General features: G+C 40.4%; 8 protein-coding genes across 12 annotated transcripts; 4 read left to right on the top strand and 4 right to left on the bottom strand.

Moving 5' to 3' along the window:
• The first annotated feature begins 10,877 nt into the window (after positions 1 to 10,877).
• Positions 10,878 to 13,751, top strand: LOC137201453 (peripheral myelin protein 22-like). Its single transcript, XM_067616523.1, has 5 exons — positions 10,878 to 11,036; positions 11,807 to 11,896; positions 12,154 to 12,250; positions 12,369 to 12,509; positions 12,635 to 13,751. The coding sequence occupies exons 2-5, from the start codon at positions 11,819 to 11,821 to the stop codon at positions 12,787 to 12,789; spliced, it is 471 nt and encodes a 156-aa protein (XP_067472624.1). The 5' UTR covers positions 10,878 to 11,036; positions 11,807 to 11,818; the 3' UTR covers positions 12,790 to 13,751.
• A 23,014-nt stretch (positions 13,752 to 36,765) lies between these two features.
• On the bottom strand, positions 36,766 to 48,880 carry hs3st3b1a (heparan sulfate (glucosamine) 3-O-sulfotransferase 3B1a). Its single transcript, XM_067570516.1, has 2 exons — positions 48,056 to 48,880; positions 36,766 to 39,197 (listed from the first exon to the last, which is right to left on the bottom strand). The coding sequence occupies exons 1-2, from the start codon at positions 48,547 to 48,549 to the stop codon at positions 38,579 to 38,581; spliced, it is 1,113 nt and encodes a 370-aa protein (XP_067426617.1). The 5' UTR covers positions 48,550 to 48,880; the 3' UTR covers positions 36,766 to 38,578.
• A 12,465-nt stretch (positions 48,881 to 61,345) lies between these two features.
• On the top strand, positions 61,346 to 90,853 carry arhgap44a (Rho GTPase activating protein 44a). 4 transcript variants are annotated; one of them, XM_067616554.1, is made up of 22 exons: positions 61,346 to 62,129; positions 72,970 to 73,009; positions 73,895 to 74,014; positions 74,134 to 74,210; positions 74,391 to 74,502; positions 74,722 to 74,798; positions 74,934 to 75,048; positions 75,236 to 75,304; positions 75,485 to 75,566; positions 76,086 to 76,213; positions 76,938 to 77,049; positions 77,551 to 77,632; positions 77,769 to 77,849; positions 78,851 to 78,964; positions 79,058 to 79,149; positions 80,066 to 80,249; positions 81,313 to 81,330; positions 81,434 to 81,622; positions 82,781 to 83,293; positions 85,137 to 85,282; positions 85,388 to 85,789; positions 87,564 to 90,853. In XM_067616554.1, exons 1-22 carry the CDS (start codon positions 62,077 to 62,079, stop codon positions 87,716 to 87,718), a joined length of 2,961 nt encoding a protein of 986 aa, XP_067472655.1. In that variant the 5' UTR covers positions 61,346 to 62,076; the 3' UTR covers positions 87,719 to 90,853. The 4 variants fall into 4 exon arrangements, with proteins under 4 accessions (XP_067472655.1, XP_067472657.1, XP_067472656.1 ...); XM_067616556.1 differs by having other exon boundaries at positions 86,441 to 87,699; XM_067616555.1 differs by lacking the exon at positions 81,313 to 81,330.
• A 1,415-nt stretch (positions 90,854 to 92,268) lies between these two features.
• LOC137201378 (RING finger protein 222) lies at positions 92,269 to 94,178 on the bottom strand. The gene has a single exon (XM_067616408.1). It carries the CDS (start codon positions 93,494 to 93,496, stop codon positions 92,870 to 92,872), a length of 627 nt encoding a protein of 208 aa, XP_067472509.1. The 5' UTR covers positions 93,497 to 94,178; the 3' UTR covers positions 92,269 to 92,869.
• Positions 94,179 to 94,414: 236 nt separating this feature from the next.
• ndel1b (nudE neurodevelopment protein 1-like 1b) lies at positions 94,415 to 103,687 on the top strand. Its single transcript, XM_067616184.1, has 9 exons — positions 94,415 to 94,575; positions 97,320 to 97,416; positions 99,467 to 99,620; positions 100,397 to 100,545; positions 100,804 to 100,940; positions 101,059 to 101,226; positions 101,311 to 101,402; positions 101,599 to 101,744; positions 101,914 to 103,687. Exons 2-9 carry the CDS (start codon positions 97,331 to 97,333, stop codon positions 102,002 to 102,004), a joined length of 1,023 nt encoding a protein of 340 aa, XP_067472285.1. The 5' UTR covers positions 94,415 to 94,575; positions 97,320 to 97,330; the 3' UTR covers positions 102,005 to 103,687.
• A 196-nt stretch (positions 103,688 to 103,883) lies between these two features.
• On the bottom strand, positions 103,884 to 109,208 carry LOC137168382 (medium-chain acyl-CoA ligase ACSF2, mitochondrial-like). Its single transcript, XM_067570932.1, has 16 exons — positions 108,968 to 109,208; positions 107,988 to 108,183; positions 107,159 to 107,287; positions 106,836 to 106,889; positions 106,534 to 106,652; positions 106,212 to 106,374; positions 106,005 to 106,100; positions 105,772 to 105,923; positions 105,608 to 105,699; positions 105,426 to 105,502; positions 105,222 to 105,329; positions 104,988 to 105,139; positions 104,749 to 104,890; positions 104,444 to 104,554; positions 104,278 to 104,346; positions 103,884 to 104,163 (listed from the first exon to the last, which is right to left on the bottom strand). Exons 1-16 carry the CDS (start codon positions 109,087 to 109,089, stop codon positions 104,113 to 104,115), a joined length of 1,833 nt encoding a protein of 610 aa, XP_067427033.1. The 5' UTR covers positions 109,090 to 109,208; the 3' UTR covers positions 103,884 to 104,112.
• A 706-nt stretch (positions 109,209 to 109,914) lies between these two features.
• Positions 109,915 to 119,897, bottom strand: slc16a5b (solute carrier family 16 member 5b). Of its 2 annotated transcripts, none has more exons than XM_067570510.1 (5): positions 119,408 to 119,896; positions 118,007 to 118,465; positions 116,078 to 116,218; positions 115,132 to 115,989; positions 109,915 to 111,047 (listed from the first exon to the last, which is right to left on the bottom strand). In XM_067570510.1, exons 2-5 carry the CDS (start codon positions 118,431 to 118,433, stop codon positions 110,785 to 110,787), a joined length of 1,689 nt encoding a protein of 562 aa, XP_067426611.1. In that variant the 5' UTR covers positions 118,434 to 118,465; positions 119,408 to 119,896; the 3' UTR covers positions 109,915 to 110,784. The 2 variants fall into 2 exon arrangements, with proteins under 2 accessions (XP_067426611.1, XP_067426612.1); XM_067570511.1 differs by lacking the exon at positions 109,915 to 111,047 and adding an exon at positions 111,054 to 113,264 and having other exon boundaries at positions 119,408 to 119,897.
• An 808-nt stretch (positions 119,898 to 120,705) lies between these two features.
• Positions 120,706 to 124,630, top strand: atp5pd (ATP synthase peripheral stalk subunit d). The gene is made up of 6 exons (XM_067570543.1): positions 120,706 to 120,863; positions 121,306 to 121,444; positions 123,074 to 123,170; positions 123,329 to 123,400; positions 123,892 to 123,954; positions 124,241 to 124,630. The coding sequence occupies exons 2-6, from the start codon at positions 121,323 to 121,325 to the stop codon at positions 124,370 to 124,372; spliced, it is 486 nt and encodes a 161-aa protein (XP_067426644.1). The 5' UTR covers positions 120,706 to 120,863; positions 121,306 to 121,322; the 3' UTR covers positions 124,373 to 124,630.
• Positions 124,631 to 126,070: the final 1,440 nt, after the last annotated feature.

Below are 126,070 nucleotides of genomic sequence, written 5' to 3'. Positions count from 1 at the left end.
GTTTTATTGTTCTTTTTTGCTATGAATGAACAGACAGCCAGAACAATATGTCATTTGTTTTTGTTTCAAAGTAACGATTTCAAAAGTCAGTCGCTGTTCTATTTTCTGCATCCGGCATGTTTGCGCGAAAAATCTGGATGTGGAGGACTCATTTTTGCCATAAGCACAGAAACAATGATTCACCCCCTCATTTTCCATTCTTTCCTTCTGTCTGCATGGTGCTGTGCTAACCCTGTCTCACTCCACTGAAGAGAAGAGCGGTTCCTGCAGCCATGTGCGTCCTCAGGAGGTCTGGCCTGGCCTCCACTCAGCCATGACCGCATAGGATGGGACTGGGGGCTCTGCTGCTCTCTACCCCCTTATCTCTGCCGTAGGCTACCTCCTTTCCAAAGCCTGTCCACGGCTGGCTGACACTCCACACATACTACACTCCTCCAGACACCCACACTTTAGGTTGCTGTCAAATATTAACCTCCACACGTTAAGTTTTAACTAACTGTTGATAATATAAAGTCCTTATCTTAAAATTTAGAGTTAGGAGAGCACTGTAAATTGAGTAAAAGAAATTGGGGATGCAGCCCATTGGTGGGAACTGTCAATTTATAAATTAACCCAGGATTGATAAAAAGAGGCTTTAGATGTTGATCACACAGTGAGTCTACATCCATACCGACATAGACTTGGCACCATCCCAACAGAGGCTGTATGTCCATACAATACCTTCCTTGTTTAATAGACATTGTGTGCCCACTGTGGAGCCAAATGCTCTAAAGTTGACCAGGAAGTAAGGGGTCATAATAGGTCACTTCCCATAGGGCAGCTTTAAACTTTGACCTTCTAGTCCTTCTTCAACTTAATTCTCCCTCTCTGCCAATATAATGAATGATATTCACCACAGGGGCCGAGGGAAGGACAATCTCAGAAGTTGACGCCTTCAGAAATTTGATGATTATCTGGAAATGAGTCACTTTGCACAACTCATTTCTTTTATAGATTTCCTCTTTTCATCCTCAGTCTAAAAGTTATTTTAGTATATATTGGCCTTGCATGTTGAAAAGTAAACTCCAAACATCTCTGTGTTTCTCCATACTAATTTCAGCTTTTCACATTCTCACCTGTGTTTTAAATTAAGAGTGCACATGCGCATGTAAGTTTTGAATTTGAAATTTTTAGGATAAGATATGCAGCTGGACCCCATAATAGTGACATCACCTCAAAGTGATGACTTCACAGCTATTTTAGAAGGTATTTAAACTCTTCTCCGTTCACTTCTTACTTCATATTCGGTTGGGTGGGATGAGGGACTGTAGTCCGCCTACGTACATTCCCGTTAGCTTTGTAAAATGCGCAGTGTCCACCACAGTGATTTCATATGTAAACTAATATCAGCACTGGCGGGGCCAATCAGGCAGACTTTCCATGACAGTCTATCACCTTCCTGTTTTCATCTACATCACTAGTGGAAACATTGCAACAGCTTAAGCTCATTCACTTTCCTTCTCAAATCTCAACAGCATCATAAATCAAGGCGTGTCTGGAGATAGAAAACAACACTAGGGCGAAGAATCCCAGAGCTCCATGGAGAAATTACTTTAAAACACAGTGTACTGGGTGTTGGTCCTCCTTTTAACAACTCTGTCATCCAGTTTATTCTCCCCTCCCTCTGGCCATGGTTCCCTCAGGGCTGAGCTGGAGAGGAGAGGGGGAAAAGTCCAGCTGATGCTGGCTCTCTTCATAGTCCTACCGGCCAGGCTCTCACTCTCCTCCTCCTCGTCTAAGTTCACACAGCCAATCAGGGCCGGCAGACCATACACAGATGCATTGTGTGTTTGTGTGTCTGTAGAGATGGGTTGAGTTTTGTTAATTGTATTTTGTCTGATTATTCAATGATTGAATTTGGCTAGACGCACATGTCTCTTTAATAGAACAATTAAATGCATCACTTCACAAGTTCAAGAACAACAAAAATAACTGTGCAAAATGACTTAAGTAAAAGTGATTTTGAATGAACTGATTTCTAAAAGAAAACAGCATGTAAACTGAATACAGTACAATATATTTACATGATGTACATATTTCAGTCACCCAAATACATTTTTCTACTCAATGTTAAATGGCAGAAGTCAGAAAGGAAGACTATATAGCAGTAGTAAACACTTATGAAGGAGACCATCCTACAGACATGCATGCTATAAATGTAAATATTCACTCAAATGCTAGATTAAAACCAGTGTCAAAAACAGCACTGTGCAATGATTTGATCTTTTAAACAACCTTAACATTCTTGCATCTGTCATGAGATATTTCTTTTCTTGGGTGGATTTAGGCTTGAAATTAAAATCTATATGTGGTGTTTATTTTAAACATAAACACCCAATGTGACAGTTTGCATGTGATGTAGAGGCATGTCAGGCTCTGAGCTCGGAAGACGCAGCTGTGCATGAGGCCATCTCCTGGCTTTCCTGTATCAGACAATTGCCTTTTGGCGGTGTATCTAGCATGGTAAACCCTGGTTAAAGCCCTCTCCATCTGTAGCTATTTACTTTGATTGACAGTTCGCTAGTATGCTCAAAGGGGCAAAGAAAGTTGTACCAGATTAATCTCAAGCGAAACGCTGCCTCATTCACACCACAATCTCCAGAGAAACGTCATGTTGACAGCGAAAACCTCAAACTTTATGGGAGCAGGGTGTGTGTGAGTGTTTGTGTGTGTTTAATGCAAGAGTGTTTACGTGGGTGTTTGACCGACTTGGTGAACAAGAGTGAGGGTGCACAAAATGTGAATCAGAGCAGGGTGGAGCAAAGAGAGAAGGAATGGTTAAGTAATCATCCAAATCCTTTTTTTCATTATTCTCCTCTTGCTGCATGCTCCAGCTGTGCTGCAGCTTTTGGGCCAGCCAGGAAGTGTTGGAGGGGGAGTGTGAGGGGTGGAGGCAGGGTGAGGTCACTGTGCTGTTTGCCCCTGGGAAGGGAGGATTGCTGAGAGGAGAGACACACGGCCCACTGTTACAGCTCTATCTATTCATTCCTAATCTTATTGTTAACTGAGCCCTTCATTAGCAACATATGGTATATCCAAGGCTGTTCAGTACACACTCAACATCTGGAACGCCGCACAGAGCTGCCATTTCGCACACGATCTAACTCTGACCTCCTCTATGTACCCACAGACATGCATAGTGAGAGTGAGTCACCCACAGAGCTGTAGGCATATTTAGAGACCACTGTGTGACTGCCTGGCCCTGCGTGCTTGGGATGCCTTGGGTGTGACCAGGTTGGCCTGCAGTGTGTGTGCATGTGTGTTATCGTCACTCCAGCTGCCTGTCGTCTGCAGCCTGTCCCATCAGTTCTCACTGAAGGGAGAGAGCCAGCTAGACAGCGACTCAAGCAGACACCACACATACTCACACTCACACTCACACATACACACACACACACACACACACACACACACACACACACACATACACAAGCACACGCACGCAAAGGAAAGACTACTCAGTGGAAAGAACTGCTGATAGAATTTGGAATTTCCTGGTCACCAGCACTTTCACTGTGAAATTAAGCCATGGTCATTTTCAGGTTTTTACTGTGGCACTGATAATCTCACAGTGCTCATTATAACTCTAAATGGGCGAACCACAGAAAGTCAAATTCAATAATGAAACTGAAACAGTTAGAATTTACCTAAGTGTTTATTAGTCACAAACCGGTTTGAACATGAGGGCGAGACGTTTCACTGTTTTACTGTCAACAGTTTTTTCCATGAAGTTTCCAGTTATGTTTTGTGCAACAATTACACTTAGATAGTCTGGTGATTCTCAGGGATTGGTGAGTGTGGCCTTCTCCCTCCTCCCACAACCATGTGTGTAGTTTTTAAAGACTGGAGATCTACAAATACAACCATTACCTCAGAGAATTAAATATTCTCCTTGGAAAACTCCCACAGCCCCAAAATGGCATTTTAGGTGTCTCTGTGTGTAAGAGAGAAAGAGAGAAAGATATTTTGTTTGTGGCTTTAAATATGTGAGTGTTTTCCATGAGCATGCATCTCCAACTTGTGTCTGTATGTAGTCAACAGATGTTTGTACATGTGGTATTTATTCTATACATTAGTTATTAAGCCCAAAAGACTGACATTAGTCCTTGCAGAGGCCCAGCTTTTTTAATGGGGCTGAAGCTTAACTGGAGGCTCACTGTAATGAGAGCCCAGGTAATTGTTTTGAAAGGGTAACTTTATAATGGAAAAATATAAAAACAACTCCTGCTTTCAATTAAGTCTTTCCATCCCATCCCCCACAACACAGTTCAATCCAAGCTGCCATGCTATATTTTCTTCTCTGAGTTCACCACTTGCCTACACCATATGGCCAAGTATGAGATTTAATGTAATTTTTCTGCTTCTAAACCTCAGTTTTTCATCTTGGAAAATGGCTGAGATCTTATTTATTCTTCAAACTTCTTTTTGCTAAAGCGATTCTTGAAAATGTAGAGATATTGTTTTCTCTCTTTGCAACCTTGTTTGCTGTTTTTGACCACACCCAGTTTCTATTTTGTCATGAAAGGGTGAAATTCGTTAAATGAAGGAACTTAGTGGAACACATGTTTTGAAACACTCATATGGGTGGGGGAACAGGCTAAGGTCTCATCTGGAATGTATAAAGCATAACAATACATCCCAACATCTCTCATCACTCTGGATCAAGAGCGAGGTTACGCTGGGATGGGAGTGGGTGGGATCTTCAATCCTGCTAGAGTAGTATTGGTTAATGCTCTATTTTGTTTAGATCAAGCTGCTCTTCCTGTTCCGTCCTTCATATACGTGAAAAATGTACACTTTTAAAGCAGGACACTTTTTAGTTTGTCTTAGGTTAAAATGATTATCTGCAACATCTGTGTCTTTATGGGGATTTTGGACACATGTTTCATGGTAAACATTTATGCTTTACATTTCACAGATATCATCCCACAGTAAAACAATGTGACCCCCAGATTTTCCTTTGATTAAGTTTTAGTTTCTGTGGGTAACAGAGGCTCTTTTGTTTGTGCTCAGTTATGGCAGTTATTGCTATTTTCAGTAACTACACAATTGTTTGTTTGTTTGTTTGTTTTATTTATTGCAATCCAATTATGTTTTGTGGGTCATTAATTTCTCTGCAGAGATGCTTGTGCTTGTAAAAAAAACCCCAAAAACTACCTGACACACTCAGCTTAATAAGCCTTGATTAACTTATCACTGTTACATTACACAAATCACCAAAAGAGAGTAATAAAAAGAGATATTTGTGATGAATTTCTCACAAATGATTGCTTTAAGGTCAAGGTGAGGCATTTCACACGTGTGTTTGGGTTGAGCTTGGGGTTAGGGAAGGATTGTCAGAGCAATAATATTAATTTGTATGTGGATTTCTGGATGTTTTCATGTGTGTGCATCATGTACATGTGGATTTACGGCACACGCTGCCAGAGTTTATCAATCCATCCTCACCTCCTCCACTCTGCCACTGAGAGGAGCTGTCAGTGGGTTTGATGCGGATTTTGTGTGAGTGGCTGCTCTGGGCTGCAGTCCAGACCGATGCCGACAGATGAGCACACACAACACTGCTCCAAGCCAGGCTTTATGGCACTGGCCACAGTTTCCTTTGGGCAGGCCACTATACAGGCGCTAGACTAGCCATCACATACTGGATGTGTATTACCACATTTCCCTAAACAAACCATGTTTGACCAACCATTATCACCTTATAAATACAGACAGGAAACTGAAACACCAAGAGTACTATGTATTCCATTATCAAGTTTGGTTTCATTCATCAAGCAGCTGGATGACTCATAACTAAGGCAGTGAGCCTGATCTAGACAAAGATAAAGTGAAAGCTTGCTCAGCAGCATGTTTCAGAATGATCCTGTTCGTGTTTGTTTTTTTTCTTTTGCCTCCTCTCTCTCCCACACAAGGTAACAGCCCTTTTGCTAGCTGTCCTAAATCCAATTATCTGTTGACTCTCCTCTCAGCTGTTCAGACAAAGACTTAATAAAAGTGAGTGCCAAGTGTAACCATGTGTAAAAACCACCTGATTACCTCAGGGTATCAGAACTGCACTTGCCAGCAGTAACCATGTAAACACATCTTACATCTGAGAGTAAATAAGCTAAATGCTACGTGTTTACTTTGGCCTATCATGACCTTTACCTGAGAAGCAGCTCTGTATATCATTTCTACAAAGTTACGACACACAAATCCCTTAGATAGTGTGCTAATAGCCATTAAAAGTCAACTCCTTATTCTCCAGGTAGACCCAATTTACAAAAGCGTTAGTGCTGGCAACATTTACGGACAGAAAACATTTGCTGGCACACACCTCTCTTCACATAAAGTCTCAACTGGCAACCTGTAAAGGAAGTGCTGCACTGTTCGCCGTCAAAGGAGCACAGATACACTGCTTGGAAAAGATAGCAGAACAGCAGGAATGTGAAAACCACTGATAACAAGTAGGCAAGAATTATTTTCTCCTACAGGAGTCATAGGGGATTTTAGCTGCAGATCTCAAAGCAAATTAATCATATGACCGTGAGTGTTTATTCAGACACATTTGATTAGAATTAAAAATAACTAGCATGGACTGTGTCTGATGCAGCTTAGATATTCATCTGTAGATAAGAGAGCTGTGTAGAAATGAGAGCAAGGCGATTCAAATTGAATTCCTTCATTGCTTTTATTGCTTCATTCCAAACCCCTGAGGCCAGTATCACTGTGATTTGAAGCAACAGTTTGTATGCTGGTTCTGCCTATTGGGATGTGTGTGCTGATGACATCGACTCCAACAGGAAGCCAGGGGCTAATGATTAGCACATGTTTAGGATCACTAGGGTGCCACAATCTTGAGTTCGTAATGCCATTTGTCTCTGATTTATTTGGTTGTTGTTGCTTCACAGGGAGGGACAGGCCTTTTCTGAAGGGAAAGAAACAAAGCCCTCTCCCCTCTCAAAATTCTTGGCCCATTTTATCTGATTCAACACCCCGCCAATGGAGATCTTCAACTCGGTCATGGTCCATTTTGGAGCTTTAGAGTCTAAAATGGGAGAGGTGAGATGGGGCATGCACAGCACGGATGCTGTAATGTGATCCTGTTTACATTTACATTGTGTTTCTTTCGCACACAACAGAGAGATTTTCGATAGACTGATAACAACCCTACAAAGATAAGCTATAGACATTGTGTATTAGAATTTGAGGCCTGGTTGTTTTTAAAGCAAACATGAAGCTAGTCAGTGAATCTGTAAGCCTGTCTTTGTGAGTGCATTTTATGCATGGATATGGTACCTGTCAACATGCACTCTAGTATCAGTTACTGTGTGTGAACAGTTTTAGATGCCCTTGCTAAGTGTGCAATCCTTTAACATAGGTCTGGGTCTGGAGGGCTCTCCCAGCTCCTCCTGCTTGGTCTGTGGGATGTTATCTGATAGTCACTAAGTGGCGAAACACAAATACTAAGAGCAACACAGTGAGGCCAGTTCAGAATGAGGATAGAGCCATACACATCCTGGAAAGCAGAGAATGCATCTGCCAGAGGAATGCAGCTGTCTGTGGTTTCAAAGTGAACTTGGTGATGCGTCTGACACTCCATTCTGATCAAACCAGGCCACAACCAAAGAGGCCAAACTAACCCAAGTTATAACAAAAGTATGAAGTTCTGTGTGCAGCTGTGATGATTCAGAAATGTCAAGAGAGATTACCTAAGAATGTCTTTTCTTTTCTTTTTTTTGTGGACAGGCGTTGTCAGCTACTTCTGATGACATTTGACCGGGCTGACACAAGAACTTGAGTGTTTCCTCTTGTTTTGGCAGTGGCTTCCATAGGTGAAGGAGCGTTAGGGCGTTCCACCATTCCTTCATATTCCCAAGAGGAAAACTGCCTGTCCAGCTGTCCCACTAAAACTTCCTCAAGGCAGCCAAACCAGGGTCATGAACAAAACCAAAACCTAATCCCTGATTGTCTCACTCTTCCCTCAGCCCCATCTTTGCTATTGGGGCTGCAGCAGTACGGGAATCATTTGGCCACTCCTGCAGGTGGAGCCCAGTGCTGTATACCAGGGCCGGGTCTGAACTGAGGCTGAGTCATTGTGTCATGAAACAGCGGATCATTCCAGTAATATGCCTTGACAACAAGTGACATACAAGTCTTGACTCGACTTTGATGTGAACGCAAGTGTAAGCCTGGCATAATGGTTTTGAATAAACACAAACCTGACATAGTTGGCATCGGTGCCAACAATAAAACTGAGTTAGCACTCCCCATGACGTCCCACCTTTAACACACAGTCTAGATAAGATATGCTGGTGTAATGCTATTACAATTTAGATTCAGATCTAATCACAACTAATGACAAACCAATGTATTATCACTGTAAAAATGTACTAGAATAAGCATTAAGTAATTATGTCCAAATCAGAGGTATCAACATTTTAGATCTTGCTTCTTGAAGGTTTTTATGATTTCCTGTAAAGTCATGTAATTTCCAAACAGCCCAATGGTTCATAGAAATAAAATCTGTATTCAGAAAGTACTCTCAGAAAGTTGATATCCACAAACCTGGCAATTCATCTTAACTTTCTAAAATGGCTCACCTGTGTCTTGGTGAGTCCCTTGGTGACACGGGGTGTGCCGGTTTCAAATTTCAGCTGCAGCCTCGCCACAATGGCTGTGACTATGGTTACTAGTGCTCCAGCCTGTTTGCTTTGAAATCCCTCACTTTCAAAAGAAGACGAGCTGTGTATTTTCATTTAATGGGTTCGGGGAAAACGGTTTTGGATGGTCTCCAGTGCTATCAGCCATGTAAGAAAGATCATAATTCTTCAGCGTTATGGTTGAGCTACCACTGGCAGCACAAAATAATCAGTCAAAGAGATTGGCGCTAATAAGCCCGCGTGGTAAAGTGAGAAAAACCATACTCTCATATCTTTTTCGAGCGTCACCACAATAACTGGGATTTTGCTCTTTTTTTTTGGCAATGGCTGTGTTTCATACTGAAATATTTATCACAAAACCTCAAACAATAACTGATCAAATAAATAAAAGATCAATTAAAAGTGCAATATGTGCATGCCTTTCCAAAAATGTATTAAATATCCAACCACTGACATGTTGAATACAATCCCAGACATTATTAAACTGAAGGAAGTTGTGCAGTAATAAAGAAAGGGTGGGGCACTTCTCAGCTTACTATAGTGAAGCTTAATATGCTGAGGAATGTGTTAGTGTTTACAACAACAACATTGTCGCTTTAAAATTAAAAATGATCTTTATTATTATTTTCTGAATGGATTTTATACCTCAACAGGAAAAAATGTATTCTACTCTCCTCTATTCTGCTCTGTATTATGTCCACTTTGTCAGTAACAGTGCAGGATTGTGTACGAATCCTCTCTGACCACAGAGGAGTGTTAGACCACTGTGACACGCACAATATCGTCTCCGCTCACACCTGCTCCAGCTGGGCAAGCAGGTTTGACTTCTCACCCTGCTGCAGCTGGCACTGCCTTCCCCTCCTGACCACCTCACCAATTACATCTTCATAAACAGCAGCACGTCCAGCTGAGTGGTCGGGTGATTGTCAAAGAGCTCTCTCTCTCTCTCTCTCACTTTGCCCCCTCTGGCTCTGCCAGGACACACGGCACTGCCTCGCCCGCCATCCCACAGCGAGCCTGGGCAGCAGTCCACAGTTCCTCCCCTCGCGTGTTTACAAACACAGACCACAGGAATCCACCTGATGGGCCAAAAACTGTGAGGGAAAGGAAAGAGAGAGACACGAGCTGTGCTCTCTGACTACAGCAGCTGATCACAATCATGTTTGGACTGGGATGACTTCAAAACACCAAATGTGTGCTTGTTCTTTTGTCACTGTTGTCATTTACATTCTGGTTTGGCTTAAAACTTTGTCACTTGTTAGGAAATTGCCTGAGACCACAGTGTAATGAGGGATGCAGAAACACGACAGGCTGTGGCGGGCGATCTTTGTCACTCATCCTTGAATCTTGTGAGCATGGAGATCCAAGCTGTTCCATCAATTTAGCATGAAAGAAACAATACACCATGTTAACTCCCATTGGCACGGGACAAACTCCGTCTCTCCGCAGACGCAGGAGTAAACAGAAGGCCTGCTTCACACACACACAAGCATTCTGGGCATACCGCGGGGCCTCCAGAGGGCTGCTCTGTTCACATGCAAGCACACACACATACACACACACAACTAACTGGACATGTGCGTTTGATGAAGCCCAATGTGCTCAGTTGAGTTCAAGGCAGTCAGCGGGGGTCAGTAGTCCAGCCACCTTCAATCATCTGGAACAAGGCAGAGTCATCTTGACTATCCTGACAGTTATTGCTCAAACAGTTAGGGTTACAGGTGTGGCCTGTAAAATAAACAGAGATGTACTGCAGTATGATGAACACCTTGGATGCAGGATCAGACCTTTGAGGACCATAAAAACATCACAGCCATAAACTCCAACTAATAACACATGAATCATAAAATGACTGAGTATTATAGACACAACAATGTGTCCACTTTCATTGGATTTTGAAAGGTTAAGTCATGTTGATTTATTCAGTTAAGTGTGAAATAATGGATGTTTATTAGATATATATGCAGAGACAGTCTCCCATACGCTTACATTTTAAGGCTTTGTGGTTTGCACAATAATACTATATGATCACCCATACAATCCTTTGGAATTTAGTGCAATCCAGATGATAGGCTACGACGGGAAAGGGTGGTGGGGTAGAGGGGAAAGGGGTGGTGGGGTGGAGATGGGGAGGTGGGAGGGGGGGGGGGGGTTGGAGCTGGCCTATGGTGACGTGCAGGGCCTGCAGGGCGGTGTTCTCAGGCAGAGAAAGAGTCAGACTGGGGTGTGTGAGTCACATCTGGAATAGTAGCTACAGAGGAAGAGAGAAGCAGAACCTCGGTGATACTTTCCCAACTCTTCACTCCAGTACTCCCTTTTTTCACGGAAACAAACTTCTTGCTTTGCCTTTTTGTAAGTTGGACTATTGTATCGGATCGTTTTTCTTTTGTTTTAGTCAGTGAATTGATTGTTTGTTTGACTTTTATTCTCACTCATACAGCAGGACGTCACCCCCCTGGACTTTATATCGACTTTTTTTGGATTTACTTGAAAATGCGCCTGTGCCGCTTTAACTAACTGTGTCGCGCGTCTATTATCGCCTTATGTTTAGATGTGAGAGTAAACAGTAAAGGTACGAGCTCACACATGGCGGCATTACGCTGGAATGTTTTTCGTGCAGATGGCTTGAGTTTGTTTTCCAGCAGCATGCGTCGATTAGTCGTGATTCAGTATTTGTGATTCATATCGACCTGCGGTTGCTTTCGCCAAACTTTTCCTCTAGAAGTGTTTTACTTATACTGCAAACGTGCATTTCATAAGTTAATGAGTTGTAATTAACTCATTTGGACTTACAAATGGATCAAACCGTCCCGTGAAATCAAGTTGAAAATAGATTTATTTTCACTACCACAGCGTGACTTTAAACTCAACATTGACGATTTCGGCCCCATCAGGAAGAAATTATAGTTCATTCCTTCTTTCTTTCTACGTTTGAATGTAAGGGGACACTTTCACGTTGAAGTAAACATTGCGGTTGGTGCAGAAGTGAGGAAATTGCGCCATCTGGCGTCGGCGTCAGCTAACGCTGGGCTCCAAATCTGTCAGGGGCTTTTGGTGGGATAGTAAATTCATGTGGCTTGACTTTTTGTGTGTGTGTGTGTGTGTCTCATGCATCTCTCTAGATCCACTTCAAAATGCTGCTCATCTTGCTTGGAGTGCTTATCTTGCACCTTATCATTCTCATTCTTCTCATTGTGTCAACAGCAGCCAGCGTAAGTTGTCTATAATTTTTTCCAGATCACTTTAAATTGTTCGGGATATAATGGAGTGCAGATTGTAGTTGCTTTACTGTTAAGCACTTCTGTGAAGCACTTTGTTAAGTAAAGTGCTATATAGATAATGTTTGTCTTTATTATTATTATTATTGTCTGATTATAAACTGTTATTGTTGTTGTGTATTATAGTTCTTAGGCTTGCACTGTGGATGCTGCAGCATATTTAAATGGCTCTGTGTTGTTGTGTTTACCAGACCTGGTCTGTAGGTGGTGGTGGCAGGAGCACAGATCTATGGTCCAATTGCAAGATAATTAATGGAGGCTACCATTGCACCCAAGCCAGCAATGAAGGTTTGTGAGCATTCTTGAAAAAAGTATCACATATTGTGCCTTGAATATATACACAGTTGTGAAAAAGTGACGTGTGCATTAAGATTAATGCTCTGCATCATCTCTGTCTCACTTCTAGACTGGATCCAGGCAGTGCAGGCCCTCATGATCCTGTCCTTGCTCTTCTGCTTCTTCTCCCTCATTGCCTTTCTGTATCAGCTGTTCAGACTGGTCAAGGGCGGACGCTTCTTCTTCACCGCCATCTTCCAGATCTTGGCTAGTGAGTATGACTTCATCGCATGCTGGCGGGTCACACCCTGAGCAGATGCTGTTGCAGTTGTGATCTCATCTGCATTCGCTTCACGTTCTCCTCACTTTCCCTTCACTCTCCCTTTTTTTCCCCAGGTCTGTTTGTGATGTGTGGGGCGATCATCTACACTGTGATGAGTCCGGATGATAGCACCTTACATTTCGGCTACGCTTACGTGCTGGCCTGGGTGGCTTTCCCTCTCTGTCTCATCAGTGGCCTCATTTATATCGTCCTGAGGAAGAAAGAATGAGAGAAGGAGCAGAGCAGAAACGGAGAGGAGGGGTACTAAGAAGACCCCTTACCACAACATCGCACTGTGCCTACTGCCCACAGACCATAGACTGACATCCCAACAATACAACAAAAGTGCATGTGTCACTAACTATTGTAAACACAAGAAGGATACATTTATCACTGCTGGGGATCTTTTTTTTGTGTATTTCAGAACCAATTATGTTGCCATCAGATGCTGAAAAATATCACACATATCTGCTTTGTGAGTTTTAACAAAAGCCAAGTGTCACTACACATGATTCCTGTGGTGACAGAGTGTCTTGAAAATGTGTTTAGAAATGTGTTGGTGACATGTTGACTTTTGTTGCATACTGGCATCCTACAGTGCTTCCACAAATACATCGAGTGTGATAACAAAGACGAGTAATCCTGCCTTGATTCAGTACAAAGATGTACATAGTGTCTGTGGTTTTTAGACATATTTATAACATTTTTACATACATTTTGTACATAGTGTTGTCAAGTTAACATTGTCATGCTCCTTTACGTGATAGAGTTTGTGTCTCTCACAAATCATGCAGCTGTGCCAAAGAGATGTCGCTTCAACTGCCAGAGTATCAAGCTTTTTAAATTGTTTTTTTGAGTGTCAAATGCTTTGGTCAATGTGCCTTAACTTAGAATATCTATGTTTTTCTTGAAGGAAATGAGAAAATCTCAGAAATTAAAAAAATAACAATGAGAAGAATTAATTTTTTTCTGAATTATTACACTTGATATTCCAAATAAAAAAAATGTTGCATTTTGTAATCTAATTTTGAAAAAATGGTGCTTTTTATCTACTATTCTTGAAATGTATAGCCCACTTTGTGTTTGTGTATCTACCCTGCAAGTGTGTCATGTCCTGTGATTAATTTGCTTTGTACAAACCCAAGTTTGCATTTTTGTCAGTATTCTTCTAAATAAACCTTTGGAAATTAATTATGTTTACTTGTTCATAATTATACATGTAGTTGTCACACCCCACAGTAACATGTTGACCTGACATTTCTTGTTCTGTAGTCTTAATCTAAACTCATGCTAGGTGATTTTTTAAATGAAATTCTGAGACTAACAAATGACAAAAGTGTGGAAGATTGATCATCAGTCACACATGGCTCCTTGTAGTAGCTTAAATGTACCACTTAGTGGCGCTGTGACACACAAAACACTCCCAAAATCCAGTCATACACCTGTGGAAAATGTTTGTAAAATATCTGTGCAGCACATTGTAGGGAAAAAGTAACTTGCACACAGTGACTTCAAATCAAATGATTTCGCAGCATTACTGCTGTATCCATTTATCATTATATAATCATTGATTTGCTAGCATCCAAACTAAAAAAAGCTGTTAACAGACAAATTTTGATAGCACCACCTGGCTACAGTTTAAGGATATGTGTCTCCTTTATCAAGTGCTGGAAACTTGGCAGCAGGTACAGACATTATTGCAGCATAACAGCATAAAACAAAGAATACAGTTAAATGTGGTTCAGGAAAAATGTCTCAAAAGCATTTCTGGGAAGAAAAGGAAATGAAAAAGTCTGACTGATATTTGGCTCATTGGCTACTACACAGTATTGTGGAGCTTCTCAGAGAAAACAGATGTTACTTTCACCAAACAGGTTTCCCTGACAGATTCCTCCCACATCTGACATTTATCAAATTGTTAACTCCCCATATTAAAGACATTTCTGATGTAGACACATGTTTTACTGCTTACTGAATTGATGATTTTGAATTTTGATTAGTGTTGGGCATTATAGCAATCCATGTAGAGCTCTGTGTTATATATTGTAAAATAATTGGATACTGAATCTACCAAGGTGCAAGAATCACCATTAGATGTTAGTAGAAGAGGTATACATGTGTTCTTGTATTTGTTGTATTTCTACAGGTCTACAAGGAGAAAAGGAGTCTATATCTTATCATTTAAATTGTGTTTCAACCCACATAAAGCAACTAAGTGGGTCAGTCAGTGGATGCTTGTAGAAAGAATATATTTTGAAATCCAATTGCTTGTAGTCCCACTAGGTGGTGACTGCAACACACTTATGTAGTCATTCATTTACTCCAGAGCCTTTTTGAAGTTTTTAAAAAAAAAAACATTTCTAAGTAATAGCCAAAACTCTGTAGCTTGTTGTTTGATACATATGGTATAGAATATATTGCTGTTTCTCCATTCTGAGGAAGACACATTTTCCCCACTCTGCTTCCTGTTTAAACATATACAATAGCGGAGTAACACGACACTAATCTTCCCTCATGCTCCCTCTCAGAAGTTGGCACCACAGTGGATTATTGAAATAGGATTCTGCCTTTGATCAAATGGAGTTTAGAGATGTCTTATACACAGGATGTTTAATGGCAAAATGATGGCTGAGCTGTCTGACAGCCATTTTGACCAGAATAAGTATGCTCAATCTGTGCTGTGCTGTGATACTTTTGTCATTAGCAGTGACAAAAGAAATGATGGGTGCTCTTTTCAGAAAGTGAAATTTTACAAAAAAATGTTCTTTGGCTTTGGCTACATGATATTAATCAGAGCATCTCCAGACATTTCCACAGATGACACCAGCAGCCATGGAAGACAAACACCAGCTTTTTTTTTTAGCTGCCTACCAGACTCCAAGGTGCAATTACTATTAGTTCACATACTAGCTAACACCATCTGTGCACACACTCCTATGCACACGTACACTCCTGCTGTATGTCACGCAGGCAAACAGAATTCACCACACACACACACACACATGCATCACACCATATGCATCTATGTGCATTTTGCAGAACATGTACACAAACGACTACATCTCATTCTTAGGTTTGTTGGTTAAACGAGCTCTTGCTAACTTCATCAGTCCTGACACAAAAGAGAGGCCAGTTCATGCTGCTCTGGTAAAAGTCCCTGGGCATAGAGATAACATATTGGGGATGTCAAGAAAACTCTGGAGGCCTATAATGGCCTCACAGCTCCATTTCAAACCTGGTTAACCTTAAAGGTTATTTATCACTGGGAGGGTCACTGGGGGGCACTTAGTATTTACTGCAGGACATGCAGAACGGGGGAGAGGGGTCTGAGAGGAAGCCACCTTCATCACCATCAACTGCGTGCTTACTTTGGTGGCTGTAAACATATGTCAACACTGTATAACTACTTGATAAAGACCAGAATATTTCACTGAAATCTCACCTTTGCATTAAACTGTTGCAAAACAGCCATGGACATTTACATGTTGGCAGCCAAATGCTTACTTGGTATCCCAGGAATGCATCAGGATCATTTCCATAAGTTTACGGTTGGGTAGTAATGGTCGTGAAGCAGCGTATTCAATGGGCCAGAGCCAGCTGATGGGTCCCCTGAATGGGACATGTGAGGACTTCAGAGAAGGCTGAAGCCCTCCTCTCTTTTTCTCTTTAGATTTGTTGCCTTTTTTATCCAGAGTGTCTGTCTCCCGGAACAAACCCCGGAGCCTTCAGATGTAGTTAAACGATAGAGAAAATGGGCAAGCCCAGTTTATTCAAAGCTGATTTCATCACGCCCATAAATCTCTGAGAAATCAAAGCCCATCTTATACCCTCCCCTCTCCACTCCCTTTGTCTTGCTAATACACATTAGAGTGCGGCTGGCTGCCCACTTTGACGGCAGCCCGGACAGGATCTGGGTAAAGTTGCAGATGTGGAACCTGGAGGCACCTTTGACCCATGACCCCTGCCGTTAAATCCTGCCACTAGCGTCCGCCTCAGACCCCTGTCATGCACAGGAATCTCCCAGCTCTATTTCCTGCCTTAAACTACCTAAAACTCTCAGGGAGAGATGGAGATATATAGGATGAAGATTTCAAGGGGAGGAGAGACAACAAAACTTGTTTCTACTCTTCATACAAATATGTTACTACACATATAGGCACCTAAAAGCACATGGCCATAAATGTGCATAACTGCATATATGCATCCACACACCCACACACAACTAACCTACAATTACACATATACAGTACAGAAATACATTCTACTTTAATTATGAGTGTGAATAAAATCCCGCAAACACTAAATCACCCATCCTTCATGCTCTTTATAGAATATTTCACAGCAAAGCACAGATGTGAAATGTTTTCCTACAGGAGCAACACAGCCAGAAGTTTTCATATTGTGCCAACTATAGAACACAAAACTCCAACATTGCATATGGACGTTAAAAAAATAATGTATTTTAAGTGCAGTTTTTGATTAAAATTTTAAAAGCAGGGACATGATGTGTATTCATTCGTCCCAAGTGACCCTGAATAATATTTGATTCAAAACATTGGTCCTGTAACTTGAGACTTAATTAAAACAGTATGTCGTTAATAATTCAGTGCCAGCAGCAAGATTCAACCAGTCATAATTGTTGAGTAAGAAGAGAGGTAGTTGCACGGAAAAAAGAGGAGAAAAAATCAATTATTCACTGCTATTTTTACACACATTAAATCTGGTTATGTAAATATCAGAGAGGAATCCGGGAAGCGGTGCTAACATTTGGTGCCTCAGTATGGTGTTTCCCTCCATATTTCTGTGTGTGTGTGCCTGTCCTTCTGTCACACACACACACACACATAGACCTACACCTCATACACATACTTAAGACACACTTAAAAGCTGTGTGGCCACTAGCCAGCAACAAAGACCTTCTAATCCAGTGCTGGTGGCTAACAAGGGTTTCTATACTGGTGTGACAAGGCTACTGAGGCAAACATTTCTCCTTTAATTATACAGCAGTGACTCGGAGAGTGTCTTGCTTCTCTCTGGTGTTTCAGGCCTGAGCTGAGATCCTCCAAATTAGAGAGCAGTGTGACAGTACCGAGATGCATCACTGTGGGGAAACAAGGAAGAGCAGTTACACGGTTGCTGATCCATTTATGGGCTTCAAATACGCTTTCCACATTTGAGTTGGAGATGAAAATATGCAGATAATTTGAGAGAGCTTGTGAGAGCTTGCACACACAGGCACATGAGGATAATTACACACAAAGGGGCACAAAAATGATTTGAAAACATGATACAGTTGAGTGCAAAGGGAAGCCATCCTTGTCACACATAAATGGCAATAATCCCACAATGAAGATATAACATATATTTGATCATTTCATCCATGAATATGAGAGTATGTCTTTGCTATGACATGAGTGTCATATTAAGCGCCAGGCAAGTGCTCGGTGGTTCACAGTTAGGAAGATTCAGAAGGTGACAGTAGAGAGAGAAATCCCCCCTGTAGAGTACTTCAAAAATGATTTTTGCATTTAGATGCATCTGCTGCATGTAAATCATACTATGCAAACCAATTTAAACAAACGAACACATTTTGGCACATTCAGTTGTGAATAAAATACATTGGCATCTTGTGAATATCTGCATTTTCATATATAAATGCATACATAGTTAGTATATCCAATTACAACCACTCATCAGTCAGTAAGCTAAATAGGCCTGAGTGGTGGATGTGATATCTGCTGGCAGATCAAATGAAGGATGGCGGTCGTGGCCCAATCCGGGGTCAAACTGAAGTAGCCGTATTATTTCAACCTCACTGACCCTGGCCAGTGGCCCCAGTTTTCCCTGGTGGATTTGAGACTGGATGGGGAGTTGAGACCGGCTGAGCTGTAGGTGTTTAGAGTGGGTGTCTTTGTTTGTCTTCCCAGCCTGGACGCCTTTCTCTGATGACTGATGATCAGAGTCCTGGTGGCCACTCAGGTCTCAAATAAGGGAAGCTAGAATTACACCCTTAGCAAACACTGCCCAAAGTTCAGAAAAAAGAGGTGAGATGGTTGCATACACCAGCTCAAAGCTTTACATCCACACACACATACACACACACTTACACACCAGGTAAGTCTGTTTGCTAGTTCCCCAACATTAGCTATCAGCTCAAACAGACAGCCAGAGTTTATGCCAGGATACCTTTCTTATCTGACTCTGAGGCTATTCTGGCGGGTTGCTTCCTCAGCAGTAAAATGTGGATCGCCTGCATCCACTGATTGGATGTAATAGTCTGTTTCGTCCCTCTTTCTCTTCATCCTCAAATCACTACAAGCTAGGTTAACCATAAACCAATCTATCCTCATTTGTCATTAACTGAAAAACGGCTGAGTCTTGTGGCATGAGAGTCCAAAGGTTTGTTTGATTATTTTTTATTTATTTATTTTTATAAAAAGCAGGTTTGCCGTTGCTATGGTGCAGCTGCAAATTTGTTAATGGGCAAGTCCACTTATGACATTAAGACTCAGCCCATGAGCTACACGCTTTGTTATTATATGTTTCAATTGCGTATGTGTGTTTTATCTGCTCTCAAAGTGACTGACAGAGATTTTTATACAAACGATTGAGTATAACAGCTAAAATGGCATTCTAATAATGTTTAGAAGCTATAAAGACTATGTTCCTCTCCATTGGAGCAAATTGTGTCCTCATTTTGATGAGATCTAAAGTGGCAAAAAGATTATTTCCCATCTGCAAATTTAAGTCTAAGGACGTATGAGTAAGAATTCCCTATTAAGGCTTTAAAGAGTGTTGATGTAATAGAGACTTGGCAATGTAAGCAGCACAAAAAAACCCTTTTAAAGCTGCTGGCATAAACCTAGGAACCCAAGTTGTAAGCAGCCAGTCTAAATCTCGTTATCCCGTAGTTAACCCTGTCAGTGAGAATGTTCAGACACCTAAACATTAAGACAGAGAGCAAGACAGAGGGGGAAAAATCCATGCCCTGAGCACAGATTCCTGGTTCAGACGGGGTTAACAGGTTCCCCTAAATGTCTGCGTTGTGCAAATATTGACAGTGACTTCATTGTCATCTCATCTAATGACCTGGTCCATGTCTGATCTCTCCTCCGGTCACATTGCCTACAGCCTAAAGAGCCCCAAACAGCTGCTCTGCGATCACTTACTTCTGCCCTGAGTAAACCCAGACCAGTCTGGATATGCTAACCCTCATCACTAATGATCAACCAGAATTCCCACTGCATAAATGGAAGTTTTAGGGTTATATGTCAGATTGAAGTCTGAATGGATGCTTATTTTAATTACCCATCATGCATCGTCTTGAAAACAATCTGAGAAGCAACTTAAATGAGAAATGTGCAACAAAATCTTTTGCTATTAAATCGATAATGATATTACTGTGGCTGGGGAGGTACATTATTTAATTATCTGAATAATATAATCTCAATTCTGCTACATTATTGAATAACATGTCTAATTTTAAATATTGTAGCAAGTTAACATGAAAGATAATTTAATCAGTCTCACATTTCACATAACAATTAGAATGCATCATCAAAGTAATTCAAATTTAAGTAAGTTTATAATACCCCACTTGCACACAGAGAAATTATTTGCCGAAAGCTGCTGCTTTGCCCCGGAGAAGTGTCTTTCTGCCTCTTTGGAAAACAACACATTTTCTATTATACAGCGCATGTCAAAATAACAGTTCTGAGACAAGCTAGGTTAATTCAAACGTGTCTAAAGTGCCTCTTATTCAATTCCTCATTGATGGTGTCAGGCAGAGAACCTGCCCCAGGCCCACACAAGGCTGTGAACCCTATAAATGTGTTTTGGAAAAGAATGAACTGGTGAGTGAATTGTGGTTAGAAAACACTTAAACACTTTTCAACAAAACATGCCTCTCCCAAAAACAGGCGCACCCTCCACACAGCTGGCATGTACCTCATAACTGCCTGGCATTATCATCACTGACTCGGTACTGATATGGCTTGTAAATGAATTCTCTGCAGCTATAAACATTTATTGTTTATAAAAGCATGAAAATATAGAGATAGAAATGGACTGCATTATATTGAGGACATGCATATAATCAAAAATACTATCTTGCAAACAAAACTGTGGTAACCTTGACTGCTCGTTCTTCAGAAATGTGTGCCTTCAAAGGGAATTCGCATTCTTTAGATATCTTACGAAGCCTCAAGTGGCAACAGCAAACAATGGTGATCATTAGCCATGTCATAAAAGAGCATCAACTAATGAGCCAGTTAACCTTTCAACCTGCAGACACAGGGCTCCTGATTGGCCAGTGAAGTCGAGCATGAAGTCTTGTGTCATCTCCATCACACCAGGATACGTGATGGTTCTGTGGATAATCATCTGTCTTGTTTTGTTAAGTCTACATTTAGGACAATACATACACATGACACAAACATTTAATCCCCAATGAGAACATAATATCAGGAACAAGAATGTGTCATTCAGCAAGATACTGAAGCTCAAATTGCTCTAGATGGCTGCCATCAGTGTATGAGTGTGTGTGTGTGTGAAAGTGAGCATTAGAGATATTGTAAAGCACTTTGGATAAAAAGTGCTATATCGCTCCTGATGAGCAGGTTGACACCTTGCAAGCAGCCTCTGCCATCAGTGTGTGAATGTATGTGTGAATGGGTGAATGTTGGCATGTGTTGTAGAGCACTTCAAGTGTAGACTAAAAAAGAACTATATAAATGCAGTCCATTTACCATAATATACAGAGAAATAGTTTTATATTGTCTGATAACAAAAAACTTTGACCCTCAGAATTCTTTCTGAAGTATTGAAACATTTTCTTGGTTGGATCATTTCCTTTTCAGCTGGTAACAGAAAACGATGGCTGTCCTTGATCCTCGACCCTTTTACTGGCTACATTTGAAAGAAGCACAACCTGCGTAACTTCTATCGATCCATTCAAGAAAAATAAGTCTATCTCTGAATGTTCTCAGTGCAGTGCAAATATATATGACCCCGTGCCTACATTCATATGTACCTTTAATGACTTCCATTAACCATTGTTACTTAAAACACCAGAGTATATATCTATTTGCTAAATAAAATAATATAAGAGCACAAAGTGAAAAAACATATGTGAACCATGCTGTCAGATATACAGTAGCTCTAGTAGATATCCTGCTGTCTTTGACAGAAGTAACACATGCTTTTACAGCTCCATTGGCACGCGCTGTAATGAGACTTTTCCATATATGGCTGTCAAGGTGTCAAGAAGACTTTTGACAGCTCCAAAGTTCACAGCATATTTGCTGTGTCGAGTTCACTCCCCACCCTTTGACATGACCGGTGGTAGAGCAAATATCAATGCTGAACTTCTGGATCATAAAAAGCAGGATTCATCATAGAAAGCTCTGGATTAGCCAGGGGTAAGATAAGGATTTGTTTGCTGTAAAGCCCAGGTGGAGCACAGCAGTCAAGTACTGACTTGATACGGCTTCAAAGCTGTATATCATCCTGATGACGCATAACAACAGGTAAGCAGTTAATAAGTCATATAAATTAATAAGTTAATAAGGGATCATATGACACACTTACACACAAAAACGTTTCTGCAAACAGGGCAGGATGAAGTGTAAAATATAATGTGAAGATTGGCCTCAGTTACAGTATACAGTATGTGTTGAATAACTCCCTATACAACTCAGCACAGTAAACACTGATGAGAGCAATCATTTCTCTCTCCAGTGCCACATTAATCAGAAAGGTCCATTGATTCCCAGACTGTGATAGGAGGACTATGCAAGGACAGGACTATATGTCACACGTTCATACCTCTGCCCCCTATTTCCCATGGGCACAACAAGCATCATAAATCTGATTCACCCATAAAACTCTGCCCTCAACTAAGGCAAACATTTAGAGGTAAACACAGGCAAGAACACATACCTTTCTGCACAGTCTGGTTAGCCTTTTAAAACTTATCTCTTTATCAGGACTATTATAAATATGAGTTGAACATGGACTTACAAAGTTTCTCATAAATGTTACAATTAAAAACAAGCAGTGTATGTGTTAGCTGTACTATAAACACAAATACACTAAGCTCATTTTATGTCCAGTGTGTGTGTGGATTTACAAGGGGCTGGACTAGCCTCATGTTCAGTCTGTAAGGGTTCACTGGTTTTCATCAACCACTTCTTAAAATGAGTGGTGAGTAGAGCTGACCAACTCTGGCAGCTGTGGCTCACCATACTCTGTCTGATCTTGGTGCAGCTTGCTCAAAACTCTAAGATGTCACAGGATGCTTATTGTGGGCTACATGAAGATGACATGGTAACATGTGCACCAGAAATTTGAATTGTCAAAACCATTGGCGATCAAATCAAAAATCGAATCAAATTTGACTGTTAAAAGACATGTCCTACGCAGAGCCATTGGGTTTTGAATCGTTTTTGGGCTTTCTTTTTTTTACTTTGTTTGGTGGGTGATGGGGGGCACAGGGAGAGGGAGAGGAATGTAATGTGCAGCCGTGGTCTCCCGGCCGGGAGTCGAGCCATGGATGTTGTGGTTATGTGGTATGTGCCTTAACCATTATTATTATTATCACCAAAAGAGGAGACTGATATCGCTATGCCCCTACTTTAACCAAAATAACTTACCCTAACCTCAACCAAAGTAACTTTACCTTATCTTAACCCCCCCAAAAACAAAGTAGGTATTACAGCAATCGGAGAAATTAACAAAACCACTGTGGTTTTACAATAAAATACAGCATTAATTCTCAAATATGAAAAATTGTGCTTGTTGTAGAAAATCATACAACTTCCCATGATAATACATTGCATGAATTCATGATCCAAACCCCATACAATTTCTGACATGATGTACTGTGTGAACCTCAGGCTGTTGCTGAACTTTGACTTAGATTTGTGTTAGGTGCTGGAATAATAAGCAGTGAGTAGCAAGGAGGAGGATGAGGGCAATGCAGCCATGTCAGCTATTATACTGCCTTCAATTTAAATTAAGAAAACGATGGTGTGCACTTGCTTCCTGTCTTAAGAAGCTTTTTGAAAGATTAATTGCTTCAGACCAGGCTCATACAATGTAGGTCAGATATTGAGCTTTATTTTAGTCTGTTCATTATTTGCAGGAGGAGAGGAAAGAGGGAGCAGAGGAAAAGAGGAGAGAGAAAGCCCTTTGAAAGGAGCAAAGTGCCTCTGAACTTTCTGAGCTGCAGTCATGCTGTCTCTGGGTGGAAGTTGAGTTCTTGATGAGCTAAAAGCGATTTTTCAAAGTTCGTAGAGCATGAAGCCATCTTTAAAGCTGACAGGTCTTTGATCCTACGGTTTGCCATGATTTGTTTCTGATTAATGTGGAATTTGGTCCTTTCATTCATGTGGACACATCCCCTCCTGTTAAAACACACACACACACACAGACACACACACACACACACACACATGCACATACATATGCATTCACCCTTAGCTCTAACTCATCCTTAGCTTCAACACAGTCACACAGCACTGACAGACCAAATGAGAGAGAAGCCAACACACAGCTGACTCCAAAAAAACTGCATCCCAGCACTGGTGGGAACACAGCCTGTTTTCCTCTGGTTTAACTTGCTTGGAGAACAAGGAAAGAAAAATGTCACCAGACAAAATGTAATAGAATAAAAAACACAGGGAAAAATTTGCAAAACAACAGATTATTGACTATTATACTACTGAAAAGTGGTTTCACTGAGAATTTACTGCTTAGTGTATAAAATACTGCAGTTAAAGCCAGGCCACAGTAAACAGAGGATTTTCCAGGTGGAATATTAGAAACATTACATTTTATTTTATTTGCCTTTAGATATAAAATACATGCTCGTAGGGCCAGGAGGAAATAAGAATGTCAACACCTCTTCTTTAACAAGGCTGTTGAACTTCATGCCCTCTCTGTCTCAGTTTTATAGAAGAGGGAACTTATTTTAACACATCATTCCTGATCACGACCTGCCAGTGGCATCCATCCATCCATTTTCAATCTACTTGCCCTGGTCAGGGAGAAAATGACAAAAAAAAGCAAGCAGAGCAGCCTGAAAGTCCTTTTTATTAGCAACTTCTTCCACTTGCTCCCAGAGATTCATAAACCCCCAGCTGGCTTGGAATCCTGTCTGCCTGAGGTGGCCGTGCCAACAACATCTTCAGAGTGAGGTATCTAGGTGTCAATACCACCTCATTTGGCTACTTTTAGTGTGAAGGCAAAGAAGGAGCACTCACTCCATCATGTAGAGTGAGAACAGCTATCCTGCAGAGAAACCTCATCTCAGCCAGTTGATCCTATTCTTTCAATCACAACCCAAAGCTTGTGAACATAAGTGATTGTTAAAGATGAAGGCTGAGCGGTAAATTAAGAGCATTGTATTATAGCTTGGCTCTCCATTACAAATCACAAATTGATACAAAGCTGTTGGCACAATGTCTGAGAGTCTTATAAAACTCTTTTGAATGAGTAAATCAGCAAAGTTAGCTTACAATGAGGAAATAAAAACTATTATGAGTAATAAGTCATAAAAAATAGCCACATGCAGCCTTTTCTGTCTATAATGTAGTCGTGGCAATGATAATAGTAATGGTATCAGAAGAAATAATAATGCAGAAATAATTGAATTAGTCTGCCCTGTCTCTCCTAATATAGAGCATGTCGCAGTTCCCTGAGCCATGGGTCACTGGTTGGTGGTTGGTGCTTTACCAAGTGACCAGAGAGGGATGCAAAGTGTTTGAAGCTAATTAGTGGATGTAGCAGTGATAATGTCCCAGTGCTGTAAATGTGGGATGACATCAACTGTGTGTGTGTGTGCGTGTGTGTGCGTGTGTGTGTGTTTAAGCAATGAGGACATGAGTTACAAAGCCAAGCCATCCACCCACCCACCCAGTCACCCACTTTATTACCCCTCCCACCCTTTCCACTCAGTGTGCTGTTGAAGGTTGCAGCAGTGGCCAAGTGAGGAGAGCTGGAGCTGGGCAGGGAACAGGATAGAGCGGGTGGTCGTCTGCGAGCCCGCACAATAAAACATCTCTCTGTGTGTGAGGTTAGGAATATGCTTGGCCTCAAACTGGAAAGGGACCAGGAAACTGGTGTGAAATTTTATCAACTACATAGCTTTTAACTCTTTCTGTCCCAAATCCCAGCATGACCCTAACAACCTCACCTTGACTCTTAATACATCCACTCTTGATAGAGAGGGTCCTGCTGCCTCATGGCTTGCTTTTACTTATTCAAATGATAAAACCCCAAATGATAGCTGCCAAGTCCCAGAACATCCCCGCAGTATGGATAATCATTCCCTCCACAACTACAGTCATATCCCTGTCATAATTAGTGACAGACGGGATGTTAAATATAAGAGCTGCAACTTTAGAAATCATAACATTATCCACATTAAGCCCTCCTCCTCTCCATCCCCTGCCACTTTGCAAAATGTTACTTTAAATATTGGCTTTAATAACATCAGATCATTTTCTACTAAGTCACTGTTTTTTCATGAAATGATAAATGACCCAGTATTGATTTTATGGGCTTATGTGAAACCTGGCTAAAGCAAAATGACTTTATGAGTCTAAATGAGGCATCACCACTAAATTACACATGTTTATAAGTGTCACATGAATCAAAAGGAGGTGGGTGCATAGTTGATATGTATAACTCCAGATCATTAATGATAAATCCAATCAACACCACTGTTTTATGTCCTTTGAGGTACTTCTTATGCACTCTAAGTTACAATTATTTTATATAGCAATTTTATATCGACCACCAGGGCCTTATTTACAATTTTTATCAGAGTTTTCTACCCTTCATTGTGACATAGTGACATGGATGGACTGTCTTTTAATTATGGGGGATTTTGATATTCATGTTAATGACAAATCTGAGCCACTCAGTAAAGCTTTCTTAGATCTTATAGATTTGACTGGTTTTACTTATGTTGGTGTTCTTACTCATCTCTATAGCCACACACTTGACCTAGTCTTGATACATGGTCTCTTTACTTTTAAAGCTACTCTGTGTAAGCTTTGTGTTAGCCACTCTGACACCTACACTACCTGTTGTACTGACTACCATTCATAAACTTGCTGAGAAACTTGAGTCTGCTGTAACCACCGTAGATCAGCCCTGCTGCCCTAACAAGTTCACTGACAATATCAATCTTACACTGCTGGATGCGTTTAATTCAGTCTCCGCCCTGTCCAATAGAAAATCCATCCCCCTGGTAAAATCGAAACACTTGGTCTCTTAAACAACCAAGCAAAAAACTTTTCGGCTTACGTGGTCTAAGAGCCTGCTATATATAAACATGCTCTTCATGCTGCTAGAATGGCTTATTTCTCTGGCCTGATACAAAATAATAAAAATAACCCAAAACTGACTAAACTCACTTGTAAACCACACCCTATATGTAACACCTCCCTTACTGCAACTGACGTCATAGAATTCTTCAACACTAAAGTTGATGAATGGATTACATTTGAACAGTTTTCATTTTGCAAACTCACCCACTTTGAGATAATCTTCCTTGAAACACTCTCTAAACTGGTATTCTCCTCCAAACCCACCACTTGTTCAGGAATCAGAAATTCCTTCTCATCAGTGACACCGGTGGCCGTTAAGTGAGCTGCAGTCAGCATTCTGTTGCTTGCGCTTAGAGTGAGCAGCTGTGGGAGACTATTACATGTGATGTCTTCTTCCTCGCTTACACTTCTCATAATGACATAAAAGATCTCTGACGTTATGTTTTGCTCTGTGTTTTTGGAAAGCATCTCACTCCCAGTCAGTCCCTGACTGTACGTGCACGGACAGAGGCTCTTGCTGCTAGCTGGTGAGAGCCAATCCTGACCAAAACACCAACTTTTTTACTACCAACCGTGTTTACTAACCACCAGTAGGCTCAGTGAGGTGTAGCTGGGGAGCAACATGCTGTGGCCAGGGATCAACACACTGTGGCCTGGGAGCAACATGCCATAGAGCAACATGTTGTGGTTTTGTTGTGAAATGCGTGATTATTACCACCTTTGGACTACCAACATCTTTTCACATCAGCCTTCAACCTCACTTAGTCTGACCTAAATACTAAACTACGGTTATCCAACTTATACTCAGTCTATGTGCACATGGTTACGTATATGTACAGTATGATGCACATTTCTGTATATGTATGTGTTTTCATCTGTATCCAGATATGAATGTTCATGAGTCTCATGTAGATATTGTGTAATGTTGTTTTTTAATTCACTTTTTTCTTTAATACGTTTTTTAAATATTATTATTATAAATATTCTGTTTATAATACTCTACGTAGTTTATCCCACTTCTATACATTTTTATATATTTTGCTAATGTTGCTCATTATTGTTTTTATTATATGTACAGCCCTTTGATGCATACTTTGTGATATTCAGCTAAAATAAATTTTGACTTGACTTAAACTAAAGGGTTTTCTTTCGAATGCAATATTTCTGACCACTTTATTTCCTTCTCCATCCTAGATGTGCTGTGTTGTAATCTTTTTTTATCTTTCCATCATCACAATGCAACACAATTAAGTGACTCTTATCAAACAGCAGCACTAAGATGACCTTATTTTTATTTGTTTAAGTTTTAAGTTTTCAATACCTCAACCTCTAAATAAAATGGAGAAACATTTCAGAAAAGGGTTTAACACAAACCATGCTGTAGCCATTATTTATTTTCCATAACCACACTCTTTCCCTAACATTAACCACTGTTGCCATGTACAGATATTGTAGAGAGTGGGAATGTGAAAAATGTTGCCATTGAAAGTAATCCAGGGTTTTGCAGAAGTGTCCCATATTTCATCCTTGTCTGGAGATTACAAACTGGAGGACGCTAACCTCTTGAATCCAAGGCTGTTTTTCAAACCCTTTATGCCAAATTCAGTCACTACATATCTCAAGCAGACATGTCATGTATTTTATATTTTCAGGTTTTGTTCGCTTCTGAGAAATGCCATCGTTTGGCAGGTGCACAGCACTAAATAAACACAGATTTACAGATTTTAAGACAGTTTGTGTCCAGATGGCTAAAGGGGTAAAAGTCGACCAGAACAGATCCTGATGTTCGTCTTCTCTGACAATGTGGTATTTTAATCAAAATAGAGATAGCCAACACTATCTTGAGTGTTATTGCCAGCAATAATCCTGAATTCCCTTTTGTCATGAGTTACTTTCTCTTGAACTGTTTATGACCCCTTACAGAGGCTTTGACAAGTGAGAAAAAATTCTGTGAGAGAGTCTGTTTACAAAAGATTGCTGTTATACTTAATCTGAAGTATTTGATTGAAATAAACCTTGATGGGTCCGGAGCCTCACTTTCTCAAAGTAGCACAGCAGCACTCAGCACCCTCGGCATCGCTGCTGATGTAAATGTAACACTTACTGAAAAGTTAAATAGAAGGTGACATGCCAAGGAAAACAACAGCCATGATGGAACAAAGACAGTTTCTGCCCTATAGATGGGGTGGATGACCTAGATAATGCTCTCTCTGGTGGTAAAGGCTAAAATTAATTCCATTCTGCAACAACCCTCATGTCCCAATAGTCAGGCTGAAACATAAGCAGAGAGAATGGGAGCGACTTGATTGTGCACCTTGTTACTCCAAAGACTTTGAGTCATTATACAATACGTTTGCATAGCTCTGAAGACACTGGAGATGTTAATGATACTGGGAGAAGCCTCCAGTAGCACCTACGTTTGACATTATACAGAGTTTCTTTATGACGTGTGCCAGTGACTGTGTTGCGAAGCTACAGCAGAGCAGCTTCATTGTTCCATGAGGAAGGAAAGAGAGATCAGAGAAGGTTCTATAATAGTTCCTCGACATAACTTCGACCAGCTGGTGTACACCCACAGAATGGAAAAATTGGGCTTTGGGATTCAGCCTTTTGTCTCACAATGTGACTAAATGGAAGTCATCAAAGGGAAAAACAGTGGAGAGAAATGTTTTGAATGAATTGCGGGATAATTGCTGCAGCTTTCAGATGTGGTACAATGTAGCACAGGCTTGGATATGCAGGGAAAGAAGAAGAAGAGTGGGAGGATACCAGGGCAGATTCCTGGTAGTTTGGTGGATCCTTATATGGGGGGAGGTTTGACTTGGGATAAATTCTTTGGCAGCTCCAAGGTTTAGCTAAATTAATGAGTCTTCGGTATAGTATGCAGATAAATCATCAGCATCTGTGTTTCTCTCATATTATTACATGTTTTACCTTCCTGCCTGTTTTGAGACAGAGCAACAACTTGTCTCAAAAGAGCAAATATAGTAGTGGAAAAAGAAATGAGAGCTTGTCATCTCAGTGACAATGAGTGACAGCACTCCCCTGATACCATGGCAACACAAGGAATTTTACTCAATAGAGCCCATGACGAATCAAGACCTTGATGTTCACTGCTTTCCAACAGAGGACAGCAGGGGGAGGGAGATCAAGGACAGAACTCATTCAGATCAAGAATCATTTGCAAGCTTTATATAAGGGATCAAATATGATAGCAAGAGTGGATTCCATCTGTATTGGGAATCAATTTGATGCCTTCTGAATCATTAACGGAAATTAGTGTTTGAAAGTGTGAAGATTGCAATGAAAAAGTGGTTATACAGAAGGTTGTCAACACGTAAATCACTTCATTAAACGCTTTAGATTTCCGTTAACCCTTTGTAGCATTTGATGCCCAGTGAGGAGTATCATAGAAGACCTATGTAACATTCAGCATGGTTTGAAATATACTGTTAAGACTGAAAATAGCACTGTGTCAAAGAAAAAAAAATCGAGGGGATGCAGTGCTGTTGCCACATGTACCAAAAGAGAAAACAAAATATGATCCTGCAGGTGAGTCTGTATAATTTTCATTCAGTGTTATTCAATTCAATTTGGAAAATGAAAGAACTAATCAAGTTTTTATTTTTCTATTTTGCAGTACTTAGCCTACCATAGTCTAACAATGCATTTATGTTCGTAACATAGGATATAGGCCATCTTTTAGCATTAGTGAACCTGATAGTGGAGATTGTTAGAGTAAGTGTTCTGCACTGTCCGACGAGATGCATGCACTATGCACCTATGATTCATGTTTTGCACATGTACAACTTGAACAAACTCAGAAATCAGGAAAACAGAAATAAACCCTTTTTTTCTAAATTATCCACTCCACAATGAAACAATTAAAACACAGTAATTTTTTAAAAAAAAGTTTCCACACAAAATGGAGAAACTCAACTTTTATCCATTAATTTGTTGTTCTGTGTTCCAGATTGAATTAAATAATTGAATGAACGGATGATGCATTGACCAAAGTTCATGGTCAGGTCTTATTTGATGCCAAGACACTTTTAAATGTTTCTAGTCCTTAGGTAGTATTTTCCAACATTGTAAAAGTAATGAATAATCAAGGTAGGAAAAATGTTTATATAAGAGTAGAACTGCTAGATTTGCAAATGCAGGGAGTTTTTGGGTGATGTTACATTGCTTCACAACAGTTGAGCTTGCAGGTGCTGCAATTTTTGGCCAATATTACTATCAAGCTGAATGCAGCTGATGATAAGACAAACCAATAACTGCTAATTGATGGAATTAGTTTTCTTATTGTGGCACCCAGGGGCACCTTAACATTACTAGGCCCCGAGGCTACAGACGTTTTGGACTTGTATTTAAAGTACTTGTAATTAAAGTACAATTAATAAGGAATCTGTGAGGATCCTACGCATTCTCTTGGTGTTTTCAACAGCTGCTGTCACTTCAAGCAACCACAATGCGCTCGGCTGAAAATTGCCAGTTAACATGGTCAGTTCAGCTGCAGATGTATTCATCTCATTGCGCACAAACTCCCAAAATTGAATCACTTCTGCCAAAAAGTCCTCCTCCAAGTCCATGTGGTATTTTTGTTGTGCTTTTTGATGTCTTTACTTTGACAAGCAAATGCAGCTGGCCATTGAGCTGGATGAAAACTTTGCTGGTGCACCACACCGCCACGTTCAAATACGATATAATGACATACCAAGAATGTTGAAGCACAGGGAAAGGATCCACTCCTCATCATGTCTGCTCCGGCATCACAGGTAGCTTATTCTCCTACATCGTTAATTGTGTGCTTCTTTTTTTTTAAGCTCATGTCTCGTGAGGCCCCTGGAGGCGGACGGCCCGTGCATTAAGGCGCCACTGATGGCACCTATTATAAGCAAAAATGTAGATAATAATTTACTTTAAAATCCCCTATTTAACACTTATAGGTTTACTTATGTATAGTTTTTGTCCGAAATGATAAATTATCCTATAAAGACATATTCTATATAATTACAACTATGTTTTACTATATTGTCATTCATTTTCAATCAATATACCAGCCTCCATGTATGGATGCTCACAGCAGCACTTATAGTTGTTGACAAATGCATTAATAAATGCTTATATCTGCCAACAACTGCCTCACAGTGTGTTATAAACCATTTGTTAAATGTTTATATACTGCTTAGAAATGCTAAATAATTGTTAAAAGTAATCTGTTACTGAGATATATTTTAAAAATCTGACATTATACTTGACATACCAGGCAAATACATAAGGCCTGTTGAAAATAAGCACTAGAAATCAAAAAAGGAGAGATAAGGGATGCGTTTATATGGATGGGAGATAAACAGAGTCTGGTGGAGAGGCCGTCTTGGGAAATTCCCTCCTCCATTCTCCCATTGCTTTCATTTCTGTTCAATCCCAGGAGCAGGAGTTTAATGAACCAATTAATTGCAAAATCAGATTAAATCCCTGAAAACCTTGAAATTATCTCTGTGTGAAGTGTCTGATGCTCAAGGAACACATATTATTGTCTATGGTTGTTTTTTGTTGTAATAACTCTGTTAGAAGCCAACAAGTCAAGAATCATAAACTCCCAATATGGTTCCTCTAAATTATTGTCTACAGTGACATAATGAAATATCTTCCGTAACCTAACTTTATTAAATACAACACCATGAGGGCTTGTCTCTGCAATGGCCAGAAGGAGCTGTCCTGTATTCAGCAGCACTGTTAAAAATATCCTTATCTATGACACACATGTGTACAGATAAATGTAACTGTCTGGTCCTGAGGCTGGCTTTACATAGCTCAGATGGGACAGTGCATTACACTCCAGATTAGTACCAGCTAAAGGGCAAGGATCCTCCAGTTCGGCCTTTCTGGAGGTTGCAGACAGACGACAGACCATGCAACAGACAGTCCAGGCTGTAATCCCACTGAGGGTCCTGCATATCCCTCACTCCTTAAAGTCCAAATCTTGGATTATGAAGGTGACATTGGTTCATAGAGAGCAGGGGGCTATACACACCTCATTACAGAGAAAGCAGGATAAGACTGGAAAAACACTGAGATGTCTGAGCTGGGTGGGGTCACAGGTCACAGGTGGAAGAGCCTGAGTAACATGTATATTTGCTGATTTCCTTATACTGGTCCCATGTGAGTGATGTAAGAGCACGTATATATTGATAATCACACATGATAAGCAAACTACATGTGCTTTTTTTTAAGAGACAGAGTTGCTCAGATTTTCAGTTTTGTGCCACAATTCCAAAACCACAATGGTTTTGCACTCTGGGACTCAGTGAGTGACTATGCTGAGGTGGAGTGATAAAGTCATTACAATGGCATGCCACTGGGATTTGGAGAGGACTGGTTTGGCCTAATGGAGAATCCAAAGTGGTACCAGGCAGGCGGGCGACTGCAACAAATAGAGCTGGGGGACCACAGAATGAACATTAACAACAGAAAGGCCGGTATTGGTTAGAGGGCACTTCTCCCCTCATCCCTGCCCTCCAGGGAATCTCTGGTTACAACGCGCAGATTTCACTGGGGGTGATGCAAGCTCTAGTCCTCACAACATCACCATATCAGTTTGTCTTCTGAACAATTTTTTTTTCTGCTGTTTATATTAACATAGCAAAATGTAACCAAAATGAGTTATGAGAAAAGAAAAGAATTGGCAAAATGATCAAGGAAAGACTTAAAAACTCAAATCAACAGGCATGTTGAGTGCCATATGTGAAGTCCAATAATCTCATTTGACAAAGCCTGAAGCTCTTTGAGAGCTTTGGGGAAATCAGCTGTTTTGCATGATGATAATTGTTTAAAGACAAAGAATAAAAGGTTTTGTGCTCTGGACTTGTGCACTTGAACTGCAACAGAAGAATCCAGAGTAAACAAAATTCCTCCTGGGACACCAACAAGACGAAGAACATTTTCAAGTGGCATCTTAATACCAACAGTTTAAAACACTGACAAGCACTTGAAGTAAAGCTATGCTAATGCTTGAAGGCTAATTAGAGTCAAAGCAATTACTAAATCAAAAATGTGATTTAAAAGGTCTAAGGACTCTTTGCCCATCTGTTTCAGCCCTTGATGAGCTAAAAATACGCCACAGATCAAGAACATTGTGAACATGAGCAGCATGAAAACATGTTAGAGACTTGATTACATTCACAGCTGTAAGTGTGTTGAGAGGTAGTTAAATACTAAAATGGCATTAATGTGAAAGTGAGAATCTACATTAAGCAAATGTGATGGGATTTTAATACCTTTCATTTTATTTTATTGTTTATGTTGCAGTAAAATCAGCACTTATTGTGTCTACAAAGTATTGTTAATGGAGCAGGCTTACTGTAACTTACACTGTCACAGCGTGTAACATTAAATTCTTTGCTGACATTATCATAAGGGTATTATTCCTCCGGCTGGGCTTGTTCACATTCACAGATACTCTATTTTATAGGCTACAGAACTAAAGCACATTTAGAAGTGAATAGGTCTGCAGTATTGGAGCAGTTGCCTGAGAAATCTGCCTTATTATTTTAAGGACAACATGCAGAGAAACGTTTAGTTATGCTTTGTTATGACACGTTGTTTTCAGATGCAATAGAGCATTCACGCCGCTCGAACCTGCCGGTGAGGAGCTCACACAGTAGCAGCACTTCAGAATCTGACAGCAGTGAATCCAGCTCTTAGTTTGCCCTGACAAGCCCAAGGTGTGGGTGTGTTATGCACAAATTAGCAATTTGGAGAAACATCTGCCTCATCTTCAAATATAAATTCTCACCCATGTTTTACTTGAAGTTAAGTAAACCTAGTTGGACCTACACAATGCTAAGAAGCCCTTTTGGAAGAGGGATTAGATTTGGATTAGCTATGTCAGCACATATACATCAACTCCATGTCTACTGTCTCAGATTAAAGCCTGCCCTTCCTATCGGATTAGGATTAGGGTTTGGACAATGCAGAATAAAAGATTAAAAGGAGAGGCAATTGTCTGACTAACCTCTAAAACAAAGTTTACCTAAGAATAATTGTTGTTCTGCTCTTTTCTTCTCAATTTTGGTGCTCTGTAGATTTCAGATTTCTGTCCTAGAGATTAAGATTACACCTTGCTTGAAGATGAATACCTTCAGCTTCAACAGAACTGTAGCTCACTTACTGTCGGTGACTCAACCAAACCATTAATGCTGAGCATTTGGTGTTCTTTGACCTTTTCAAACCTCTTATGATCTTATGTATCATGTATTTTGTACTTTGACGTTATTGTATCTCATTATTTTATGGAAATGGAAATTTTTGAAGTGCATTTGGATTGGGGAATATGAACCTGTCGGATTCTCTGCCATCAGCAACTGATTATTTAAAGACACACCTGATAGCAATCAAGTACAGAGCCAATCTGATGAAGTGACACACGAAACGTGTAGTTCACTCCTTTTTATTTTTTATGTAATCTGTTCATAAAAAGTGTCAATCCTAGTATCCTGGTGTGCGCTGGAAAATGATTTTTTTTTTGGTTTACTGTGGTTTACCCTGCACCAGCTGGCACGCAGGAGAGAAGCACTGCTGTGTTTGGGGTACCTTCAGTGTTTTGGACCTTAAATAGATTGTGTGGATGAAAAATGATTTCTATGGCAATTTTCAGAACACACCTAAAGCTAGATATAAGTATAAATAGATTGCATCAAAATAGGCTTAAAATCCTGTTTGGCTGTCATGTGCTGCCTAGCCTTGTATCAGTTTTTGTATTGTATTGTATTAGTCAGTGCAGTTGTCTCAGCAGTGTCTATTTTAGTAAAAACAAATACTGTAAAACCAGACAACATGATAAGATTTAGATTGGCTATATTGGGAGTTTTACCTTCATGTGCCCCTGAGGTGTACACCATGTACTTGAGATATTTTTGGTTAGATTCAGCCTGGCTCCTCTGCTCATGTCATCCCCTCAACTCTCCTCTCTCCATCTAAATTGTTGCATCTATTGCTGATGTATCATAAAGTGTAAATTATAAACCTCATATGGTGATTTTAGAACTAATTCCAAAATAACTGACTTGACAGGAGTAAGTCAGGTCACAATCAAATTAAATGTAGAGTGGATAAGTGAGTAGCAATCATTGCTGCAGGCAGAGACCAAACATATTTAACTCAGTTCTTACATGACTGACATCTTGGCAAAAAAGACTTTTAAATGAAATTGCAATGAGGCTACAGTTAATCCTGCTACCTGCACCCTAATTCTGCATTTCTGTACATCTGTTTTCTAAACCAAACAGTCTGCTGCTGTATGATGTTTTATTTTCTTACACTTTTATTCAGCAGCTCTGATTCTATTCCCCAGTGGTAGCTGCCAAGTGGATATGTGAAGTTGTTTGATGCTCAGGGCTGCCAGGTGTCTATTTTCCTTGTCTTCCCAAACCTTCAAACAAAAACAGTCTCTCTTACAACAGCCTGGAGGGATGTATGCTAACAGCAATTCCCCAGTTGGGAGCCTAGCAATTACAGCACCCCTCCTCTATCCCTGTAATTGCAAAGAGAGCTGCTTCCTGAGTGATCAGACTGCTAGCCTGCCACCAGGGAGACTGGCTTCATCACCTCTGGCAGCCCCAGGTAAATGAGGGTGTTTTGCTGAAGAGTTAAATAAAGGTTGTTCGTTAATAGAGTGGGGTGATTCATATCTCATTTGAACCATAACCTTTGCTCCACAGTTAGCTGTGCGGCATGATGGATGGGACAGTTTACTAGAGTCAAGTGCGTAGACAATCTGTGGTGACTCCATGAACATGATAGAACATATTGACAGAAGATACTAAATATTTCTGAAAAAAATACTTTAATTCTGTGACAGAATAGCATACCAGCAGCAGCACAAAGACATCGTGATTACTTGTGCTTCAGGTCATGGCTCAAACACGCAAATAAGAAAAAGTACTTCATGTTTACATCCACGTAAACATGTTCAATGGTAAACGGCGCCTTGAAACCCGACCCTTCTTCATATTGTGGAGTGTGGAGTGTTAAGTGTCACCCAGGGACATAAAGGAATGCCAGTTTTGCGTAATATGCCATTTCTTTCAAGAGGAGAAACCTGACACTTTGTTGTGTGTCGGTGGGGGTCATGGCAACAAAACCCAACTAAAAGTAATTAGCAGCGCTGTGCTAATTTGCCCGTTAGCTCAATAATGTGCAAGGTGGTGAATTACACACCGCAGTACACCTTTGCCTGCAGGGATCTAGAAACCTATAAGGTGGGGGAAGTGCATTAAAGAGTAACACAAGCACATGTTCAACAAGTAAAACAATGACTTCAATTACAGTTCATTTAATATTAAATGGTGAATACAATAAAATAAATTTAAAACATCACAGAAACTGTATAGGATTTTGGTGAAACATTTATTTCTTACTTCATAAAAATGACATGACTGCACCATTCAGTCGAAACCTCAGTCAAATCTGCTTCACTTCAATGTTTTAAAGCAACGCATACAGCAAAATAGTGCCTCTACAACAACAGGGATCATGATGGAATGACATCTGTTAAAATGCTGACAAATGTATATTTATAAAGGTTGAATAAAACTCAACCATACATGAAACTTACATTATTAATTTTGGTCCAAATTACGTTGTTTTTAAATGTTAAATCTTCACCTACCATTCAAAATAGACAACAAAGATTTAGAGAAATGCTTATTTCTGTGGGGCCATCACTCTATCGGTTGAATTATCATGGCTAAGGGCATCATTAACACGTCTAGTATCACCTGTGGTAAAACAGCTGTACAGAATGATCCATGAGAGCCTTTTCAGAACAGATCAATGAATGTAAATGAATCATATGAATAATGTTCTGTTTAGATCAGAGCCATAATTGATTTGGCATTATGAAGTGTGTGCAGCAGCTTTTTGGAAGAATGGAAAAAATCACCACAAAATTATTGTGATAGGACCCCGTATTGGAGCCTAATCAACATTCCTTTGTAGAAAGGGTATAAAAGCCAAAACATTGCAGTGGAAATTTATATTATTATATTATCTTGAAGTTGGCTCAAGGGTCAACTATAAACTTACTACCATTAATGGATCCATGTTTTATTGCGGTGCTCAAGAGATCAAGGCAGTGCCATCATTCAGGTCTAATTGACATGATGAGGAGCTATTACTGTATTGATCCACCTGGCAAGTGGCACTGGATCAGCTGGGGCCTGTATCGACCTGACTAAGTGAGTCCATGGACCTCTGAGGGTCAGGCAAATGTTAAGGGGATATTACCAGTTGTTCGTAAAGTTGGATCTCATTCAGCTTCAGGTGAAGCAAAAGCAGCATTTAGGAAAGTAAAAGAAAAAGAAAATGAAGCCAAAATAATGTCCTGGTTTTAAAAAAAGGATACTGACCTTGCTTGTAATACCCGTAAAAACATTGTGCTTTTTATAACATGTTGAAGAGAACTGAACATAAAGTTTGTGATGGGTCATGAATAAACCTGGTTAGGCAGCTTAGTGAGTTAATATCATAACAATAAATTATCATAAAATAGACTTCTGAACTTTTTACACATCCACCAAATACTGTACATACACTGTATAATAATATCTCCAGAATGATACAATTATAAAAAAAACACACACAAGGGACCAGCATGAGTCTGTTGCATTAGTTTTCCTCTCAGTCCCAGCCAAAGTCTTGACCAGTCATCTGGTAAAACTTGCTGTTAAAGGGTTTATAAAAGTCTCTTAGCCTCTGCACCACCTCTGGGTCAATATTAGGATGGGTCCTGCCTTTGGTTTTGCCCAGGCAGTGCGGCTTGCTGTTCCCCTCAGGTCTCTTAAGGCAGGGGAAGCCCTTTGTTGGGTTAAAGTGGAAATGCTTCTCTGAGACCACCCTCCTGAGCCCAAGAAAGTCCTGAACGCGAGCCATTTCACCTGCAGGGTCGCTAATCAGACGCTCTCCGCTAACAAACAGCAGCTGCTCCATAGGGAAGTACTGGAGCCAGCGCTCAAGGTGCTTAGCATACATGCCAATTTGAACGGCGCTCCACGTGGTGTCAATCAGACCTGCTGACATGTTCTTAAAGGTCAGGGTCTCGAATGAGGGGATGTCCGGCTTCTTGGAGCGGGTTTGGGTGTAGTCTGAGATGGCTCGTGTGACAGGATCCCGCACGACTACAATCAATTTTGTGTCTTTAGACATGGTGTAGATTCGAGCAGGGACCTCCTTGGTAACGTAGTAGCTGGGGGTCTTCTCCATGGTCAACTGGCCCTCTGATGACTTGGGCATCAATTCCCTGCAAAGCACACAAACACACTGATTTACATTTGTGCTGCAGGCACTGTATTGCATATAAAAACAGACATTGTATACTCTACTCTTTTTTGTAATGCCACCACTTTTTAAAGCCAACAAAAGCTCCTATACAGGAAGACAAGATTAACTTTGACACAGTCTCTCCATGGCAGGTTTAAATACTGTCAGGCAGGGGCTAGTCAATCATCATCAAGAAGACAATTGTAGACATCATGAGCAACATTAACGGAGTCTATAAGTGTACCTAAAGTGACAGTGACTGGTAGGTAGAGCAGGAGCCCTATCAATCATCTATGATTGTATGTGAGCACAATACACAGTTCTGACATGTTCTAAATACAAACCCTAAAGGAAGACATTCATCTCCTGCTGCTGTATTTAATCTACTTTAAGTAGACCTCAGTCCTCTTTCAAACCCCACAATCCTCACATTGAAATATTCCACACCTTCATTACAGTATACAAAGGACGGTTTAACTCTGAATAGGCAGTATTATGCCTTTTAATGTTATGCCAAGACAGATGACTTTGCCTGCACCTTTCGTCTCATATTTGCCAGTAATTTTGTGCAAAATGTTGAGATTTGGAGAAGCCTTGCATTCCTTAGGAGAAAATGCAAACCTTGAGAGCTGTCTATTCCCATAACTGCATATTCTTCTTGACCCTGGATGCCTCTAGTTGATCATAATATAGCCTGTTAACTGCAGCCCTGACTGGATAATGGCTAAAGTGAGCCAAGGGGGATTAGGACTAAGCCAAACACGCTAGAGCATTAGAGGCTGGTTGACTGCCTTGTTGGCTGACTAGGTGGCTGGCTCGTCTCTGAAGACAGAGGGGGAGAAAAAGATGGCCACAACGATGAGAGTCAATCATGAAGAGGGTTCTTACTCAAGTGATGGATACAATAACACAAACATCTGTGTAGTTGAATGTGACCCAATACAGTATGTTAAAGTTTGTGTAAGACTGTGTTAGAGAAACGTTCATTCGACTCTATGCAATGCTTTATGAGTGTTGTTGCATCAAACCGCATTTTACAGGAAAATGTTCCTTGTGCATGTTCAACATCACCACAAACTACAGACTCAAAAATAACAAAAGTTGAATCAACTCCTCTCATGCTGTGTCGCCAAAATTGAATATTTTAATCCTCACAATTGTAGCAGTTTTTGTATATACATTCAATCATAGTGTAATGGCTTCTGGAATAAAACCAAACTTTCTTCTGTTTGTTTTACACACAGGTAATATAAAACACATTCCTGATGGTATTAGGTTAAAGTAGTCATAGAGGACATGTGTGGGGTTGTTGATAATCTTATATGCATTTTTTGAGGACTATGTTATGCAGGTACATTGGAGAAGATGTTATAGAAGAGGAAATTTCTGCACCTTGCTCTTGCATTCAAGACATTATTTGGCCCCTGCAGTTCATCAAACTATGAGATATCATGCAGATTCAGCATGTCTTCAATGCAAAAGCAGCGTACAGTAATCGTCTCTTCTGCCAGTATGTAAGCCTGAAAATACTGTAAATATAAGCCATGATGTGATGTCATGTGTTCAAAAGCATCAGTCCCCAACATCAGCATTTTCAGTTATTACAGTATTTGGTAATGTATCTCATGTTTTGATAGCGAGCGGTTGATCTAAATTGAACAACGGGAAAGCAGAGGAGCCATGTCATTAAAGTGATTACCATAATTTCCAACCATCTGTTGGTACACACACAAGGAGCTTCAATATCCCTCTCCAAACCCAGAAGCTTTCATCTTACAAATTCATGTGGTGGAAACGAACAGAAAATGGTCTGCAAGATTTTGCTGGGTAGAGCAATGGGAAAAGCTTTAGTGATTACGGGAAAAGTAGACATCACCCATACCTCATTAGTGCCATAAACACACAAAGGGTTCTCTTTCTTATGCAATTTCATCACCTAATGTCACCTGCTCCTTCCTGCCTTTATATGGAAGCCTTGGGTCTTACACATTTATTCCATTTGTCACTCCTTGAGTACCTTAGCCAGCATTGTATGTGGTGGGAAAACCACAAACCTAATCAAGGTAATAGGTATGAGAGACACAAACAACTCTATCAGAACCCCCTGCAATTATCTCCTGCATCTCTTGGATACACACAAGCGGAGTGCTGTGGGCCTTTCTTGGGGCCTCGAGGGACACAAAAACTTACTACCAATCAAACTTTCCACTTAGTCCCAGAGCAAAACAATCTGTGTGAGAAGTGCATGCATTATTCATCTTAGCAGAGATAGAGCACGGGAGAACATCTCTGACTGAGTGAGGAGTGAGAGAGTTACCTTAGGGGGGCAGATGTAGCAAGCAATTTGTTCTGCTTAATAAACAATGTCGCCTGGAACCAATAGGTTTCAGTGCATCCTCATCTATCAATCAGCCATGCAAAGGCTTCATCATTCAGCTTCAAGACGATAAAAAAGAAGTCCACTCTTCAGAATTGAACTGCGGACTGCTGAGTTTTGTCCTTTCGTGAATTACAAATTACAAAATTTAAAAACACTGCTTTACTCATCTAAGTGGGCTGTAAAAGTCATAAAGTAAGGAATCTGAGCTTTGAAGAGTTTCTACCTATAATTGGTGTCCTAACAATAAATCTATATTGATGCTTGCGCATACATATAAACTTCCTCTGCCCTCTAACCTGTACTGTTGAAATCACAGGAGAACAGCAGGACTGGGAAGATAACGGGGGGAGGCGGAGAGGAAGACACTTAAGAGAATGAGATAAAGCAAAAGAGGAAGGAGTAAAGAGAGGATTAAATGGAATCAAGTGCACTGTTGGAGGATGGACCACATCGGTTGACCCCTCTGACCCTGAAGCCTAAGTCAAAGTTTTAAGTCACTGCACTTAATGTACTGTGTCTGCCTTCTCCCTCAACAGTGGCTTACACTATATCACCCCTACTACAAGCTACAGACAGATATTAATCCGGGAGTGGTGTGTTGTGTAATTTGGCTGTGTTGTGTCTGCTGGGCAGTCAGGTGTGTACATTAAAGCGGCTGCTGGGAAGACAGCGTTTGAAAGCTTCTGCCTTGTTTACATTCAGTGCTATCAGAAAGCAGGTTCAAAGGTAGGAATTTACAACGTGTGCTTGGCTGCTGAATGATGCCCTCAGTAATGAGTTCACCAAAGTGTGAACAAGTACTGTTCAGAAAAACAAGACTTAACATTTCCTGTACCCTGCAGTATTCTGCTCGACTGACTCTAATTGGCATCTGTATTTCGGCTTTTCAGACCCCTGTGACAAGAGACAGCTCAAAAAAAGACCTCAGCATTATCTAATGTCATGATGAGTTCTAATCTTACACTGCAGCACTGAGAGGGGTTGAGCTACTGTGGGATGAGAGGTGGTGGTATGCGGCCACTTAGAATAACCAGACCATTTTGCAGTGAGAAAAGTTCCAGACAAAAATCAAAGGGGAGAGGATCTGTAGGGAAGATGTTCACCTGCCTTATCAGCCCATCTCATCATGCGTGTGAAAGTCATCATCATCATCACGCTTTACACTCAGGACCTTCTTATCATGACATGGAACAGTATCTAGTATCTCAACAACATTCCAGCACAACAATGATGCAGAGAAAGCCTTTTTCCCATCCTCCATTATTACTGTCAGTATGCAGAACTCAAGGCCACCTGGCTGTCTGATGGAGACAGGCCCAGTTTGAAAAGAGGAGGAGGAGGAACAGTGTGTGAGCCATTCTGGTTTCCCTCACACAACTGTCACCCTTGCATTAACATGTAACAATTCTGACAGTCAGTTGTTTATAGATCCGGTGAGCACTTTTTGTCAGGGTGGTGGTGCCAGAGAAAATCTTGGAACACTAAATCAATCACACTGGATGTTGATCACACTCCGCGTAAAAGCGATTACAAATAGATATCAGGATCAATAGAGCATGTATGCATCAATGGCTCTTAGCTGCTACCTTAGCTGCTGTGTTAACATATACCTGTAGTCAGAGAGACTTTGGAAAAATGTAGCTTGAACAATATAAAGTCAAGTGAGTTTCAGTGTGTTTCACAAAAGAAAGGTTGTTTTTGTCTGATTTTATTTTGGATGACCACTTAAAGGGCTTTATCAGCAGGTGTGATGCTGACTTTAAAGATAAAATGAAAGAAATCCAACAGAACCAGCAGCACCACAACCCAACAAACTGTCCCCTCCAGCTAACATTATAACACTGATAATACATAATGAGATTATAATACTGAAGGTTGAAGAATGTGTTGGTATCATTAAATATTACGCCTTCTAGTATTGAGTATGGGCATTGTTAAGTTTGTCACAACATCACAATTACCATGTTAGAGTTTCCCTTTAATGGGCTTAGAAATCCATTCTTTGAATTAAATGTATGTTTCCAACTCATGCAGCGGTACAATTAGGTAATTCCCCACAGATGCATGCTGGTCTGAGAGGATCAGCAAAAGCAAACAAGACTTCAAAGAAGCAAAACAAAGATGGCTGAGGCAGATTGGTGCTTTCTAAAGTTGCTCTGACTTGCTGTCAGGGAGTCTCCGCAGTGGAGAGAAAGATAGATGCAGGAAACAACACATTCTCTCTGAAGATACCTCAAACGAGTGAGATGAGGAAGACAACAACTCAAGGGGATATAATGGAGTGAACTTGTTTTGTTTCAATGTTTCCAAAGTACTGTAATAAGTGGTGCGGTTTGACAAACTGCCTCAAACAAAAGCCCAGGGGGTTGTTGCAGCAAATTTAATCTTCAATCTCCAGAAAAGGGGAGGGGGGGGGTTGCACATTACCAGCACTGACAATCTAGCAGACTTATTCTAGGAAAGCTAGTATCATTTTAGTTTTTTGGAAGAAACAATCTGATGACAGACAAGTAGGGTTTGCAGAGTTTTTTAAGTTCTTGGTTGCATAGTTTGTGGATAATTTTAGGAATGTTTGAAACAACCGCTAGCATGTGTGAATTGTTTCTTTGGAGCATCTCATTATCAACCTATTTTCCCTTCTTTTCCTGTCAGTGTGCTGACACATTAGTTTAAGCTGGGAGATACCTATATTGAGAGCCCTTTCACTTAAACCAATCCCCCTGTGTCCTTGCAATGAGCTAAAAGTGTTGAGTAAGCAGAAAAGCCACTAGTGGACTCAAATGAACCTACTCTTGGGAAATGCAACTTTCCACACAGAGATCTCTGAAAGTCAACTTTCCGGCTAAAAAGCTTAACTGTAGCGTTTGAGTCTTTTCTTGGGCAGGTTCCAGTGAATGCTCCTTCTGATGAACTCCTGCTGGGCTTCGTCAAAGGGCACTTTCACCCTTCTGAGCACATTTGCATACAAAGTGAAGGCAGAGAAAACATGTTTCACACTAATTGTCTGCTCTTTTATTGTCAGGGTTAATGCAGACCTCAGGGGTTCTCCAGCATCCCCTTTCACTGAGCTCCATAATGCTGTTGCGCTTTCTAAAGACTCACTTTAAATTTACTGCCCTTTATCTGCCACTGGCCTGCAGTAAGCTTCCCTGGGGCTCTGAGGAGGATTACGCCGTCTTCTCTGACACCCTCAGTGAGTTAGTAAGAAGGCCATTCATTGTTCTATATATGGATCCTCAAGAGGAAAAACATGATTTCAGCAATTATGTCAGAAGACGTTTATTTGAGTAGCGTGCATTCGGTAGTATTAGCAGTTAACCTGTCAGAAAAGACAGACGGGAGGAAACTAGAGTGATGCTGTTATTAAAGAAAGGAGGGGCCAAGGAGGAAGCTGTTCCCACGACTTTGGTTGCCTTCTGTGCTCTGTGTGAGTAAGTGTGCACAATTGTTTGCCTGCCTGTCTTTTTTTCCGCCTATGGGTGAAAACGCGCTGTATTGTCGTCGGTGTCCTGCTGTGCCGGGGCCTCTCCTCTATGCGGGGCTCCAGCAGGATGGACACAGTAGACCTCCAGTAGTATGGACACACCAATCACAGTAGATAAATGGTGTGGACACAACTCAATGCCACCACAGGAGCTGATAAGCCCACCCAGCAGACTGCTCCTATCCCCAAGCTACGGCTCACCATTAGTCTGGGGGACTTGAAGCAAAACATATGGGCAAACAAATCAGCATGCACATTCGCCTGGCTTTATGCTGTTAGCTTATCTCCTCTTAGACATAGTTTTGATCAAACAGGTGATGAAAAGTTGTAACAGGCCTCTCAAAGTTGTGCTGAAAAGCTAGAGCATCATATAAAATTGCTAATTAATGAAGTCGACAAGTAGGCATGGTTATGTGTGGAAAAACAAATTTGTCCAACAACAATGTGTTCCATTATAAAGCTAGATGTGTTGATTTTGAGCTCAACTAAATGATCATTAAGGGTTGACTCAATGTCATGTTGCTCTGCTGTATGGGGTCAATCTGTGGCGTAGTGCACTCACTGTGATAACTCGAGCCAAGTTGTTTTAATTAGCCAGATCACTTCTCTGGGAAAAGAAGCCTTCATTATACATGTCTCAAGACGAAACAGTTTCCCACATCCACCGGCTGTGTGTTCACTGTGAACAAGTAGCTGGTACGTCTCAATCATATACAACTGCTTCTTTGGCTGTTATTTACATAACATTTCATATTATCCTTCTTTAATGATAGCTTCTCCTTCTGCCTAGACATTACTTACTCTTAATATACATTGTGCATCGCTCCCCTTTGAGGAAGAGTTGAGGCAATAAGTAAAAAAAAAAAATCCTCATTCATTCGACTATTTCAATTTGTCCTTGTTGCTCAGTCTGTGGAGATGGACAAAAGACCACTCTTCACAGACTGATCATCCAAAAATGTCCTAAACCTGTCCGGAAATTCTTAAAGGAGCTTAAGCGAGAAGTCCTTTGAACAATGCTTCGCTTCCCCTATTGTAGCTTTATGGAGCCAGCTTTGAAACAGTGTCTAGATCCTTTGACATTGCCTGTTAATCCCTCAGCTCAGCCAAATGGACATTCGAAACAGCAGTATCTCCTATTATCTCATATTAACAATATGGTTGCTCAGATCAAAGTCAAAGGTCAAAGCAAAACGCTTGCATATTGAGCTGTGAGAGGAAAAGGACAACAGCTGCCATGACAGAGAATACTGTACAATGAAAATGTAATGCTACACTGTGCTGAAGGTGCTAGCAGCCTCAGATCCCTGATCTCTGTCTTTGACATTGATGTCTATTCTGATTGAAGATCAAAACAAAGTATTGCCACTGAATCGGTAACAGGGAATTTATAATCTTGAATCATTCTCCTGGCTGCTTAAGGATGACAGCATGATGTAACTTGGTGACTCCTAAACCGAAAGCTGTTTCTTTGAACAGCATCCACAATCAAAATGAAAGCTCTGCTTTATCCTTTTCTACCTGGTGCCCTCCTCCTTTTCAGAAAGCCAAAGCAAGTCCACATCCAAGGACAAATGTATGAAGATTCCAGGAATGCTGGGTGAAGGTCATGCAAACAGCAGAAAATCAATTGTGCTTTATAAATGAACATGACTGAACATGACTAAAATATCAGTGCAAATGGAAGGTTTTGGTCATTACAGAAATGTGTGCAAGTGGTGTTCTGTCCCATTTGTGTACTGTGACGTGGTTTTGCTGACATAACAGGTTTGATTGCACCCGAGTTATTCACGTTAAAACTATAAGGTCGCCATCTAGATGTTACAGCCTGTTCCCGATTTTCATACTGGGTAGATCAACAGTTGGTTGTGTATTCTATAAAATGCTGTCACCTCAGGCCTCACTTATCACTTCATCAGCATTATTTTACTGTGTGACAAAAACAGCAGTTTCAGTTAGCACACCACAATGTCACATTGTAGATATTCAATTCACACTTCATTCACAGTTGTTGTTGGAGTGACATCAGGCCAGAACCATAGATTTAACGTTTTCACAAAGAAAATATGTGAAAAAATTATTAATCAAAGAAATTAACAAACTGTTAACATCGTGAGTCGCTAGTTTAATTAAAAAAGTAATGCTGTGGACTTTAAAATGACCCTCTTCCATAAGTGGATAAATGAATATAAATTCAGAGGAAACTTCAAACTACAAAACAACTATAAAATCTACATTTCAGTCAGAATTATTTTCATTGTTTAAACTTCAAAAATCTACCATCTGATTACTTTTGTCAGTAAAAATGAACTTTTCTTGAATTGCATTGCACAGTATCATTATTTTTATTTTCTTATTATCTTATCACCTGTCTTCCCAGCAAATTTCAGTTCACTTCACAGTAACTGTTGCAGAAAATGTTATGGGACTAAATTACTTGTAAAGATGATGTAATGTAGTGTGGCGTAATATGAGAAAGTTAAAGTTTACATGAGGATAGGCTTTTAGAGGGGCAAAGTCTTCATTTGAGGGGGTTAGTTGTTTGCATTGACGTCACAACTGGATATTATACAGTCATTTCCCTTTTTATATCATCATTATCATATATTGCAGCCTACTGTCTTGTATACTTTATGGATAAATTATGTCATAATACAAATGGAATAAAGGTTGCATGAACTGACAAGGTGTAAACAAAAACACCAGAAGAGGATCAAAGTTGTCAGTGTTTTATTCTGGGCTTACCAGAAATCTTCCACAGGAAAAAATTATGTTTCTGTACCAAAAAAAATAAATAAAAATAAAATAACTACATGAGATACCCTTGAGCAAGGCAGTTGACGCTGAAATAGCGACAGCAGAAGTGCAATTTGTGTGTATATATATGTAGCATGGCAGTTGCCACTCTCTGTCTCCCAGTGTGTTTTATTACTTTAAAATAATTGATCATTTGTATCAGTGTGATGTAAACTACCTGTACCACTCCAGTCCCTTGTCGTAGTTGCGGTCGAAGAAGTGCGGCTCGGCTCCCACCGCTCTGATGTCTGGATGCAGGCGCAGAAACTCCAACAGCGCCCGGGTTCCTCCTTTCTTCACCCCGATGATGATCGCCTGGGGCAACTTTTTAGTTTCCGACTCATTGAGGAAACCTGACATGGCATTATCATCCAACGCCTTCGCCTCGCCTCTAATTTCATCCCACTCGTCTCCTCTGCTGTCCAAATCGTTTTCGTTATTCAGTAAGTCCCTGGACGCCCCGAGAGAGGACTCCTGATTGTCAACTTCTGCATCGTTGTCGTGTCTGTTCACCGAGCTGTACGTGAGGTTTGGCACAGTTGAACAGTAGCCGACACAACAATATATCATATATACCCAAAGGGACAGCATTATACAGAATACAAAGAGTTTGTTTTTCACGTGGGATGATGGCACAACATGTAGACTGTGTAAAATCGGACTATATTCCATAGGACCGCCGTGTAAAAGTTAGTATATTCCAGTTCACAGGCATTTTGGCTAACGCGCCTCACTCCTCTGCCATGGCTCAAATCCTGCGCAATCGCTGCGTAAAATCCCAAAACACAATGTAGAGCCTATGTGGAAATTGATACTGAATTGTAAGACGCGCGTTCACCTCCTGCTTCAACTCCAGTTCTGCATGATGTTTGTTTTAAATTCTCAATATAAATAAAGTAAAAAAAATAAAATAAAAAGAATCACAAAATAGGCAGTGAAAATATCGCCAGGTGAGCGATACGCGCGTCAGGGATTGGGTTTGTCTCCCATCACTTGCGCTCAGTGTGTGAGCGCACAAACAGCAGCACTAAGTTATCTACGGTAGGCAATAGCGTCAAGTAAGCCAGAATATTAATAGCTTTACTTCCGGTTTACCTTTCAAAGTAAATCTGTTGTTGAGCATGTGGCAAATCAAGAAAATACAAATAATATTGAAGCATAGTAAAGAAATATATCATTCATCATATTTTACTCCCATATTTTTTTATCGACCTGTTTGTTACAGCTGTCTCATAAGTCAATGCATTCTTCCATGCAACCATCATTTTTATTGTATTTCTATAAATGGAAGGCATAGCAAAGAGTTTATGGGAATAACACTTAAAAATTTCGACAAATTGGGGAAATTGAGAAATTCTGCTCTACAGCATAAACGCTGGTCTGTACAACATGCTCAATAGCATTACTTGTATTTTGAAATTTGTGTCTATTCCGGTCCCGTTCTGTCTCTCTTTGTCTACTTTGACGTAACTCCCACCGTCTCATCCATACAGTCTATGGTCTCAACACTGGAGGGCGGATGACTGCCAGTGGAGCTGAACAAACCCTTCAACCTCAACAGATTATCGCCGTTATAATGTCACACACTGACTGGCATTACAGATAAGCCCTTATCAAAGGTATTGTGTGTTTCATTTTCGATTATGATGGAATGAAGATCAGAACAGGAGCAAAGGTGAAGAGAATAATCTTATTGAATTACAATACAGCTGTTTGAAATGTAAGAACCTGAAATAACTCACTCAGTAACTATTATTTTATTATTTTTTATAATGCAGATTTTTTTTTTTCCTTCAGACTATTTCAGATTCATTTCAATCTCATTTAAGAGCTCAGTTCCCAAAGAGTAATTTGGTAGTAGGCTTATGGATTTTTGGTGGAAATCTGGATCACAAAATATGCCTTTAAAACACATAGATACAGAATAGAGCTCTCTCCACACTTTAAGAAAAATAAATTGTATTACAGCTTTGACCACATCCTGTTTTTTGAGAAACCCTGACATAAGCACTCTTTAGCAAAATCTGAGTATGATTCTTCAATAACAATGCCTGTCATTTGAACTGCATCAAAACATCAGCTTTATTGCAACTTTATGGTTTCCAGATACCAGCACACATTAAGAGACAAGTGAAAATATGTGTCAGCTGTTTGTTTAACGACCTCTCACCTTTCCTGGTATTGTGAGACAAACGGTCAAGTGCGTCAGAGTTAATTGGCTTCATAATCTTTTTTTACCACCCTTGTAATCATCCCAAACAACAAGAACATGCAGTTTCTATCGACACATTTCAAGGATCCATAAAAGTTAATAATTGACTCTTTAGGGAATGTGGTGCAGCCACTGGAAGTCAAGATGAAGATGTGTGAGTTCTGAAGTGCCAAAAGTACAAAAGTTTGGTGTGTGTGTGTGTGTGTGTGTGTGTGTGTGTGTGTGTGTGTGTGTGTGTGTGTGTGTGTGTGTTAGCACCTCCTCTTGGTGCAGGGTCAAAGGCCTCCAGTTCCACTGCACCCCTGAGCTAGCAGAGGATTAGCAGGATTACCCCAGAGCTGCCATGTCAGTCAGAGTTTCACCAGAGACAACCCTCCCCCCTTCATCTAAGCCCCTTATCTCATCTCTCAGACACTGCTATATATGATATGTGTGTGTGTATGTGTATGTGTGTGTGTGTGTGTATGTGTGTGTGTGTGTGTGTGTGTGTTTTATAATCCTCATAGTTGCAGTTCCACAGTGTAAGAGCACAAGTTAACCTATTTGGGAAAATGTGTGCATCAAGGAGTTTGGTTAGAGCTACACCGTCATGTTTTGCCCTTTCTGGTCTGTGTACAGATCATGTTTATCTTTGTGGTGTGTACTTGTAACTCTCTTGGTGGAGGTTTAATGTTTGAGTCCAAGTGTTGTCCAAATATTAACCGTATAGTTACTCTGAAGTCTTAAAATTTCCTTTCCTGTGTTGTGCAAATGGAAGAAAATAGAACTATTTAATAGGTGGTCATTTCTTTGACAGGTCTTCCACAACACTTTATTCCATAGCCAGAGCTCACAATATAAGAAAACTATCAGTAAATATAACTATGAGGGAATCACTGCACTTCTGTTTGGGAGAGCTAAATTATGTTTGTCTAACTTACTTTTTTAGCTTTTTTTAAATGTTTTGCTTTGTTTTGTTTTTTGACAATTTCAGTCAGTTCTGGTAAACACAGTGGAACACTTTAATGAAATACAGCCAGTCAAACTGAGTAAAAGTGGCTGAAAACCTAATGTCTCCATAATAGATCAAATAAATTATGTCTGGGAATGTTACGATTGTTAAGAACTTTGAATGTGAAATTTTTTGCAGAGCAAGAACTTTTTCTTGTTTACAGCAGACACAGAACAGCACTTTCATTTTCTGCCAACCTGACGATTGAAAGTCCAATATTCATTGACTTTTTAAACAAACTGCTCTGAGAAATATCTGGCTAAATTACTTTCTTCACCAGCTAACTTGCTAACCTTTTCTCTTTGCTCTTTGATTTTGGGCAGGTATATCATTAAAACAACATAATTATAGGTAAAAGTTACTGTTACATCACGTGTAAGAATTATTTATTTATAATTTGCACGTTTTTTTAAATGCATCTACAGTATATTGATTTATTGATGACCAGTTTTAAATGTGTTTAGAGAATGACATGAAAAATGGGGACATGTGATACTTTTGCCTTTTGCTGTGGTTTCATTTTTGTCCACACAGAGGGGATTGACATACTTCAAAGTAGAGCATAGTCATGGAAGGATGAGACTTAGAGTAAGAACAAAAGACACCTGAGGGGAGGATACACCCACACACACACATGCACGCACGCGCACACACATACACACACACACACACACACACAAGGTACACAAGCAAACACATTTTTTCCAGACTTCCGAATAATTGAGTGTGCTGATTTGCTCCATCTGTTATGCTTCATGATGCACAGAGACGATACCGCATATACACACGTGTGTGTGTCATCTCCTACGGATTCAAGGAGAAGTAAACCGGACACACTAAAGGGGGTGCTTAACTTGCTTTACACATCCTCAATACGATTACACTAACTGAACCATGTTAACACACTCCTCTTCTGCAGCCCAAACAGATGACATAAACAGAATCCACTTTGTACATGAAAGCCAGAGAGTTAAATAAAGCCTTGCATCAGGACACACACACTAATTCAGGCATGTCCGCGTCTATGTCTAGTGTATAATACCATATAGCTACAGTATAAACACATGAAACTTGATCTAATCTCTGTGTATTTGTGTTGTCAGTCAGCCAGTATGGTGCCAGTTTCTAATGCCTTTAGTATAAATCAAAAGTTTAAATAGCATCCCATAAAATCCTGAGAGTTCACACTACAAAAGACTGTTGCTTCATTGTGGGGAGAAGAAAGCATTAAGCTGTGTCTCTCTACAAAGCAAGGACACGGCATCCCACACAGCTGCCTGCACAATATTCAATAGTGTTGTTTACAACCTGTATTTTTTTCTCACCTTGTCTTGTCAACATGTTTTCAAAGGTCACTTTTCAGCATTCCTACAGTTGTGTGAATAAAGTGGAAATCAGGTGGAAATGTGAGCCCTGTGTGAGTCCATTTGCACTTTCTATGTGTGTAATTTACACTCTATGGTAGAATCTAATGTGCAGACAGAGTCGAATACACAAATACACATACAAACACATCACGTTGCACTAACGTCACCGTTGGAGCAACCTCCAGATGTCAGAGATCTGAGCCCATTAGAGGCTAAAGTGGACTGATGGATGATCTCATCCACCGCTCTGTCCCAGAAAGAACAAACAAACCCAAACAACAGTAGGACTGAACCAGGTCTTATACACGCAAGGCCCTCGGTCTAATGACAGGGTTATTAGGTGAGCTGAGAGACAGATGAAGACACAGCTCCGACTCCTTAAGTCCTCCTTCAAGGTCTGGCTAAGGCCATTTAAAATGTCTATAAATTCTCTGGAGCTGTGCTAGAGACCATCTTATCTTCTGTTAAGGAATAGCCGTGTAGCCTGAGCGGATTTCCTCACTTGATCCTGTAGAAAAGGTCTTATCCCTCACTGCAGTCCTCCTGGACATACAGGCAGCCCTGTGGCAGGTTGGAAGGCTCAAACAAGCTTAGATGTTCTGGTCCTGCCAAGTCCTGCGAAAGCTGAAGAAAAAAATCCCCCATGCTGTTAGCTCTTTTAAGTGAGTGTAAAACAGTGGATCTATTACATTAGCAGAAATAAATATGATATTGATTTTCATGCTGTTGGGAATGAGACGTGGCACATCAGTTCACTTTAAAAGCATTTATCCAGTTAGACAAATGGATGCTTTTCAATCACATGTAATTGTATTGGTTTAAGAAAATTACCTCATTCAGACATGGCCTATTTATTTAGCCTTTCTTTTGCCCTACAAGGAAGTTTTTGTTGCACTGTAAGATTTGTTCCACTAGACTAATACTCAGTGGATTATTTACACGTATGAACAGGCATCAACAAGCACATACAAATAAAATTCATTTAGGGGATAAAAATTGTCTCAAAAGTTGTTTCAAAAGTATCAAAACATGGTGTGTATTCCTGTAATGATATGAACTGTCTGGATCTTTTTCACATTATCCAGATGGTTCACAAGTTTGTTGTCAAGGTTTGTGTATCAGGTATAATGAAACTTTATCACCTCATTCTCAGGTCTATTTTAATTTACTTTATGTACTTTAAAAAAAAAAGTGCAGCAAACCTTCTGGTAAAAAATGCCTATAGAAAAGTCAGTCATTCAAAAAGTAAGTGGGTCTGTCATGGAGCGTGGGGGTAACTCTCGCACTCGTCCTGGAAGACAGTTCCCCATAAACACTGCCGAGGCAGTTGAAACCCTGCAGAGGATATCTACAGTAATGCTCATTAGAGAACTATGTGTTTGGAATATAAATAGTCTTTTAGTAGAATATCTGGTGGAATCTTAATGTGAGTATGAATATATTGTAACTTTTATAATCCCTCCAGTATCTTTTACAGCATATTAGAAAGACAATCATTCACACACATCCCCCTTCAGCCGCTTCAGAGTGAATATATCACACTTGCATGTCTTTGAATATTGGGAGGAAACAAAGAGCCCCACACATTATGGAGAAACAGAAAAGGTTGGAAAATTAACATTGCTCTTTCTTGGTATGAGGTGACAAACCGTGGAGCCAACATGCTGCTGTAATTTGAAATTGATCTGGTGCCATTCAGCATGTTTTTTCAGCCCCCCACTCCCACCCACCACCAACACTGCTTTTATTATAATACACACAGATAATAACTTCAAAAGAGAACACAGTCTTGCCATTTCTATAAACAGATCCAACCAGCCGACAAACACATGTCGACTGGCGGTGTTCAAAAGGTTCCAGTGAACATTCGTTGGCAACAGTGGCAACTAGATATCCTCAAGTCACAGGCCTGGAGGCTGGGCGTCCCTTAGGGGGTATATCCTGGATGAAAATGTAGCCCATTATTTGAGCTGAGAACAGGTGCTTTCAACAAAGAACCCAGCATCATTACGGTCCTGTGGGAAATGAGAGAAATATCAAGGTCCAGGAATTTACGATATGGCCTTTTGAAAGCAAAACAGATCAGATGCCGGGGGTTGAGAGTCAAACTAGTGGAGTCATTTATAGAATAAAGATGGAAAAACAAAGTAAGCATCCTCTAAGTTAAACAGGAATGGGGGGAAGTTTTCTTAACCAGCATACAGCAGGTTAATTGGCAGATAAAAATTATGAGCTGGTCAAAAAGTTATTTTGATTCTGCCATGTATGATGGATTGCATTCATTATAGTAATTATCATGTATAATTGGATGGCACTTAAACACATAAAACTTTGCACAATTATTAAACTTTTTTTTAACATCTCATCCAAATGATAAGGATAAATAATACTTTTATTGGAGTTCTCTCTAAATCTTCTCATCTGCCTTCTTCTGTTACCAAAACCAAGAAATATGCACATAACTACAACTACTAAAAGAATTCACAGTGTTACAATACATCAGCAGGCAACGTTTAAAACCATTTACTTCACGTTTGTATCTTAAGTATTTAACCTTCACACTCAAATGTTTTCTGAATTAGATTTTAAAACATGTCTTGGTTAAATAAACATAACTGCAAACAAACAAAACTTTCCAAAACTTCTATATAGAACCACTGCAACATTAGCTAAGATAAAGAAGCATGAGTATCAATAAAATAGTCCTCATAAGACAAGTGAATATTATGACTATGAAAAGCAAGCACTGTCAAAATAGTGCCCAAAATATAACAATTCCAATTAGTAATGAGCTCTTTGATTTGAATAGTTAATTCCTAGTGAACTAGAAATTATTCTTAGAGCCTTAGTGTTGCAAAACTCAAATACTGGAATTTTTACAAGTATGCAATCACTGCTCTGACTGAATTTCAATTTCAATTCCAATTTTATTCATATAGCAACAAATCATAACAAATGTTATCTGAGGGCACTTTTCACATAGAGCAGTTCTAGAGCGTACTCTTTAATTTACAGAGACAGCAACAAAGGAAAAACTCCCCTTTAACAGGAAGACACCTTCGCAAAAAGTAACTAACTCAAGATATTTCAACAGTGTTGGGAAGGTTACTTTTGAAATGTAATAGGTTACAGATAACTACCCCTTTTACCCTGTTAAAAATGTATATATGTTTTTTAATTACTTCATCATGGTAATGTAACTTATTACATTTGATTCTAACAAATGTTTTAAAATGGATGATAAAGTTGAAAACTCTTAAAAACATAAATTTAAACCAGGCAGTGTAAAACTGATTGAAATTTATGACAGTACTCAACACTGATTACTATCAAACCTTTATTAAAAGTTCTTCAATATAACTTGAATTAAGATTGGAATGTTTTGATTCTACAGCACAACCACCAAAACAAATCACAAATGTAGATCACAAACAACAAACTGACAGCAGTATAGGAAAAAAATATAACCATAACCTCAAACCAAGTCCACATTCAGGTCAACTCCACGCTGTGTGGTGATACATCTATCAATAGGGCTTGGTACTGTTTATAGTTTTTGACACTGCTTCCTGAATGACTCTTTTTAAAAACCTCTTCATTTATTTATTTATTTATTTTTTATTCACAGAAAATTCTGAGGTCATATACAGATTTAAAATAAACAAAAATCTTTGCATAGCTTCTAAAATATTGATTTTAACAAAAAGAAAATTACAAGAAAATATCCAAAGCAACAGAATGAATGTTATATTCTACATATAAGCTTTTTACCAAAAAAAAAAAAAAAATGGATGTAACCCCTTTGTAATCACCAACATTTTGATTAGTAACTGTGATTTAATTGCATATTTTTTTCTCAGTAACTTAAACGGATTACAATTACATTTAATCTGTCTATAATAGACCAAACACATATGCTTTTTGTCTCTGAGCTACAGCTTAAGTCACTTTTCAGTCTTCCACTTATATTTTCAATCAGTCACGCCATGTTGTTATATCTGTTGACTGTATTCTCCATGGATAGCCAACTAAAATGAAGTAAAGCTGGTTTGTGGGCAGGAACTGTAGTCAACCCCCCGAGGAAGAGAGAAGACAAACATGATAAGAGGCTGTTGGTAAAATTACAGACTGCAGGCAGCCCTTAATAGAGTTCAGCTTAGGGTTGAGGGAAGTAAGGTCAGTCAGTCATCGTGGCTTCTACACTGATGTTCATGCTTCCTGCATTCCTGAACACCAATGTCAACAGGAAAAGAGGCTATGCGTCAAGTATAATGTAATATTACATTAAGTTCAACCTCTTAAACTAAAATTCTGAGAAGATAAACATGCAAAGATAACTTTATTGTACTTTATATCCACAAAGAATATTCATTTTAATAATACTGATCCCACATTAACAAAGCATGTGGGAGTTGTATGACGCCAATACAAACTCAGATGATTGACGATTATCAACCCTCTCTGCTGTGCTAACCACGCTCATTAGCACCGAATAAACATACCGCCGTGCTAGAAACCTGTGTAGTCGATACGTATTTCATAAAGGTTGTGACACACCATTGAAAATTCAGCCTCGTTCAGATTTATTTTACATGCTATAGTAGCAATAGTGGACAAATAAACCAGCTTTACATACTTTTGGATTTTTTGCACTATTACACAGGTCGGGACATGGGGATTCAGACTTCTGTGAACATTTGATTTATGGACCCTTCAGCGTTCAGTTTGGCGGAGCCATTCTTGACCTGAGTCTCTAAAGCTTTAGTTTAGAACAAGTGCTATGGGATCCAGTGCTCTAATTCAACTTTCAAGCCTGCTGAAAGGAAACAGTAATTGTGTGCCCCGTGTACATTTTCCTTTTCCCATGGTCTATGAGCAATCAGATGTAATATCCCGCCTGTAAATCTCTCTATCACAAGCGCCTGCCAGCCCAGGGAGGAGTTGGCTTGTCCCTCAGGTTGCTCGCTTCACATCATAAATCCCAGACCATCTGAGCTCAATCTGTCTTTCAGATCCGTGAAATGCCAAGGCTACCTCAAGGCCTTGGTTTCCACAAGTGTTGGTCTCATATCAAATGTGGTGTATGTGTGTGTGAATGTGTGAGTGATCTGCTGGGAGACATTTTGTTCACTCTACACCTGCAACAATCTCAACATGTGGAGTTAACAGCTACAGTATGGTCTGTCACATAATCATATCTTTAAATGTCAATAACCTCTCCAAAAATATACTAAGATTGACATTTCTGTGTTTCATTACAGTCCTATAATTTCCCTTCTTGATTGGTGTCACCTTAAAATACAGGCACCAAACAGTAAATGTAACATCTATACAACAACGCACAAAGAGAACCTAAAGAGATACGTGTTCTTTTCTGACAAACATCAACTCCATATACAGGCTCTCTTTCAAGAAAACCCCACAGTTTATTACATGTGTGCACATGCACTGTGTCCAATTCCAAATAAATTCACAATACAAAGCAGTTGGAGCTCACCACACCTTGGCAGAAAGTTACCCAGTTGATATTCAAGAAAAGGTAAGAGAGAGAAGCATGCCAAGAAATTGTGAGACTTAATGCATGAATGAGTTTGCCACAGGCTGATCCCTGTCACTTCTCTCAACTGTTTGTATGCTAAAGACTGATAAAGATAATGAAGGCCTTTTGTGTAATATAGAGTTGTTATAACTGACACTCAGGCCATGAAACTCACATAATGAGCCCATGGATGTACCGTATAAAACCATGTAAAGGATGTGTTTAAGAGTGACTTGACCATATAGCTTTTTTTTTAGAGCACCACAACAGTGTGGTGGTTAGCTTTGGCTGTGAAGGGTATAACAGTGTTCACATCATCACACATGTGCCTTTTGTGCACTGCAATAAACTCCTGAAAAAGAGCATCTAGAGAAAATTAGTGAATAATTTATTCTTAGTTTTATTTCCATGGTATGTGAAAAGTAATACAAAGCGTTCTCTCTGTTGTCTTTAATGATGTAATTGCTCCCTCTCTCTACATATTGAGTTCTCAAAGGTGCAATTAATATCTATTACAGTATGTTTGCATCCCAGAAACTCCTGGTGATGAAAGGTGTGCTGTGAAAGATAACACCTTGATAGCGAATATGAGAGCACCATCTTCTCGATTTCATGTCCACACCTTATAAATAGAAACTTAAATGATCCTGTTGATGTGCTGAAGCCACCATCATCTTCACCTTTGTCCACTGAAAGAAGTATTTTCACCTTTTTTTTCATTTCTTGTCTGTTTATTTCTACATTCTAAATGTCTAACACACAGTCAATGTTTAGTGCTCAGCTTGTGTCTCAACTCCAGGCCTACTCCCCAGCAGACCTGCATTTAGTGTCTGAAAGGTGTTTGTGATAACCATCATTTTCTGTCATTTGATGCATGTTAAAACAGCCCCCGTAGTTTAGGCCTGTAATATCTTTCCCCCTCAGATGTCACAGCGTTTTCATTAGGCCTGGCGCTGGGCTTGCTGGGGCTCATTATGGCCCTGGATAACCCTTTAAAGACACACCACGAGCGCCCGGGCTTACCTAAAAGGCTGACGTTAATGCCTATGGTGAGCTTTGTCTCTCCACACCCAGTCTTCAAGAGACAAGAATTGTATCAACTACAAAGAATGGCATACTTCTCTTCTTCTACTCAAATTGTAACATCAGTGATTGAGCCATGATTATATCGGATGTGGAATTAACAAATTTCTTTGGATTAAAAGTGCAACTATGAGTTATAGCCAGAAGGTGTAGGAGTCGCAGTGTTTGCCTGTTGCTTTGCACACACCTCCTTGATGAATATGTCACACTTTTCTTTAATGACAGACCAAAGGCTTGTTGCAAGCCACCCCTCACACCCAGACTGATTGATCTGGGTAATATGATGCTGCATGTCTGAAGATAAAACACAAGCATGATGAACGCGGCGATCCCGTCAATCTTCTTTCTGTTGACCAGGCAGCTTTTAACCCGAGTCTGTAACATGCCATTAGATCCTTCCTGACGCCCTACCCTTGTTTGCTTTGAGCCAAGCTAACACTTGACACACCAACATTTTTTGTTTTCAGCAAGACCATCTAATGACTGCATGCAAAGGTTTTGTAAGTGCTGCCCTGTAGGAGTGACTGTAATATCACGTCTCAGTGAAGGAACCACGGGGCATCTGTCTGACCAGGTCGCTGTCAAAGAGCAACCTACGTATCAGTAGCAGCGATGGGTCATCAGGTGGAGAGGTCATGACCTGAGAGAGGGCTTCATTAGGCGAACTGGGGGCCAATTAGTCCCCAGCAGCCCAGAAGAGGAACATTAGAGTGAGAGAAAGAGCATTCAGTCATCCCACTCAGTGACAGGAACAGCAGGAGACCAGATGAAAAATTGTCACTCAATTTTTTTTTTTCTTGTTGTGCTCTCACAAAATGCCACACTGCAAATTGATGTTAAACCTGGGACATCTTTAATGATATTTGGGGGTTGAAATCCATCTCATGTTCCCATTGTAGTTTGACTTTATGTTCGCCCTTCCTGTTTCTCAACATGAGGGGATACCGTTCATTGCGGAGGGATTACGGGTGAAGGTGGCCAGCGGATGTGAAGAATCATCCATGCTGATTTAGAAGTGTCCAGAGACCCTCTACAGCAGTACGTTTTGGGGGTTGGGTTGAGAGTCATGAAGACCCCTGGAGATGCTTTAAGAAAGGCTCCATGCTATGGGGGTGGGAGGGGGGGCAGAGTGTGTGTGTGTGTGTGTCTGGACTGGGACTGGCCAGTTTGTCTGAGTAGCGACTAATGAAAACAAATGATCTGACAAGGTCAAAAGGTTGAGATCAAGGCTGAAGGATCCTCCGCCCCTCTCAATTTCCAACTTGGGAGATTAATGAGGGCAGAGAACAGCCATTTCTCTGTATCATTTACTCCCTGAGGCCTCTGAACCCTATGGCAGTGGTGTGCAGCCCACCTGTTGGCCCATCTAGGCCTTATGACACTGAGCCAGAGGGCATCACTCCTTACTGAGGACTGTAACTGCTCTGTCCTGTTCACAACACAGACAGCAGCATATTGTGTTATCAAAGCTCTAGCCAAAGGCACCAATAGCCTCCTTAGTATTAGGTCCATTTTTTCAAACTTTCTAAGCAATACAAAGTAGTTGTGGTCAATATTCTATCAGTGTTTCACCTGCATAAGGGAATTAATATTTAAACATTACATTTTAATGTGTGACCTGCCTCTTAAAGAAAATGATATGGAAAATTCTAGCAGCCTCAGCCATGTGACTAATGAACACACTTTTTAATTTCACGGTTGTTGAAACTCAGCAGATAACATACACACAAGACAAGCAAAGCTATTCATAACGTTTTACACGGCATGTCATTCATGTTTGAACTCATTACGTGGAAACAGCTATCCTAAGTAAACAGCCCAGCCAGTCATGATCCTGAATGCTGCTGCCTCACGCTGAAGATGTGAAGTGGTTTATAAGACAAGACTGCTCCCTTCTGGACAGTTAAACTCAAAGCAGCACAGAGACAAATGCATCACAACTCAGTAAGAATGAACCATGACTCATAACTGAATTCACTAATAAAAAATGCATTCTGCTTTTTTTTGGCAATGTTTATACACTAGTATAAAATTATTTTATTTAAAAAAAAGTATTTTAAAACCTTGTGTATTAGTCTTATCATAATTAACAATAATACTATGACCACAACATCTTTAATTAAAGTACGGAATATTTTATTTTTTCTTTGACTTGTTCTTAGATTTTAATATTGGTTAGTGTCGCTTGGTGTCATTTAGTTGCATTGGCACATAAAGGACACTAGATGGAGACGAAAGCTAAGATGAGTCACAGTAATGAGGGTTTTAGTGGACACTTTGTGCTGCCTTTGTGTACATGATCATTTTCCCACTATATTAGGGGGTTGTAATATGATAGAATAGCTAATTGTTCCATGAAAAAATGTCTTTATAAAACATTACAAAACCTATTTAATTTCCAACATGATGGCAATTTATGACCTTTTTTTTTTTTTTTTTTAAATTTCAGACAATGCAAAGCTCCAGATTCAGCTGTAATTGCGTTTTCCAACACACTTGACTGAATTTCTTTGTTATCAGTTGTTCAGGATTTCATCAACATTATAACCCCATTACATTTTTGTAGCCAACTGCTAAAGTCTAGGTTGTTAAAATAGGCTTCAACACAATTAAACATGTATTAAGATGTGTGATTACGCCTTATAGCCCTTTGGGAACCGTCAAAAAAAAAAAAAAAAATTAAGGCTCTGCCTTGATTTACTACATTTCCCACACTGCATTGCTGCGCAGCCGCTACTTGTCACTGCTGTCGCTCTCTGCCTGTGAGTGCCCACGGTGAATTGGTCCAGCATCCCTGCGCAGGCAATGGGGCAAATGTAGATGTAAAAAAAATCCTTTGAAAATATGTAATCGTGGGATAAGTTTTCGGCGTTGGCAGGTTGAGATGAGGGAAGGAAAATACGGCAGATTGGATTTTGTGCTGCGCCTCTGTGAAGCACGGACCGTTATTTTGAGAGAAATAATGCGGAATATTTCCCCCTGTAGGTGTTAACGCAGAAAATTCAAGATGAAGAAGCAGTTCAATCGGATGCGACAGCTCGCCAACCAAACGGTGGGAAGGTAAGCAAACCCCTCTCCGTGCGCTATTCTCGCCGGGCCAAGTCAAAGGGAAAGAGAAAGCCCCTGTATGGCCCCAATAGCATGTGAATCATATCTATGCAAATATGATTTCTGTTATAGGCTATGTTATTATGTTGAATGTATAGAACAGACAATGGTCAATGCAATCTGACTATAACTGAGAGGAACAAAGAATAGCCCATGTTTAAAACGCCTGTAGTGCTCCTATGCGTAATGTCCATTGGAATAGGCTACCGCATAGGTAGCGTGTAGGCGCATTGCCCCAGTACAACCTGCCCACGGAAACACATTAAATATAGAGAATCGCAGTATCACAGAAGATCACACTGAGACGAGCGCCTCTTTTACACCAGGTATCACCCCTGGAGTCTGAAAAAAATGCTATTGTGAAGTTATGTTTTGATTTAATCTACCTCCTGTCATCAGACCTGTCAATAGGTGAAGATGATGCAGACTGATGCGGTGTGGGCTGCGACGTGAGGGAAAATGGAAAAGGCGCAATGTTTTCATTACGCAGTAATGTCAGCTGTTAGGGAAGCACCTCATAGGCGTGGGTTATCAAGTCCATGAATTCCTGAAGGTCGTGTTCCACATCTGGCACTTAGCCTATCTAACATACCTCTTATCTTTATACCCATAAAGATAATGCTTTATCATTCTATTAGTTCCAACAAGATAACTAAATGAGAGGGGGAAGGTATTTTCCATCCCTCTCCTCACAGGTGTACAAGCACCATGTCTTCTATGTCCTATCCAGCATCTGGCTGGTTCTGAAATCCTTCTCCACCTTCAGGAATAGATGCTTTGTGACCTTTTACACAGGTCCTATGGGTTTATCACTCTACCCCCACCCTGTTTGGCAGAGCAGCTTGTCAAGCAGTGCTGGGGCAGAAGGTGTTCTCTGCTCTGCACCGGGGGATTAGGACCAGGATGTGTGGGTCATTATTATTACAAGGCTGTGTGAGTGGCGTGCACACCTTGCAGGCTCTGTTTCTGCTATCATTGTCAGTTAGCCCTTGGTTCAGGCTGTTTTTTCTAGCACTCCAGTCTCTTTATAATCATTTCTGTGTGACTCATTAGAGAGTGTGTGTGGGTGTGATTCTGGATGTGTGTGTGGGCAGGTGGGTTGTGGTTCTTAATACGAGCTGAGAAGGTACTGTATAGGACAGTTCCTTGCTGTATGTGTGCGCACTTATATAGCATAATTTGAACGCATTCCTCACATGTAGTGCATGCCAATGCTGTTGTGAGTATAAATATAAAGTATATTCTTCTCAAACTCTGCTGTTTTCTTAAGCTGTCTGTCTAAGAGCAGCAACAGCAACCCGCAGAGGTGGTCTGCCTGTACCACCAAGCCATAATGAGCAACAGCATTCTCCCTGAACAGTCCTGGCCCCCCTGCTACTGTTCACAGCCATGACTGCCACTCTTAAACCCTCAAATCAAAGCATAATCAGAAATGTACCGTTATACACTGTCCATTGCTTCATTCTGAGGTGAGCTTCTGTGACACAACATTTGATTTGAGCTTTGGATCAGTGCAAGAAGTAACAGGTCTTACCCCCTGTTGACCTTGAACATCCCTTGGTGGGAGAGATGGAAAGAAAGGCAACCAACTCTTGCAAACCTGGGCTGGCGAGTTAAATTTCAATGACACAAGACCACACAAAGCTTTCTCATTATGGACAAGAGTTGTGATTTATGCTAACACGTCTTGGTCCCAGTGTTTGTCCACTCAAAGTAGAAATACACACAATCACGTTACCGTAAAGTGATTTGGATAAAATTGTCCATTTAAACTGTTTTTATCTTGCCAAGAAATTAACAATCTGGAGGGGGTCTGTGCTCCTTAAAAGTCATGATGCTCTTCTTGTTTATTGCCATCTTGTTTCGTGCGAACAGATTTTTATTATGTTTGCATCCCAACCAAGAAGTGTGATAATGACACTTGACAGTACCACCCACAGAGGAGGAATGTATGTGCATATATGTGTTTGGATGCATGTTTGGATCCATGTGTCCTTGCACACACACACACGCATGCCTTACTCTCTTAGTGCAGCTGGTGGAGTCAGACAAATGTATGTACTGTATGTGCAGATTAATGAGACAGATTAACGTACGCATTCACACAACAAACATTCCCATCATGCTACATTTCTACTACACTCATGGTTTTCTTCACACAAGACTTGAGCATCGTCTTTTTCTGCGGAGGAGGAGAATGGCATCTTGATTGTAGTGGTAATGTGGTGAACACATCCCATGCAGATAGTGTGTAACTGTAAGTGAGATGTTTCAGGTTTAAAGTAGCTGTCTTTTCATATTCTCTGATCAATTACAAGGCTCCTTGTAGCAGTATAAATGTTACCCTGCATTAGCAAATCCAGAAACTGTCTGATAATTAATGATTTCACCAGCATTACATCAGAATTATGCTCCTTCCTGCAATCACTGAGATTTACTTTCGTTCTGCTGACTCAAGCTTCACTTATCATCAGTGAGGAAAGGGGTTACAGTGGTTTGAGCATTTGACCTTCCTGAACCTCAGCAGTCTTAGTGGAGCCGTTAATACCGCGGACCAGTCTTCAGTCTCTTCCAACCAACGTAACAAATCCAGAAGAAGCAGACCACCATGTTGGAAATGGAATGAGTTAAATATAGCTGCTTACTCTGCTCATTGCTTTCTGGCATGTAATGGCGAGTGTTTCTCCATTAACAGCATTGGCGTGGGTCTTTTTTTTTTATGTGTCTTATATGCGATGGAGATTGAAGGTCTTCTTTCAGTGGGGGGTTGGCGATCAGGTGTGCTGTGTCAGCATCTCTCTGGCTCTCCAAGGCTGCTGCTGCTGCTGCTGCTGCTGCCGCCTGCCTGGGTGACATCCATGTCATGTGATCTGCAGCTTGACCAATCACCTCTGTGGAGCAATTCACTTCATACTGGAGGATGTGCAGCCATGCATACTCTATAGCTTAAAGAAATGTGTTGTGGTACAGTGGGAGAGACAAAAGGGTGTCAGAGCTCTTTGAAGCGAGGAAACAAGCCTGACTTTGTGTAAGCTTTCATTTTGTTATGTTTTGTCAACCTAAGCCATACATTCAACCTTAATTACGGCCATCATTTACTTGTTAGAATTCATTTACAAGGCTACTGAACTTGTCTTTAAAATGCATTGTGATGCTTTTGATACCCTTATACAAGCCAGGAAAAGATTACTTTGGTTCAGCCATCTCCCACCCTCCATTTCTCTTGACCTATTTCTCTATTCCCAACTCACTGCCCTATCTAGGTCTAAGACAGCCTGGTAAAAGATTCCATGATACAAGTCTGTTAAAATGCAGACTTCTACACGCCTTACAATAAGTGAGTTTTACACATGGAAGGAAAAAAGCAAAAAATAACATTCCTTTCATTCATGTCTTCATATTTCTAAAGGCCACCACTATCTCCATCCTAAACCTCCTCACAAATTGCCTATCGACCCCACCCATCTTCACACTCTGCATCACTCACCTGTATGAAGTTCACCAACGCCACTAGTGTGTGGTTATAGCATTCTTCTTGCTCACGCCTTTAGGCCTTTAATCTCACCACACTGTGCAGCAATTATCAGAAAATGGCAGCCATTTGCGGGTTGGGGTGATGAGTTGTAGATGCTTTCTCTCTCCTGCATCGTCTCGCTCTCTCTCAGTTTCTCTTTTCGTTCCTTCTGCCATTGTGATGCAGTAGGTGAATGTGTTAATGATGAGCTTGTGTGCTGGCCTCTTATAGAGTGTCCATTGGGAGAACAAGTGGGACATTGGGAGAGTAAGAAGGACACAGCGCAAACATTATAAAATGTGTCTGTGCATGCATGGTTTGTGTACTTCACTGTTGATTGACAGAAAATTATTGTTTTGTAACTGTTTTGATAATCGATAAACTTTTTTAGTCATTCTTTCAGCAAAATACCAAATATTAACTGGTTCTAGCTTCTCAAATGTGATGATTTAATGCTTTGCTTTGTCATACATGAGAGTAAAGTGAATATCTTTCGGTTTTGGACTGTTGGTCAGACAAAACAAAATACTCAACATTTTTCACTGCTTTTTGACATTTCATAGACAAAACAATTCAACAATTAATTGAGAAAATAATCGGTAAGTTGTAGCCCTACTACACTGAGAAGTTTGCATATTAGTGTGTTAATGTGTTGAGTTCTTCCTTTGCTTTAACACTGACAAATTGCCAGAAAAGTTAATACATTAATCTTTCATGTATCCCTGAATATATTAATCCTGTAAACAAATTTCTGTTGCATAAAGAAGAACCATTTTCGCCTGTTTTTACATTCAGCACAGGGTTAGCACATGAGTACCTCTTGGCAAAAACATGTGCTGTATTCTAAAGGAGCATATGGTAGCTGACAGGTAACATGAGATATATAGACGGCAACCCTGGTGAATGCCAATGCAGCATCTCCTCCTCTTCTCCTCCTGCCTTCATTCGCTGGCTGAGCAGATGAGACACTGTGGAGATCTCAGAGAAGTGGCCTTCGCAGAGCAGTTGATTCACTGCTCTCCTGGGTTTTCTTTTGTATAGTTTCTGGTTGATCACATTGTTAAATCTTGACTGGAAAGTACACTCTCAGCATATTATGTAACAAGTCAAGGTCCTTTCATGAGTTTTGAGGCAATGGTCATTACCAATCAGAAATGAATCATTACTTGTGTTCTAGATCATTTATCTTTATTTTAAGCCAGTGCCATTGCTGTAATTGTACAGTATTGTGCCATTCAGTGATAGTATCAGAGGTCCATGTTGATAACCCTCCCATAACCCCATCAGTGCCTCTCAGAGACAGCATACTACAGGGTAGAGTTAGTGATAAAGGGCCTTTGTTAAGGGGCCATTTTGTCCATCAAAAGAGAGATGATGTAATATCAGACAGAAGCGCCGTTTCTCCCTTTCCATGTCGCTGATTCCCTCAAAAGACTAATCTCTGAAAGAGCCCCTGTGCTGGTCCACTATAAACTCAGCAATAGGGTTTTTTAAAAGCACATACTGTATGAAAGAAACAGCGCAGCATGCAAACAGCTTTAGGGATGGCTGCTTGATTTCAACAGACTCAATCCTCATTTGCACTTTGATTTTCTCTCTGCCCCTATGGACTTGGTGTTTGTTAAAGTGGGTTTAATCTTGGTCACGATATGTGTCACGGATGTCAGTTGGTCATGATCTCAACCCAACAGGAAGTGACCTTAGGGTCTGACAGAAATGTAGCAAATGAATCAGATGCATGTCAAGCTGCAAGGCATTCAGAAACAAGACAGGGTATAGAGGATTTATTATGCTACTCATTGATACTGTTAGCCTTGCTTTTGACAAACAATGTTTGTTGAAATGAAAGTATGAAAGTATTAAAGTAACATTATATGACACTCCTGACCTTTTTGATGATTAGGTTAAAAGTATGATGATTAGATTGGACTGTATTTGCAATAAACGGTTGGAATTAATAAACTTTCTGGTGTGAAAGTCATATCTTTGGTCCTCATAAAACAAACAGTTTAACCTAGTAAAAGCAGTGTTATGTAAAGTTAGTGTTGTAAAAATATTAAGAAAGCAATTACTTATTTTCACACATAGTGCTCCATGCACTTCTTTTAATTACTTTAATTCCTTAGTGGTTTACAACCCAAGGCCTTAGCTACTGTGCATACAGTTATCTACTGTATAAGTCTGAGTAATAATTAGCTATAAGTTAGAGTAGCTCTCCTAAGGAGACGGGCGACTCCCTATCAACATGCCCACTTCCTTCCATTCAAGAATGCCAATAGGCTGAAAACAGGAAGCACTAATCCACTAATAACAATTTCCTGTTTTGTTTACCTCTTATTGCCTTTGCTTTACTTTTTCATGTTAAATTTTAAGAGGAAGATTCTCCATCTCCCTTTTCTATACAGTAATGGTAAAATGTTTCAGTTGCCTTGGTTGCCTAGAAACGCTCATTTGGTATTAGGTGTTTCATCACATTCGTTTGGCATCAACAGCCCACGGAACATTTTCAAAAATGGTGGGGAAAATCATTTTTGAAACAACAAAGAAGGATGCCCTGTGAGTGTTTTTTTCATTCATGGACTGGATGGCAATAGAGCACAGAATTTATCTTTGTTACCTCAATCTACTCCATCGTCTACTTGATGCTCCCTACTGGACGTGTGACATTGTTTAGTTGCTCTGTGTGTGTGTGTGTGTGTGTGTGTGTGTGTGTGTGTGTGTGTGCGCAGAGTGCATCTTGTGCAGATTATTCACCATGAATAAAGTTATTAGAGATAACTCACTGCTTGTGTTTCCAGTGAAATGCTGCTGAATGCTGCAGATTCTCTTTTTCCCTCTCTCTCTGGACACGTGTGTGTGTGCACGCGTGTGCATGTGTGTGTACACTCCTCTCACAGTTATTCTTGCATACTTAACAGAACTGTGACCTAGTTTGCTGGACAACTACAGTAAGTGGGTTTTTCTGTTTTAGTAACCTTGTATCCCATCAGCCCTCCACCTTGTCATTTGGGAGGAAACCAAGTGGGCCTCTGGATGCGTTTGCACGGCAAAGGTCTGGAAAAAAAAAAACATTCAATGGAGAAATATTCACAGAGCATCTCTTGCATGAATTCTGCTGTGTGTCTTTGTGTGTGTGTGTGTGTGTGTGTGTGTGTGTGTGTGTGTGTGTGTGTATCGCTGACTGTGGATCTCATGCCAGCGCTCTAGGCCGTGCGGTGCCCTGCTGAGGCCCAGGGCCACCATTCTGCTCCACTACCCTCCCCTAGCAGCACAGGACCTACAGTACCATCTAGAACAGCTCTTCCAGGCCTCAGAGTGAGTGCCTTTGTTAGCCAGACGAACCTCAGATAGACCTGTAGACTGAAAGTATTACAGCAGAGCATTGACCAACTACATAAGCAATATGTTCAAGACTACGGATGTTATTTTATACACATTTTGATTATGTCGACATGGATTATTCATGCTTTCATAAACCATGCATAGTGCTGGGGGGCTGAGCATGCGGCTGTCCAACATTAACATATCTCAAGATAGAAATATTTATTATATAAGACATATTTGTATGGAATGTGCAGCTGAAATGGTCAGCTGGGTATTCGGTACACACATTTTACTGCACACTCTGTGGAATCACAATGACTTGCAATGTTTAAAGTTCCTGGGAAAATATGCACAATAAATTTACATATCTCTTCAGGAAGCTGAGCAGATTTAGACTCTTCATCTTATCAGCACTTTGTTAATGTTGCCACCAGTGGTGGAGAGGGACTTATTCAAAGCCTGGCAGTTGATCTCTCTGTGTAAATATTGTCTTAACTAATTCATCTTCTTCCCATCTCTGCGATCACCCATGTTTGAATTGCATAGATTTGTAGTTCCTCTTTTCACTCATGTATCATAAAAACAAACAAGATTTTGTCAGCTTTTGGAATTATTTTGTCTGTGTTGGACTGAAAGCTTATAATAAATTTCAGCATTTTTACTTTAGTTAATTAATCTGTGTAATGATGTGTTTGCACGTGTGTGTGTGTGTGTGTGTGTGTGTGTGTGTGTGTGTGTGCATGTCTGTATTGAGTCATCAGCAGCTCCAGGTAAAGGAATGCCTGCAAAGTGGCAGATGGTTGGTGTAAACCATGAGCACACCGCCCACATGGCTGCCAACTCTCCCACGTGTTTACTTTCCTCCCAGGACTCATTCAGCACACTATTTGCTGAGAGGAATCGCTCTCCTCTCCTCCAAAATCTCCCTCAAGTTAGCTTACATCATGTATAGGGCTAAGCAACTCCGACACCCTCATTACTGCATATGCAATACTGCTTTGTCTCTGTGTCTTCACAGGCCGATTATGTACGATGCTGCTATCCTAGGAGGAAATACCACTGTCTGAAAACAAACAAGCTCAAAGAGCAAGACAGTTGGCCGTCTTTGAACCGATCTATGAAGATAGTCTCCATTCTCTTTGAAGTCTAGGTCATAATAGTTATATCAGCTGTGGTCAGTGAGAATGCTAGATGTCTGTGTTTTCATTCCCATGTTTTACACATCAAATGCAATTTACTAGATGTGTTTTTTTATCCACCCTTTTGGCTGACTCAGTATCTACATTCCCTCAGTCACAAGCCTTCAGGAAAAACACTCCCACACTCATAAAAACACACGTTGGAGACAAACAGAAAGAGTGATAGGAATGGGAACATCCACCACTATTAAAACTTTCTGGCATATGCTGCTGTCATATTGTTGAGAGAGTTTGATGATTTATCAGTGGAGTCCCTGATGCAGCCAAGCCAGCGGGCCTCACAGGTTGTCCATCTGTCTCTGCCAAGCATCACTGACAGTCTAGCTTCTCCACATCCCTGTCACTGCAGGAACTCATGTCCCATCTGTGCTATGGGCCCCTATTAGGGTCCCTCAGCTGCCAGAGTCTCCCAAGGGACACCTCAACCAGCTAATCTGAGGCCAGATAGACAGTGACAAGCTCACAGCTGCATTGCAGACCTTCGGGCTACACGCTCAGTATGGAATACATGTGATAGTTTTGCCCGCAAGGTCTTTTATAGAACATAGTGATGGAGTTTTAGAGATTTTTAGAGGCTGTTGGAGTGCTGCAGCGAAACTGTGCCAAACTTTTGTGCACTGCACTGCTTGGGTTATTTTTGTCCCCCTTTGTCATGCAATCAGCAATCTGCGATCACACTTATCCTTACAAATCATGCCACTCCTCTATCATTCTTCTCTCTCTCTCTTTCTCTCTCTCTCTCTCTGTGACACACACACACATACACTCGTATGCACAAGCACACACATTTCCTGTATTTTTTCTCCTAGATCAGTGACCAGAGCACTTTTCCACAAGGCTGGCTGTGATTAGATTCATTGGTACAAGGTTTGACCCAATTCCCATGGCTCCACGCTCACATCTTGGCACTGAGACCAGGGATGCAAATAACTGACATCATTAAAGTTCAGCTTTCTGTTGCTGGCGATGATGTATGCAATTATGCATAAACAACTGCATGTCAACATTAAACAGACACACTTCAGCCGTTTCTTTAAGAGCCATTTTTAGACTTTAAGAGCAATGGCACTGGGCAACACAGAGCCAGACTTGGTAGCGAGGCATCATACATTAAAAGAGCATTTTAGTTACGTGCTGCAGATGTATTTTGGTCTGGCTGTTGAATAATAGAGCACAAACCAAAGTCTTTTCCATTCTCTTGGTCAACAGTGAGATAAATTCAGATGTTGTTTTTAAATTAATACAAAAAACCTATTATTCGCAACTGGCATTGGCATGGTCAGGGCACAATAGCAGGAAGAGGTTGTGCAGACAGGAAGGGGAAGTGCCGAGAGAGTATGTTAACCAAAGGGTGGTTGCTGGGGGTCTGTAGGTCTGATTTTGACTCATTACAAGAGGTCAGACTGCAATCTCTCCCCTTAAGCCCCTTTTGAGCAGGAAGTATGTTATCATCCATTCTGATCAAGTACTCTTGATAGTTCCTGGACTGTTCCTTTAGATGTGTGCGTTGTTGTTTGTTGTAGGCATCCAAGTATGTTCAAAGGAATTCTGGAAAACAACCTAATTCATATGTAATATATGCACACCTAGAGACAAATTGACTTTTTTATCTTTTCATGTGAGATTATTTATGGTATATTGAGTTCTGTTGGGAAATCTCCTCACCGAGAAATTACTAAAGTCTTAAAATGTAAGCCGTTTGAACTGAGCTGACACCATATATTTATGATATCTAGAGGTTTGCTCTTTTCTGAGCTTATGGCTCACTCACTACTCTGGATGAGTAGTTTTATCTGCTTCATCGACAGTGCAGCTCTGCCCTTTCCTTCAGTCTTTGGCTAAGTCCCCAGTCTGCTGCATACACAGTAGGAGGTGATGCTCCTCAGTGGGAACTGGCATATTTGAATCAGTGGCCTTTGCTCACTTTGCTCCAGTTTGTTCCACTCATGCTGATGATAGAACACTCTAGTGTGTGTAGCACAGAGAGCTCGCTATATCATTAATATCCTGCTCTTATGTATTGTCTAAGATCATGACTGAGAGAGACAGCCACGCAAACACATACGCACACATTCAAACCCACACACCTACTCCAAGGGGACAGGTGCATGCATGTGGTCCACCCATTTTAGAGCGTTGCCACATTGATGATGTGCAAAGATTCAGTGAATCAGCCCTCTACATCCAATGTAAAACAGCTGGGCCTTTATTTCACAACATTTTGGCAGAGACACACCGTTATTGGAATACATTTGGATACATGTGAGACTTGAGAATGCTTTAAATCACAGTGACAAAATACAACTGACATGTCATCACCGGCTTATAAAAAGTGTTTTATTATGTGAGATGTAATTTCTTCATGTGTCCTCCATTTTCCCCCAGTTTCAGTTTTTACCATGGTTGTCATCATAAATTAAAAAAATATATGATGATAAGAGGATATGAATACCTCAGACCCCTGATTTTTTTTTTTATGTCTATAGGGAGGAACATGTTTTCTGCTCTCACATGAGAGTATGAAAGCAATCTCTAATGCTCATTATAACATGCTGTGTAGCTTGTTAAGCAACCTGAAAGAATTTATACAAACAAATTCAATTTCTGTGACAGAAATGTTTTTTCTTCAGAGCTGTTATATCCAATAGAAATTGAAGTGTGCACTGTTGCTCATGAACTAAAGATATGATCATTAGCTAATTTATGTTGTTTCTTTCCCCGGACACCCTAACTCTTTAAAACGTTTATCTTACAGGGCAGAAAAAACAGAGGTGTTAAGCGAGGACCTTCTACAGGTGAGCTGTGGTATAAGTATGTGTTTGTGTGTGTGTGTGTGTGTGTGTGTGTGTGTGTGTGTGTGTGTGTGTGTGTGTGCAATCAAGTAGCGCGATCACAACACCTGCGAACCAGGTGCTTTATTACATGAAGGTCTCTTAGCAGTCAGTCCTGTCATCGTTCACGCTGTGTTATTTTAACAGGTGTAAATGAAGTGATAATGACAATGAATTTGATCATGATGGAGATCATTTTTAGCTTGCGACCTCATCACAGCCTCATCGCAGCCTCATCACAGCGTACACACAGCACCTCAACCAAAGAGTGTTGTGTGGCTCAGATAGTTTCCTTTGAATAATTGGTAGAGGCAGGAAAAGGTACTTTTAAATATTTTACAAAAAATGATGTTAGAGAAAAGTCAGGAAACTAAACAGGTCTTCAAAGCAGAAAAGTTTCTTCTTTCTCCTTTCTGTTTCTTTAATCATCTCTGGCATTCTCACAGTTTTACTACTATCTCAATCTGGGCTACAACTAATGATTATTTTTTTTAATAAATAAGGTCACACGTTACTCCAAACTAAATTTGTAAAAGTCAAAAGCTTTCAAAACTGTTTAGTCAAGAATATAACTAGATAATCAATAATACATTGAAATAAAAAGCTAAATTGATTGATTTGTGATACGCAGTTGAATACCATGAATCACAGCATGATCAGACCTGCCTTATGAGCATAACCCTCATGTGTTGGCATAATTTGCAGATGCTGATGCATGATGCTACATGAAGAATTGTAGCTTGTAGCTTGTGTGTGTGTGTGGGTGTGCGCTAAATGTCAGTAGTAATGGGTGTGTTTGTGCGGCTCTTGTCAAGTGGTTTCTGATTGATTTCTCTGTGTATGTTCCAGGTGGAGAAGCGTCTGGATCTGGTCAAACAGGTGACGCACAGCACTCACAAGAAGCTGACTGCCTGCCTGCAGGGTCAGCAGGGCACTGATATGGAGAAGAGATCTGTCAAGTCACCGTCTGTGAGTAAACTGATATGACGTGATGTGTGAAGATGCAATAAAACATTATACTTGTATCCCTATAATCTTGAATGAATTCTTACATAAGCTCTTGTAATATTATTCCTCTCTTTTATTAGAAAAAACTACCGCTCACAATCCTGGCACAATGTATGGTAGAGGGAGCTGCAGTGTTAGGGGATGACTCTCTCCTGGGGTAAGTCACTATACTGTAGTTAACAGGCCTATGCTCACACACTTCCCTTGCCCACATACACACAAAGTCATCTTTAATTATTGATTTGGCTATTGAATTCTTCTCTGTCCTCATTGCCCTTGTCTGCATTTTAATTGCATTTGATTGCCTGTGACTTTGTGTTTGGCTGTCTCCAAACAGGAAGATGCTGAAGCTGTGCGGGGACACAGAAGAGAAGTTGGCTCAGGAGCTCATCCAATTTGAGTTCCAGATAGAAAGAGATGTGGTGGAGCCTCTATATGTGCTTGCTGAAGTGAGCCGGCACTGCTGTTACTTAATGCACCAATTAAAACATAACACCTTCCTGATATGGCTGAATTACACAGCCGCGCTCTGTCACTTTTTTTTTTTTTTAATTTCCAGCCTTATTAACAGAAAATGGAAGAAGAACATGATTTGCATTTACATAAAAGAGCTACATTTTTATTCTCTGACGTGACTTTAATCTCCCTCTTCATTTTCTCTTTCATAGGTGGATATTCCTAACATCCAGAAACAAAGAAAGCACTTAGCTAAACTTGTCTTGGACATGGACTCCGCACGGACAAGGTGACGGACATTCACAATTTAAGAACCAGGCTGCAACCTTATCTTGTTCATTTATTTTTAAAATAAAGGCTCAGGTTTTAAATGTGTGTGCAGGAACCACGATGTGACCATTTGTTTTTACTCCCATGCCCATAGATATCAGCAGTCGTCCAAGTCATCCAGTCATCCGAGCACTCTGCAGCCTGGCGCCAAGTCCGAGTCCCTCAGAGAGGAGATGGAGGAGGCAGCCAATCGAATGGAGATTTGTAGGGTGAGTCACCTATCAGAGCCACGCATATATATTATTCCCTTCCCTAGCCCCTTTGCTTTCCATTTGATTTATAACTCTCCTGCATGTATCAGACGCAAATGGACCACAATACCAGGATGATATTATACTTTTAAGTAGTACTGAGATCATGTTGTGTAAGATGGTTGCACTCTGCTTTTTGTTTCAGGATCAGTTGTCAGCAGATATGTACAATTTTGTGGCCAAAGAAATAGACTATGCAAACTACTTCCAGACAGTAAGTATATAGTATCATCAAAGTTGTGATCGCAGAGGGAAAATATGGTTTATATCGTATTTCTATGTCTTTCTGCGAATAAAATAGTTTGCTTTTACTCATAGCAGCAGTTGTTTCAATTACATGAATTACACACACATTTGTTATAGTCTCTTCTTCTCCCGCTGTCCCCATCTACAGATGATAGAAACACAGGCAGAGTATCACAGGAAGTCATTAGAGATTCTTCACAGTGTCTTGCCCCAGATTAAAGCTCACCAAGGTGAGTCATGTATGGTGTATGTGTATGTGTGTGTGTGTGTGTGTGTGTGTGTGTGTGTGTGTGTGTGTGTGTGTGTGTGTGTGTGTGTGTGTGTGTGTGTGTGTGTATGTGTAGAGATCTGCTCCAATTCTGCACCGGAAGCAATATCATGATGAGAAGTAGTGGAGTTAATAGCCCTGACGTGTCACATAGTAATCTCATTAAGATATAATTAGCCACCTTCATATTTAAGCTACAGTGAGTATGCAACTGCTAAACCAAACAGGGGGCTAATAAATAATAATAAATACCTAAAAAAAGGAGACCAGTTCAAACATAGACATTTAATCTAACTTTAAAAGCTGTAGTAACTTGCAGTTTTGATTTAATTGATTTACACTGTCAATAAAGATTCTCACAAATAATGTCTCCAAACTTTGTATACAGTCATTGGTGTAAAGTTGTCCAGAGGGAGATGCAACTAAGGTGCGTAGGTTTGTTTGTGTCTGTGTGTGATTCAAGCTGCTGTTTGTGTTGCAGAGGCGTGGGTGGAGAAGCCATCATTTGGCAAGTCTCTGGAGGAACACCTGAATATTAGTGGGAGAGAGATTGCCTTCCCCATCGAAGCCTGTGTCACCATGCTGTTAGAGTGTGGCATGCAAGAGGAGGTAGAGGACACAAACACATTCATATACACACTAGACTGATATGCTCATTTTTTTAAATCTTTTGTTGCCCATGAGTCAGGGCCATGAAAGACACTGCTAGTGCCTCCTTACTGTTAAACTCTGGTGTGTTATCAGCCCCTCTATTGCAGTGGCTCTCAAGCTTTTTCTGTCATGCCCTCCCTTTGGAAGTTGGCACACATTCAAACAAACACACACAAATATCAATTACAAAATACAACATTATTTGATGTTATTAGTATAAAGACCACGTTAAAGGACAGGGCTGTTGTCCCCTCCGCGACAGAGTAAAGAGTTTAAACCAATGACTCTGGTCTCATTCTCAAGACCTTATGTTGCCTCTCATCTTCTTGACCTTTAAATCATAAATTTGAAAAATTGAGGGTGGAGGAGGAGGAATGGCAGCACACAGTATTAGCACAGGAAGCAACACTGTTTGTGTGCCTTTAATTTTGAGAAATATAAGCAGTAGCACAACCATGGCTGTGAGATTGAGGTTGGTAGTAATGTAAGTATAGCCTACATGTCTTGTAGTTAATATTAAACTAAGACATGCAAAGCCACTGTTATTTTCCTGTGTTGCTTATCATCTACCAATGCTAGTGCACAACAATAAAGATTATTACTTTTGCCCTGCATTTAAGCACAGGTTATGTTGCATCTGATAATTACACATGGTTAAGTGTTTCCTGTGTGTGGGCTGCAGGGCCTCTTCAGAGTTGCTCCGTCAGCCTCCAAGCTGAAGAAGCTGAAAGCCTCTCTGGACTGTGGAGTTCTGGATGTGCAGGAGTACTCCTCTGACCCACACGCCATCGCAGGTGAACACCCACACAAATGCTTTGTTCAAAGCCCATTTCCATAACAACAACCCCTACACATTTCATTGTAAGTCAGGAAAAAAAAACTGTAAAATAACTCTATGTAAAATACAATTATTTCTTACTGCAACAGTTTCCCTATGGTGTGGAAAGCACATTTTTACTGTACAAAGGTTATTAGATAGATTGTGGACCTAGTTTATGGAAAATGTGCTTCTTTAGGCTAGCGTAACATTTGCAAAGCAGTCTTCATCAGATCTGCCCCAAGTGCTCTTATCCTGAAGGCTTTCTGCTCTGATATTGCTGTCCATTTCACACATTAGGATGAAATCTGTGTTGAGCAATCTGAATCTGGCAGCTGGACTGGCTGCAAGGGCCTGTTGGAGGGGAGTGGAAATATGGGGCATGGCCTCGCCAGTACTCTGAGGAGAGAAAACAACCCTCATCTGCTCTAAAAAAGCTGAACAGTTTTTACTCTCTCCCTGTTGTTCTCAACCACAGGGGCTCTGAAATCATACCTCCGTGAGCTCCCCGAGCCATTGATGACCACTGAACTTTATGATGAATGGATTCAGGCTTCCAAGTGAGTTGCTGATTTCTTATTAAAAGCATTTTCTTGAATTATGCCACTGGCCACGATGATGGAAAATAGTCCAAGATGATGACATTTATTAAGAAGTAGAGCAAAAATAAACCATAATGATTTTTCATTTCCCTAGCATTCAAGATATGGACAAGAGACTACAAGCATTAATGGCAGCGTGTGAAAAACTTCCCACAGACAACTTGAACAATTTCAGGTCAGTCACTTTCCCTTATTTCCTGTTTAGTCATCTGTATATGTTGTCACATGACAATGCTGCTGTGTATAGAAATAATGATTTTGTTTACACTTCCTGTACAAGTCAGAGTGATGTTTGTGAATATAGTATGAAAACCTGGATAACATTTCACCGGCCCACAAAACTTCACCTCCAAAATCCCCCCAAAATGTGTCATTTAAAGGTGCAGTGTGTAGGATTTAGTGGCATCTAGCAGTGACGTTGCAGATTGCAACAAACTGAATACCCCCCCCCCCCCCCCCCCATCATGGTGGTGCAACATGGCGGGCTCAGTGAAAGAGGACCCTCTTCATATGTAGATAGAAAGGGCTCATTCTAAGGTAACAAAAACACAACAGTTTTTATTTTCATGGGATTATACACTAATGAAAACATACTTATAAACATTATATTTAATTTCCGCCAAGTCCGTTCCGCTAGATGCCACTAAATTATACACCCTGCACCACTGCAAATTACCCAAAACCAGGCACACAAATGCACCACTTACAGGCAAGAAAAATAACAATGGTACTGGGTTTGAACTGTAGACATACAGATATCAGACAATATACAGTAGGCCATTACTTTTACAGTTGCAGCACTCATTACCTACAGGTTTTAAAATTCCAGCTAGGATTCATGGCTTGGTTTGAATGATACAACATCAGTATGTCTATGTATGCAGGTTTAAACTGCTGCTGCTACTACTATGCTTTCCCAAATATTTGGTTGCTCAAACAAGATGTGTAGAACTATAATTATCTGATTGAGAAGCTCTACCTTGTAGAATATCTGAAATGAAAACGTTTGACAGTTTATGAGTCAGTTACAAAATGTACGGAAAAAGCAAATCGTGAGAGTCAGCTGCATAGGGTTGGTAGATGTGTGAAGCTAAAAATATTCCAGCCAAAAAAAAAAAAAAGGTTATAAATTGGTTTTAAGATGCACTCTTTTGCACTTTTATTTAAATCCTACAGATATCTAGTTAAATTCTTAGCCAAGCTGAGTGAGTATCAAGACGCAAACAAGATGACACCCGGTAACATGGCGATTGTCCTCGGCCCTAACTTGCTTTGGACGCACACTGAACCGTATGTAGTCTTTACACAACTCTTTTACATGTGTGAAATTATGTACCTTGTTACGTGATTATACTGTAGCTTAATTCTTTCGCTTCTTTTCAGGAACATGACAGAGATGATGACCACTGTTTCACTACAGATTGTTGGCATCATTGAGCCTATTATCCAGCATGCTGACTGGTTCTTCCCTGGAGGTGGGGATCACATACTATGTATGTAATATTGTAGTTGGGCTGGGCACCATATAATCCTTTTACTGATCTTCTATTATTGTAACTGTGTTACTGGACTAATCTCAAATATTGTGAATTATGACGCACAATTTTGCCAGTTTTGTTCAAATTAATCAAACAAATTTCTAAGTCAGACTTTTTTCAGAACAATTAGTGAAAACATATTTTATATACTCATATTAATTCTTTTTTTTTACTTTTGCTCAGCCCTATATGATTATGATGATACCCTGTGATATCACAATTTGTTCTCTATATACTGTCAGTTCACATAAACAGTAAAACACCTATGTGAAAATACACCAATACAACAAACAGTGACAACACTATACATAAAGACACTACAATACACTTTAATAATAAACTGCTCATGAATGCCCAGCACAAATAATTTCTGTGCGTGATGAGTTTTAAGCTGTAGCATCGTGTGACACCTACAGTAACCTAAGGCAGCAGTTCATGCTGTCTTTGCTGCTTAAAGAATGTGTCCTGTCATTCGCTATAATGGATCACTTCCATTTTGCAAGTCTCATATACAAAATAAACACCACAGAGTTAAGATATATACCAGTGATGTCTCTGATCATATTCATGTTGTTTTCTTTATTATATATTATATTTTGTTTATCATATTTTGTTACTTATTGGAGAGAGTATTGAACAAAGCAGAGTGTTACTGTCTCTGTTATATATTAGGATTTTATGTATTTTAGATACATACTATAGCTTTTCTTGAAACTGGTAGATTCCAATTTTCCAGAGTACTTTTACACACTCAAATCACACACAGAGCAATAAATACACACCCAAACACTACCTAACTACTGATGCAAATACAATATACTATATGCTGATGGTGTGTCTGCTCCTCCCTCAGAGATTGAATTCAACTTGACAGGCAGCTATGGCAGCCCGATCCACACCAACCACAACTCCAACTACAGCTCCATGCCTTCACCAGACATGGACCAATCTGAGCGCAAGCAGCAGCACGACCAAAGCCGACGCCCACTAAGCGTCGCAACTGACAACATGATGCTGGAGTTCTACAAGAAGGATGGGTATGATGCCAAATGCATCCTTCTGCTGCCTACCTCTCACTCTCTCTATCTCACTGTGCTTCTCTCTTTCCACCCACGCCTCCTCTCAGGCATCTGATATTGAATTCTTACATTTGAGGAAGGCAACACTTGCACATTAAAAATCCATTACCTTGGTGTTGTATTTACATTTCCTATGATCCACAGTTTTCACTCCAATGAGTCAGAAGCCTCTATAGGCCACAGAGAGGTGATGATTGTACTGAACATCTCACCTGCCAATAATTCCTGCACATACAACTACATCCCCTATTATCAGGATTCATCAGGAGGAGAGGAGGTCGAAAAATACACTCATTTAAATACACGGGGCAGAATTGCCTTGAATGGCATTGTCTCCATGGCAACGGGGCTCTGATGGAGGGCTGCTAGCTACCTCTTTTTTCTCAGGAAATATTTCTCCAGCGTTATCTTCCCATCCTCCCACATCCCGCTCCTCCTTCACAGTCTGGCTAGCACGTCACCTGGCCTGAGTCATTGGACCAGCCGGTGGAAAATCACTGGCAGAATTAGAACCGGTGCCTTCACCAAAATATTCCCATTAAACTAAGAAAAGAGCTGTGATATTATAGGCATCAGTCTAAGTCTGTGCATCCCATAATCACCGACTATCAATATGAGGTGATAGGAGAGAACTTTTATCTATTTAGATATTAGCAATTGAGGAGAAACACGTCTATCTGTCTGTGCTTTTATAAGAGCAAACAGGTTTAATTTGAAAACACCAGTCTCTAACTGGTGCTTAGTAAATCAATGCAGGCTGGTTATTTAGCCTGACATCCTCTCACCTCTGCTACAGCCCTTCTGCTCCTCCCTGCCACTGTGGATCTAATCTCACTGTCATTTTGCAGTATATGTATAATGCGCACACACACACCATTTTCTTCCATTTCAGACCCTTAATGTCACATCCCAGACATGTACCCAAACTCAAATATTCTTGTTTTAGTCTGGTTTTGTGAACCATGTCTGCATCACTTCTGACCTCATATCCCTTTTGCCTCTCTTCCCCCTACTAATGCAGCATTAGGAAGATACAAAGGTACCGTATCATGCCTTTTTCCCACTTCTTTCCTTACTACCCTCACTCACCTTTTAGTGCATTCCTCATCATTATTTATGACTCTATATGTGTTTGTCTCCAGTATGGGTGTTCGGGTCATGGATACCTCCTGGGTGTCTCGGAAGGGCTCATCCACACTGGCACGCAAGACCTCCTCTACCCCGCCAGGCATACAAGGCCCGAGCTCCCCCGCAGACACACTCATCCCCGAGCAGCCCGGAGAGCTCGCCACCTCCCCATCCGCGACACCGCCGCCCGGAGAAAGGGTTGGGTAAGTCACTGTGGAGACGTTGTTTTCCTCTTCCTTGTGCATCCACTCCTGTTCATTTTTATTGCCATCACCACCATCGTCACCACCATCATCAGCTCCGTGTGATCGAGATCCTTGGCTTTGTTATTCATACATCCCATTAATTTGCATCCATGTTCTTATTATTGTATCTCTGTCACCACCTCCATGTTTCATGCTATTATTATTATGATTTCTCACTCTCTGAATTTCTTCAGTTCTCATTGTGGTTTGTCAGGTTGATGTCACTGTGGGTAAAATTTGAAAAGGATAATGAAATTTTATGACTCTGAGGTGTTTAAGTCCAAATGCTGTTTGGAAGTTTTTTTTCTGTATATGGCACTAAGCTTCAATCTGCAAGTCCTTGTGAGCATGCTAATATTTAAAATATCCCATCAATGTGGCTTGGCTTTCTCAGCTTTGGTCGTGAATTATTTCCCTTTCTGTTGACACTCAGACTGATTTCACCATTTATTTCTGTATGGTATGATTATCATAGTTAAACACATGAATAATCACTTCATGGTCGCTGGCTCTGCCTGTGTGGCAGACAAGAGATAATATGGCTTCTGGCTTGGCTGGCTTTCTCCTCCTCTGCTGTGGCTCTTTCAGCCAATGAAAGGGTTTTGTGTCTGTTTCACACTGCCCTGGGCTGACTGCAGGACCTGCAATGCAAACAAGTCATATACTGTAGAATGAGAGCAGATAGGGTTACCATATGCAGCAGAGAGGAGATATTTAGTCATCAGCTCAGCTTGATAATGTTGTAAGCTGCAGACCAGCACTTTGGCTCCACAGACAGATCCTCACAGCTCCATGCAGTGTGCAGACACAAGTTGATCACAGAAGGAGCCCTACACACTGTATTCCTTTCCTTTGGCAATAAAACTTTTTTTTTTCCTTTGCTGTTTCTTTGTGCTTGTCTAAGTATTTGCACTAAGCTGACTGTGTGCTAAGCTTGGTGCCCACCACCCACCTAAAGTGCAACTTTTTCTTTTTTTTTCCTTATTTTTTTGGCTACGGATCAACACTAATACACTAATCATCAAAAACAGCTTATCCTATATCGCTCCAATGCGTCTCCCTGTTCAATCACCAGAGCTGTGTCTTTTGTGCTGTCTATTCTCTTAATATCTACAGCTCAGACAACGTGTCGCCCAATCGGCCGGACACCTCTCATGCCCACCCACCCCCAGGGGAGGACCGGCCACCCCCCCCTTACCCCACCTCCTCGTGCCACGCTGCCCCCCACCACTTCTATCCCAAACCCCCACCCTGCGCTCGCCCTGTAGCACCGGGTCCAGAATCCCAGCCCCCTGCCTCACCCCCGCCTCCACTACGCTGGTCTGGCTTCATTCCCCCTGCCCCGCCCCCTTCCTCCTCTTCTTCCTCCTCCTCCTCGTCACTTGACATCAATTCGAATCCCAAACCCAGCTGTCTGCACTTCCCCAAGCACAGCCCGCCTGGTGATATGTCGCATGCCCCCCCACCAGACACTAACGCTTCACCACTCTACATCAAAACCCCCTTGGTACTAACCCGCCATGACCAGTCCCTTGGCAATCCCCCTAGCCTCCCTTCTTCCGCGCCCCCGCCCCCACCGTGGGCTGCCTGTCCATGTGCCCGAGAGAGAGGACCCCCCAGGCTGACTAGGTAAATACAACACACCCATGGCCACTAGGGATGCATCACAGAGTGGCAGCCTTTATTTCTCCTCTCCTCTAGCTCGCTGGCTCATATTTTCTTTTTGCTTTTTGTTCCGCCCCCCTTCAAATTACATACCTCCAATTTTGTAACATTCAGGTTGTCCAGGGATGCCTCTCATGGGGGTTGCCTAGCAACTAAGGATGTTACTGGCTTATATAGCACTTGATTTGATGCTGGTGTTGAGTGGATGATAAATACATGGACATTGCTGCATATGGCTATCAAATAGCATATGAATGTATTTATTCTGCAGCGTGCAGCAATATTTTACTAACCAGTAGAAGGAAAGCATCACGTTTTTACGGTAGTAAGGGTTTTCAAGATTAGTAAGGTAGTACCCCATTTGCAATTATGCCTTGGTAATGGCCAGACTGCTGAGTTTGTATAGAGTGACTGTGGCAGTTTCCTGACTCATAAGTTGTTGGTGTTACAGGCAAACAGGACATTGTGAATCATTACAGCAATTCTTTGTCAGCAGTCAGAACAAGCTCGCTTGATAATGCTCCTTCTTGTGACTTGGTAAATCCATGGCTTCCCATTCAGATGGCTAATTTGTTGGAAACACACAGCTCAAAGTGACAGCAGGAGACTGCAGTTAATTAACTGTCAACTGTCATATTCCTAAATGTGACAACTATGTATACTGCAATATGGGTGCTGTTTGTGGGTGCAAGTTCAGATGAGTCAAGTCTTGTATTTGCAACTATACTAATCTATATTTTTAAGTATAATATCCTTATTGCATACATATGGTAGTCTCTTGATTAAGTGCACTCCACTGTCTGCATCTGTGCTTACAACACATACAGTAGGTTTAGATTTAGATGATGTGATCTTGTTGCATACATTCTGCTCTATTTCCTGCAAATCAGTGCTGCTTCTTTCTGTTTGTTGCTGGATACAAATGGATACAAGCTCAGGAGTGTTTTGGTCAGGAATCCATCCTGAGATTGAGATCCAAGGGGACCTGTAGTTGAGTCCCTCAACATCATAAAATAGCCTCGGTCTGAATCACTAAGCTCCTGTTTACTGAGTGTTTATACAATGTAATAACTAATATACTCATTTAAACAAAAATGGAATAGTTTATAGAAACATTTTATTACTAAAAATTCAACCCATCTGACATGACACATCTGTTCTGGTATTCTGAAAAACTTTTACTTTATTGAAACTGAAATCTGTGATGTTTTATAACTGGCACATCATTATTATATCCATAGTGGAGGGTGCTGAAATGTTGAGAGATGTTTGTTGGTCAGGTTTGTCAGGTATCACCTGTCCGACAATTTTATTATTATTATTATTTTGGTAAAAAAAATGTTTGGTCATTGTTATTTTTGTCAGCAAAAAGGAGGTGGGACTATTTCATAAATGCAAGACTACATGCTCTGTCATCTTTGATGTCATTTACACATTCAGAAAGATTCACAGCTTTGGGGACTTATACGCATTTGTGTCTAGAACTGTTAAATTAGAGGCAGTTAAAAAGTTGCAACACTGCTTGATCTGTAAACATTGTCACTGTGAGAGATTTGGGTTGCTCTCCTTGATGTAGCCTTGGATGACATCATTTTTTGGGTTTCAGAAAACTTTGGTAACAATCGTAACAGAGTACTTAAAAGTAGTGAAAAACCCATAAGTGATGGTGGTGGTTGTGGTGGTGGTGGCTGAAGCGATGAAGATGAGATGTATACTGACATTTCAGAGCACTTAACTGTTCAAAATCATACTGTGTCTGATACCACTAATACATACATACATATTAATGTTTGTCTGTCTTTTTCAGTTCATTGAAGAGTAAAGAGCTTTCCCCTGTAATTGGACACAAAGCCATCCAGGTGGCAGGTCCAACAGTCCCCCCCAACAGTAGTCCCCAGAGCTGCAGCCAGTCCCCCCACTCAACAGAGCACAGTCCACACACCCTGCGCAAAGGTCAGCACCTCTCTTATTCTTATTCTTCTTTCATTGGTTTTCTTCTGTCTCTGTATTGTTATTTTTAACAGGAGACAGTAATCTGACTGTGATGTGTGTTTCCAGGTTCCAAGAAGTTGGCCCCTGTGCCTCCCAAGGTCCCCTACGGCCAGTCTGGTGGGATGTCCGACCAGTCGACAGGTCAGCCGTCACCAGTCAGCCTGTCCCCCACCCCTCCTAGCACCCCCTCCCCTTATGGACTGGCCTGCCCCCCTGGGCAAGTGCCCCCATCCTCCCCTGGCCAGACCCCATTGGGGGCACCTCACTCGCTTTCGTCCCCGCCCTCCCTGACCGGAACGCTCACCAAGTCGCGGCCTGCCCCTAAGCCTAGGCAGAGACCCAGTCTGCCCCCTCCTCAGCCGCCCACAGCCCCCCCAGGGTTCACTGGCTCGGCCACAACCCCAGTGCCCCAGCCCCTGGAGCAGGGCCTTCTGGATGGACTGTCTCCCGGGGAGAGCATGTCTACAGGTAAACACCAGCCCTTGGCAACAACTCCCCCGCCACCACCACAGGTGGGGCTGCAGCGGCCCTCTCTCAGACTCGCTGTGGCTCTGTCCAATGGAGACGGTGGACGAGTGTAGGACTCTGTAGGACTTATCGCTGTAGATAAAAAAAGATCCCTGTCCCCTTTATTGACTGTTCCCAAACGAATGTCTGAATGAATAAAAGTTGCCTTTTAGACACAGATGCCTGAGAATGATACAATGTAAATAGTAGCATTTTTGTGCAATTGTAGTAAGCGGATCTTCTGGCCTATGTATTCATTGCTTGTGTTATGTGATGATGTTTCTGGGTAATGTGTGGAAACATCAGATAAGCATAGCTCGTCCTGCTTGTTTGGAAGTTGCCATTAGATTCATCATGTGCTCTCTGTTTATCTGTGTTACCCAGACCCTCACTCGGCAGAGGTAGGTCAGAGGCTTACTGTACACAGTTCACACCAGTCCAGTCTCTCTTATTGCGTAGCAGGCGTGGAAACCTGGCCAGACAAACCCCACAATATATCTACCATATGATGTTCTGATGATGAGGTGTTCTGTCAATATATACCAATCATTCTGTCATTTTGTTATATTTATCATTCTCTTGTTCCCCCTGCTACTATTGTGTACCTTGCAGCTGTGTGAGACCAGGGATTCAGTGTGGGCTAAGTGTGAGGGGGACTTTTAGGGTAAGCCAGACCGCCCCCCGCCCCATGCGCTCCATCTCACTGCCTGGCCTCGTGCTGTGGCTGCCTCTGGGGTCTCCTGCAGCCTGCCTCAAACATAGCTCATAGCTGTAGCTCTCAATCAGGATGTTTTCCCTATTCCCTCCTAGCAGGTTGACATTATTGTCTCTTTGCATGGTGTTGTAGTTCAACCGATTATGCATGGCTCAAGGACTTCCCAGAGTGCACCACACTGCGCTCACATTGCAGACGCCGTTGCTTACCAAGGTCCATCTTAAAGCCCCCCCCCCCTCCTTTCTTTCCCCATTCCCAGCCCTTTGCTAGCAGACATCCCCCTCTAACGCCCCTGCCACCGGTATGGGCGGGCCACAGGTAACCCCCACTCCTCCTTTGGCAGGTTCATCGCTTTTTATAACCTCTGCTCCCTCTTACTACACTGCCACGTTCCATCTCATTCCTACACAGGAGTAGCCAGCAGTTTCTGTTTGGACCTGCTGCTTTTAGTAAATGCAGCAGCACTTTAGAATACCTTTATTTAGAGCAAATATCCGGTCGTCATGAGTTTCCATTGTTACTTCAAGCCTACTTGGTGTCTTGGTGCCATCTTTCCACAGAGTTCCACACACATCTTGTTGCCTCTGTGTTGGTTTACCTGGCCATTGTTGTAAACGTGTACAGTAATGTGTCATTGTGCAGTCATTTTGACCTGTTATTGTATTTTATCTGACATAATATCTGTTGTTGTTGTCTCAAAAGACACAAAAAGCTGTGACATACCACACTAGTCCCTAACAAGCTTGTTCAGGTGTGACTAGCAACACACTGAAAAACATCCCTGTGTAGAATGTGAAACACATGTAATCTACTGATTCCTTCAATCAGGGTAGACATCATATGCCACTTTTCATGAGTTCAAGCCCAAAAGATTAATATTATTTCTGCTCTCTTCCGTTTTTACACCCCATTGCCATCTTCATTATGCCCTCTTCTCCTCCTCCTCCTCCTCTTGCTCATCATCACCATTTCCACCATTCTGCTCATCATACTCACTTCTCCCACCATGCTCACCATTAGATATCTTCAATTATGAAATCCCCTCCATCAATGTCAATCTGGACAGCCTCATCGATGAGTTCAGCGGTGCCCCCTGCAGGAGGTCCCTGGCAGTGACAGACTCTCCAGAGGGGGATGCTGTGCCTGAGGAGGAACCCCAGAGCACCACTCTATGACCTAAGACCCTAAGGCATCACAGCTTACCAGCACCCCTATGGCTGTACATACTCTTAACTGTCACCGCCAAGGCCTGATGGAAACACCAATTGGCCTCACCAATGCCCACCTGAAACCAGAACTTGAACCCTCCCTCATATCTGCTACAGGCTGCAAAGAAACTTCTCTCTTACAATTGCTCGCTAGTACATAAATGTGACTACACAAAAAAAAAAAACACCAAAATGCCATAGTGGAGGAACAGTTGCCTTTAGGAGGAAAGACTGGAATACAGATGAGTATTAAATTAAAAGATTTTTTAACTGTTTCCTTTTTTTCCGCTTTTCGCTTTGTTCATCTTTGTTGTTTGATGCAGTGATCTGTATTTCTGTGAATTTTTAATTTCTTTTTGCCTTATTAGAACATGCAATCAAATTGCAATATGATATTCACAAGTTGTACAACTTTTGGTTAGGGAAACTCAGAGCCTGACATGGTTAGGAGCAAAGCCCATCCTCAGGGTGAAACAGAGAGACAGAGTGAGAGAGTAGTCTTGTTATATTGCTCACAGGGTATTCAAGCTATGTGCACATTAGGAAAATGCTGAGCCCTAGAGACAGGTTTCGCATGCAGGATGAAACATTTAATGTAATTTAATTATTATTGGCACCTCCAGTTTTGACTTCCCCTCTTCTATCACACATTACAACTGTAGTTCTTTATCTGATATTTACCTGCATACAGGTAAACTCACTTTAACTCACTTCGTACCAGCACAGTATGAGAAGAATGTTATTGTAAATTCAAATTTTTGAACTTGCATCTGTTACTCAGTTATGAAGACAGCACCACGATGTGTTTGCATGACAAGCCAATATGAACAAACTGCTTTTGGATCAAGGGCCTCAGAATGGCAGTGTTTTATTTGGTGTGAGTGTTTTTTTTTTGTTGTTGTGTTCCTTGGAGAGTAAATTTTGACCATCCATGTGCTGTTACAGTTTGATGATAATGGATGGATGACTACTACACTGCCTTTAGGTTCATATGTTCTCTCTCTTAACCTTGTTTCAAGTGCTTCAGGTTCAGTGACCTTTGACCCCTAGTGTAAATACAAAGACTGTACATAAATTGATGTATATAAATCTGAGAGGAAAAGTATATGTAAAATGCATATCTTGGATATATATAATAATGATATACAGTATGTGCTGATATTTATCATGTGTAGAAAGTATAATGATTAAAAATTTGATGTTATTTTTGTCCCTGCACACATTTAACAGGTTTACTGTAGATTCATAATGTTTCACTTTAACACCAGGTAACAAAGATGCTGCAGCAGAAATGCAGAATATTATTTCTGCTAGAAATCAGTTGTGGTCTTTCTAGTTCTGTCTCCTGAGCTTTGACTTCAAACATGCAAGAGTACTAATGAGTTGCACACCAATGCCCTATCTTTTTTAGCTTTTTAATCAGTGATTTAATAGATACCTGTGTAAATAATTAGATGACTTTGAGCTTGTTTGGACCAGTTAATTGTGTCATAATGAGGGTAAATATAGTCCATAGGTTATATTGTTGGACTGACTATAGCGAAGACAAAATATTTGCTTATTCATTAGAAAAGCTGATGCATAGTCAAATTTGGCACACCGATCACTTCTAAATGTAAAATTGTTCTGTTCGGTATTCTCACTATTTTCACAGACAATAAATTAGACTATTTCAAATTCATCACATAACAGATGCTGCAGTGTCACTTTTTTTTAAATTTCATTCAAAACATCTTAGGGCGATAATTTTGTCAAAGTGCAATTACAGTGTTTACTGATCCACCTCAAATCCAAAAGTGGTCAAAGTTACCCTTCCCAAAAGTACAGAAAAAGCCATTAATTTTATTGCAAAGCAAATAATTTCTTTTTCTTTTTTTTTTGTTAATTTGTTTTATGTGAGAATTTACTTCTGACAACATTAGTTCTTGATTAACCTCTCTCAAAAGTGATCTATGGTATGCCTCGGTGTGTGTTCTCAATGAATATGTTTATGAAGATTTTTGGTGATGTTGATAATTATATTGATAGTTGTGGTGATTATATGACAACAATTGCAAGTGCCCTCACACTGGTTGTTATTTTGGAACTATAGGCATAATCAATGTGTACTAGAGGTTTTATTTTCTGTGCTGGATCCATACATTTATACGAGGAGGCAGGGGTGACTGTCTTTGTGTGCTGACTGAATGTGACTCACTCAGATATCAAAGGGTATAGGCTACCTGATTTTGTAATAAATAACAGGCAAATGAGAGCTTGTGTAGGGATGAGGGTAAATTAGGGCCTGTTGGCATGTACTATTATCAGAACAGGGCAGTATTACTGTAATGCTTTTGTGCGTCATAACTGGAACTTAAAGCCACCTAAATGCATGCATTCATATTCATTATTGGTGTAATTATTATGCTGCTGAAAAGAAAAACTCCCCTAAAAAACCCTCCCCTAAAACAAAAGGCATAGTTTCATCACATGTCAACATTTTCGGAGTAATTTAACTTTTTCAAAGCCTTTTTCAAAGCATATTCATAGGAGCCACCTTTTGCACCAAATGGTACACTGTCACAAAGTTTTACCAAGCATTTTAAATGCAGTAGGCCTGCATTTCCTAACTCACTTCACCACCAACATGTTGGTGTAAAGTAAAGCTCAGTTTGTTTACATTTTGGGGGGGTAGGGTGGGGGGAGGGGGGTGTTAAATGATTTAAAAAAAAAGGAAAATCTGAAAAAGTGTCATGCATGCGCCTAGATAGTCTTTTGATAATCCACGTTTTGTGTCAATCACTGTCTTTTTAGGGATTGTAAGAGGGGTAAAGGATAAAATGTAGTGATGGACTCTAGAGAATGTGGATCACAATAAATGGTCCTTTGTGGGGTTTTTTGAGCAATACGGTAGAGGAGTGGATGTTGCCTGTGGATGTACTGCCTCCTGCTTTCACTAGTGTACAAACAAAACCTGCCGCTTGTCAAGCCCACCATGCCCACCCCTTCCTCCTCTGCTTAGCATATCAAGTGGAACACAGTGTGTACTGTGAAGCCTACCTGCAATCCTTATCAGAATGTCAGAAATAAATATATATATTAAACTCTACATTTTTAATAATCTCACCTTGTTCGTGTGTTTTTTTTTTTTCCAGTTTTTGCTGTTTGTCCTGGAAACAATGTGGACAGTTGATTGGTCCTGATGAAAGAACTACTCAAGACTTTTGTCTGTGCACATAGCGTCACTGTTTTAACTGAAAAGGCTTTGGATGTTGTATAACCCTGTTTATACAATAGCATAAGCATGCTGGTAGAGAAACTTAACAGCTGACACTGAGTCATTTCTTACTCTTTGAGCACTCTCATGATACCGACCTGAATGTTTTACTACCACTATCTTCTTTTTAGTTATTATCTCTTTGAATAGTCTTGAAATTGATGACTTTTGTGCATTTCCAACTTTACAGATAATTTAAGCGCATCCACTGACATCCCAGCTATTCAAGTAGGACTATGTTTTAAAAAGCCTGATTCCTCAAATGAAATAAATCATTATTTGTTACTCCCACACTCTGAGAAACCATGGCTGAATATGACTGAATCACTGAAGCCTCCAAGTCTGTAACCTGTGGGACTGGATGAGCAGGATTAGCTGAAGGCTTGCCACAGAAAGAAACTAGGAGTGTACATGTTTATCAGGATGATGATGATACTGACAAAGCTCATTCTGCAAATCAGTCTTTCATTTGTTTTGAATCTCCACACCATGCTGTGTAATGTGTTGCGACTCATTTAAAGTTAAACTCAATTAAAGTTAAACTTTCCTTATAAGAAAGCAGTTGTCGTATTATCTTTAGTTTTTATGTAACTTGTGTTGTTGAAAGTTAACCCAGTTCTCTCCGCTCTGTCTCGGTCTGGATTCTTAAAGTGTCAGTGGTAATCTAATGCTACAGTCCAGCAGTGTATCTCCTTTCAGCAGTCAGCCAGGCGCAGCTCATCTCTATCATCTCTACCATTCTAGTCTATCTCCTTCAGACTGCCATGGGTGCATCAATTATTTCTTACTGAATGTTTTCAAGGTGGCTCTGTTTACACGGTCTTTATGCACATTCATGAGAGAAAGTGCACGTGCTGTTCACAATGTCAATGAGGGGTCTAACTCCTTCCAACCAACCACATATTAAACATGTGTTCCATTTTATCAGCATGTGTAGAATTAAAGTCTGAAATGATAATTGCATGCCTTTTTTGAAAAAAAAAAAAAGTAGGTGTCATCTCTTCTTGTGATGTAAGGAGGACAGATCTGTCAACATGATCTCCTGACTGGTTTGTTAACATGGTCTCACTGTTCCCTCTCACTAAACCAAGTTTGTGTCTTAGCCTACTGCCGAAATGTAACCCCTCCCTTTTCTCCTGTGGACATATGCATGATGTTGTAGGCAAGGTTTATAGCTTTTGCCCACAAAGTTATTGTCTGCTGCTTGGAAACAGTGTCTCTAACAACAGGGTAACACAACAATGAACTGCTTTAACAGCAGTTGGATGGGTGAAATGGTTTTTATTGCACTTTTTTTCTCACAAACTTTTTTTAAATTGTTGAAATAGTGAAATGTCTTTAAAATGTCCACACTGGTTGGATTTTCCTACTTTGAAATTCTTAAAATTTGTCTGCGTTTTTTCCTCTCATAAAACAGGTAAAACATGTCACAGGCAGGAATGCAAAACAAAAGACTCGGCTGTCAAGGATTTCTCAACCTTGACTTTACTGTAGACTGTTGCTTGGCAATGCATATAAAGGACACCAGCATGCCTATAAACTCTGACTTTTCCTTAAAATCAGGGAAGGAAATTGCACATCTGATCATGTCGTAAAACCATGTTGGAGACATGAATGATGAAAGATGAATATTATTAATAGATTAACGAAATTGTACATTTGTTGTGGATTGATGGTACACTGAAATAGTCCAGATTACTTTGATTAGTAAGACAAAGCTACTTCACACAATCCATTGCATGACTGGTGGATAGGCTGCTTGACTGTGTTGAAGTTGGATATATCTTTTAAAGATTTTCCATCAAATGTCTCTTCACCATCCTCTCTTGGCACTTTATAATCCAGACTTCTATATCATTGTGCTATGCCAACAAAATCCAGGGTAAGGTTGCAGCCACCAGGGCGAGTACAGTAAATGCTGACAGCAAAACAAGCAGGCATCGCGCAGTTGTGCAAACCCTGCGCACTCGCCTGCGCCGGGGTTGAACCACAGTCATCACAACGTCGAACGCATCATTTTCAGCCATGGGTCGCCCTTCAGCGCTTATGATGAAGATCTGAGATGTATTGTGGCTGGGGCTGATCAACCTCTGTCGACGGGCTCGCTCAGAGACCCCCCTAAAGCATCGAGCGATCCAATTAACGCTCCTCGGTAAACTGTCCCTGGAGGCGCGCCGTGCGCTCTGGAGCTGTCCCAGTGGCAGAGGGAGAGGCACCTCCAGAGTCTGCCCCTCATTTGAATCCTTGTCCGCCGTGGGGGTCACCAGCGCTTTCTTTTGTTTCTTGATGAATGTAAGATGTCGGCAGATAGGGCAAATGATAGTGTCTCTTATGTTCCCATCCCTGTTGACGCTGACCAGCGTTTTGACCAGGCAGTCGTGGCAGAATACATGTCCGCAGCTCAGAGTCCTTTCAGTGCCCGACAGACACTCATAGCACACCGGACACTCTCGTGCGTCCTCCTGCTTATCTTCCTTGTAAAATGCCATAGAAGAAGAAAAAAATTGAATGACCGCCTAACAAAATAATTTAGAAGTAGACTCCTTGGTAAATGAGTTCTTTTTCCCTAAGCGCATGCCTTTCTTTACTTTTGGCTGTGGGTGGAGGCGAGAGCGGCACCTTGTAAAACAGGGCCTGCCACCTGTGGCTGCAGTGACTTGACTGATTGGGTCCCCTGAACGCATTATTGGCAGTTCAAGTGGCCTAGCAGGTTCACATGACATGCTCTTCAAATGAGGCACATATTCTTTAAAGACTGTCAAGATTAGCACACCTGACTGATTTGTAGGCTAATGTTTTTCAAAGCTGCAGCTTAATGTACTGACGACAAAGTAGCCTAATAATAATTTCAAAATTGTTATAGGCCTATATTTCTTAGGTTTTGGTTCAGTGTCTTCTCTAAATTTCTTAAATTTCTTATGTGGCAATTAGCTTCTATTATAATATATTCTGTTGCCAATGTCCATCTCCGACTGTAAGCCTATATACTGAAAATTTAGTGAAGAATTTAGTGGTGAAAACATTTAAGAAACCAAAATACACCATCTCTGCACAGTTCACCGCTAATATTGGCCAAAAAGGCTATAACAGCAAAAACATATCATAGACAGAACATAAATTAATTAATTAATAAACTATAAGCCTATTGGATACCATCAGCACAAATGTAAAACCATTTAAGGTATGAAATGTTTTTTCTTGATGTTCCCATGTCCATGTGTGGTGGTTTATTGTCTGGTAGCCACATGCCACCTTGTGGTCACTGCAGTGAAAACTATGCAATCTACAGCCAAAGGAAGGTGCGGCTGATTGCAATGGATCTGATCTTATTGTAGCCCCGCCCAGTTCTGATGATAATGCGAATGACGTCAGCACGCACGTACATGTCGGGATTTACGTCGGTTCCGGGAGACGCGTTGGCAATTTCCTAAACACAGCTCGTACACTAGTATCCTCCGAGGCCAGGGAGAGAGGTGTATGTGTGTGTGTGTCTGTGTTAGATGTGACGCCGGCTGGAAGGCGACCTGCTGATTCAGAAAACAGTTGGAAACCGGTTTCAAATGAGCAGGTATTGAACCTTACATTGAAAATGTTTCGTCATGATGTGTTTAATGTTTGACCTGTTCGTGTAATGAGCCGTCGTGCTCTGCCGCGGCTGCTGTGTGATGACAGCTCGACCTCGGTTTAAATGTCGAGAGCTTTCCTCTTTGATTTTTTTGGCTCCCATGCTACATTGACTATACAGTTCACGTTATCAGTCTTTGTGTGTGGCACTCTCTATTATCTTTAAACAGCTACTGTTACAGCTACTGTTTGGCATTAACCTCTACATATTGACAGCAGCGTTTAAATTAAGCTAACGTTAGCTACCTAAATAACACCCTGTCACTGTTCAGTTAAATCTGGCCTGACAAATGTTGAGAAATGAAATTTTCAGGGCTGCTTCAGTTTTTTATATCTTTTAAAATGTGTGCGTTATCTATAAATTACATATTTTTTGTAATTTTTAATGCTTTAAAGGCTGCTAGTGTTGGTTTTTGTTGTTCACTTTCATAACTTTCACAAACAGTATGATTATACTGAATCTCCTCTGTAATATAAGAGACCAAGATATGGGCCCAGGTTAAGGGAGCATTACCACCACACCCTGTAAAGATGCAGGTCTGATTATTATTAATATTGGAGCAAATCAATAAGGCTGCCAAGAGGCTACCTCACCCCTCTGTCAGGCCCCAGTATAAAAAAATGTGACTACATCAGTGTCCGCACTTGAACTCTTAGTAAGCACCTCGTCATCTGCAGCAAAAGAGGATGTAGAGACAATAATGTGGAAGAGGAAACTCTCTCTTCACTATCTTTGCCTGGCTGTAATTTCCAGATGGCTCCACAGTTAGTGAAGTGTCACCATCACCATGTCGGCCCACTATGGCTCCTGCCTGTCCTGGTATTGTTACAACAGACAAATAGTTCCAGGGGTCAAGCTGACACCACTCCAAAGGATGCTGAAATGAGAGATAACAGGAGTTGTCATTTGTTCTGGCAGAGTCTCAGCACTTGACCCGTTACATGATATAGCGTAACTCTTCTCTCCATCTCATTTTAAGTCATGTATTATGTTACAAGTACAGTGCCAGTCTGTCCTCATCTGTCCTGAATATGTAAAATATCTTTGGTAGAAATATCAGGACAGCATGAACATCTATTAACCCATTTGATTTACGTGTCTTGTCAGTGGGCTGATAAACAGCTGTGTCTTTTTTTGTGAGTGGTGTTTCTCCTGTTTTGGTGAATCACCATAGAAACAAAACCCTCTTGTTTCCTGTTGCTCATGCCTTTTGGTGACCTACAGGGGATCAATAGAGAGCATCAGATCTCATTCAGGCCATTCAGCATCACAGCATATCAAGATCTGCTATGTTTGCTAGATTACCTGGAAATTAAGGTCTCTGTATATAATCAGAGGAAATATTTTGAGGTTTTTCTCTGAGAAGATTCAATGTCAATATGTTACATCAATAGGAGCTAGGGATCATTTCCCTTTCTCCACCCTTACAGTATTTTGGTCTCCAGTTTCCCTCGTGATTTCCTAAACAGTGGGCAGACACGTGAGGGGCCTGTAGCGAGTAAATTCTTGATGACGCCATGTCTGAGGAATGTTTCAAGGGAAGAGCAGGCGATCCTGCCTCTGGCTCCATATCCCTCTGAGTCTGAACCGTCTTCTTCTTGGCTAGACAAATAACATCGTCGCTGAGGCCCACATTGAGCCGGTGAAATCAAAATATAATAATAGTGGCTTCAGTAACATATGCTGCTTTACTTCCTTATTTATGTAACCACATATTTACACGGACAGTTTAACAATAATCAAACTACAGACTTAGATGTACGACCATAACTGCCTAAAACTGAGTGTAGTTTGTTTGACCCTTAGTCCAGCTATTGCTTCCTGTGCTACCTTCACTGGCTGTCCGACCTGTCTGCAGGAAATCCTTAAAAGCTCTGGGCACATTATGAATATTCCTGGAGCTACAGCAATGGGAGTGCTGTGGGCTGCAGCTGTATTTCCTCCCACACATAGAACACACACAGCGGCTTTTTGCAGATGTGTGTAATTATTTCTTAAAATCTGGCTAGTAGGTCCACATTGATCAGAGCGAGGCAGAGTGTAATAGCTCACCAGAAAAGAGGAACAACCGCCTAGTAAAGTGTTTATACTGCAAATAAGGCGGAAGATGGAACAACTTTTAACTCGGCTGTTTTATCAAAACTTCAGAACAAGGCTGGAACAGACAGCTTTGATCTGTCTTTCATTAGCCACACTTAATGAACATGGGGTGCTGATAATGAATAAGTTATGTTGATGTCACATGAGTTGAGCTGTAAGGGGGTTAGAAACTGAATGAGGAGGAGGAGGCCCACTTTTACAGGCCACTAGGCACCTATCATTGAGGCTGTTGAGTCATAGAAAGAACTCAATCAGTTTATCAAGCTTCAGCTTCTGAAGCGGAGGGCGATTTTCCCCATCAGAGGCTATGGCTGCAGTCACTGATTCACAAGTAACTAAATATGACATGACCTCAGAGCTGCAGGCCAACATGGCCGGGTCGATCTCACTTTTTAATCTTGATTTGTCTGGTGGTTCAGATTTGTGATAAGAAGGGAATGCACTACGCCTGATTCTACATGCCAAAAGATAGAAATACTGAAAGTGTTGCACCATGTATGAGTCACCTACAAGTTTATCATGGTTTCTTTTTTTACTTTACTTTGGCCTACTTTAAACCTCATTCAATGTGTTTCTTTCATTTACAGTGTGCCCTGAAATGGACACAGAGATGATTCCCAAATTTTCGTCAAAGGATGAAGAAGTTGACTACTGGAAGTCCCAAGCCCTGAAATATAAGAAAAGGTAGGATTCAATCATCATATGACAAGATAACATGTCTGAATTTATTTGCTGTGGCAGCTGACCTGTATGGCATAACCTGTTTACTCATTTTTAACATATTAACATCAGTCATGCTTTTTGTACATGGAGAATATAACTGTTTGCTTACTAAGCTTGTTCTTATACATTGGGTTATGTAACAATGTGTCATAGTGTATTTTATGATCTTGCAAAAACCTTGAACCAAATACCAGATTGCAGCAGTATCCATAGATTCCCCCATTAGATAAACACACTGAAAAAACACTCAAAACTCTGAACTCGGAAAACTTTGTTTAAAAAGTTGTAGACGCTCACTCTTACGTAATAGGCAAACGCTGAGTTGCTGAATTTGTGGTTTTGTCTGTAGTTATGAAAGAGGTGGTTACACAATTATTTTCACATTAAATTCAACCAAATCTTTGTGACATATTTGTGGATACTTCTCTGTTCAAAGTTTCAACACGGAAGGCTTCCCTCTCCTGTGTTTAGCCATATAAGGCAAATGACCAGACAAGCTCTTTTGAAATCTGTACCCACAAACAGCTGTGGCTTACTCTGGAGGAAATGACTACATCTTTGACTTCTTTAAGGGAAACCACAACTGATGTCGGGATAGGCAGTGGTTGTACTTGTGAGGGTCCTGTAAATCTTCGTTGAGCAAGGGTCCTCTGTATTTTCTATTTCTGGTGTTGGGGCCCCGGCTCCTCTCTCAGAGGAAGAGTAAAACTTCGCACAGAGGGTTAAAATCCCGGTGGTTTTCCAAGAAATTCCTGCTGTGGGTACACAAGTGGAAAAAACATCAACCCATGGAAAAATAGAGCCCAGTACATGGTAAGCCGTGGCTTGCCTCACACATGTTTTGGTGTGTACGTTTTCTCAGGATCGCTGATACAGTGAACCATTCACAGTCACAGCATGCTGGATTTTATTAGTTATCTATTGAAAGTTATCTCTTTAAAGAGATATTTTTAAACTTACCTTTTTTATGTTTTTTCATGATTAGATTACGTGAACATCATACAGTTTATGATCATCACTAAAAGACTGAATAATGTGAAATGCTCTTTTGTTTTCACACATTAAAAGCTCATTTTCACACATTAAGTGTTATTTCATGCTTTTCTACTCCCTGAATAGAAAACTGATGGTAATTTTAAACCATGAAAAGCTGTAATGGTGAGGGAGGACTGTTAAACAGGGGAGTTATAGGGTCCAGCGTGCTGATGAGGCAGGCCTTGCAGCGTTGGTATGTGTGGAACGACTCGGCACAACAACTGATTCATGGATTCCAGTGCTGTGTAGAGCCACTGTGAGGCCATTATCCCAGCACAAGTCAGCTGATCACACAACGGTGTTAACCACAGTGTCATCATGTGTGTGCACCCTTGACCTGTGGAAAACGAGGGTCTGTTGAGATTACTTAAATTGAGAGATCACTACCATAGATGTCCGTTTTCCCTCCTATTCTACATTAACATGATTACTCAGATCCACATACACATGTCAGAACTCGGTACCAGTTTTTACATGCTTCCTGTTTTTGAGCCCATATCCTCATCCTGTTTCTGTGCTTTCTCATTTTTCTCTCTTCACCCCTGACCTTCAACCTCTTCCACAGCTGAGGACACATGACAGCAGGCCTGTTTTTCTGAGCTACTTCTGAACCACCTACTGTCACAGTTCAGCTGTCTCTTTAGAGCTGTATATTTAGAATGCTTAACTCGACAATGCTGAGCCTCACACTGTTTCCTGTTTGGCAGAGGCTGGATTGAAGGTTAAAAATCTACAAATATCTGACTGGCTTTTCATGCAGGTTTATTTCTGACCATGGGGGATAAAGCTACTAGAACATGCCAGAGCCTGGCTCATCTTACAGGACAAAAGCCAGGCAGTTTTCTAGAGCTCTGGCCCGGGGTCATTCAGCCAGTCAGCTCCACAAAGCTGAATGGTGGACAGTGAACAGGGTAGCCGGTAATTGACAATGATTGTTTCTGTCTCTCCCCACTGTGTGTGTGTTTGTACCATCCAGCTGCCATGACGCCCAGGAGGAGCTGCAGGAGTTCCAGGAAGGGAGCCGAGAGCTGGAAGCTGAGTTGGAGGCACAGCTCGGCCAGGCTGAACACCGCCTACGAGACCTGCAAAGCGAGAATGAGAGGCTGAAGAACGAGATGTCCAACCTCAAGGTAACTAGGCCTGGTGACTTGCCATGTAGGTTTGGGTTGCTTGGTCTGAGGGTTATACCACTAATTGTGATTACTTAAGACCTTATCTGATCCTGAGGACAAAGTCCAATGTCTCATATGTATGTTGGGTGTTGCTCGTAGGTAATCCTCCAGCACTCCTTAATTGGATGTCAGGATAAAGAGGAAGAAAATAGAAAACTGGGAGGACAAGTCTGGTTCTTAATCACAGCAAGCATGAACAGTAGTCTGATTTTTTTCAGTGCACTTCTTTGATGATCGTGTCCTATTAAGTAAACATTCAGGATTTTACTGTAGCCACTGTGTACAAGACAGAAAAGTATTGTTATTTTTCACATGGCCCAACATGCAAGTATGCTTGTTGTAGCTAATGTGTAAATGATCAAAAGGGATCATGAATGGTGCTTTCCTGTCTTTGTCCCTTAGGGGCCACTAACTGTATCTGAAGTACCTTGTGGCAAATGGACCTCAGGGCCTCCCCCAGGGAACAAAGAGGCCCTTTTAAAAGGCCCTTTGAAAATGAAATAATTTGGAAGGACATCTTGGCTAGCTGTCTTATGATTCTTCCGGTTTCTCCTGCTGTTGTAAATAACAGTTTTATTGTACATAAAATGGCAAATGGTACTTTCACACTGCATGCCTCACCAAAATAAAATTAAAACAGATTTTTTTTTTTCCTCGAACAAAAGGTCTCTTTGATGTCCTTGTTTCTCTTCATTCATTCCTTTCTCCTCTTCATTCTATCCATCACTTATCAGGAGAAGCTGGAGCAACAGTATGCCCAGAGTTATAAACAGATATCTATGCTCGAGGATGACCTGGGCCAGACGCGCAGCATCAAGGAGCAGCTCCACAAATACGTCCGGGAGCTCGAGCAGGCCAACGATGACCTGGAGAGAGCCAAAAGGTCAGACTGATATTTTGGTCGATATACCCAAAACATACAGTACAATCAAAAGCACATTTACTTTCATTCTACCATTTTTAAATGAGACTAGAGCTCACAGTAGATGTTTGCATTCCTTTGATATATAATGCATATCTGCGCTCAAGGATAAGATGAGTAACTGTTATTGTCAAGATAAAATTTTGCGATGGATTTTTTTGGTGATAGTAATCAACATAAAATATATTAACAGTTGTTTTCCTCTACCTCTGTGTGCAGGGCAACAATAGTGTCTCTTGAGGACTTTGAGGGCCGTTTGAACCAGGCCATTGAGAGAAATGCCTTCCTGGAGAGTGAGCTAGATGAGAAGGAATCTCTTCTTGTATCTGTGCAGCGGCTGAAAGATGAAGCACGAGGTATGACAGAAACAAAGCACAGAATAACTAAAAAAAAAATGCTGTTTTTCAGGAAGTATTTCATCAGTGTGAGTGTTGGTGGATGAGTATGTCATGAGTTTGACTCTGTCCTCTGCAGACCTCAGACAAGAGCTGGCAGTACGGGAGAGAACTACAGACAGGATGTCAGCACCCAGCTCACCCACCTTAGACATTGATAAGATGGATTCAGCAGTGCAGGCATCTTTATCTCTCCCAGCCACACCTGTAGGGAAGAGCATAGAGCACCCGTTCATCAGCCCAAAAGGTCAGGATTAATGTCACTCTTATTTGCACACTAGAGATGGGAAATCCACTTATATGTGAACTAACACTGGCTTGTGTCCTCCAGCATTAACCAACGGCTGTGGCAACTCATCCCTCACTCCTTCTGCTAGAATCTCAGCTCTCAACATTGTTGGTGATCTTCTCAGAAAAGTCGGGGTAGGTATTATTCCTTTTAACCAAATACATTTACTCCTTTCTTACCTTTTGTGTATTTAAGACTCAACAACAGTGCCTCAAAATGCTGAGTAGGTTGCAGAACACTGAGGAACAATGTGTCCTGATTCCACAGGACAAACAGAAAAATGTTTATGATGAGGCTAAATACAGATTGTATTTCCTGCTTTGTCACTAGGCTTTGGAGTCCAAACTCGCCGCCTGTAGGAACTTTGCCAAAGACCAAGCAGCAAGAAAAAACTACACCACCGACAATGGCACACTCATCAACAGCAACGCCACCAAGTTCTCTCACACTCTGCATACCACGTACTTTGACAAAACGTGAGTCTAGGCATATAGTTTTGTTCTTCCCTTGCCACGTTTTCCTCTTACTCGGTATAACAAACAGATGTGCATAAAAAGGGACGCCACAGCCAAATGTACAGAAAATAATCAGTGTATTATACCTGGTGTTACCGTGTTTTCTAATATTGTGCATGTGGAACTGCAGGACTGTTAATGGATTGGACCCCAGCTCCTTGACCTCCATGGCATCATCCAGAGCCGTGTCTCCACCAGGCATGCTGCCTCTGAGTGTGTGAGGCGCCCCCACGTCATACACACCTCTACTAAAACAACTATCCACCCAACACAAAGTGGGAACACAGAGGACACTTGAAAGACCATTACATTGTGTGTGTGTGTGTGTGTGTGTGTGTGTGTGTGTTTGTGTGAAAGAGAGAGAGAGAGTGAGAGGACGTTTGAAAGGAACATATGCGTGTGTTTGCCTGGGAGTGTGCATTTTTGAACTTGATGTGTGCAAGAGAGGCTCGACTATACGATTATTATGCCTCCAGATTGCAGCTCTAAATGCATTTGTGAGTAGGTGCACAGTCATCTGTGCATATGCTCCTACCACATACTTGCATGTGCCTAAAGCTGTGCTGTATCGTGCTTGTATGAGTGTCATCGCAAACGTGTTGCTCTTCTAGAAGTCGACTTTTGAAGTGGCAAAGTTATACAAGTCCCACTGTTCATCTGAGAGCTACTATCCCTGACAAAAGGTCCTCAACAGACCTCAGCTTCCTCTGAACCTTCTTTTTCTTCTGTACTTTCACTTTAATTGCACAGTTTAACTAATTTCAATTCAGAATGTATTACATTTAAAAAGGGATATGTTCATATTAACTAATTTATCTCACAGTATGCTTTAAAATGCAACATTTCCTGTTTGCTATTTTTTCGCATGTGTGCATACGTAATGTGGGGTTGGAGAGGTATGGCTGGACCCCATATTTACAAGAATGACTGAAGTGAATGTTGATCGTTCAAAGCCATGTAGCCATAGCGCAGCCGTTCCTCTTGTTACTGGCTACTAGCTGTAATTCATTTGGAAGTAGTCTCCATGTTAAAGCTTGGATATATCAGCTGGTTCTGTCCTCTGGGGTTAAACCTGCACTTAAACAAATAGCTCCTCACAGGTGTCGAGTGTTTGGATATCCATGGACTTTTCGAGGGAACAGTTTTGCCTTTTTTAAATGTTAAATGTTGTTTTTTTTTTTTTTTAAAGTCTTGTGACAGGCTCATTTACCTCATTCTGATATGTTGGCATTTATTCACAGTTGATTCATAATATGAGAGAGAGAGTGAATCTGGGTCTACAAAACTCTAACCAACACAAAAGGATGAACACAGGAGAACAAAACAGTAAAAGCTGAAATAAGGATCCATTTTGAGACTGTCTGTAACTGGTAACTTTGGCTGGTGTATGTAAATTTATGGTCTGCTGAGGCCTTTGTGTCAAGCAGCACATTTTGCTAATTATTGTTATTGTGTGACTCTTGGATTTTTAGCTGGTTTGGTATTGGCTCTGCATCCATTTTACATCCCAAAATTGTGTCTGAATCCATTTTGCCCACGTATCGCTCCCTGTCACAGATCTTTGCTCATTCTTCAGTGTCTCTTATTTGACATACAGGAGCATAATTTGATGCATTTAGTATTCATTGTTATTTAATTATATAAGATGTTATTTTGGGCACTATGAGAGCCTGTTACTAAAATGTGTTCGACAGTCAGTGTACATAACTTGTAAGGATGGTAATTTTGCTTACCACATTTGTACATATTGACATTTGGCATTATAAGGTCCTATTTATTTCAGAATCCGTATGGCATGTGTTCAAATAATGAGTTTTGCTATCATACAGTGGTTAAAGCCATTGTATTATGATACCAAATTGTTTGTCAAAATTGTTTAAGTAAATAAAGATTGAGATGACAAATATGCTGTGTAGTCTCTTACATGAACTGCTGATCATATAGTTTGACTTTTTTTTTTTTCTTTCAGTCAAATCTCATGGCCGTCATCGGTGGATGGAGTTTACTCCATGTCAATGACTAAACTAGAAAATTTTTAAGAAGTGGAATTTTTTGTCAAACTATTATTTCTAAGGTCAATAATGACTCTTCAAACCCAAAGATGATAGAGGGTCACTTTATTTTTATGTAAACATTTACACAAAGTTATAAGGAGTGAAGTATTTGTTTTGTCATACATCTGAAGTAAAAGAAAAGTGCAGGCGATTCAGCAGCCGATCAGTTATATTGTCCCATTTCAGCTCTTGGTAAAGAAATCTTTACTTTCCACTGCTCGGTTTCTGGCTTTCCTAGTACAGTAGGTGCATTTAAAATCCATCATTCCACAAAATTAAAGGCCCAATTTCTTCTCCATTGCTTCCTTTAATTTGTTCTTCTTGATCTAGAAAAAGACAAAATAGCAGCCATCTCAGTTCCAGTTTACATTAATCAAACATAAGTCATAACAGTCATGTTGATAGTTTAGATATATTGGTGTTGAGCAGAATTATCCTACCTTTCCAGATGCAGTCAGGGGGTAGCTGTCTACAAAGATCACATAGTGAGGGATCTTGAAGTGAGAAATCTAGGAAAAAAATAAAATAAAAGTCAGTTCACACAAACTGCTCTCTGAGTTTGGGTATGTTGAGCTTTTGGACATTTTCCCTGTCACCTTCTCTCACCTGGCCTTTGCAGAATGCTTTTATCTCCTCTGCACTGGAGGTTTGGCCCTCCTTCAGCCTGATGCAGGCACACACCTGCTCACCAAGCCTCTCATCTTTCACTCCAACCACCTGGGAAACAGACAGAAATAGAACATCTAGAATGAAGATTTACCACTGCAGCTCATTAATATACCATGAATTACTGTGTATTCTCATGAAATGCATGTATTTTACAACAAAGGTTCAGGTTGCCTCCTTTCTGACAACTGTTTTGAGACACCTTATACGTGTCTTTGCTGCCCTCCAGTGGCTCTGAGTCTCACCTGCACCTCCTGCACTTTGGGATGTGTGAAGAGAAACTGCTCTATCTCAGCAGGGTAGATGTTCTCCCCTCCTCGGATGATCATGTCTTTTATGCGTCCTTCAATGCGACAGTATCCCAAACTGTTCAGACTGGCTGTGTCCCTGTGTACAGAAAAATCACACAACATGCATTATGTGTACATCAATCCCTGCCCTCCCTACCTATCTACCTATACACATAGTGCATACAGTATCTTACCCAGTCCTGTACCAGCGGTCTTGGGAGATAGCCTCTCTGGTTTTGTCAGGATCATCCCAGTACCCATGCATCACACAACTGCCTCTGATCATCAGCTCTCCTGAGGCCCCCAAAGGGACCATCTCCCCTGTAGCGGGCTCAACCACTTTAGCCTACAGTAACACAGTCAAACTTTAAATCAAAGTGTTGTCATGGTGACATGTAGACAAAGCTGGTATGAAAAATAAGGCATACTTCAGTGTGGGGCATGATACATCCAACAGTATTTATCTTCAGCTCCTCAATGTCTTGTGGGAATCCCAAAAATGTAATAGGGCTATTCTCAGTGGTTCCGTAACATATCTGTAAAAACATTATAATTTTATTTGCTGTAGAATCTAATTATATATTTTTTAGTACAGCATTATTTGTAAAGGCAAAGGATATATAACTGCTCACTGTTATCTCTTTCATATTCATGTTTGTTTTCAGTTTTCTTATAATCTCAGCAGGGCACGGAGAACCTCCCATGATCCCTACAGCACAACAACACAAATACAGGGATGCCTCAAATACTGACTAAACACTGCACCAAGTTCAGTACAATATATTTATTATGTTTTAGTCTTAAATATTCTCACCAGCTTCAACTGATGACATATCATACTTTCGTAACTCCTGTTGGTTAACCATGTCGGTGAACATTGTGGGAGTGCCGTACACGATATTGCACCTCAAATAAAAAAAGATCCAGTCAATTAAAGTGCATAATATTGTATATTTGAAACTCATTTGGGTGCCCTACTTTTCACTCTGAATGGCTTCTAGGTTGGCTCGGCTGTCATAGCCAACGGAAGGGAAGACCAGTGTGATGCCATGCACTGCCATACTCATTCCTCCAAGCACAGAGCCGAAGCAGTGGTACATAGGTACAGGTACACACACCCGCACCTGAGGCTGACAGGAATATGAAAAAATAAGATTACCTTAATTTTACTTGTTTGTTTTCTTTAAATCAAGAGAGAAAGATGGACTTACTCTCAATCCATAACCCATTCGGAGACCCAGGAAGTAGGCATTATTTACAATATTGTGGTGAGAAAGAGTGGCTCCCTTTGGACTCCCAGTAGTCCCCTGGAACAAATAAACAAGCAACATGACTCGATCTGAATCAACATTGCATCATAATGCCACTAAAAGTAATAGAATGTGTGCCAATGTGACAGGTGCAATACTGAAGGTTACTGATGTGAACTGAATGTTGATGGGTTCATCAAACGACATCTTGCTCTGCAGATCCATCAGTTCTTTGTGGTGCCGACTCTCCCCTGCTTGAATCACATCCTCTACATGGAGCATCCCTGGCTGTCTGCTATCTGTTACAATCACCATGCGCAGGTCTGGCACCCTGGCAGGCAGAAAATAGGATCTTTATATCCTATCCAAAAAGCGTGAGTTGTGTGTCCTTTAAGCAATAATTACTGCCTCTTACTCTCATAATAGAGGAAAAACATATATAATCAGAGTATTATCTGAAAATTTGATATTTTAGATGGCTCAGTCATACCTGGAGCTCTTGATGGCGCCCACTGGTGTGGTGTCGATCTCTGGGCAGATCTCTCTCAGCATCTCACAGAAGTTTTGGGTTTTAAAGCGGGTAGGGCAGACCACTGCTTTACACTGGACCTGCACATGATATATTAGTTTTGTTGACTATATAGTTTTTCATGTGTGTGTGTGAGGATTATTTTTCTATGTTATCCTCAGCCACCAGTTGTCTAGATTGATATGCTTTTTGGATTTTACTTTAGTTCTGTTGTACAGTTCAGTTATGCAAGTTGACTAATGCACTGTGGCCCCAAGTCTCACCTTCTTTAGAGTGAACTCCACTTCCTTCACCTGATAGGCCGGGTTCAGTGACACCTACAAGGACAGTGTAAAGTCAACACCATTTATCCTAACCACATAGTTGTCATATGGCCTTACACACCATATTACATCATGCTGCATGGAGATTTCAATCATAAGGTAAATATAAGGGTTCAATGTCCTGCTCACTGACACTAGCCAGCTGGTTGTTTGGTTGCACAGGTGCTTAGATCCATCCAGTCGGCCAACTGTCTGTTTAACCAGTCCTACTGCACATGTAATTTTAAGGTTGAACACCAAATAACATGAGCTTCTTAACTAACCAGTATAATTCCAGCCTTGGCTGAAGCAAACTGGAAAAGGATCCATTCATATGTGTTGGGTCCCCAAACTCCCAGTCGTTCACCTCGCTTCAGGCCCAGAGCAAGGAGACCTGCAGCCACCTTGTCAACCTGCACCAAAATGAACATCACCAAAACATTAAACAATCCTCGTCTCCAGTAGTATAAATCATGGCATTCTACAATATAACTTTCTAGCTTTTTCGTTCTATCATTAGAGCTAGAAAGATATTTTTTCCACTGCATAAGTCCAATGATTTAGAGAAGCTTGTTAATAATTTCTGCTAAAGAGAACGTTATGTCCAGGCATACCACACATGATTTCACCAGGTGTCAAAGGGTAAAACTAATGTATTACCCTACAAAGCTAAAAGTCCCCTGTGGGACACAACTAAGGAGCAACATTTTACAAGCAAGTTGTTTGTTCAAAGGTCTAAGTTTCAGTTTTGCAAATGTTTTATGGGGAAGGAAGTGTGCTCAACACATTTGTCAGACCTCAAGGATACACAGTTTTGTTTGTTTACAAGAAAACTCCACATGGCATCTTTAACACTGAAATGGAAAGTACAAGCTGGTTCATTTTGGCAGTGATTTGATCTCACTAATTAGCTCCCACCCTTTGTCTCTTGAAATAGGAAACTGCAGTGTTTGGTTAAAAAATTAAAAACCTAGAGACTCTTGACTCTCAGCCACAGTATATACTGTATTCTATCTAAAATCATTTCAGTTTTCCTGGACAAGAGTTAAAGGGTTGATAGATCCTTGAAAGCTTGTGAAAGCAGAAACTAAAGGCTCAAAATTGGAGACTCACATCTTGCTGAAACTGTGCAAAGGTTTTCCGAACACCGTCCTGCAGGAAGGCCACAGCCTCACGGTCAGGCCAGCGCTGGGCAGCAGAGTCCAGGCTCTGACCTACAGTCATGGGGAGCAGAGAGAAGGAGGAGGTGCCGTGGACGTAGCTGCTGGTCAGAAATGGTTTGTGAGGAGGACTGTCCACATGGAGTGACCTGGAATACAGAGAACAATATTCAGCTAAATGTAGTTCTGTTAAATATAGTACATGAGCATTCTCATTTACTGCAGCTTTAAAGATTTTGAAGATAATTCCCATTGATAATTCACAATTACTCTGTGTCACAGAATATGTGAGGCCAGTGAACCTGAAATAAGACTTAAGGATAAGAGATAAAAACATCCACCATGCCAAGACAATCAGGCTCACTCCCAGTCTTAATGGCCAAGAAAAATCAGAGATTGAGCTGACTAATGCTAGCAAAAACATGATTTTGAAAAGCCATTGTTTGCATGCATTGAAAAACATGAACCTTAAAGCCAAAAAATTACATGGAAAAACACTGAGTTCAAATTATTGACAGACAGAATAGTCATAGTTAGCCATTGAATTAATGTGCACTAAAATGACCTGGCGACTGCTTTTTAAAATTCTTTGAAGTATGTTTTTTTGTCAGCTAGAATTTCAGAACTTTTTTGCAGTTTAATAATCATAATCATTGATAAATAACTCAAATATTGTTGTTACTGGGAGTTAATAACTATCCACTATCCAATTTTCTGGCCATTAATGATCAATGGTAAATGGTCACTTTGGAAAACCACTACAAAGACCATAGTTTTGGAAGATGTTATCTCTATAAATCCATTCTTTAAGCTTCTTAATCATTGCTGGAGAGCATCAGTAAATACTAACATTCCAACATACAGCAAATGACAAATGCATTTATTTGTATAGAATTCCCACAGGCCTTTGAGGGTCCCAAAGCATAAACTTACCGACACCACTGGAGCCAACTTGTGCTGCATGATTTCCATGTCTTGCTGCGTTGAAGTCCATCCACAGATCTGAGACTGTGAACACAGGACCTTAGCCATGAGGAAGAAATCAATGCTGACATTGGTCTGCAGAATAACACAGTCAATCTGTTTCAACTGGATCTAAATACAATCTGAATATACAGTACTTGGTTAGACGATACTGAGTCTGAACAGGCCCAGAGTGGGAAAATATGTGGTTTGTGACTTTATCACTGTGTAGGTAATCTTTAACTTCGACACACCCTCATTGGCTGAAAGATAAGCTATTTTGCCATTCAAGCTCATTTCAGCAGGTTTTTCAAGAAAATAGTATTATTCAATATTAATCAACAGTATATTGAGTTCAAATGTAGTTTTTATAGCAAAAATACACATTTTCTTCAATTTGTCAGTTTAATTAAATACATTTTATAGAGTAAATGCTGTACTATACCATTAGTCTGGTCTTACAGTTTTAAATATGTGTTGAAAGGTTATAGATTAATAGGTTTAATAGGTTTAATTGTTTTAAATGTATTCTCCTCCCTGATTTTCATGTCTTAAAAATGAATGTGTCTGCACTGAAACAGCAAGAGGCATGATGCTAATAACAAACAAGAGCCATAAAAAAGCTGGCCCTTCACTTCAATATATCAATTAAAGCATGACATTGCAGCCCACGGCCCTTCATCAGATTGCTGAGAAATTAATACAAAAATACTGCAGAGATAAACAGAGCAGGACACACGAGCCAAAGAATAATGCATCACCCAGGTCAGACTAACATTATTTTTGGTGGATTATATTATATTATGTGTGTATTATATTTCAATGGCAAGCAAAACAACAAAAGCATTTGCCCCAAATCTACAAGCTGCAGTAGGAACAAAATAACAGAAATAATCAAGTAATACTTGCAAGTTGTAATTGTCTTCTTTTATTCTTTTTGAAAAGGTATTAATATATTTTTTGTAATAATCTGCCGATATATTCAAAAGTCAAGTGGATTTGAAACTATTTTTTAATGAAAATATCATCATTTTACAAATACCTAACATGCAGAAGTTTAAAAAGGAGTCAAGGCATTTGCTTACTTTCCTCAACATACAAAGGACCTGTCTTATGGAGCATATGCAGCAATTTTTTTCAACAGATATGACAATGATAGGTAAATACTGACGGTTTGGAGATTTGCGTTTACGTTTACATACTGGACAAAATGCTGCTTAGAGTGATTGTAGCTTCACATGATAGAGCGTGCATTGCCCCCTACAGGTCACATATTGAGAAATGAGATCAGAACCAGAACACCCCTTATTACTATACTATAACAGGTTTTTTTGTTTTTTTTTATTAAAATACAAACCGAATATTCCAAATGTAAAACGCTGAGTAAGTTCAGAAATAATGTACACTTTGTTTAAAATACGAACATTTTATATATAACATGAAACTTGTTCATTTAAAATGACACTAATGTCATACACAGAAAAAATAAAATTAATGCATTTACAATGTAGAGTAATAATATAAAAGTAATAACACTTTAAAAGAATTGACACATTAGTCAACACTACGGAGCTCTACTTCATCTTTTACCATCAAAAACATTATTACAAAATGGTGAATACAAACTCCATACAGTTGTTGGTAATTCATTTACTTCAATACATTCATCAGACAATCAAAGGCCTCTGAGAGCGTGGCGAAATGTAAGTGTGACTTCTTAGAAAACCAAATTCAGATCCAAAATCTCAGCCCCAAGCTTTTATCAATAACAAATGTGTATATTTACATCACACACTGGTAACATACAATGTGTTTTCTGATTTTCTTCCTTTTGAGGCTACATGGCTGCACTGACAATCAGGGGCCAGGATTACAATAGGTTTCTGATAGAGATCTGATGGCGTCTTCATGCTCTTCTTCTTCTTCTCTGCTTCTCTCTTACCGTCCAGGAAGTAGAAGAACCCCATGAGAAAGACACTGGCAGAGGACACACACACGCTGCACGCATAGAAGACATACGAATACTGGCCTGTGCTGTCCACCAATACGCCTGAGAAATGCAAAAGGAGAATCAAAGGATGAATGGATGTAAAACTGATTACTTATACTTAACTGTTATTTTTCACATTGTTATCTTCCCACCAATTCACAAATACTAATGAAGTTCACTGACTTGGGAACATTTTGAGACATTGCGTGGGGGGAAAATGTAAGTTTCTTTCAAAAGCCTCTGCCTGTTAGATGTAATACAAAAGTTCAATGTTAAGTTATAGCAGGAAGACTGCTCGGCTGTAAAATATCATGCATTTGACTTCACGTTTGCCTTTAGGACTGAATGGAGCCTCTGTCACTGGAGATAGTACAATGAATGGCACAATAGCATATTCAGACATGTACCTGTAGTAGTACCTGGCAGTGGCAAAATATTATCATCCATTAGAGCTGTTTGTACCAGATGGTGATATGAGTCTAAAAGATTTTTTTAAATCTTTTTGACCTGACATGGGCATGAAACTAACACTGAAAGTACACTGCTACATGGAGAAGTGTCTCAACTATGAACAGGATGTTTTTCTTTTTGTGTTCCTCTATGAAATCATCAAAAATCTCTTGTGTTACATTTGAAATGATCTAGTTCTAGTTAGTTAGTTAGTTAGTTACAGTATATTCTGTAAGCTAAGGATGAAATGTTTCAAACTTATTTTGGTATGGCTTTAATGAAGTCAGTATGCACATGCAACTTGATTCTCCGGTTGAAGTAGCATTTTTAGTAGTACTTTTAAGTCAGTCAGAAACCATTAAACACATACTGTAAGTGCATTTGTTCTGTGTGTTTTTGCAGATAAAACAAGCTACTTCACACTTGTGGATTTACTCTCAGTGTATCTAAGGATTATGGCAACAGACTGGATGGACTGTGTTCAAATCCTCCCTACTTTTTATCACTTCTGTTCATTCATTGTTTAAATTTAACCTGTAAGTGTCCATTTTGTAAATTAAAAAAAATAGTAATAATAATGTTAGAGTGCAACTAAGTTTATCATTATTGTATGACCACAACCTGATTTCTGTAATGCAGAGTGCTTACTACTCATCTGTGGCAGTAACTGATCTTCATCTCATCTTTTTTTTTACAATTGCATAAGCAAAATTTTACAATTGCATAAGCAAAATTTTGAAAACTGGACCCATTTTGTCAAAACACTACACGCAATTCACACAACCACACACACAAGTAGCAGAACACCTCAGTTCTTTTGCAAAATTAAACACTTCACTCAAAACTATACAATAATTCATAAAAACCCAATTTTGTCACTTTCTGGCTCACATGGTTCATACAATCTGATTCTGTTCAAACCAGTTACACACTTTCTACTTTTCTAACACTATAGTCTGGGTTTGAGTTTTTTCAGAGATATTGTTAGAGTAAAGTACATGAATATATTGACCAAACACAACACACAAGACCAGTACTGCACACTGATGAAAATATTTATTTCTCTCCACATTGTAAAATCAGTCAATACATCCATTTCCAAAGGTTGCATTTTGCACTGAAAATCAGTACAGAACATATTCTAAATATAATATAGTACATAAACACAGTAAAAACATTTGTGGAGACAGAAAAGAAAGCATGAATTTAAAAAAAACCCTAAGCATCATCTCTTCACCTAGCTGGATCTGGTCATAGCACTTCGTCCACATCACAGGCTATGTCCTCTCTTGCAAGACAGCGAGGGAAGAATCTTCTTGAATGACAGACCCTGCATCAATGTGGTCACAGACCTCCTCCATAGCTTAAATGATTGGTATCCTAACATAAGGCTGGAGATTAAACCTTCCACTGCCATGCTGAAAAAAAACTCCTCAATGGGGTTAAAGAAGGGAGAGTGGATGCTGATAAAACCAGTTTTGGACCAGAGCAGATCAGTGGAAAGATACATTGTCCCAGATGACAATATTTTATCTGCTCTGCATCCATTTGGTCTTCTGCTGTGACAATGTTGCGTAGTCTGTCTAAAAATTTGAGTATGTGGGCCGTGTTGTAAGGACTTAAGTTGGCATGGCGGTGGAAGACCCCATTCTGCGTGATTGCAACACACATTGTGATGTTACCAACACGTTGGCCCGGGACATTCAAAATAGCTCGGTGGCCAATGATATTTCTCTCTGGTCGTCTTACTTTTGTCAGGTTAAACCCAGCCTCATCTTTGGAGATTAATTCATGCAGGATCGCATTAACATCCATTGCCAAAACTCTCTGAAAAAAGACAACATTGTGTTGTTCAATGTAGGCCTACAATAAATTTACATGCAAAAAGGTTCTGTGTGCTGTGCACAATACTGAAGAGGACATTACTTACCTCCACATATTCATGCCGCGGGTCTTTTATTCTCAGAATTTCTTTCAAATGGCACTCAGTAGAGATGTTTCTGTATGTGATATTTTTAAGGATTCGCCTCAGAGCTAATAGAGAGACCTGATGGACACTATTGAAAACTGTGTGGTCACTGAGGATGTTTGTTTGAATTTCTCTGAGGCGTATCGCATTATTGGCCAAAACCATGTTCACAATGGCTCTTTCTTGTTCATCTGAGAATATGGGCCCCCTTCATATTTGACGTTCTCCACCCTAAATCCTATGTAGACCAATGAAAATACATGTAATCATGTGCTGTCCTCCCTAAGGGCCACAGCGAGGACACTTGGCTGGAACTGAAAAGCAAGAGTCAGCAGTAGCGGCTGACTCACTACTGAGTGTAGCTCAGAGAGTCAGTTTTTCTGCTCAATACCTAGCCAGGAGAAAAGAAGGAACAGCACATTACAGTTTTTTTTATGATTGCTCACACCCTAAAATTAAAAATAACACAGAGTTAGTGAAACCTGATACTCAAAACCTCAGTCCACATCTGCACAATTATAAGCACATTTGCAGGCTCACATGTTTTGCAAAACTCTACACATAGTGTTTTGCAAAGCACTAAACACACCTCTCTACATTAGACACAGAAATCTAACATGATGTCACATCTTTGCCATTTCAAGGGACTGCCTTTCAAAATACCACACCTATGAACCAATTGATCAAACATGGCCATCAAGTGTACAGACACTAAGGTGCTTGATTGTAAACTCAACAATCAGGCGTAAGCACTATAAAAAGGCAACAGGTGAGTGTACCTGTTTTCAACAAAAATGGACAGCAAAGTCGTAGTAAGAGGAAGAGGAAGAGAGAGAGTGAGGATAAGAGGGGGAGCCCATGGAGGAAGAGGGGTAGAGAGAGGAAGAGGGAGAGGAAGAGGAAGAGGAAGAGGTAGACGTAGACCTGGAGGAGGACGTGGATAAAGAAGAGGAGGACCAAATTTATCAGATGAGATTCGAGCAACATTAGTTGACCATGTTGTAAGCCATAGAGAGAGAGAGAGTTCAGTCCAACCTCAGCAGATACACTGTTGCAACAGTAATTCGGACATTTCGACAAGAGCACAGGTTGAAAAACAACTCCACTGTCTAAAGTAAAATCAGTACAATGTAGCCTGCTATATGCACTACATCAGTACTTTTGTTACCCATTCACTGCATTCCATGTTTGAAACAATGCCTTGTGCGCTGTCCTGTGAAATTTTACATGTATTTTGATTGGTCTACATAGAATTGAGGGTCGAGAACATCAAGGATGGCCCATGATGAGCTGTACTGTTCTTGTTCTATTAAAGGTCCAATAAATGACACTGAGCCTCACTGGATGTCAGCAAACAATTATTCGGTATGCAAAGATATAGTGGAGTAATGGCAAGCAGAGCAGTGAATGAAGTCACACTCCCTCTGTGTGTGTTGTTATCCAAGCTTCTCTGTTCTTTGTTTTGGTTGGCGCATCATTTCAAATATTCCAGTTTTGTTGAGGCTACTTCTTTACCTCATTTCAAATACTACTGTATACACTGAGTTGCATCATTTTTGTTGTTACCATTACTGATTGTGTAATCTGTCTGACTGATTTTGATTGAGACATTTTTATTTTTTGTAAAAGCATGTAATTATACATTGGAGATGCTGTGAGATAAATGATGAACATAGCATACCAGTGTGTGTGTGTGTTTGTGTGTTGGTGTGTGTGTGTGTGTACCTGCTAGAGGTGGCCCAATAAGCAGCGTTCCACTCTCCAACATGCACAGGAGTCCGAGGGCTGAGGGGAAGCGGCTCATCTCCACCGTGTCCATCAGCACAGTGTAGAGAAGCGAGCCTGCCACGCTCATGGACAGGCCGAAGATCATCACGTATACCAGGAGAACTTCGAAGGAGGCCGACACTCCACAGATGCAGTTACTCAGCCCGTTTAGAAGCACAGCACCAGCAAACACGTACACAAAACTGCTGCTGCCTCTGAAGCGTGGCAGCCCCAGGACGAGGGCAGCAATAGGTCGCACAGCGATGTTCACCAGGCCCATGACAGACATCAAGAGGGCAGCACGGTCTAGCTCCATGTTATTGTGAGTAGCATAAGGCACCAGATAGACCAGAGGCACCACACAGCCCAGCATCATCCAGGTCACACCGACTGCAAAAGCTCGGTATCGAGCATTACTCACTAGAAGGTCAAAGGCCATATGTCTGTGCAGAAATGCTAAAAAGCCACAGAGAACAGTCTTTATATGGTCTTTCAGGCCTTTTCTCTCCTGCTGCAAAGGGAAGTCATTTGGTTTATCCAGAACCTGAGAGTGTCTGGGTTTGTTTGGTCCCAATGGGGGGCCAAGGGGTCTCATCACTGCCCCACAAACACAGCAGTTTAGCAGCACCCCGCCCAGAATCAGGAAGCTGCCACGCCAGCCAAACCAACTGAGCAGGATGTTGGCTATTAGGGGTAAACTGCTCAGGCCCAGAGCTGTGCCGGTGGATGACAAGGCGTTAGCGAAGACACGGCGGCGCACAAAGTAATGACCCATGATAGTCACTGATGGCTGGAAAGACAGGCAAAAGCCCAGCCCTGAGGAAGAGAGGACAGAGAGTCTGATGACCCTGGATATTGCTATAACAATGGAAGTGTGCGTTTGTGGATGTGTGCAGCGTCTGACCTGTGATGCCGCTTGTGACGTAAATATCAGTAATGGTCCTGGCGAGAGCAGACACCGCCATGCCAAGTCCACTCAAGAGTCCACCCACCATCACTGTGACCCGGCAGCCAAAACGTTCCACCAACATGCTGCATAAAGGACCTGAGGAGAAATGGAGAGAAAATGTTTCATATATTTCCCAAATACATCTGCCATCTTTTGGCCCATCCCACATGGATTTATATGACTTTACAAAAAATCTATAGTATATTTAGTACGACTTTTTACTTTGTACAGGAAAAGAAACAGCTTCCAACTGTGCTGACCATACTGTGGAGTCTAAACTAAAATCTAAAATCCAAAAAAATAAATCTGCTCTCTTCTTCAGCTTCCCATACATCTTCCTCCAAATATATTGATTATTTCAAAGTCTCTTTTTCAAACAACCATTTCAGTCATTTGAATAATCCATATCTATCAATCATTCCCATCTTTTATAAAACTAAATAAAAGTTTGCACCTATTCTGGTAGAAAGGCCAGTAAAACAAACAGAAAACGCTCTTTTTCCCCGAATCACACACTGTTTCCTTCCAAACCACTGTACCCATTGTTTCGTATAAAGTGACAATATGCTAAATGTATTCTGATTTTATTTTTTTTCTGAACAGATTATAAGGTGATTTTCGATAAAGTAATATTTAATTTTAAAATAAGTATGCATCTTTTCAAATACAAATCGATAGGCTCACATTCACAGAAAGCTACCCAGTAAAACAATGTTCTTATTTGCACAACAAATAAGCATGATTTGCATCGATTCATTATTTTTGAGCAGTGAAATTAGGCTACACAAAAAAGGACCAAAACCGGGGCCAAATTAATTTCCTCTTATCTGTGATGTATTCTCTGAAACACAAAACCACTGGTGTTATCTGCTTTCTTCTCTTGCCAGGATGCAGAAAATTGCCAAAATGTGCAAAAATAATGATATAAATCCAATTCCTGAATCATCAAACCTTACTAACGCCAATTACATTACTTAAGCACAGACTGATCAAATAAAGTCGACATCTAAATCCGCTTAGTTGGCTTTCCAGCTCTTTGATGTCTCGTCATCATTCTGGTTCTTTTTTCCACCATGATAAAACAAATTACAACCTGTCAACTGCATGTATTTACATGTAGAGGATGAAATCCCTTCATTTTCAACACTTGACATGCTTAAGGACAAACACTTGATATTTATGTGAACTCCTGATTAGGCTGTATGAATAACAAAATCATCATTTAATTTCAAGTGTAGGCGTTACCGCCTCTAGGGGCCACTAAGGGAGCTTTAGTCTTGTAGTCTTGTTTACTGTAATTCTGCATATTTACCACATTGAACTTGCTCTCTAAAAAAATATCCAGAACCAATATTTAAACTTTGATAGCTGGGGCAGAGTCCAAAGTCATTGTTTATGTTGACAAACTGAATTTATGGAATAAAAAATTATTATATAACAATTACTGTACTAACAGACAATTCCTATTTTCTTCATGTGTTGCTGTCAGGTGAGGTCCTGTCAGTAGAGGGAGAGGAAAGCAGACGAAAGACAAATAAACTCTCCTGCACAAGAACAATGGGCTCTGACGCTGAACTCATCTGACTCATTAATGCCTCTCTCAAAAAGGCTGTACAAGGGCCAAGAAGTCTTTAGCGCTTGTGTTATTCCCACAAAGTTGGTACAAATTATAAGAATTTACAAGACAAATTGTCCTCTATGCACTTGTGTGCATGTGTTGTTGCATGTGTAAAGTTCTCAGAGTGGAAAGATAAAAGTGAAAAGTATCAAGTAATCACACACACATTTCAGGCATGTACACCCACATGTTTAGTTTGTGTGTGTTTGTGCGTGCGTGTATGTGTGCATGTGTGTGTGTGCGTGTGGGTGTAATAGCAGTCCTACCCCCAGCATGCAGCACAGCCGTCATGATAGCCGGCACCCATGAGGTTTCTGTGTTGCTGGCATCAAATTCTGTTTGAAGGTCTGTGTAGAAGATGCCAATGCATGAAGGGAAGGCCAGCGTTAGAGCCAGAACCAACATAGTGGCTACCAGCACCACCCAGCCCCAACCTCCATCGGGTGCCCCCAGATGGCTGCGCTGAGCGAGGCCACCCACCTGCCGAGCAGTGGGACAAGAGGTAGACTCCTGCTCATCTTCTTCGTTTTGCTCTTCTGAATCACTGTGTTGCAGTCCAGACTCTGGACTCCACTTCTCTGCTTCCTTGACACACTGAGCAGCATTTCTGCCTTCCCTCCGGTGTAAAGCATTATCCTTTTGACTGTGTCTTGGGGCTGGTGTCTGGTTCTGGTCCTCCACTGCCTGAGTCATTCTGCCCGGTGCTGCTGTTAATACTGTTTCCTCTGTTTGGAGATAAGACAGAGGGAGGGCCGTAGACAGGATTTTAAAAATACCAAGGTCGTAAAGTAACAAAATTTTCATATTGTTGTGTTTTGCACCTCAGGGCCACTGTATGAAAACAGAAATAATACTACAGGCTATGTACAGGATGGTATACATGTGTTATTTTAATATGTAAACTGGTGAAACAAGATGGTGTGATAGTTGATGTAAGGCAAACTAACAATTTCTATGGTCTGGCGAGCATTCAGAGAGCATTAATTGTCTTTATATAAATCAACTATGACAACAAATGAAAGGAAGCAGCAGGTTTGTGATCTAATTCCAGATACTTTGCTCTTTCTGCGCAGTTGTTAAATAACCAAAAGACAAAAACTTGTTGTATCACAGTGTTGCATCAGCACTAAACAAAATCCCATCAAACTGTAAATAATGGAGCGCAAATTAGATATCTTGTCCTCAATTATCAGATTGACAGAATGACACAACAGCATGCCATCAGGGTTTAATCAAAGTATACAGTGATTGTAAGACCTCCAAATCTAGCCCACACTTTGGTTGTAAATCTATTACATGAGGACAATTTCATCCTAGCACATTTATCTCCATGGTAACTGTGTAAATTTCCCCTCCCTTTAATATCCTGAGGAAATTAGGCAAAACAAATGTTATGGCTGGGAACTGTACCTATAAATGCAACAACATCTTATGTCAGAGCAGTATTTTAAAGTCATTCACACACAGGAAAATGTAGAAAAGGCTGTGACATAAACAAATGTGAAAAAAAATACTTTGGACAGTGCACATAATTTTCTAATTTTCTTTTCTTCTTCTGTCCCACTAAACTAACCTATAAAAAGTATTTGACTGTTAGCCCTTTCATCACATTTGAAACGGCAGTAAATTTTAGAGAAGAAGTTCTCTCTGTGTCTCTTTCATCTTACCTTTTGGCTCTCTTTTCGTGGTCCTATTCTTTCACTCCTCGTATTAAAGCGCATCTCAGCGGGATCAACAGCTTTCTCTGACATGTACCTGAACCTCTCACCGTGCTGAGTGACCTTACACTGCTCACTTACTGGGCAGCCAGCTGCGTCAATTTAGGAACTGACAGTAAACGTTACACCGGATGTAATTTTCCAAATAAAACTGCACTTGTCACGAGCACTTGCAGAAACGCAGTCATGCCATTTTTAGTTTTATTTCGAAACTGTTGATCGGTCTTGACACTTAACTTGACTTTTCCGGCTGCTGCTATTGCGTCTGTGAAGAGAAGGGTTTTTAATAGGAGGGAACTCGTGACAGAGTTGTGGTCGTGCAAACCCAGCCCACAACACATCATGTGGAATATTATACTGACGATTATAGTTTGTCTCTGTCGCTTTGGTACATTTCTCATCCTTAACATTTGCAAAACAGTAAGTGCATTTCTTGAAATGATTCTTACAAACAGCATCATACAATGGATTACCTGCAAAAGCCTGTAACTTGCTCAAAAATCCTCAGTTCATGTCTCAAAATAAATATTTATGTCAATGAACATGTCAGTGCCATCAGAAAGACAAGTCCTTGTGCCATTGTTTACAAACATGATAGTCAAACTGTCAATCAGTGTACTCTAAGTGTGTGTGTGTATATACATATGTATATACACGCACACACACACACACACACACACACACACACACACACACAGACTACTTCTTTAGGTACACCTGTGCAATATAATGCAATCAAATACAAAAATACAACAGCTCTGCCATATATTCTACATTTGCAAAGCAAATTTTCAGTTTTTGTTGACGTTGCCAGAAAGGTGATAATTCTACTTTATGTTTATTACTGAGGTCATGGTGGGTGGTGGTGGAGGTGTACTGGAGTGCATTATATTGAATGATGTTTCTAATATTTTGTCCTCTCCATTAACTTACATGAGGAGGGCAAAATATTGGGAACAATACACCATCTACAATCTTGATTTTTCTGGCTTTATAAAATGTGGGAGGGTTGCCATTTAGTCCTTCTTTACAATTTATAAATGATATTAATGCTATCATGTCTGCATTGTCCCTGGTTTGACCATTTTAATGGAGTGTTGCAGTTCTCTGTATTGACCACTGGAGGGCAGTAAACACTCACTCTATGGTCAACACAGAGTCCATACATAAATACAGGTACATTTACGGTGAAACTGGTCTCGAGCTGTTTACTGTTAACTGTTTACTGTTTAAAGTTAAAAGCCAGTGGATGAGACTGATGAAACAGAATATGTGTGTAATTATATGATAAACTGTAAGCTCACATCACCTCATCAGTTTAGTGGCAGGATATTTTGGCTGTTAAATTAGCTCACTTCCGTTTCCCGTCAGCCGGCAGCTTGGAGAAGTTTGTATCCCATTGACGGTATGTTGACAAGTTGCTCAAATGTTAAATGTTATTTAAAAACATGCTTTAAGCAGATTGTTTTGATAATGTGTCCGATTGATTTAAAGAAATGTTATAAAAATACACCAATTTTGAACTGCTGTTTAATATTCTGTTTGTCTGCGGTGTTGTTCTGGCTTTGCTAGCTTTGATAGCTGTGTTTGCTAACTGGATACTTGTTAAAAGTCTGTAAAATAATGCAGTTTGATGCGTTTGTTTGTTATTCATCAAAGCAAGGTAACGACTCAGGGCCATAAATCAGAGTATATGTAATAAAAGAATGACAAGAATGACTGAGTCAAATGGGGACAACAAACGGTTCTTCAGGCCAAATTGAATTTATAAAGGGAAGGTATTGGGAGTAGCAAAGCTATTAACTTCGTTTACAAGCAACTAAAGTGCCAATCCGGTCTTTCTTTAGATAACACGCCCTGAAACATGGCTGGGAGACGAACTACACTCAAGGCCATTGACTGGTTGGCTTTTGCAGAGAGGGTGCCGCCCAACCAGAGGACCATGTTCAACAACTTGAAGACACGCAGTGATGCTATTTCAGCAAAGTTAGTATTCCCAGTTGCAGTATATGGCATTCCCAACATATGTCATGTAACCATATAAAATCCTAATCTGGGTTTACCCTCAAGAGTGTAACAGTCAAATCAATTTTATTTGTAGAGCACCTTTCATACACAACGGTAGTTCAAGGTGCTTAAAGGAAGAGGGGAAACGATAAAGATCCTTTAATATATTTAACATTGCAGTCAACAACCTTCTTCTGGTATATTATCAGGTGTATTAGGTGTATTACTTATACCTGAAAAAGGTTCTTGGCTGAAACGTTGTATATATTAAAGGATCTTTGTTGAGCAAGTGAAGACAGTGTGCGAGCGTCCTTTCTTCCTTTGAGTACGTGTCTACTGCACCAACTCACCTGTCACAAAGACTACGCAGTTGTGTAAGAGATTTTTTTGAATTTCCAGGTGCTCAACATCAGCATAAAAGTAATTGATCAACATGAAAAAATCGTTTTCGAAGCAAAGCTTAAAAATACAGAAATACAACAACTAAAAATGAACACTAAATAAGCACACACATATGAGAACATTTTAAATAAATATAAAATAAAAATGATAAAAAATTGAAAAAACAGTTGTCCAGCCACACATAGTTAGTTAAGAAATTGGCTAGTCATAGGCCTTGAGAAAACAGAAAGATTTTAAGTTTTCTTTTAAACATGGAAACAGTAGAGACTGATCTCAGGTCATCTGGTAGTTTGTTCCAGACAGCAGGACCACCAGTTGACCTGAGAGGTCTGCTTGGACTGTAGTCAGTGATCAGGTCAGCCAAACCATTAAGTGCTTTATAGACTATCAGCAGAATTTTGAAGTAGACTCTGTGCTGTGCTGGGAGCCAGTGAAGAGATTAAAGAACTGGTGTAATATGTTCATATTTGTGTGTTTGTGTAAGGACTCTGACTGCTGCCTTCTGAATGAGCTGCACCCTTGAGATTGTGTGTTGTAGTCCAGCATAAAGAGCATTACAGTAGTCCAATCTGCTAAAAATGATTGCATAGATCAGTTTTTCAGAATCTGCTTGAGATATGAACATTGGTTCTTCATCAACATACTCTATTTTAGCATGACAATTTCACTTCTAAATATAACATTCAGTACATTTTTTTAATGCAGATTTAGAAGATATTATATAAAATAGTATGCTGGTGTAGTTGAGGCGCGTCTGTTTGTGTGAATGAGGCACAGATTCTAAAGCACTTAAATAAAAATAATTTAACATTTATACTCCTTTGAGCAAGATGGTGCAGTGGGTGGCACTGTCACCTCAAAGTAAGAAGCTCCCAGGTTCAAACCAACCAGCACTGAACTGCAGGGTGCAGTGACACGGTGGTTAAGTTAATGGCAACTCTAAAGTGCCTCTAGGTGTGCGTGCGTGCGTGTGTGTGTGTGTAAAGTAATGATGGTTGTCTGTCTTTACGAGCGTGTGGCGACCTGTCCAGGGTGTACCCCGCCTGTTGACAGTGTGAGCAAAATATAGGTGTGTGTGTGTAGACATTTAATAGATAAATGGTCACGCTTTTGATAATGATATCATCATTATAACCAGGATTTCTAGTCAAACCACTGCTAACAGTAAATTAAGGTGTTTGTAACTAGGTGGATCTGTCTTCACAGGCTCACCTCCTTACCAGAGAAACCTGCCACCATTGACTGGAGCTACTACAGATCTGCTATAGCCAAGGCAGGCATGGTGGATGAGTTTGAAAAAAAGGTTAGAAAACTGATTTCGTCTAACAGTAGTGTGATTCTTGAAAATTATTCGGATTTTCTGATTATCACTAATAGTAACAGTAATTGATGTGAGACCTTAATAACAGCATATACAGTATTTTATTGTCGTCATATATCGTGTGAACTTTGTTTTCCCAGTTCAACGCCCTGACGGTTCCTGAGCCTGTAGACACTCAGACAAATCTGATCAATGCTCAGGAGGCAGAAGCGGTGAGTGTCACTGTGTTTAGATGATGGATGGATGCTTCCACGTGTCCCAACATGTGCACAAGCACACGGGATAGATGAGATTTAAGCTTCCAATTTGATATTTACATTTATGTAGTTTTGTAGTGATGGCAGTTTGTCTAACAGCAGGAGTGTTCATTGGACACACTTAACTCATTGTGCTTTCCATCTACATGCACATTAAAATAATCAGTGTGAATATGATGAGAAACAACTCTTTCAGTGAAAATATACCGTATTGCAAAAGAATTAAACCTACAAACACAAGCAGTCACAAATAATGAACCATAGGTTGGTGCATTTGTTTCACACTTTCTTTCGATTTTTGTTCATTGTTCAAATGTGCAGCAAGGTCACATGTGTCTACTTTATCGGCCACTGATTTTTGTAGAGTACACAGACTATAGTACTGTATCAAAACTCCTTGCAAATGTTCCTTTTTTAATTGCTTTTCATTTGTCTTTGTCTTTCAGAACACAACAGCCACCGCCTACATCGAAGCATCCAAAGCTCGAATCATCCAATATGAAAAAGAGGTGTGAATTATATGTTTTTAAAAAATAGCCAAAAACAAAGTAAAAAAAACTAAATGACCTTATTTGCTTAAGTAAAAGGGAAATGAAATGAAATGAAATGTAATAATGAAAGTAATATAGTGAAATAGTCTAAATGCATAGTAAATTGTTATTTACGATCTAACGGTCCCAAAACTGAAATTGTCCCAGGAGTAAATCTGATTCCGCCACCTTCTTCATGTACCGGGTTGTGCTGGAAACACTTGATCACCTCTTCTGTCCTGATCCTCTGCTCTTCTTTCCTCAGCTGGAGAAATTCAGGAACATGATTCCCTTTGACCAGATGACCATCGAAGACCTGAACGAGACTTTCCCAGAAACAAAGCTGGACAAAGAGAAAAATCCTTACTGGCCACACAAACCCATCGCTGAACTGTAAATGTGAAACTCTAATCATATTCTATGTCATGTGTTTCCCCCTGAGGGAAACCTGTACAGCATGTGTATAAAAGTCTTAATTTGTCCATTCAAGAGTTTGTAAAGTGATTTGAAATATGTTGTTTTTTTTTCCACTGTAAGAACTGTATGAATGAAGTGTTAAAAAAAAGAAAATGAAATGTCACATATTTGTTTTGTTTCTTCTCTGTAAGACTTACATGATTCCTCAAAGTAAATAATGAAAAGATGGTGAAACTTTCTTGCTGTGTGTGATCAGTATGGGTGAAGGGTCGTCCATGTTCACAGACCCCCATTATAAACAACCTCACAGATCCCTCTCAGGCAAACAACTGTTATTTTATTACTGGATTTCTTCCCAGGCGTCATGAACTGAACTTGATCTGTTGGACCATGTTTTCTTTCTAAATTTGGTATGAAATATCCTCCAACACTCACTGAAAATCCAACCCTTGTGGACACAATGATGAGTTTTTAAGTACACGCTCGGCCAAAATCAGTCTCACAAGAAGACAGACTATAGTTTACTTCTCTCGAGGGGTCAGTGTTGTCTTTGGGAACCCTCAATGACTTGTCTTTGTCAGTTTTCTGCATCAGCAGGGGAGAATCGCTCTTCTCTTTGTATATTTGCTCATGTCTGCAGGTAGGCACGGCCTCACAAACACTTTAATTGATACCTTATTGTATCAGATAGTTTCACAGTAACATTCAGCTACTTCAAGTTATGCATCAATGCGAGGACAGCATGTCTGCAAGTACAAATCTCACCACTCCAGCCCTTTTATTATGCAGTGTCAGTCTTGTTCAGGCTTTGTTATGACTACAGCATAAATCTACATTTCACCACAGCTGGAAATATGAGAGGTCTCTCTGGGATAGGAGAGAGACCTAAAACATAAAGTTTGCTTTCTGTGCTCTCACTGCACCATTATTATGGCTTTGGTTTGTGGGCTAATGCTGTACATAACTTGGTCCATCAGTGCAGACATGACGGTGATAACGGTAGAAGAATGTACACTGGCCTCTGCGTTGTCATTGTCTAAGGATTTACCATATGCAGCAGTAGCACGATATATTGAGACTCTTCCTGTGGGGGGCAGCATCTCTCTAATAAAGCGGGATCTGTGTTTCCACTTTACATGGGAATGTGATATTTATTCATTGCTGTCATATAATTTCAAAATACATGAATTTGATCCAGTGTTTTCCTGAGAATTTTTTGGATTTTGCTGCATTTTTAAAAAGTGGCAAACCTTCAACAAATTCAGGCACAAGTCAGTCGTAAGATAAAAGGAGGAATTCGTAGATGTTCATTTGATTTTGGGTGAAAGCATCAGTGACGACAAATCACTTGATGCTTTACATCACACCAACTGTTTTGCAACCCACATTACTGTGTTTAAGAAATCTGGGTGTAGCACACTGTTGAAACTTGCTTGAGTTACATAATCATTCACATTTAACATCAAGCCTGCATCAATTTTCAGTTTAAGAATTTTTTTTTTATTGTGATATAACACGAAGTTCAGGTTTATTGTCATTTTAGCCACACACAAAAAAAAAAAGCTGCTGAGATGAAATAATATATTCTGGCTTCAAATGAGTCTGTGCTTAAACTGCAGTATCATACAAGGATAATAACACTGATAGATATTAATCTAGATGTTCATTGTGATAGATT

This window comes from Thunnus thynnus, chromosome 17 (assembly GCF_963924715.1).
Source record: "Thunnus thynnus chromosome 17, fThuThy2.1, whole genome shotgun sequence".
NCBI lineage: Eukaryota > Metazoa > Chordata > Actinopteri > Scombriformes > Scombridae > Thunnus > Thunnus thynnus.
Note: the sequence above shows the minus strand (reverse complement) of the source record. Positions and strands in the feature narration are given on the sequence as shown.

Bases quoted from the DNA above. Each gene is read 5' to 3' on its own strand.
- LOC137201453 (XM_067616523.1), top strand. From the start codon at position 11,819: ATGCTGCTCATCTTGCTTGGAGTGCTTATCTTGCACCTTATCATTCTC. The intron at 11,897-12,153 runs GTAAGTTGTCTA...TGTGTTTACCAG, and splicing joins TTGTGTCAACAGCAGCCAGC to ACCTGGTCTGTAGGTGGTGG. The intron at 12,251-12,368 runs GTTTGTGAGCAT...TCTCACTTCTAG, and splicing joins CACCCAAGCCAGCAATGAAG to ACTGGATCCAGGCAGTGCAG.
- hs3st3b1a (XM_067570516.1), bottom strand. From the start codon at position 48,549: ATGGAATATAGTCCGATTTTACACAGTCTACATGTTGTGCCATCATCC. The intron at 39,198-48,055 runs GTAGTTTACATC...TGTGCTTTGCAG, and splicing joins AAGGGACTGGAGTGGTACAG to GGAATTGATGCCCAAGTCAT.
- arhgap44a (XM_067616554.1), top strand. From the start codon at position 62,077: ATGAAGAAGCAGTTCAATCGGATGCGACAGCTCGCCAACCAAACGGTG. The intron at 62,130-72,969 runs GTAAGCAAACCC...TTTATCTTACAG, and splicing joins GCCAACCAAACGGTGGGAAG to GGCAGAAAAAACAGAGGTGT. The intron at 74,211-74,390 runs GTAAGTCACTAT...GTCTCCAAACAG, and splicing joins GGGGATGACTCTCTCCTGGG to GAAGATGCTGAAGCTGTGCG.
- LOC137201378 (XM_067616408.1), bottom strand. From the start codon at position 93,496: ATGGCATTTTACAAGGAAGATAAGCAGGAGGACGCACGAGAGTGTCCG.
- ndel1b (XM_067616184.1), top strand. From the start codon at position 97,331: ATGGACACAGAGATGATTCCCAAATTTTCGTCAAAGGATGAAGAAGTT. The intron at 100,546-100,803 runs GTCAGACTGATA...CTCTGTGTGCAG, and splicing joins GACCTGGAGAGAGCCAAAAG to GGCAACAATAGTGTCTCTTG. The intron at 101,745-101,913 runs GTGAGTCTAGGC...GTGGAACTGCAG, and splicing joins ACCACGTACTTTGACAAAAC to GACTGTTAATGGATTGGACC.
- LOC137168382 (XM_067570932.1), bottom strand. From the start codon at position 109,089: ATGTCAGCATTGATTTCTTCCTCATGGCTAAGGTCCTGTGTTCACAGT. The intron at 106,653-106,835 runs GTGAGACTTGGG...TATCATGTGCAG, and splicing joins TGGAGTTCACTCTAAAGAAG to GTCCAGTGTAAAGCAGTGGT. The intron at 104,555-104,748 runs GTGAGACTCAGA...TCTGTTTCCCAG, and splicing joins CCAAAGTGCAGGAGGTGCAG to GTGGTTGGAGTGAAAGATGA.
- slc16a5b (XM_067570510.1), bottom strand. From the start codon at position 118,433: ATGACTCAGGCAGTGGAGGACCAGAACCAGACACCAGCCCCAAGACAC. The intron at 116,219-118,006 runs GTAGGACTGCTA...ATTTCTCCTCAG, and splicing joins GGCTGTGCTGCATGCTGGGG to GTCCTTTATGCAGCATGTTG. The intron at 111,048-115,131 runs GTACACACACAC...TGCATTTCTCAG, and splicing joins TATTGGGCCACCTCTAGCAG to GCGTATTGGTGGACAGCACA.
- atp5pd (XM_067570543.1), top strand. From the start codon at position 121,323: ATGGCTGGGAGACGAACTACACTCAAGGCCATTGACTGGTTGGCTTTT. The intron at 121,445-123,073 runs GTTAGTATTCCC...CTGTCTTCACAG, and splicing joins AGTGATGCTATTTCAGCAAA to GCTCACCTCCTTACCAGAGA. The intron at 123,955-124,240 runs GTGTGAATTATA...TTCTTTCCTCAG, and splicing joins TCATCCAATATGAAAAAGAG to CTGGAGAAATTCAGGAACAT.